Here is a 142,295-nt window from a genome sequence, read left to right on the forward strand (position 1 = left end):
TTAATGACTTATCTTTTTATTATCTCCGGTTTCAAAAGATTGTACATTGATATTTACACAAGTGATTGCTCTTTTATCTTGAATATTGTATAATAGTACAACACGACTTGGAATTTATTTGTACACCAGGAACTGCTGGTAACACCTTTAGTTGGTCCTAAAACTCGTAAACAACTTAGTATTAATATATGTATGTGGGCGTAGTAATGCTAATTCAAGGAACGCCCCTTCTTCCCCGAAATCTACCTTAGAGTTGTTGTTGGTTTGTTTACATTAGTAATCTGTAGGTGGGTTTTTTATTTTTGTTTTTTTGTTTTTTTTTTTTTTTTTTTAAGTTGGATTTTTCGGTACACCTTGTAACCTTAAGTTAATATCGTTCTGTAAAATCATTCTTTGTAAATTTTACTTTGCTCGCGTGGTTTTATTTGGACCAGTTAGGGTGTGCACTTTAGTTGAAATTGCAGAAAACCAAATCAAAATTCGCACCTTTTAATGTTCTGAAAAGAAGACCTTCCCGTCCTGTCACCTTCTCGTGGCGTGTTTTGCACAGGTCATGACATAGGATTTAATCAGTAATTTTGACATTTTGGATGAGTGATTGACAGTGTAGCCTGGTCCCTTTAAAAACGCGCGTGCAAGAATTATCGCTCAGAATTGTAGAGAACTGCGAGAGTGAATTGTTGTAACCAGAAAGACAACGATTAGAATAAAAACGAGTTGAAGAAATAGCTAGTGGTTGATTGCTGAAGCCGTTCACTGTAGAAGCTTGTTTCCCTAAAACGTGTTTTAGCAACATTGTACTTCTTTACGGCTCCACGGCTGTCATCAAGACTGCTATATTATTTCAAGCGAAATTGAGCTCAAAGTGGAACTCGTTTATTGAAGTATTAAAGGACAAAACCAAGATTGAAAGGTAACAAACTTTACTGAAGTGCTGAGCCTAGTTTTATGACGTACACTGAATAAAACTGTGTCAGTTTGCCGTTCTTTCGTAAACTATTTGCTGCTTTTCTACTTTATTCACTCGCTCTTGTTGTGCGTTTACAAGTATTATTAATTAAACATTCGGCATCAATCCTTTTATTTTGCATAGTTAATTTTACTATGGCATTTCTGTGGTTTTTGTAGGCACCGCTGATTATTTCTTGTTTATAAAGCTCGCCAAATTTGCTGTTTTCAACCATTTTTCTGATGGAACTGTCGCTTCCTGCAGAAAAATTTTACGCTGAGCGGCACTTGCCGCACTCATTTCCCATATAAGGTCAAACATAGGTATACGAGCTGATAACAGGGATTCAGTGAACCAATCAGAAAGCTAGAAATGCAACATCCGAGGTTGAGAATTTAATAAAATATTATATCAGCAGCACTTGGGCAATGATTACGATACAATATTTAACTGTACCCCACTAACCTTAGCATCATTAATATGTGGATGCTGTAGTTTTTTCAGTTGGTTGTCAGTTTGTCTTTCTTTTTGTTTATGGCCATCCTTCTTTGAATTAGTTTGCAATGCAATAATGCCTGGGGAATAACATATCAATGAGTATAAACAAATGTGCATAAAAATGATGAAAACTTGCACATTTTTATTGTAGTGTGTGGGAAATGCCCTAGTCATGATAAATCTGCATTGATTGCCAAAGAATGAAGGGATCAATTTAGGTTTCTGGGAAACTGCTCACCTACCCCTCCCCAAACCTAACATTAACCCTTACTTATCGCTTTGGGCAAAATGTTAGGTTTGGGGAGGGGTAGGTGAGCAGTTTCCCAGAAACCTAAATTGATCCGCATGAAGGAAGTTACAAAGTGAGTCAAATCTTAACAAAGTCTCAAGTATGGTTGTGGAGTGACCAAAATAGATGTTTTTACACGTAAGTATTCTGACAAGCATTTCTGTCTTCTACCTCTGCTGTTATGCACCTTCAAAATAGGTTTGCTGTAAAATATTCAAGTTAAACCAAGGTTTGCCTAAATATTGTTTAATAATTTGAGGTGGCCTTCAATATATCCGTATCAGACTTGTCATTGCAGTAAAAAAAATATTGAATTTACACCCGAGATGAACTGAACGATGCGGACGTCCGAGAAAACAGCTTGAGAACGACTTTCAAAAGACTGGACGAATTTTGGTCTAAACCCATGTCCGTGTGTCAATAGCCTTTAAGATGCTTCTATTTCTGAAGCTACTTTCTGAAAAAATTGACTCCGATCCGCAGACTGGCACCTTACCGATTGAGCTAATCCGACAGACTCAGCGATTCACGTTGAATATCCTATATCAATGTAATAGATATTGTGGAGTCTAATAAACTGCTGCGAAACTTTTACAGGATCGCGAAACTATTTTCTATTGCTAGGAAGCAGATAATTTACTGTACTCTAAAGTAATTTTTCGTGCCATGAGTAATGATTTTGCCCCGCTTTAAGATTATTATTTTTGTCGTACTGCTGACATTCGGTTTAAGCGTGAGCTATTTAAATTTGTCGTGAACCTATAAACCGCCATAAACATTAGTACTTTGGCCGCTTATTCACTAGAATGAAAACATTGTAAGCTCCAGTGAAAATTAAATAAATGGGGAGCTCCGCTTTTAGGCGTGCCTAAATCTATATATTACCCATTGTGAGCTAGGGGACTAGCTCAATCTAAGGGGAGGATAATGTAAAACAATAAAAATGCAAGCACGATTAAGTTCCCATTTGTTATTTATTCGTGGTTACAATTGAGTCAAAAGTATTTTTGGTGATAAGAGATAGGTGTTGGGCAGTTCGAAATATAATATTGAAACGTTTTAGGTGCTTGGGACATGAAAACTGTTGTTAAAAGCGGGTTTAAGGGGGACTAGCAGCTCCCACTTTTAAGCAGTTATGACGGACAACTTCGTCTTGTTCCAACTTCTTTAATAATCACTACACTCAGGCGTAGAACCTTTTCTGACAATGTTGTTCTCAATTCTCTGGTGTTTTAAAGCAGCTCGCGCTCTTTTAAAGTGGCCAGATTTCTAGCTGTCAATCTCTGTCAAAACGTCAAATTTGATGTATCTAAGCTTACGTAATGACTTGCGCAGTTAGTTTTCGTTGTAGTACGACTGCGCGTTTCATGTATTAGCATAAAAACCTTCGAGCTTATTGCGATGTCGAAAACGCTTTTCTTTCCAAAATTTCGTTACGAACCGAACGTGAACCGGGCCAAAATAAAACAGCGCGAGCAATATAAAAATTACAAACATTGTTTTTCTTCAACAAAAACAGTTACAAGTAATACAGCTGTACAATTAGAGCTGAAAATAGGTTTCTTTGTGTACAAAGTTCAACAACAACTTTTCCACTAAACTCGAAGAAGAAGAGGCGTGTTATTCGGTAACTACAGTCCGACCCCTTTCCATAAATGAATACTAAGTTGTTTACGAGTTCAGAGCAGTCGTTTGTACAAGCCGAATTTAAAAGAATACTTGCGTACATGGTTGTTCAAACAAAGGTGTACAAAAATTAATAAAATTGTACAATAGTTGAAAAGGTTCTTTGTCACTTACAGAACGTGGGAAAATAAGGCCAAGGTTTCCTGCTAGAAAAATATCACCGAATACAGTGTATAAACAACTTAAGGTCAGGAAACAAGTTATTCCAGGAAAGAATCCGCGGTTGACCAATCTAAGGTCAAAAAGGTCAAGATCTATTTAATCATAAATAAGCAAACAAGCACGTCCCTTGTTCTTAAAACAATGGTTGATAGTGTAGGCTACCTAGGAATGAATAAATATTATGAATTCACTTTGTCGTTCAATAGTCAAACAAAACTGTTTTCCGGCAAGTAACTCACAAGAAACCTTGACTCTCGTTATAAAAAAACACACACACACTAGATAAGAAAGATAACTTCAACCAAAATTGCACTCAATTCAAACATTCCCAAAAAATCAGTATATAATTGATACCGTAATCAAAGATGAAATAAGTGTTTGATGATAAAAATAACTCCACAAAAGGTGTCAAAAGAAATGAATGTATTACGCGAAAATTTAAAATTGTTATGCAAAATAACCGTTCAAAAACATCAACTTTTTATGGTTAAACACTGTACGACTTGCTTTCCTTAGTTAACTGATCAATTGATATATTCTTGTAACTTAATAGTCATTGTACAAACATGTAACGTCTCCAAGGAACCAGTCTTTCCACAAAATATGTATCAATTACAAAAATGTTATTGCATAAGCAAATGAGCAATGTAACTTAGTTGTTTTTAACTGTACACCTTAAATATAACTTATAAGCTATCTTTCTCGATTGAATTGGAATCAAACGTACTACTTGGGCATCATTGCTTTTTAAAATATATTTTCTATTTCCAGCTGTGTTAACTGCAGAACTCGATTGTTTACACACGGGTGTTGTTGAGAACAATAAGATAAAATTCAGAAACTACTTTTTGTAACCGCACTTTTTGAAAATAGTCTCGTTGGATTTTATTACGCACTAGTAAAATTCTGTCTAATTTTTCTGTCAAACTTTACTTGTTTTACTGACTTTTTACGATGTTTTAGTTGCAATGTTTAATTACTTTCGTAACACGTTCAAACTTCGCACAAAGGTGTAAGGACCTTAAAGCAAGATGCCGAAATATCATGTTTGTACCCAACTCGCGTTCCGTTAATGATATGGATAATTTTTAGGGGTAAACCCCTCCCACGAAACTGTATTTCGCAAGTGTATTCTTGTAACACCTAAGCCTTTCCTAAAATTTCAACAACAACCTTTATTGTAAATCTTAGCACTACTCTTAACCATTATCTTGTAAACATGTTCCTTGTAAACTTTATAATGCTCGCGCGTTCTTGTTTGGACCAAACTTGCCTGTCATGATACTAAAATTCGAGAAAATGAAGATCCTTTGGGAAGAAACTTTTTCGAAGGTTCGTGGCCAAGGTGACGTACGACGCAGTCGCAGTTGAACGTGGAACAGGCTGCGCATGAACTTACGTAAGCCTAAATTTGTAAGTTTAGTGTTTTTGGCAGTTGATTGACAGCTCAAGTTTGGCGCCTTTATAAGCGCGCGAGCAAGATCAATGATAGAGTTTGCTGACCAGCAAGTTGGCAGAAAACCGAGTGTTGGAGTAGTTACCGCTAGTCCCCGTCGTTTTCTACTTCAACACCATTAAAAGGATATTTGATTTTCATACGTGTGAGCTGCAATCTATAAAAGAGGCGGGTTTCGGTAAAGATAATTGTGGCAACGTTGGTTAGTCTTGAGGCGAGACTGCTCCTGAACAGAGAAGTCGTATAAAGGGACTTTACAACAAAGGTGGGCAATTTTGAGATGTGAGTTTTTTTTTTCAATCCTTAACACAGCATGAAAATATAACTTTACCGTGGTGTAAAGCTTAAATAAAGCTGGAATAAATGTGGAATTTATTCAGCTATACACTGACTTTACATTTTTTAAAGCTGACCTTTATCCCAGCTTTACTCTCAAGTATAAAGGCAGATAAAGAGACTCCTTTACACCAACCGTTTAAATCACATTTACACACGGTAGTGTAAAGCTTGGTTTAACCACCTTTAACAACATTTAATTGACGGTGTAAAGTTGGATAACCGACTTTACACCAGATTTAACCACCTTTCATTTAATGTAAATCCCAATTTTCTTGCTGTGTAATTACTTGAAGTAATACCGATCTATCAAATTCACAAAAAATAACATAAATGATTTAATCAAATCTTCGAAGCTCAAAAGGCATCCTATACATACGTGATTTATTTTTCGTCAAAAAAAAAATCACTTAGTAAAGGAGTCAGTGGAAGTAGTTATGTAAGATATATAATTAGCTGTTGAGAATTCAAGAAAATTTAAGTAGATTTAAGGAACATATTTGTTTAATGCCACTTTTCGAATTGATAGTGCATAATTAAGCTTAAATTTACTTTTTTGTGATACTTATAACACGCTAAAATTTCGCCATAAAAAAATTCGCATTAACTTTACGAAGGCATACATATACATACATACATACACACATACATTTATTCCACGTCCCACGGGGCTTTTCAGTGAAATATTTACATAAAAAATTAAACTAAGTGAGTAAATGAATAAATAAATAAATAAATAAATAAATAAATAAATAGGTGAATAATAAATATTTAAAATTAATTACAAAAGTTAAATTCCTAAAGTTAAACTAAATTAAGCTAATTACAGTTCAATAAAAGTGACTTCCTCAAATTGTTCCTGAATTGTTACATATGACTTGAATTGCTGCGATCCCGACAAGTGCGGAAAGTTAACCTCTTGGTATTTTGTCGCTGAAATACTTCTGAACTGATCAAAGTGATAACACTGTGTACCTCTTTTTGCGTTCCTAAAAAAACTCGTTTAGTTTCCTAAAAAAAACTTTTACATTAAAGGTAAATTCGGACCCTTACACAACTTTACATGCTGCACGGAAGAAAAGTACGTTAGATTAACCTTTTCTTATTGTCTTCACTGAAATTGATTATAAACTGAATGTAAACGACTATTGACGGCAACCACCTTTCTTCGTTATATCAGTATCAGATTTAAAACATTTTGACGTTTATTTCAGAGTTATCAAAAGCCATCGGACAGATAAGAAAAGTCACCCGAGTATTCGTGATTGCTGGGTCTTTTTTCATTCTGCTTTGGCAATATAAATTGGATATACGAGCCAATATTTTTCAAGCCGTTCCAAATAACGGCATTCTTTTCTATTTTTGTCATTTTCGTGGGCGTTAAAAAATCTCTCTCTGCAAGAAACTAGACTATAGAGTTTACATGGAGAGATAAGGTGCATTACTAACATGGCTAAATAGCTAAAAGGGCATTAAAAAAAATAATAACATTACTTTGTGATGTAAGAACTATTTTTGACTGAGAGCAACAGTTAAGAAGTTATTACCGAGTTGCCGTGTAAAAGATTAGCTCTTTTAAGCAGGTCACTTTCGAGATGTTTGCTTCAGTTTCAAGCGACTGCTGGTGTGAAACTATTAACATGGAAATACCTTATTCTTACTAATTTTCGGACGTACTTAATTTTGCGAAAACTCGGGAGGCGAATTTCGCGAATATCAATTTTCGCGATTGCAAGAAAAATTAGAGCAAAAGTGTACTAAATTTCGCGATTTAGTCAGTGTTTTCTGGATCAGTCGTTAATGACTAAGGAACTACTGGAAATATACAAAGGTGTAGTTCAATGTAACTACAAAGAACTTTCAAACGGAACTTTGGTGACTGAAGTATAGCTAAAGAGGTCTTGGCCGATTTGCAAGCTGAAGAAAATGGTAATCAGAGGAAGGGTGCTAGTTGATAACAAGACGGAAAGATATTTTCAAGGAGGGATAGTTGCAGTTCTAAACATTTAAAACTCTTATTGTTTGATTCAAAATATGGTATCAATTTTCGCGTGTTTAAATTTCGCGCAATGTTTTTTTCGCGCGTGTTAAATTTCGCGATTATCGCGCGGAAAATCGCGGAAATTAGTAAGACTGAATAAGGTATGTTTTATTTGCACGAAAATAAACTTGTGAGATTAGTCTTGCCATAATAAAAAAAGGAGAAAACTCTTTCTTTTCCGTTCAAAGAAGCTTGATAACAACCTGATATAATCATTAGCGACTTTACACTGAATAAAATATTACATCAGTCTTGAGATAAAAGAGAGATAAAAGGTCCAAATTACAAGAAAAAATAGCCTGCGAATACAGCCGCCTCTCATTCCCGTTCGCTCTTCGTTGCGGGACGGCCTTTCTCGATTATGCTAGTAAAAATGGCATTTAATGCTACTAGAAATTCTCGCATAAAGCTAAAAAGATGCTAAAATAATGCCTGATTTCTTTAGAAAATGCCACTTGAATTCCAAAGAATGCTTTGTTTTATTTCAAACAAAACGTACAAACTCTTACATTATATGCGCATATCAACAACAGGTGATACTTAATAATTGTTTGTTTATAAAACTTGGGTCAGAATTAAAACTTTACCAGCCAACAGCAACTAAACAGTCATATTTGAAGCACTACCATGGTCTATGGCCGACGCCATCTTGGCTGAGCAAGAGAAAGAGTTACCCGATGACCATCCATACCTTTTTTTCCGTTGGTGTACACACACAAGTAACACAACACAAGTACACAAGTAACACAACGCACAAACAGTCGAAACAGAGAGAAAGCAATCAAATTAAGTAACCAAAATTGTGAAACTTTAGGATTATTTATTTATTTTCCTTCTGAGTTCTGAGTGCTGAAATCTGGATCACAGTCATGAAAAATGACAGAAAATGCTAGCAATTCTTTTTCAAGAAAAAACGAAAAAAATGCTCGTTTTCCCAAAAAATGCCGAAAAAATGCTAGCATAATCGAGAAAGGCCTACACGGGAATGAGAGGCGGCTGTATTCGCAGGCTAAAGAAAAAAACACTGCGCCCCTTAGAGAAGCTAAAAAAAATCGCGCTTTAATAAAGCTTAACAATAACCGCCTCATAATCATTTGCCACTTATAAATAACACAGGAAATCAAAATACGGAAAAAAATATACACTAGGTTCAGATTTGCTGCAAAACTAGCTGCTCTCCATAAAAAAAACCACATTGAATTTAAATGATACTTAGCCTAGATTGACAACGAATGCAATAACGTTTATTCTTAGCAATCAAATCAATCATGTGTACGTCAATGGTATGAAAAATCTCCATTCAGACAAGTGACTCTCCGATTAAGGGACAAAAACAGAAGGGCGTGCTATCTGTTAAAAGTATCATTTGGTCTTATAGTGAACATCGTACCTAAAGATTCAGATTAGCTTCACGCTAAAACTAATAAGTTGACTTCATGGGATTTCAGTTAAATTCACCTTTGTGTATTTAGTGTACCTGTAGAGTAGCTGGCTTTCAGTACTAATGCAGTGACACATGAGTAGTATCCAGAAACCCATTATGGGTTTCTGTAGAATCCCAATACTCGAACCCTTAGTTACTAGAACTTCCCGATTTCTCGATTCAATTTTCCTTTTCCTTGAAAAGTACCCCTCTTTAATTCTTTCATTTTTTGAGAGTTTTTCTATGCAGTGCTCTTGTAGGCACCCAAATGTTTTGCAGATACAATATCCGTTGCAAATTTAAAACCAAACATTTTTTAGGGCCGTAACTGGCAAGAGGCAAGACAAGGCACTTGCTTTGTCTAGATTTTAACCCAACATTAAAAACAAAATATGTTATGTTGCAAAAATTATACCCAGTTGAAAAAGATTGATTTTTCTCGAGAAATACGTCATGAAAGGGGGGATGTCTCTGAAAGCGCTTCAGAGCTTCTAGGTTTCAAACTTTTCTGGAGGGCATACCCCCAGAACACACTAGGAAGATGTAAAATGTAAATGTGAATGTTATTTATAGTGGTCATGCACTTAGCTTCATATCTCTTCGAGATAGCTAGTTTACAGGCATGTCACTGAAACAGAGGAAACAAATATTTTAAATGAACATAAAAAGGTTAAAAATCCCAACTGGCAGGAGGCAGACCAGCTGGCTATGTACAAAGCGTGATCGAGGATTTGAACTCGGGACAACCGAGAAACAAATTCAGCTAGTGGCAGGGGCAGGTCTTGAACCGGGGACCTCCAGATTACAACAGAAAGCGTCCTACCACTCGGCCACGCATGCATGTCTCCCAAGATCTATCCTCGTCAAGGCCATAGGTCTGGTTACGGCCGTGCAAACTTCCAGCTGATAATACCCCACCCCAATACTAACCCAACCTAAAATTACAAGGTTTTGGAATACAGATTGGCCCAGGACTTTTCGAGTTTTACTATACCCCTTGCCGCTGCGTGCTCCGACAACCGGGATAAGCTTCGCAAACTGCTTATGTGGGTCACGTGATCAAACCTTACTTAGCCTTATGTGTATCAGTAGCCTGTACATTGTTTCATTTCTCTATGCTATTTTTATTAGAAAAGAGCAGTAGAGACGACTCAGTTGTCTTCCTAATCCATGGCGCCTCAAGAAGTCAAATCGTTACTGGTCTTGGGCGTTATTGTCATACTGACGGCTCCAGTGCTCGGTAAAGTATTATACGTCAATAGCAGTCCAAAGATCCAAGACTGCATTGACAAACTGACAGAGCCTGGTGACGAATGCGTTATCCAGCCTGGCACCTACCACGAGAGCGTGACAATCGCCAACAAACACGGCACCAAAGAATCTCCCATCGTCATCCGCGGCAGCCCTGATGGTGTAGCCAAGATGGATGGCACCATACCTTTGAAGCCTACGAAGTGGGAGAAAATGCGAACGGCGCTTACAAGGGGGTGATTGATCATGACATCACACAGCTATTTATAGACGAACAGATGATGACGAACGCCCGCTGGCCAAATTCATTGTGGTCTGACAAGACGATCTTTGACAGCCAGTACTGGGGTAAATCTTCTAGAAGCTCGTCGAGAGGATTGATGATAGATGGAGGCGAGCATAAGCTGGCCGATAGTGGCATCAATGCAACTGGTGCGATGGCCGTGTTGAATGTTGGGAGTTTTTGCACGTTCACTAGAGAAGTATTAACGCACGACCAAGGTATGTCACGCTTATAATCCATTGTGACACGACTGCATGATACAAATTTGCATGCCGTGACAATAGCTTCGAAATGTGTCACACATGTTCTTGCTGTTGTCGTATGTTACTTTACGTAATTTGCATTGATAAAGGTTTGCGTGACATGTATCAGTGCGACCAGTCCTCCAACACAAACAAAGGAATGAACCCCTTAATCCAAAAAGGACCAAGCAGCTGTCTGCGGTTGCAATCCTGCTGTATCGGTTCTGGTCGTTGTGGTGTCTCGCAAAGTCAACTTTTCACGTAGTACGGTCAGCCTTGCTTTCACTTGTCTGTTATTTCATTTTATTGCTGATCAGATCTTTCAGTAGATTCTACGAATAGCAGCATTAACGTTTGCGATCCCTTGCAGTTTTTGTTTTACCCTTAAACCAGTACGAGCTAGCCATACTAATGGACGAACAAAGCACCCTTGACACGTATTTTTAACAGTAATAAAATCAACAGCAAGGGTACCTCGTGTTGCACAAAATCAACTGGACACATCTGGTCGAATGGGTGGATACCAGAGTACCTAAAATTGTCAAAATGCATATCCCCGGGATTTGTTTTTATTTTCTAATTTTATTTGAAATGTTACTTACTTTTTGTTTTTCTTTCTTTTGTTCTTTTAGATAGGTTCACCTATGAGGATAACTTTGGAGAGAACTTGGTCTTTAAACCTCAAAACAACCAATATTTCTTGGAAAGTAAGCTGGAGTTTCTTGATAACCCGGGTGAGTGGTTCTACGAGAAGAAAGATGGAATTGGAACCTTATACGTCATGACCACAGATGGAGCCTCTCCCGAGGGACGTGACGTCAGAGGAAAGGTAAATAGGTAACCATAACAACTGGAACAATTTGATTGATTTGGTTTTGGTCAATACATGTAAAGAGATGTGGAAATCGAGTTCTATTGACCGGGTATTTTCTCAAAACTGGGTAAATGATGGGATGTTACATTGTTTTGTAACATAATCTCTATTACCACTGGAAAATGACGATTTATATTTATATAATTTCAAAACTGTTACAGAAATCCCATTTAATTTTTCTCCATAATTTATAATGTATCCCTGTTTAGAAATTTGCCAATATTAAGAAATATAAACTAGCATAAGTACGTCCGTTTACCTGGCATATTGCATCTTTGCGAGGGAAAGTTTTGGACATCAAGAAAGTTTCTGCTACCCAGTTTATATAATTCCTTGAGCTTAACTAAACTTCTATTTGTTTAACCCTCGGACGTACAAGCAAACTCTTACCCCCACCGTCTTGAGGAGCCCATCACCATCAAGGGGGGGGGGGGGTGCAACCCCACCCCGGAATTTTCGTTATATTAAGACGTAGCGAAATTATTTTTCCGACTGAGAAGAAAGCCCGTAGCTCACTGTGACGTCATATGACGACATGTGACGTCATTAGAGCTGCCATCTTGGATTTCAACATTTTCTTAGAAATTTACAAATAACGAAAATTGATGCGAAATAAAGCCAGAATGCTTATGGAATGTAAAAATGAACAAATAGTGCAATTCTGTTTCAATAAATTGGAAAAATAAAGAAAAATGCTAAAAATAACGATTTTTGGCAAGACTTGCTTGTATTTATGACGTTTCCTTGGCAACATCAAATATCATGGACACATGGTTGACATATCAAAATTTCCGCAAAGGATGAATGAACAGCTACTGAAAGTTTCAGCGTTGTTGAGTAAATCCTCTTTTCAAAATTTGGAAAAAACCTTATGGGGGGTGGCATCCCCCCCCTCTTGTACGACCGAGGGTTAATTCCTTTTTGTAATTCGCCCAAGCTTTCTGGATTATTTGCATCCGACTATGTAAACAAGATGCTTTTTCTTTCTTACAAAACCAACAACGAAAACGGAAAGCCACCCGCGCGGGGGAAAATTAGAAACCCGCGAAGCGTATTTTTTAACGTTTTGTGACACATTTTTAATGTCTTTAAAGTTAAAATCGCGAAATTAAGGCACGCAAAATTAATTACCATTAAGGTACACAACCAATCAGAACAATTATTACATGTTTCAAATTTAAATGTAAGATGGAACAGTTTCAGGTTTTAAAAAGGTCACAAGAAGAGGTCACGGACGACCTACAGCTTTCTTTAAAAGAAGTATTCTTTTCTCTCTCTTTACAGGTTAAACCAGTTTCCTTCAATATCACCGACTGCAAGCACGTGATCTTCAAAGATATTACTTTTTTCGCCACGACATTGCAAGCGCACTCGTCAGACAAGAATAACTACAATGACCAGCTCGTATTTCGCTCGCTCAATTTCAGTTATCCGTCCTACAATCGGCGCATGCTCAGAGATACAACACCTCCTCAATGGACAAAGGTGGACTCAAGAAAGGGTTCTGCGAGGTTCTTTAATAACACGTTTTATGGAACAGACGGAATCGCCCTCGAGTACACGGGAATTAACGACATATTGGAGAATAACTTCTTTGAGTACAACGACTGGAGTGGAGCAAACATGAATGTAGCTGGAGGAGGTAAAATGATGTTTTACAAATTTGACCGTAGAAGCGCGCCTCTGCAGGCAATAGACTACGAGCGATAAGGGCCCGGCTAAGGAAGGAGTTCTACCTTTTATGCCGCTAGAAGGGGTCCCGTTTTTTACCTCTCTCTCCTGGTCTGCGATAGGGCCCCAATTTGGACCAGTGAGTCTAAGGTGGGGTCTTTGTATGGGGATAAATGCTTATGCTTAATATCTAAATTTGTTTGATTTGAAATGAGCGAAAATACATAGCGGATGTTGGTCGTTATAACAGTGAATATATCTCAAAAAATTTATTTTGGAAGCCATAATTACATATAAAGCCTGCCTACTTAGCAAGTTAAAGGTGAAAAAAAAACTACCTATACTCTGTGCAAAGGAATTTCGTTGATTGAGCGTAAACACTAAGTTTTATTCAAAACGAGACTATTGTACAAACACAGGATGTTTCCCCTCGGATAAGATAACAAATATTGGCCACACCTTGAAATTAAACACATAGTGCAAGACTGTGCGATACTCAACGTCTTTCAACTTCCGAGTGGGCCAAGCAAGAATTATTTTCGTAAGAAACAATGTCGTATCCTTGAACTGAAAACTCAACGTTATCTCGGCCGACTAAATGTGGATTCTCAGCTTTATTTGTCAAGGTCGAACACATATTGCTGGAAAAAAAACTTGATCTGCTAGCTCTTTTCTGTAACTTTTCTGAAGTTATAGAGCACGCTTCCACAATTACTTCTTCGCAAAGTGAATTACCCTCAGATCAAGATACAGAGGACTTCATTATTCGTTTGAAAGTTAGGCGATGTAAGATCTATCAGGTCAGCGCCTATCATCCAGTTTTTGTAGCATCTGGTGCTACTCTATCGCAGGCTTACCCCTTAGACATCCCCTCAGATCAAGATACAGAGGACTTCAGTATTGGTTTGAAATTTAGGCGATGTGAGATCTATCAGGCCGGCGCCTATCATCCGGTTTTTGTAGCATGTGGTGCTACTCTATCGCAGGCTTACCCCTTAGACATCCCCTCAGATCAAGATACAGAGGACTTCAGTATTGGTTTGAAATTTAGGCGATGTAAGATCTATCAGGCCGGCGCCTATCATCCGGTTTTTGTAGCATGTGGTGCTACTCTATCGCAGGCTTACCCCTTAGACATCCCCTCAGATCAAGATACAGAAGACTTCAGTATTGGTTTGAAATTTAGGCGATGTAAGATCTATCAGGCCGGCGCCTATCATCCGGTTATTGTAGCATGTGGTGCTACTCTATCGCAGGCTTACCCCTCAGTGTTTAATTAGACCGTACCAATTTTTTACACTTGGGTGAAAAGAGGCACTGTGAGGGTAAAGTGCCTTGCCCAACAACATGACGCAATTAGCTGGCCAGTGCAATGACCTGAGTTATTAGGCCATCGCCTCCCATACACTGAAAGATTTATACATCAAATTGACTCAGTTAGAAACTTCGTTGAAATTTTGTTATCGATTTCAGGTGCCGGCACTGTAGTGTCCAACAGTCGCAACGACACGTTTATTAGAAACACCCTGCGTAACAACGGTGCCAGCGTCGGATACCACGTGGGTTTCGGATCTCAAGCGAAGCTGAACGACATCAGCCGACAGTGTTCAGGAATGATTCAGCATGACGGTGCAGGCATGCAAAGTCAAGTAAAGCGTCAACCAAATTTGGTTTTTGAACAGAACTGGATCCATGACAGTCCCAAGTACGGGCTCCGCTTTGACGGAGAGCCAAAGGTCGACAATGATGGAGTTCTAAATATTGGCGGCAAGAATGCTACCATGAGGATGAACGTGATCCGAAAAACCAACGGAATGATGGTAAAAGGGGACTTCCATACGGTCGACCATAACTTGGTCTTCCACAAGTTCACCAAGGACGGAGACCATGACGGGCAAGGTAGCAAGTGCAACTTGTGTGTGCTCAGGTATGGAATGGACTGGTTTTTTCTCTTCCGTTCCATGAATGTCACGCAACGCTTCTCGTTTCTCGGTGGTTGACAAGCATTGCGTTTCGTTAAAAGTAACGGATGGAATGAGTTTCAGTTTAACGCGATTTCAAGTATCAAAACTAAAAAAAGGGCCGAAAATTTTTTCTTTAATCGTAAAATACAACATTCATAAAGCCCAGTTTTTTATGAATTGCAGGTTGAAACAAACGTCTTGCGCCAAAGTTGAACTTCGTTTGTTCTCACCATCGTTTCAGCATTAAGTATTTAGCAATTTTATATCCAGTTTTTTTGCTAACTGCGTTTACGCTTACTGTCTATTATACAATTATTTACTTATTTACATTTTTCATTAGGACCCACACTTTATATATATAGTAAGCCGTATCTCGCAAGTCTCGTTCCCAGAGCTCCCGTTCCCTTTGACCGCTGGTCAACGGGGGACAGGCTTTGAAAACGAAATTACTTCACTTCCAGTTCACTCCTTACTGCGCAAGCTTGACAAAGAGAACAACTTTTGATTTGTATTGAAAAATTAGCAATAAAACAACTCCCTGGTTAAGGACTTGGCTAGGCAGACAGCTGTAAACAATAGAAGGCATTTTTTGTAAAAATCGTAACACTTACACCCTTTGTGTAATTTCATTGTCAGATACGTCAGACAGAACCCGATACCAATCAACAATAACACCGTAGTAGAGTACAACGCAGCAGACATCGCTAATGGCGGAGAACACAACAGGGAGCTCTACAATATGAGTGGAATCCTCAAAGACAACGTCATTGGAGATGTTCGAGCGCAGTTAATGGACCCTGACAATATGGATTTCAGACCTCGGAATGGTTCTCTGTACAACATAAACGGCGTGGGACCGTATGACTTCACAGAGACCAAGGAAAAGTACTGGATCCCGGGTCGGAAGATGTTCAAAGCTAGCAATCCCGTCCCACCAGACAACTCTACCAATGTGAAGGCGAGCAGCCGTGATGTCTTGATGTGGCTAAACAGCATCGAAGATGGAGTTGTCCATGTTGTTCACCTGGGTACCTCACCTGATAACCTGAATCAGCAGGGCGTAGCGCGTAACGGGAATAACGTTATGAACATTCGAAAAGAGTTGGAACCCGGTAGCCAATATTTCTGGCGAGTCGACGTTAGGAAATGGGGGACGGTTTTGTACACAGGGGATGTGTGGTCGTTCGAGACAAAAATAGAGTGAAGAAGTCTTAGTCGGCAAGAAAGAAAAAAAATGAAATCCATGATCAAAATTGTTGGGCAATAATTTGGGAAATTTTAAAGGTTTAATGGGGAAATTTTAATATTAACTATGTGTCGGGTTTTCAATATTTCGGAGGATATTTTATTAGCTTTGGTATATTTAAGGTGAAACGTTTTGTGATTCTATATTAGGGTATTTTGGAAACTATTTATCTTAGGTAAACAACGGCAAACCACGCCGCGGCTAGCCGACACGAACTATCAAAGAACTAATACTAAAATTTACGTCAATCAATCGACTTAATACCCGTCAACTTAAATTGCAAATCACAATTTAGGCTTAACATCGAATAAAGTTTTATTTAAAGATATCGTTCCTTCAGAAACGAATATTACAAGCAAACGAATTAGTTCTTTGATAGCTGTCCAAACATATTTAATGTAAACGTATTTATCCATATTCATTCATATTTGTTCAGGACTCGCGTGTGGCTACTTCTCACTCTTCTTAGTTCCTTGTCCCCGGGTGGGGGATAGGGCCGGACATCAATGCTCGCCATCTGTCCCTATTCTTGGCCACAGCTGCTGCTGCAGCCCACGATGTTAGTCCCAGCTCAGCGCGTTCCTTCTCCACCGTTCTCCGCCATGTTTCCCTTGGCCGTCCTCTGCTTCTTTTCCCGCTTGGTGTCCAGGATAATGCCACGTGTGGGTTTCGGTTTGGTGCCATACGCAGAACATGACCTATCCACTTCCATCGCCTCTGTCGTACTTGTGAACTGATCTTTTCGATTCCTGCTCTTTTCCAAATTTTATCATTGGACACACGCATGGGCCAATGTACTTTCAAGATTCTCCTTAGGCATTTGTGGAGGGAGGTGTCAAGCCTTTTTCATCCGCTTTTGTCATTCTCCAAGTCTCGCATCCATCTAACAGTACAGCAATGATGTTTGACTTGAAGATCCTCATCTTAGTTTCTCGGCGGAATTCACCTGTTCTCCAGGCCTTTGAAAGTCGATGAAAAACACTTCTAGCCTTACCTAACCTACTCCGAATGTCCTGTTCGGCACCACCCAAGTTGTTAACAATGGCCCCTAGATAGACAAAGCTGTCTCTATCCTCTACATCAGTGCCGTTTATCTTTATAGGATCTTGTCTCCTTGCATTGAGTCTGAGCACCTTCGTTTTATCGATGTTTATCTTCAAACCCGTACCTTCACTGTTGCTCCCCAGTCTTTCTAACTTCGTTTGTGCTTGCGCCCATGTGCTGGAAATGAGCGCAATGTCATCGGCATAGTCTATGTCTTCAAGCTGTCTCATCATCTTCCATCGAATCCCCGTATTACCTTGCTCTGTAGTCCTACAAATAATCCAATCTATTACCAACAGGAAGAGAAACCCCGACACTACACAACCTTGTTTTACACCTGCTTTCACGGTAAATCAATCCGATTTGCCTGCTCCATCGATCAATGCACACTTGGTGTTGCTGTAAAACAATTTGACCATTCTAATGAACTTTGATGGTATTCCATAAGACGGCATTATCCTCCACAGTGTTTCGCGGTAAACACTATCAAATGCTTTCTCATAATCTACAAAACAGGTATACAGACTTGCATTCCATTCCAGCGATTTTTCGATGACATTTCGAAGCACAAAGATGTGTTCAGTCGTGCTTCGCCCCCTTCTGAAACCTGCCTGTTCTTCCCTTAACATCCCATCCACTGCATCATGCAGTCTATTAATAATTATTCTTACCATAACTTTCGCTGTTACAGTTAACAACGTTATTCCACGCCAGTTACCACAGTCAGTAAGATTCCCCTTTTTCGGAAGCTTAACGATCAGACCACAATTCCAGTCCTCCGGGATTTCCTCTGTCTCCCACACCGTGCGAAATAGGTCTTCTAGCACGCACGCAGTTGTCTCTATGTCAGCCTTCAGTAGCTTCTGTTGTTAATAGCTTTCCATCCTGGTCTTTCACCATGTTCATTCTTCGTGGCCGGTCGTTGCATAACGTCTTCGTTAAAGACGTTACTTACTTACTTACCTCATACACCTCTTTGAGGTTGCCATATCTTGCAGCCTCCTCAGCTTCCCTTGCAAGCGCATTTACCCATTCCCTCTTGTCCGCTCTCAAACTTCTCTTTAGTGGCTACTAGTTAGTCAATTATATTTATCGCTGCTTATCCATTTTACTGTAAGCTTCAAGTTATCATATTATTCTCGGGGATAAATATTTTTCTCGGCAGAATCGTTTCACCAATTTATATTATTGTGCTCGTAACTTATATTCACTACAATTGTTATGTCAAAAAAAAACAACGTTTACGTTTCGTTTGTTCTCGCCGTCCTTAACAGCTGAGGTTACTCAATTTATGCATAGCAAAGCAGTTTACTTTTGTCTTTCAATCGAACTTACTGACTTTTAGCTTAAATAGAGCACGCATTACGCGGTAGAACTCACTTGTAATCGAGCTAGCTATCGAGGAACATTAAAACCTGTTGCCGAGAAGCTTTGTCTATACTTCTTTGCTGTTTCCTAAATGTGCTTCGCGACAGATTATTAGTGGTCGAACCAAGCAAGACCTTGGTACCTCTCCCGCAAGCGCAAGCCAATAAACTTTGAGTAAAAATCATTGTTTTTAGGGAAAACTAAGCCAGATATGTTTCGCTTAATCGAACACCGAATTGTTTAAGTAGCGCTGATATTTAGGCCGAAAGCTCCTAAAGCATTCGTGCATGATTGGCGAGGGCTACCTTGATGTTTTACGAGGCTGTGTACAAATTATCTTTTGCGCCGCGTGTGTTTCTTAAGTTTTTGTTTGTCTTATGAATTCGTTTGTTTTTCTGGCAAACACTAGCTTCTCTGTGGGTCACTTTTGATGTGCTTGAGGGTTTATTCCCAATTGATTGTGATTTCTTTTCATTTTCAAACTGCTTACTAGATCGAAAGCGAAAGCTTTGTGCAAGCTTAAGGCATCTAAGATCGCCGAAACTTGCGACGGCTACTGTTAAAAGATTAGCGATAAACAAAAGCAATTTACAAATAAAGCCGCTAAAGTAAGTTTCACAAAAGGTTTTTCAGATAGCGATACTGAAGGATTAGTAAAATTGGAAAAGAAACATCACGAAACAGAAAATAAACCTAGCTCAAACACGCTTGCTGCTGGCAATAATTCACAAAATCAAACAAAACGACTAATGTTACTTTTGATGATCTTTCGAAGCCACTAGCCGATCAAAACAAACATTTCGCATCACAAATGCAAGACCAAATAGTAGCGCTTAGGAAATCGCTTGAAAAATCAAATGATCAGCCGTCGTTTTCAGGCGCAAATAATAATCCTATGCCTAAATTCTCTGGCGTGGCTAACGAAGATGTGAGGCAATTTATAGGGCAGTTTGAGCGAGCCGCCGAATTTTACAAATTTTCCGACCAGCGGAAAGCACAAATGCTGCCGTTTTTGTTAACAAGACACGCTAATTTGTGGCTTAATTCACGTCCGCTCCTGTCTGGAACGGATTTCGATACACTTTCTAGGGCGCTTTATATAAAACAGTTTCATACTGAATCAGATGTGCGGCTTTTGCGACAGCAACTAATATAAGTAATAGGAAACAACTTGCAACAGAAACGGTAGCAGATTTTGCGGCTGATATTCATCGCTTAAGTCAACCAATAAAATTACCGCGCAAAGAAAAGGTTAATTATTTTATACAGGGCCTCAAGCCCGCTATAAAGGACTACGTAATTTTGCAACAGCCTGGTAGTTTTGAAGATGCAGAGTCGCACGCCAGGTTAAAGGAGTCTTTGCCAGACCCACAACCTGTAGACAAAACAAACGAAATTTTACAAGTTCTGGCCAAAATGCAAACTAGCAGCTAAAATTCACAGCCCGCTGTAGCGGCTTATAATACGCCATACAATAGCGGTAGATCACAGGGCTAAGAATTCAAAAGGGAAGAGCCTTTAGGTAGAGATCAGAGGAGATAGCAGAAATTATATCTCGACAAGTAAGGCAAAAAAATACGCAGAGCTCGTAATGAACAAACTCACGGCCAGGACTATAGAAACCGCCGTAGCTTCGACGGGAGACCAATCTGTAACTATTGAAGAAAAGTAGGTAATATTGCGTTCGCATGTAGAAAGCGACAAGCTGATAATAGGGACCCGCGAATTCCTCTTCAAGGGCGACCACGGGATCGATCCAAACCCGAGGGCCGGGGATGAACGACACAGTTTCGTTCCTCCTGGTGAACAAAATTTAAACTAAATTCGACTTCTTTTAAACCGGGACAAGAAGGGGTCGTTTTAGATGTAAATAATATTTCAACTAGCGAAGATTCAACTCGTGTTCTTTCTACTAATTTGCCAGTGACAGACTCTACGAGCCTTGAAGGAAATGTTGATTTAACTAAAGAAAACAATCCAGAGAATCAAGCTGTGTTTAATTCGCGCGAGTCTTCTATCCCTGGGAGGCTCGAAAACAATTCGATAGCTGAAGTTAAGCCAGAATATTTTGCAGTACGATCTGAACAAATGGTATGCCGCAAGCAAAGCGAAAAGGAATTAACAGAGAAAAATTCAGGTCAAACACCAGCTTTAGCAGATCTTGAGTGTGGCGATTTAAATAGCGAATCAGTTCCTGTAGACAAAACTAAAACAGTTAGGTTTGATATACCAGATTTTGAGAAACAAAAAGACAAGCCTGTCACAGTAGAAATGAACACTAGCCGTTTGTTTGACCGGGGACAATAAATATTTTGCTGATGATAATTTTGAATTTATGGATGGTGTCGAGACACAATTAAATACGCAATCGAACGATATGCGTGAAATGGAGGAAATTATTTCTGAAAACGAATATTCTATAGAAAGCGCGCAGGGAGAATTGAGTGAAATTGCGCTAAATTAACTAAGGAAAGCGGTGATGTTATTTGTGGAAATGAAATTTTAGAACATTCTATGTTGCTAACTAATTATACAGTTCAACATGAGAACAATGTAAAGGAAAGCAGCAAACTGTCGAAAAAGATTATTTTTCTGCTCGCTCGTTAAATATCAGGTTACTTATGTTATATCATTATAGAAAAGCCCGATCAGTGAAATCCTCGTGTTCAGAAACTGTTAACTTGTTTCGTAGGCCTCGCGTACATCCTTTGATTGACGGAAACTGCGATAAATTATGTTCTAATTGTGAAAACAAAACGAAAACGACAGTTATTACGAAATGTAACGATGTTAGCGAGAATGATGAGCAAATAATTCTTGAAGTGATATCCCAGAAGAGGAAAATGCAATTGAAATTACACAGAAAACAAATTATGCACCGCCGCAACAATAATTTGTTTGTTTTAGAAATGTTAGCAACGAACAATTGAGCACGATTACCGCTGAACAGCATGACATAAAGTCACAGTCAGCTCAGATAAACGCAAATTGTGGTAGCGAGTCTGTCGATAAACAGTTCCATTATAAGTCTAGTAAACTTAAAAACCTAGAAAGCATGACTAAGCATGACAAGCAATATTGTCTCACAACAGATAATGAAAGTTTAATTGAACAAAAGGAGGTAACAGTTAAATGTATCAGTGAAAAATAATAACATAGAAACTTAAGAAGAGCCTATCATATATAAAGAATCAAATAATTATGCACATATGATGCCAAAACAGGGAGAAATTGACGCTAAAGATAGGTTTATTGTACTTTTGAGCTCTATACCTTTAGTGTCGGCTTCGCAAAATATTTCAATTACTGGACACAACACATAAATGGGAAACAAGTTACTCTTTTGATAGACACAGGTGCTAATGTCAGCGCTATTAGGGCAGAGATATGGACAGATTCCACCATTGTCTAAGTATCCTCCGTTACCAACACCAATAACACAAATTAATGCAGTCAATGGACAGACAATACCTGTGGTCGGACAAGTACAAGTACCTTTCACGATTGATGATAAGACTTATCCATTAGATGTTTTAGTTATAGAAACAATAGCCTATGATGTGATATTGGGGCGAGACTTCCTAGAACATTCTAATGCCAAGATAGACTCACAGTGTCGTGTTGTGGAATTGAATCTCGACCCAGTCCTCTTTGAATCAATGGCAACCTTGTCCACACAAGACCGTGAGCAACCTGGAACTTGTTCTATTCATGCTAAGTCTAGTTTCATTCTCCCACCTCGTTCAGAAGTCATAGTTCCTGGGGCATTAGAACAACCGGGGGGAACAGGGACAAGTTGGTTTAGTAGAACCACGATCAGACCTAAATCAGACCTAAATCGAAGATATCAAATCATAGGGGCAGCTCAAATAGTTAAAGCTTGGGAATGCATGACTGTTCCAGTACGGCTGTTAAATCCTACTGAACAGCCGGTTTAAATTTTTCGGAGGACCCGATTGGGAGAATTTAGAGTGGTTGATCCAGAAATAGCTACCTATGAATTTTTGCTTACACCCCGGACCAACTGGGGCAGTGCTCAATTGTCAAACACACAACTGACACGGGAGAACACCCTCCGATAAGAATTAGATCCTATCGTACTTCTCCATCCAACAAGGACGAAATCGATAAGCAAATTAATGAGAGGCTTGATAATGACATCATATCTACTTCGGTATCCCCTTGGGCCGCCCCTGTGGTGTTAGTAAAGAAATCTGATGGCTCTATGCGCTTTTGTGTGGACTACAGGAAGCTAAATCAAATAAATAGGAAAAATAGTCACCCCCTACCTAGAATTTCTGAGGTTTTAGATGCCTTGGGGCGCGCGAAATATTTTACCACCCTCGATCTCCGCTCTGGGTAATGGCCAATTCAAATGGATTAAAGGTCTAAGGAAAAGACTGCTTTCATCACCCACAATGGCCTTTGAGTTCAATGTTTTACCTTTGGTCTCTGTAACAGTCCGGCTACATTTCAAAGGCTTATGACGCATGTTTTGAGAGGTCTAGAATGGGATATTTGTCTAGTTTACATTGATGACTTAATTATTTTCTCACGAACGTTTGACGACCATTTACTTCATCTTGAACAGGTATTCAAATGCCTGAAAGATGCGAACGCTCGATTTAAACCTAGTAAATGTTATTTTGTACAACATAAGGTAGATTATCTAGGACACGTGGTGTCTACGGAGGGACTTAGCCCCAATCCTAACAAAATTCAAGCAGTCCGGGATTTTCCAGTTCCTAAAAACACCACGGGAGTTAAAGCTTTCTTGGGCCTTTGCAATTACTATCGCCGATTTATTAAAGACTTTGCACAAATTGCCTCGCCACTAAACAAGCTGACTAGCAAAAACGTCAAATTTGATTGGACGGAAGACTGTCAAAAGGCCTTTGATACTCTTAAACTCGCGCTTGTTTCGGCCACAGTCCTCTCTTACCCTGTCTTCACCCTACCTTTTCAACTGTATAACAGGCATAGGCATAGGATTGGGGCTGACTCTAGGAAAAATTGTAGATGGGAAAGAGGTGGTTGTCGCATGCGCAGGTGGAGATTTTAACCTGGCTGGACGAAATTATAGTGTAAATGAAAGAGAGGCTCTTGCAGTTATTGATGGTATTAAGCATTTCCAATCTTACTTGTATGGTCGTCGATTTTACATTCATACTGATCAGAGTGCCCTAAAATGTCTTATGTCTATTCCAGATCCCACAGGACGCCTGGCTCGATGGTCTCCATTAATCCAACAATTTGATTTTAAAATTATTCATAGACCAGGTAAATCAAATGGTAATGCAGATGCGTTGTCTAGGAGACCATATGGTTCATGTAATCTTAAATAGTTCTGCTGGCTTACAAACCAAACGCATATACGAATTTCAAAGAAAAGATCAAGAACTTTGTGAAATTATTGAATATCTTGAAAGCGACATTCTATCTTCGGATTATGGTCGTGCTAAACGATTGCTCTTATCAGAGGATGTGTATTTCCTAGACGAGAATAGCATCCTATATCATTTGGACACTAGTAGAAGGAAAGAGCACAAAGATCGAAACGCCCAGCTAGTGCTGCTTCATCCATTACGCTATGAAGTGTTAGTCCATGTCCATTATGATCTATCGGGGGACATTTCGGCTTATATAAGACATATGAAAAACTAAGAGAGCGTTTTTATTGGAGAGGTATGAATAGGGATGTAGAACATGGGGTCCGATAAGAAGCTTTTGGGTCCAATCATGCGTAGTAATATGTTTGATGCGTAATCTCACCTTCCTAACAATCCTAACAGTTTTAATGATCAATGCAGAAGAAATGGATTCAACAGGCAATCGTGTAACCTTTTACCCTTCATCGCTAATGTTAAGTCATAATTTTCGACCACTTATTTTCTTTTCGGATACTAAACTAAAGTATTTAACCACAAAACTGAAAGCTGCTTCCTCAGGAACCCCCTTTTCAATCACTAACAATTGTTCCGCTACTTATAACACGTTCTTTACCAGCCTTCTCCAATCTATTCAAGGAACACAAAAAGCAATGATTCGGTTGCTCTCGCTATCCAGTTTTTCAAATCTTTTGGAATATTACTCGTATCTTAGGAGGCATTTTCAATATGCCACAGGGTTACCAAGTCATTACCAAAAGGAGCAAAAATGATACCCTATTTAAGGACCGACAACCTCAAAAACCATACCCTATCGGGCGGCACATACCTATATAGGCCACATATGGGAGTACCCCCCCCCCCGGGATGGGACGGAACCCCGATATAACAATCTTCGATATAACGATATTCCCGATATAACGATGAGAATTTAGCGGACCGAACGTAAAATCCTCCCGATATAACGATATTATCAGAACACTGTAAAAACATCGAATTTAATGCATTAACATTTCGGTAATCGAGTCATTTCTAAAAACAGCTTTGTACGATGATATACGAAAATGATACTGAGGTCTAAGCTTCCTTATCAAAATTATTCTCTTCATTCTCCTCTAATAGGCAGTAAAAAGTAATTGTTAGGCTTACCCCGATATAACAATATTTTTGGTTCTTTTACGGCCATATCGTTATAGCGGGAGTTTCGATATAACGATTCTTCGATATAACGATATTATTTTACTGCTCCCTTGGCATATCGTCATATCGAGGTTCCACTGTATATATTAAAAAGATTTTTAATAAAACTACATATTAAAAATACAATATTACAATACAAACAAAAATACAAAAGAATTGTTTACAAGATTCCCTGTGGATCAACTGTCCGTGGAGTTATACTGGAGAAACTGGAAGTTGCCTACATACAAGAAAGAAAAGAGCGACACATTAGAAACCTTTAAATAAAAGGTTCCAACATGGCACCCCACGTATGGCTGAAGACAAGCAAGAGTAATTCGAAAACATTGCCCAGACAATACTCAATTTTAGTTTGATATTTAGAGTAGCATTTTATTCCCACATCACGGTTTTCTTTTTCACACTTTCTGTAGCAACTATATATTTTAATGTTCGCGCTTTTTATTCATCACTTCTCAAAGATTGCAGACTAGCAATCGAAAGCTGGTAGACTTTTAATTTTTAAGTCAGAAAACGTCAGTTTTAAATATCTTATTTTTTTCTTACTACCCAAGGTTACTCGTCCACTTTAACGAGTTTTTTAACCCGCGACCCGCGACAACTTACACGCTACCCGCGAGAATTTACCCGTGACCCACGACCAGCGACAATTTGTTTCTCCCGGTTATTTACCAGTCGCCCATTGATTTTCACCCCCTCTGGCAGATAATTGCGTCGTTAATTCCCAAAATAGTCTTGAGTGTCTAAAAGGAGCATGTAAGAAAAGTATTGCTGAGTAGTATTCCGCCGGAGTATAATCAAAATTTTAAGTTTGGCAATCAGTTTTAAAAAAATGATTTTTCACCGAAATGAGCTAAAACGTGCTTCATTTTTTTAATTTTGAAACATTTCCTGAAAATTATTCAAATTGCAGCTGACGGTTGTAGACATAACAATTGTTTCGTTCACTTTGGGCTTAGTCTCCCTCGCAGCCGTTCTTAGTGTCGTCACGCAAAATTCCTCCCCACTAACGGCTGCTCACATTCGAACAACATTCCTTTCCACCATTTCAGCCAATCACCATTCGGTTCATATATCTCAGGAACCGTACCCGCCAAAGTAATCTAACCAATCGCATTGCCTGTTTTATTTTGGAGTTCTCAGCTTTCAAAATAGCGACCCTTGGCCTTGAAGAAGCTTTTGATGTTGTTTAATAGCAATACATCATTCGAATTTCGAGCTTAAAGACAAATGCGTTGAGAATCGTTTCGATTTTCCGGCGATTATTCTGATTTGTTCATGACTGGATGTGAATGTGATCTGCTATTCAGCGACCAGCAAGTTGTCAGCTTGCAAAGCGTGCTATCAAAGGCTTATAACGTTAAAAAAGGCATCTGATCATCTTCAAGAGCTTAAAACTGAATTGAAGGGAATCTTCAAGGATCAAAAAATTCCAAGAACAAAACGCTTGTTAAGAGTCGTGAAAGACAATGGAGAAACTGCGACAGCTTCATGCCGTGGGAAAGCCTCGAAATGTTTACAATATCCGATCAATACAACTTGATACAGGAGAGACTTTCCGAAACTCATAGGTAGGTTGACAAAAATATCCTTCTTTTTTCTCGACTACATTTCTAAACATTGTTTTTTGCTGTGAATTCGCAATGTTATTTCGTCCGTTGTGAAAACTTTTAGAAATGAATAAAATATGTTTCTTAATTTACACGTTGTTTGCTTCAGTTCGAATGTTTGATCCGAATGTTCCGCAAAACGTTAAAATACTGGAAAATATTTCGCTCTGTTTCAATAAAGACGTCCAGAACCGCAATCTTTGAGAAAGAAGAGACAAGAATAAGAAAACAATAATTATATTTGTCGCTCCCGAACGCATACTTCGCCGTGCATAACTTGCAATTGTTGGATGACATGAACCGTCCCGACATGAACTGGCGAAAAGTAAAGTTTATCCCAACACAAATTAAATTTAGTCAAATTTAACTTTTTTTACACAGCAGAGGAATTTAAAACTTTTTATGAGACGTATGGTCTTCGGTTTTTAGTCTTCTGTGTTTGTAAACCGGTTGAAACTGAACGGTTTACAGATCTTTTCAGAAAAATAATTTTTCGAAAGCAGACACGGCAGACAATGTAGCGCCGCATTGTTGAACGGTTGCTATAAAATAAGCTAAAAGATAAAAGTTTGCGCCTTTCATTTTCATGCTGTTTTATTGCAACGGTCAGCGAAGCGAAGCCCTTTTTGATAAATTTCCCGCAGAAGGGTTTAATCGGCACCAGTTTAATATAGAGAGTTGACGCCGCGGAATAAAACAAATAAAATTTATTTATCATCAGAACTTGTTGCGTGCGTGCGAAATACATGGGATCGAATGTCCTTTGAAACGCAGACATAACGTCGCAAAATTACAGGAGTACTCCGTGTATTTGTTCAGTTTCTGCTCCAAATTCAAACCGAAATTAATGATGTAAGTGGATTCAAAATACGCTGTAGAGAATTTTAAAAGCTGGCTCAACAGTCCCGTGAATGATTCTAAATGCTCGGTGATTTCGTTGAATATCGAATGCCGTGATTGTTAATTTTATCGAATGTTTCAAAACGTGTTGACAATGTTTTGAAAAATTATTTATAAATGGAATTGCAACGCTTTTTGATTCCGTTGAAAAACATTGCTTGTGTTTTCAAAACACATCGAAATGTTCTTCTCTGCAACAACCGAATTCGCGGGAAAAAACATGTTGATTACGATCTCCCGTGCTGTGATTGGTCACATAAGAAACAAAGGGAAAGGAATGTTGTTCGAATGTGAGCAGCCGTTAGTGGGGAGGAATTTTGCGTGACGACACTAAGAACGGCTGCGAGGGAGACTACTTTGGGCTTGGATAATTCACAAAAAATAAATTTTTTCTCGGGATTTTATTTGGAACTTGTCTTGAAAGAAATCGGACATGTCCATATAGAAAATTATAAGGAATTTATCAAACGTTGAATAAAGGATTGTGGATAGAATTTGTACAAAAACTTTTTATTGAAAACAAAAATTACCCTACGGCGAAATGTCAAAACCGCATAAAGATAGATGTATTTATTATTCATTCAAATAAGTCCGCTACAGAAGATCATAGAGTCTTTAAGCTAAACACTAACTCACACTAACGATTACGGACAAGATTTATTTCCAATCGGGAAACCGTGAATCGGGTAATACAATTAGTGAAATTCTAAAAATATAGTTCCAATTAGATCCTCTTCTTAGAATCGATTCTTAGAAACCAAAGCCAGGTAGCTTTGTAAACAGTTGCAGCGTTCTTAATTATTTTAATTACTTTAATGATAAACAGTTGCCCGAGATCTTGTCTTGTTCCAACATGAACACGATGAAGTTAAATAATTTTTACAAGCAAGTCAAGCTTCATTACCGAGCTACAGACCTTGAAGAATACAAGCCGACAGATCGCTTACATCACGATGAACTCCATTTTATTTTGTCTGTTCATTTTTACTTTTTGTTCGCTGGGCGCGAAAATTCCAAAGGATATCAACAAGAGTGAGGCGTCTAAACATGGCAGCGCGGAATCGCTTGGACAGCGGAGCTCTGCAGATTATTCGATCTCTCAGGACGATGCGTCTCTAACCACAAAGAGAGATGTTCGGAGAACCAACACAGGTTTGCCACTTTTTAGTTATAAGAAAATGGTAAGACTTGTACTGCTTCGAGTCAAAAGTAGTCAAAGCTGCTTCACGGAGCATGCGTTGGGTACAACTGAATTCAACATATTTCGAAAATCTTCTTTTGTTGTTAAGCGATAAAACGACTCAGATAGAAAGCCACTGTTTTACAGTTTGACACGAATCAAGACTGAAGGAACACGCAAATTTCAAATAGGCGGGATCTCCAGACGTAGGTTTACAACTTTCTAAGTAAGCGAGATAAAAATAAGACTGTAACTCCTGTCGTGATTTTTAAATCTGTTCATCGTTTTCGTGCGATCAACGAATAAGAGGTCTACAAAAAACTTGTTTAATCGAACATGTTTCAAACAATGTGGTTATTTACACGGTTCGCGCGTTGTTGTATTGCAGTTGTATAACATATGGAATATTCATAGTTTTTATTTATTCCATGTTCTTCAACTCTTAGATCCCTGGCTCAAACTGAATTCCCGTCCAGTGTGCTTTGGTGCGAAGTATAGCCAGTATGGCAGATTCAGTGCTTACGATGGCAAAATAGCTGGCATAAAATTGGTCCACCAGAGCGGTTATGTATCCTGTAAAACTGGCAATGTCTACCACTACTCTTTCTGGGGATGTGGCAGCCATACCCACTTAAAAAATCATGTTAACGTTGTCATAACAACATCAAGCAATCACGCCATTTTGCCGCTGAGTCAGTTCGTTACACAAGCTGCTGGAATGTGGTCCGAGATTCCCGGATATAACTCCATGTCCCCTGAGATTGCCCTGCCGTTTTTCTCTCTTTATTCGGTGCACTCGGGCCAACAGCTCCGCCTGTGGTATGGTGAGGATTTGGCGGCTTGGTACGAGGATGACAATGGAGGAAGAGTATGCTGCGATGTTTACGCTCTCTACGTTTGAGAACGGTCCTGACATGCTTCCAACTACAACAGTCAGGCAGATTTTCCGAAATCGTCTAGTTATAGGTCACTTTCTAGCTGCAGCAGTTACGGGCTGAATTATTTGTTATAACGCTTTGTTTCGAGATTTTGCTGTAAGTTGATATATTTGGGCATGACGAGAGAGATTAAGAGAAGATGAATAGTTTAGAATGCTGTAAAACAACTTTGTTTAACCAAAAAAACTATGATCGTTTATTATGCCAAATTTTGCTCGCTTCAGATTGTTTTGGGTCTAACTTAAGTTAGTCAGACTGACAGGAAAAGAAGCATGTTTTGAGCTAAACTGCCCTTTTCTTAAAACTTAGTGATTTCGTGGCAATATTGTACACAATAAAAGGCACACCAATAGTGGATTTTTTGTTTCGTGCAAAAAATAAAATGAGGGCATCAAAGGAAAAAGTTGTCCTTATTACTGTTGCTGTTTATTATCGTCGTCATTCGCCTCACACACGCATGCCTTTAAAAGCAATAAAAACGTGAATCAAATCAATAAACGTTTAGGATTTGATTAGAACTATACTCCTTACATACAAATGCAGTTGTTGTTCATGAGAAACTTAGGAGTCCGGTCTTAACTGCGCTTATCCTATGTAGGAGGCTATGCTTATCTCAAACAAAACGCTAATATCAGTAATATCAAGCGAAACTTTTCGTACCTTTAGCTTAATTTCCCGGTAATTTCCTTTGAGGAGAACCTAGTTTCGACCCAACGAACCCACACAATCAACTCTATCAGATGTCTGACAGAACCACACTAACTATACGACTCTTAGTATCTATATTGCTTTCAAAAGTTACTGTACGCTCGTACAGTAACACAGCCCAGCTTTTATAATTCTCGCTAACCGTAGTCTTGATAAAACACCACCTTAACCAGTCCGCCCTACAAGTTCGCTCCGGATGGGGCGAAACCTCCAGTTCTTTGTTACTGTTGTTGAAAGTGTTGCTGTTTCCAATGCTGCCGCTGTTTTTGTCCATTACATGCAAAACCTGGCCAATGAATTATTATCTGGCAAACTGCTCCACCAAAACAGCTCCACCTTGTTAAAGATCATCTTTTCAGTCCTTTAGCTAAACCTCTCGCAAAGCCATTTCAACACCACTGATTTAATTTATTTCTCTCGAAAGTCAGTCACTGGTTTTGCCAAAAAAAAAAAAATAATAATAATAATAAAAGCTTTTATTATATGGCTACAATAGTACGCGCGCTCTGATTGGCTGCTGAGCGGGCATTGTTTTCTTGTAATGACCGGGCATTATGAAAATTTTTCTCGGCTTGACGGTTTTTTGAGTTGTGAGTAAAAGCTACTAGCGAGGGGGCAAAAACAACAAAAAATGCCGACAAAATAACTATCTTTTCAATAACTGAAAAGCAAACCGATACTTTTTTGGTATGCATATGAGCGACGAAGAGAGCCACAGAGAGCGAGAGCGAGTTTTACCTTCCCATGATTATACTCTTTTTTGCGACTTTTTTTTGCTTGTTTACAAGCGAAAATAGGAGAATAGCAGTTTAATATGTGGGGCAAAATTTGGAACATTCTTGTCTACTCTCAAGGGACTTTTTTAATTTCTCAAGGGAATATTTTAATTTCTCAAGGGATTACTTTCCGCTGTGGGTGATCACGCGATCTCGTGGAAAAAACGTGACTTGTCACATTTACAAACGTTATATAACAATGTTAAAAGTGACATGTCAGCTTTCTTATCTCAACGCACGTGTGTCTGAAAGGCGATCTATAAAAAGCGTCGCACAAACAATGGATTGCGTAACTGAAACACGAATAAATAGCCACTAGCACTTACATCGTTTAAAAATTACAAACGTCAAAAATAAACCATACCAAAAAACTTGCTCTTTTCAAAGATATTATTGAAGTTAAAACAAATGCAAGAGATGGGGGCTTCTTTTAAGGCTTCTTTTTTAGGCCAAATTTGGTCGCTACAAGTGCCCATTCTATTTCGTCATCAGCCTAGGTCGTTAAGGACTTGACCTCGCGTTGACAGCAATATTGCATGAATCGGCTTTACAACATGCGATCGTTTCCACGCAGTTCGAGTGGAATTCCAGTCAAAGACAGCAAAATTCCTTCGTATTTCATCTTCAAATATAATTCGATAGCATTCACTGTATATATGGCTTTTGTTTAATCCTTCTTAAGCCCACGAAGAAGCTGTCTTGATATTCGACCCTCGCATAATAATAAATAAATAATAAAAAGTATTTTTATAGCGCCAAAATCCACTAATTGCTCATGGCGCTTTACAATAAAAAAAATAGGTCACCAAGGGTGACATGAGTCTAATGCCGTATGGCATAGTGATACAGATTGCGCGGTTTTCGTAAGCCGGTTAAAATTGGTTAGAGGTTTGTGTTCGGGAGTTTAATTTAAAATGCTTATAGCAAGCTAGGGGCATCGTGGATGATTATGGATGAAAACGAAACAGTCATAAATGTTATATGCTTCACAAAATTTAAAGTATGAACAGGAGTTGATGTTACTTCTTCCGTATTGTCCGTAAAAGCAGAAACGATTAAACATTTGGACAAGATTGCGTGACGATTTACAAAAAGCATGTTCATTACAACAAGGGTTGAAGAACTTCACATCGTTTTCTTTCAGATTTTTCACCATTTTGATGATGACTCTTGAAACAGATTTTGCAATAAAAGCACTTGAAATAGTGACTGTTACTCCATTGTACTGTAAGCACTTAGTGACAGATTTTCCTAAAAACGGGTGTAAATGCTCACGTCAATATATAATGATGACCTTTTGAACGCTGGAAACTAGGCAATTATTATCGAGCTACCATACACAGGAGCGAAGACTGTTTATCATGATGTACAAATTTCGCGAATCATCACTTCCATATCAATGTAACCATTTTATGATTTTTCTAGCTGTAAGAAGAACTTAAGATCTCTGAGAGTCGTAAAAGCATGAAATTCGATTTCAGTGTATGGCAAAGGCCGGGACAGTGTAATACTGCAAAGCGGCCAAACAAACGCATTTTGATTTAGTCGCGTAACTTGATTTACATTTATCCATGTACATCTTTTATTTTTGAAGGTTTTTGTTTGCACTGTAAAGAAAAAATTGGTCAAAATTCGAATGACTTAAATACAAAAACCGAGGTAAAGTTTTCTATTTTTTAAAACAAAATAAATATTTGGTCGCATTGTGTAAATAAACGCGAGTCGCCGTCGAAATATTTTTTCTCAAAGACGTCTTGCTTTTTAAGCAAGACGAAAACACAAGTGCTTAACTGAACTGAAAACGAAGATTTATTTTCACAAAAAGCTTACAAATGTCTTAACTGGAAAATTATTTCGTCCTGTTCAAGTGTTGAATAATCGTGACTTGAGAAAGAACTTTTAATTATGCGTGGGAACACGTGTCGCTGATTGGCTGTTTTTAATTGAAACTAATCGTGCGTGTCCGTACGGAGTCCGTTCTTGCAGCTAATCATTGTTTTCTACATTGCAGCGAACGATTATCGATCCCGAACCATTCCCTTGGGATTGCTAACAGCTTTTTTCATATAACAAAGAGTCTAATGCGCATGCGCAAAGCGCACGCAAGCATTAGACTCAAAAATATTAATAAAATGATGTTAAAAAGTTAAAAACTCTAAAAAATTTAAAAACGGATATTTACAAATATAAGTTCAAATGTACCTAAAAAATAATAATTATTAAAAAGCCTGTTTAAAAAGGTACGTTTTTAAATGTCTCTTAAAAATGCCAATAGAAGGACTTAATCTAAGTTCAAGTGGGATTGTGTTCCACAGCCTTGGGGCTGCCACGGCAAACGCTCTCTCTCCATATGTTTTTAATTTTGCTTTGGGGGTCGCCAGAAGGTGCTGTGTAGATGATCTTAAAAATTTCCGAGAGGTGTGATAGTAAAGTAACTCTTGCATGTAGCAAGGCGCTGCCCCATGGAGAGCTTTGTAGACTAGTAAGAGAATTTTGTAAATTATACGATAGCGGACAGGTAGCCAGTGTAGCTTCTTAAGCACAGGGGTAATATGATCGAATTTCCTAGTATGTGTAATAATTCGAGCTGCCGTATTTTGAACGGACTGTCCACAGCCCTCTATTTTTCGTGTTTTTCGATCGATGAGCGCTCGGTGAGAACGGCGAGAGACCTGGACGCCAGCACAAAACAGAAGAAGCAAGAGGGTGGGGGCGGGGAGCGAAAAAACGCCTGACTCGTCCCCAGTCGTCTTCATACAGCACGCGGCAAATATACAGCGGAGGGAGAGATTGCCGCGTGCTATATGAAGACGACTGGGGACGAGTCAGAAAAAACGCAGCTTGAGTGTATCGATTTGTTTACGCAATGTTTTCTCCGACAGTAGTCGGAAATATCCGTATTTTTTTCGTGCTCTTTCGTGGAGCAATCGTAACGATACGGCCTTGAACACATTGAACAGCGGTCTACCTATAACAATTCAAATATGGCGTCACAAAAACAAAGCGTCGAACGCATATTTTGCTGTTTCATTTGCTAATTTCGCTGCCGTAATCGACTGCCTCGAAAGGTCCTTGCAATTTTAAAGTATAGAATTGTCAGATCTCGGTGAAATTTGCACTGTTTATTTGTGTAATGTTGAGGAATATGTGTATAAATACCCGGCGCGGACGAGCCATTTTTGACAAAATTATATGGCTGCATTTCCTCCGCGAAGATAGGAAATTGTTAAACTAAACTACAAAGCAACCGTAATGATAAGCTCGAAGAACAATGCACAGGATAAACCTTCGACTCATACTTCATGCAAAAAAAGTCGGTATCTCGAAGAGACTTTGATTTGAATAGTGCTTAAAGGCCATATAATAAATAACTTATTAACCTCGTCCGTTCGGTCACTACAGGGGAATCTCAGACCTCGACCTTGATGTATTGACCTCGCTGTTGCTCGGTCAATACATCAAGGCCTCGGTCTGAGATTCCCCTGTAATGACCTCACTCTCGGTTAATAAGTAGTATTTATTTATACACGATAAATGTTTTGCAGCATAGCTGATGTGGTCGTGTTTACAAATTACTATTAGTATATGAAGCTAACTAAACTCTTAAATAGCAAATAAAGACTACAAAACTAAGCATTCCAAACAAACAAAAAAATTCACAGCCTCTAAATGCCTAATACTTTCAAAGCACCCTTGAAACTTGCCAACCATTCTTTAAGGCGGGCCTTGTTATTCAAAGAATTCCATAATGTGGCCCTTTCATAAGTAATCGACTTTTTGAGAAAGTCAGTCTTTGGTCTTGTTACTGACAAGCAATTTTTCCTTCTAAGATTGTAATTAGTCTTCTGCTCCGTCCACAAGTGTTGTAGTTGGACCGGAGCACCTACAGATACACATTTGAAGACAAAACAAAGTACCCTGCGGATGTACATTTGCCTTAATGGTATCCACTTTGCTTGACGCAGTACGTCCTCTGATGGGGCCGGGTGAACCAGTCTAAGCCGAAAATTAACTTGGCGGCACGCACATGGATTTTTTCTAAGTCACTGAAAAGAGTTGAGCCACACGACCCCCAGACTATCATACCGTACATAACAGACGGTAAAATTACTTTAAAATAAAAGTCATCTCTCTCAGGAATTGGCAAAAAATACAGTGATCTCAAAAGGTTCAGTTTCTGGGTGGAACGTTTACACAGTTCTTTGACATGAATGTTCCATTTGAGCGCACTGTCTATTTGGACACCTAGACACCTTGCTGAAGTGACTTGCCTGAAGTTACTTTCCCCAAGCTTAATGCTTTGTAAACGGCCAGTAAACGATCCTCGGTATAGCAGCATATATTCTGTTTTTCCCGGGTGTGGCGTCAGCAAATTTTGACAACACCAGCGATATAATTTCCGTAAGAATGTAATTTAGCACGTTGGCTACCTTGTCCGCACTTGTGGCCGCGACGTAGATGGTTGTATCATCAGCATACATGTGTAGCTCTCCTTCACTACCATCGGTTATATTTGGCAGATCGTTGCAGAACAATGCAAAAAGTAGAGGCCAAGAACAGATCCTTGTGGTACGCCAAATTTCACTGTCTGTAGGCTGGATCGACTGCCGTTAATGACCGTGACCTGGTGTCTTTCTGAAAGGTAGTCCTTGATCCAAGACCAAAGGTCTCCTGAAATGCCAAGCCCTTGGAGTTTTTGTAGCAGCAGCGAGTGGGATATAGAATCAAAGGCTTTGCGGAAGTCCGCAAACACTATTCTCACTTCCAGTCTTCAGTCATCTTCACAAGCAGCAGTTCTGTGGAGTAGCCCTTTCTATATGCCCACTGATTCCTGCTACTTAAGTCGTGATTTGTTGTATGCGTGGTGATGATGGAGCCTACACATGACTCCATCAGCTTCCCAGGAACGGACAAAAGGGATATCGGACGATAGTTATGCTTGTCTGTCTCGTCACCACTTTTATACAATGACGACACATTAGCTAATTTCCAAGTAGCAGGGACAGTATTGGATGCAGTACTTGCAGTGAAGACAGACATCAGTGACGGTATGATGACATTACCAGCATACTTTAGAAGTTTGGAGGAAACGTGGTCCGGGCCACTTGCTTTGTCTGGTTTCAACTTAAAAAGCGCCTTCTTGAGAATATCTGTTGTTAGATCAATTGTCATTACCGTGGGTGTGACACGGGATAGGTTTGCTAAGGGGTGCCGTCGCTCTGCTTGAGGAAGGCCGCTGGCTAGTTTCTCTCCTATTGTAGCGAAATGTTCGTTCAATATGTTCGCAATAGCCAGATCTGATGTTTCGGTTTCTCCGCCAGGTCCTTTCATCGCCATAATTGGTAAGGATGTTTTAAAGCAAGCAGATTCCTTTATCAGCCTCCAGTAGGACTTGCAATCTTTTACCTCAGTAAATAGCTCTGTGTAATATTTGCACTTTGCCTTTCTGACGTCTAATGTTACTTTGTTTCGCAGCCCGCTGTATATTTTCCAGATGTTTTGTAGATGTTCAGCATTTTCTGTAACACTTTCATTTTCCTCGTTCAATGGCCTGAAAACCATAAAAAACGTTTAAAACACGGTGGTTAGCAAAACGTTATCAACGTCTCGACTTTGCTAAACACGCATGTTAATTAAATGAATCTTGGCACGTGGTCTTAGGAGAGTTTTTGACATTATTTTTTTCTGTTTGTTTACCAAACAGCTTAACCCGGTCCATGCTAAAACGGTTTCATAAAACACCGTTTTCATTTGACCGCTAACGTAGCAAATTATTTGAGTTTGCAGCATCGTTTTCATGGCGTTTTCGTATCGCTTTCACGTTTCTGTACTAAAAAATACTTTCAAAGGAAAGACTCCTTAACTTAGTGGTGGTATTACTTTCTTACATAGTAAAATGTTCCACTTTTTCTGGAGTAATACACCACTTTCATAATGGCGGCCAATTTATTTATTCTTTTATATGTATGTTAATTAGCCCTACTGGCCTCGTTTTAGAGTAAAAATTCTTTTGAATTTTTCACATGCTGACGAGGCCAGTAGGGCTAATTAACATACATATAAAAGAATAAATAAATTGGCCGCCATTATGAAAGTGGTGTATAGGCACCGTGTTGTAACCAGTTATTCTGTTGAATTCCTGCGTAACTGTAACAACGAAAAATGTCTCCCTCTCAAAAATCTTGTCCTGATTTCCTCGTCTTATGTGAATTAAGACGGTTTTTCGTCTAAGACAAGTTTTCCGACGTTTTAGAGGGGAAAATGAACGGATAAATTTGAGACGGGGAGCTTGTCCTTCACCGGATTCATATCGGACGGGTTTTCCGTTTTAAGACAAGACGAGTTTTCCGCCTGAGACAGTTTTCCGTCTCATTACGAATTCGGCTAATGAAAAACAAGTTATCACTAAGCACTGCTTTCAAAAAAACTTCATTTCGAAAGTTGAGTTGTCAGTTTTTACAGTAGATTTCAGTTTACTTTGGCCGCCCGCTTTGCGAAGTTCGTTGGGAAATTGGAAACTTTGTTACGAAGTTGCCAATTACGTTGCGAAGTTTGCGAATCAAATTGCGAACTTCGGTACAAAGTTCCCAACTTCGGCCCGTCTGAACTTTCCAAGTTTGGTAGTTTAGAAGAGACCAGACATGTTGCTTGAAAGTCATGGCGATATCTGAACTCGATGATTTTAGAACTGGTCAAGGAAAGTTGAAATAGCTTGAAGTGTAAGACAATGTTTCGCATCAGCGATCACGCAAGTGATTAATTTTGTCGATAAATAAATTTTATGCATGCAGAAATTTGGGGAAATTTTAAGTTTTTTGTATGAAAATACACATTTAACGATTTCTGTGAGGCATCATCATCAATTTTAAGTCTTCTGGGCAAGATTTCTGCAGAGTACCCTACATTAATTATGCATACAATTTTGTAACTCTCGTTCTGTTCATGACTGCCGTTCGTGTGTGAAGGATTATATGGAATATTTGTATGCATAATTAATGTAGGGTCCTCTGCGGAAATCTTTCCGTCTTCTGCGTTTGTGAGCCGGATAAAACTGGATGGTTTACTCCTATATATGTAAAATTGATTTTAATCGAAGCCGACGCGATGCGACATCGAACGCTAATTTGTCGAGACAACATGTTTACGGCTCGCTGAACATAAAAGTTTTCGAACCTTTTATATTTTTATTTTTATGACATTTGTTTCCAACAGTTTAGCGTAGCAAAGCCCTTTTTGATAACATAATTACAGAAGTTTTTAATAAATTCGAGCCGAAGTTCGGAACTTTGTATCGAAGTTTGCAATTTGATTCGCAAACTTCGCAACGTAATTGGCAACTTCGTAACAAAGTTTCCAATTTCCCAACGAAATTCGCAAAGCGGGCGGCCAAAGTCAACTGAAATCCACTGTAATGGGTTTTTAATTTTTCTTTTTCACACTTTCTGTAGTATCGCTTTTTATCATGGGCTCCTGCTTTTTATCTATCACTTCTCAAAGATTGCAGACTAGTAATCGAATGCTGGTAGACTTTCAATTTGTTAGCAAGTTTTAAAAATCTTATTTTGTCATACCTTGTTACTCGTCCATTTTTAATCAGTTTTTAACCTGCGACCCGCGACCCGCGACCCACGACCCGCGACAATTCGATTCTTCCCGTTGTTTACCAGTAGCCAATTGATTTTCACCCCCTCTGGCAGACAATTGCGTCGTTGATTCCCAAAACAGTCTTAACGTGTCTTAGGAGCCGAAATATCGGCTTCTGGAAAGATATGTATTGCTGAGTAATAATCCGCCAAAGTATAATCAAAATTTTGTTTGTAAATGAGTAAAAAACTGTATGAAACTAAAACGTGCTACAATTTTAATTTAGAAACATTTCCTGAAAATTATTCAAATTGCAGCCGACACTTGGAGACATATATAAACAGTTGTTTCCTGCATTTCGGGATTTTATTTGGGACTTGTGTTAAAGAAAATCGAACATGTCCATATTGAAGATTATAAGAAATATATAAAAGTTGAATGAAGGATTGTTGATAGAATTTGTACAAAAACATTTTATTGAAAGCAAAAATAACACTACGGCATGCTATGGCGAAACGGCAAAACTGCCATAAAAATACAGGAAATAGATGTAATCATTACTCATTCAAATTAGTCCGCCACAGTAAGATCATAAAGTCTTCAAGTTAAACACTAACGAAGATGGATGAGATGGCTTATTTTCACTGGGAAACCGTGAATGAGATAATTAAACTTTTAAGGCAGAGGCAATGGTAAAAATATATTTAACAATTAGACTACGAGCCCAAGTTTTCTATGAGCAAATAGTCAACGAGGCGCAGCCGAGTTGACTATCGCTCATAGAAAACGAGGGCGAGTAGTCTAATTGTTTTAGTAGAAACTCTAAAGGATTGCAGTCCAAAACCTACAATATTGTGCACTTTGAAGACGAAAATCAAGAAAATTTACCGCTTAAAGAGCTACGCGAGCGCGCGACTGTTTTCTATCGGCGAATAGAAATCAGTGGGAGAACCAATCAGATTCACGGATTTCCATTAGAACACAGCTGAGTTTCTACTAATTTCAATTAGATCCTCTCCTTAGCAACCAAACCAGCTAGCCATGTAAACAGTTGAAGCATTATTATTTTAATTATTTTTATGATAAACAGTTGCACAAGATCTTGTCTTGTTCCAACATGAACACGATGAAGTTAAATAATTTTCACAAGCAAGTCAAGCTTCATTACCGAGCTACAGACCTTGAAGAATACAAGACAAGTCGCTTACATCACGATGAACTCCATTTTAGTTTGTCTGTTTCTTTTGACTCTTGATTCCGCGCTGGGCGCGAAAATTCCAAAGGGTATCAACAAGAGTGTGGCGTCGAAAGGCAGCGCGGAATCGATTGGAAAGCGGAGCTCGGACCATTTGATCGCTCAGAACGACGCTTCTCTAATCACAAAGAGAGCTGTTCGGAGAACCAACACAGGTTTGCCACTTATATATAGTTATAAGAAAATGGTAAGACTTCATAGCGAATGTTTTACCGCGGTTTGATCCTTTGCTGCACTACTTCGAGTCAAAAGTTGTCAAAGCTGCTTCACGGAACATTAAAACTGCTTTCTGCGTTGGATACAAATTCAACATAATTCGAAAATGTCCTCAGATAGAAAGCTACTGTGTTTCCAGTTAAACACGAATCAAGACTGAAGGAAGACGCAAATTTCAAATAGGCCGCATCTCTAGACGAAGGTTTACAATTTTTATTTAAACTCATCTCCACTATATTCGGCTAAAAATGATGAACTTGCGACAGTGAAATCGGAGTGAAAACTGTGTTATTTAAACAGTGCATGAACAAATACTATTCTTTCAGTATTTTGGCGAGTTCGCGGGCCCGGTAAAAATACAAGTGACGAGCAAAAATGTAAACGTTTAAGTAATATTAAACTGTGATTAAGTAAGATTTCCGCGCATGTGTTCGTCGTTCTCGTGAAATCAACGAATGTAAGATGTCTACAAAAAGCTTGTTTAGCCGATTTCAAATAATGTGGTTAATTACACAGTTAACTCGTTTCGCACGTTGTTTGATTTCTATCACAGTGCAGTTGTATAACATTTATGGAATATTCACTGTTTTTTTTAATTCCATGTTCTCTTCATCTCTTAGATCCCTGGCTCAAACTGAATTCTCGTCCAGTGTGTTTTGGTGCGAAGTACAGCCAGTATGGCAGTTTCAGTGCCCACGATGGCAAAATAGCTGGTATAAAATTGGTCCACCTGAGCGGTTATGTATCCTGTACAAGTGTCAATGTCTACCACTTCTCTTTCTGGGGATGTGGCAGCCATACCAACTTAAAAATATGTCAATGTTGTCATAACAACATCAAGCAATCACGCCATTTTGCCGCTGAGTGAGTTCGTTACACATCCTGCTGGAAAGTGGTCCGAGATTCCCGGATATAACTCCATGTCCCCTGAGATTGTGCTGCCGTTTTTCTCTCCTTATTCGGTGCACTCGGGCCAACAGCTCCGCCTGTGGTATGGTGAAGATTTGGTGGCTTCTTACGAATCTGACAATAGAGGAAGAGTGTGCTGCGATGTTTACGCTCTCTACGTCTGAGAAGTCCCGGCATGTTTCAACACAACAGTCAGGCAGATTTTCCGAAATCGTCTAGTTAAAGGTCACTTTCTAGCTGAGGCAGTTAAGGGCTAAATTATTTGTTATAACGCTTTGTTTCGAGATTTTGCTGTACGTAGTTTTTTTAGAGGATGAAGAGAGAGATTAAGAGACGATGAAGAGATTAGAAAGTGTAAAACAACTTTGTTTAACCAAAAAATGTGATCGTTTATTATGCCAAATTTTGCTCGCTTCAGATTGCTTTGGGTTTAACTTAAGTCAGTCAGACTGACAGGAAAAGAAGCATGTTTTGAGCTAAACTGCCCTTTTCTTAAAACTTAGTGACTTCGTGGCAATATTGTACACATAAATAATGGTTTTTTTGTTTCGCGCAAAAAATAAAATGAGGGTATCAAAGGAAAAAGTTGTCCTTATTACTGTTGTTGTTAATTATCGTCGTCATTCGCCTCACACACGCATGCCTTTAAAAGCAATCAGTAAAAACGCGAATCAAATCAACAAAAGTTTAGGATTTATTTAGAACTATACTCCCCACATACAAATGTAGTTGGTCATGAGAAACTTAAGATCCCATTAACTGCGCTTATCCTATATAGGAGGCTACATTAATCCCAAACTAAGCGCCATTATCAAGGCTACACTTTCCAAAGATTCGACCCTACGAACCCGCACAATTAACTCTGACAGAATCACAAATTATTATTATTTATACAAAAAACGACTCAAATTGAAGTAACCAGATTGCTTTCAAACGTTAGTGGACGCTCGTACTTTAGTTTCGATTTAGTAACACGGCCCAGCTTTAATTCTCGCTAACCGTAGTCTTAATAAAACGCCACCTTAACCAGTTCGCACCATAAATTCGCTCTGGATGGTGCGAAACCTCCGGTTACCGCCACGGGCTTTTGTTCTTGCAGTTGTTGTTATTGTTTTTGTCGTTGTTGTTGTTGTTGTTTTTTTGTAGCTGTTGTTGTAAGTGTTGCTCTTTCCAATGCTGCTGCTGTTCTTGTTTAATACATGCAAAAGTTGCCCAATGAAATATTATCTGGCAAACTGCTCCACCAAAACAGCTCCACCTTGTTAAAGATCATCTCTTCAGTCCTTTTATAGCTGAACCTCTCGCAAAGCCATTTCAACACCACTGATTTATTCCTCTCGCAAGTCATTCACTGGTTTTGCTCTATCTTGTAGATGATCAGCATTTTCTGAAACACTGTCATTTTCCTCGTTCATTGGCCTGGAAACCATATAAAAATTAAAAACACAATGGTTACCCAATAGTTATCAGCGTCCGCCCCTGGGGGCGTACTCAGGATTTCAAGTAACGGGGATGATAGAAGGATTTTTTGGGTTAGACATTTTCGATTCAGGTAGATTATTTTGGGTAGAAAAATTTGGCAAGTATTTTTTGGGTAAATTGATTGAAGAAGGAAGTTTTGGGGTATTAAAAACAATCTAAAGTTTCGTGGTAGTGCCTTGGCTGCATAGTTCTGCAAATAAAGTACATAACAAAATGTTTTTCCTGTGTTTCTCTTTGTGCTTTATCATTCCCCCTTTCTGCACATTTAAGGGTCAGAAATTCGGCATGCGTTTTTTTGTGGTTAATTTTCGGATTTGGGGGGGTTTTGTTGGAAGCCCTAGGGATTTTTTGGGTCTTTATTTTGCCCCCATTCGATCATCCCCGTCACTTTAAATCCAGAGTACCCCGCCTGGGGTCCCGCCCTTGCTAAGCACACACTCTGGAAATTAAATGAATCTCGGCAGGCTGTCTTAGCTTAGCCTGCGTAGCAGGTTGAGCGCACGTTTGGGAAACGGAAAAACACACAGGCACCTGCTAAGCAGGCTAGTCTTAGCTGATCAAATTAACCCTGTTTTGGAACCACTACTGTGAGAGTTTTTCACATTATTTTTTCCCGATTGTTTACCAATCAGCTTAGCCCAATCCATTCTAAAACGGTTTCATAAAACACAGTTTTCATTTGACCGCAAACGTAGCAAATTATTTGAGTTTGCAGCATCGTTTCCAATGGCGTTTTCGTATCGCTTTCATGTTTCGGTAGTTAAAACTTAATACTTTAAAACGAAAGACTCCTTGACTTAGTCACGGTGGTGGTCTGACTTTCTTACATAGTAAAATGTTCCACTTTTTCTGGAGTAATAGGCACTGTGTTGTAACCAGTTATTCTGTTGAATTCAGTTAAGACTTCTATCTCCTTTTTGCGCATCTGCAAAGTCAAAAACATTTAGAAATAACGTCATCATTGCTTTAAAAATTGTTTCAACGGTTTAATCAGAATGGTTTAGCACCGCCGCTCCCCCTCCCCACCTCTTCTGAATTTCCTGGATCCGCTCATGCCCAACAACACTACATGCCCTGATGCGGTAAACATGATATATATATAGTGATATATAAGTTACCTTACATTCAGTTCATATCCCTCCCCTTCTTTTTTTTCCCCTTCCCCCTCTTGTTAAAAAGAAAAATTTTTCCCCCCCCCCCCCCCAAATTCCCCTTTTCTGTTTTTTTTTTTTTTTTTTATTTTTTTTTTTTTTTTTTTTTTTTTTTTTTTTTCAAATATATAAGTTACCTTATTTAGGTTGTTTTGGGTGTCATGTGTATATCCTAGTAAGTGACAAAGACCATGTGTTATTATGACCTGGAGGTATGAAAGAAAAACAAAAAATCAAAATGAAATACATGTACATAAAGCTCTCTATATTCCCAAAGAATATGAAGAAATGCTAAGCTGTACCACGGTTGGCTTAAATTTTTAACGCAGTCAAACCTCTCATAGAAACGTCCACCCAGAATGACAAGTCTTAGTCTATGTCATTGTTTATAAAAGGACTGGTCACCTAAGAGAGGTCAGACTGCAGTGGGTCTACATTTTGAGTCGCAGTCTGTATTTATTTCAGAGGCATAACCTATGACATGAAAGCATCTATAAACCCCAAAACTCTTTATTTAAGAAGACACCTGGTAATTGTAGGAGATTTCAGTGAGTCCAGTGTAATTTCCAGGTTGCAGTACTAGTGGTGTTGCAATGGACCATCACTCACAAACATCTGATGGGTACATGTACAAGAAACAAAATGTTCTATCAAGAGTGCAAAACACTAGGCATTACTCCAGGGTTTTCAAAATAAGCTGGTGACTGCCTGAGTTCCACCAGCTACTTGATTATATGTAGCCCGAGAGCAGGCTCTCTCTTCGGGGCAACGAACTAAACATTTTGAGGGCAACAACGCGATTGCTGTAGGCGCCAGTTCCAGCCAGCAGAAGGAACAGGGTGGAGGGCTTGCTTTGCGTGCATTGTCCTGCACTTACATTGCCTCCGAAGAGAGAGCCTGCTCCCAGGCTAGATTTTATGTTGATGGTTACTCTGGTCACAGCAATCAGCTCACAACAAACAAGCTCGGCAGCACCTAACTTGTTGAATTTGCCTATTCTTCCAGTTGCTGATGTCTACTACAAAACATTTTAACACCGGCCTTGTTATTCCACTTTAAATGACTTACCGGTAGATACTCATCCAGCTGCTTGCCATCAGCTTCACAGTCTTCAACAATTCTTGGAGTTCCAAGGACTATATCACCCAATGTGTAATCATGTTCCAGTGGTAGTGGTGGCAAGACACCAGGGACCAGATTCTGTGTTTTATTTTAAAAGCAAACCAATAAAGTTGGACAAATGTTGAAACATAACAGCTTTGAAGGCAGTTCTTGTGAAGAACAGCTCCCCGTAACCGACTATGGGTCAACTGTCGGCCGACAGGTTGCAAACCGAGAGGCCACCGACAGTCTACGAACAGGTTACCGACAGTTTCCCAAAAACAGAAATTTTACTGTAAAATTATAGAGCAGTAAACACAGTAAACAGTAAACGTATAATCAACAACTTACCGTCATCTTACCAACACCCTACCGACACATCACGGACTGTCGGCCGTCTGTTGGCCGACAGTTGGCTGACATCATGGCCAAAACCTGTAGGCATGTTTTCGGTTGACAGTTGGCTGCCAAACAACCAACTGACGGCTGACAGACGACCTATAGTCGACCGACAGGTTTTTTTGGGGAGCTGTTTGTCACCATTTTAATCCAAAGGGTGACCAATATTCTAAAAGAGACCATTCTCATCCCTAGAGCTACTTGTTTCTCATAGCAGGCGAAGCCTGTGCATGAGAAACAAGTGGCTAATATAATTTGATAGGCTAGATTTTAACAGCCAATCAAATGCACCATTTTAAAATCCCTTTGTTGTACAAGAGTTTAAAATGGTTGATTTGACTGGCTAGATTTGAAACTCCCTTTGTTTAAATCTAGCTAATCAAATCAAGTGCCTCAAGACCCACTTGTTTCTCATGAACAGGCTTCGCCGGCTAAGAGGGACAAGCATCTCTGGGGATGAGAATGAAAAAAAAACAATCTAGATGTACCACTGTGACGGGTGGTAAATGATACATTTTCTGCAAGCCCAAGAATTTCTTAGCCTTGCAAAAGAAATTAAGACATCACACAAAAAAATTCAAGGTGGCAAAACCTTTGAAATTGCCTAAAATTCTAGAATACATATTTTTGTGAAGGATCATTTGCTACCACCCCCACTGCAATGCACAAGTCAGTGGCCGGTGGATCTGGGGGAGGGGCTCAGGGGTGCCTACAGTAGGCCCCCACCTTATTTTTAGGCCAAAAAAAGGCCCATAGGGCTGAGAAAAATTATTCATAAGAGCCCCCCTTATTCCAGGGTCTGGATAGATGCTCAGGGGTCTGCTTATCTGAATAGGCCACTGCAAGCTCTCCAGCTTGCTTCACAGGAAGTCATTTGGACTTCCAATCATTTATGTTTTTGGTCCAAAGATTCAGATGCAATCAAGCCCGGTTGCCTTTCAAATCTGACAGGTGCAACTTCAAATTCATTGGTGCTGTTTGTTGTTGTTGTTATTATTCAATCTAAGAGATGACAGAAATCAGCAAATCTGCCAACAGATTCACAAACAGAAAATAAATGGCAACAGTCATGCATACTTATATTATCAAAACTGAGAGCAGACTGTTCAGTAGCAAAACTCCAAACCCCTACCCTACCCCCTTCCCCAAACCCGACCGACCCATACCCCTACAAACCACCCCACCTACACCCTAATCAGCAAGTCACATTCACAACTTAACACCTTGCAGCTTCAAAGATAAATTGAAAACATAATACATTGACTTCCACTGACCTCAAAGTACGGAAATGCCAGAATATCAGTCACAACATTTCTTCGCCTGTACCGCAAATTGAGGCTCTTTATAAAACTTCTGCCAGCAAACATGAGATTCACGTCAAAATGGCTGATCCTCAGGATATCCACGAGGGTATTGCAATTCTTCAAAATGACAGGAAGATTTAAAACAGTCCGCTTTTGTATGTTTCTAATCCAAACCACCATATTTCACGAGTTTCCAAGAATTTTCAGCCCGTGGACCACTTATTACTGTGTGTAAGCTACACTAAGCATCCTGACAGTTTATCAACTCTTTCCACCATTTAATACATCAGCCCAATCTAAGTTCACGGTATTTCTGGTTTAATCTGACATCAAAATCATTCTTTCTACACGGGAATCTAAATATTATGTTGTCTCCGTGTAGCCTACGAAAAGAAAGAGGACTCATTACGTTGCATACACGACCATATTTTCGGATAGATGCGCCACAAACCCATCAGCGGTTTTCCTCTTTAGTGTTCGTTTCACGTGCGAGAAGGAAAAGATATGGGGAAAGAACGCAAGAAAAAAGCGAAGAAAAACACGACAACGGCGAAAAAGAAAGGTATTTTCTACGGCCATAGTTGAGACTAATCCCTACTGCCCTACATTTATCAATTGAATAATTTAATTGACCACTGAGGACATTTGAAGAGAGTCAAGAGTGAGATGCCGACATTTGTTTTTCGGAGAACACCATCACCACGTGTAGCCACAAAATAACTTTGTTTTTTATGCTGCGAAGCCTTACGGATATAAGATTCTGTTAACGAAGCTCGTGTCTTTTTTAAGTTGGTGGTACAAAATGGCCCTAAAATTCAGTCAATCGTCCCCTTATAGATTCCTGTCTGTATAAAGGATTTTGTTGTTGTTGTTATTATATTTCAATCCAAATACATAAGCTTATGTGAAGTTACTTAAATTTGCCTGCTACCCATTGCAGAATAGACCTTATCACGGTTTTGGAAGCCATTTTGATGGGTAGCAACACCGCCAGAAATTACACTGTTTGTATGGAAATCTGATGGAAAATAACTTTTTACTAGAATTACATTTACCAAATTTAAAGGATGTTTCAGGACTAGAAAGCTAGAAGGCATTCAGTTATGTATTTAATTCTCCGTACATTTGTCTATAAATGTTTTCAGAGAACCGTCAACCAACCGAACCGGAACAACTACTGTAATTCTGCGGAAACTTTTTTATAGACAAATGTGTGGAAAATTAAAAACTCTACTGGATGCTTTCTAGCACAGCCACATACATCTTGGAGGATACAATCATTTGCCTAGTATCTAAACTTCATGTTTCATAAATTCTTCAGAATTCAATAGTTTTTTTAAAAAAAAAATATTTGCTATCGAATTCCCGTAAAAAAACACCATATTTTCTGACAGTGTTGCCTACTCATCAAGATGGCTTCCAAAACCATGATAAGGTCTGTATTTTAGAGGTTGCTTCATCTACTTGCCATTATATTTTATAAGGGAGTTTAAATCCTCATTTCAATCACCAATTATTATTGTCTATATTTATCTTCAAACAGGACCTACCTCTGAACTCAGTGAAAAAGTTGTAACAGATTTACACAAATCTGAAAATGATTGTGAAACTGTTCCAACAGAAGGCAAAAAGACAAAAGGAAAGACCAAGTACAGTATTGCAGATCTGTTAAAGCAGGTAATACATTAACATAAAAGTGCAAATACATGTATTTGGTGTTTTTGACTGCTGTTGCTTACTGGAAAATAATTCCTTTTGATTTCTTTTTCCAATACTTTTATTTTAATTGTAGGTTGATGAATGCCTGGATAATTTCAATTATGAACTGGCTGTAAAGTTCTGTGAAAGAGCTCTTGACATGGAGCCTGTTAATGTGGAAGTACTCGAAATGGCAGGAGCAGTATTCCTTGAAACTGGAGATACAGATAAAGGAAAATCAGTATCCTTAATTAACTTACCAGTTTACTTTTAATTATTAAGTGTGTTGTTCCAGAAAATATCCATACCTTCACCACAGAAGGTCTTTTACTTCGAACCCCCCCCCCCACCCCCACCCCTCCAAAAATTCTGGTTTAGCTTCATAGTTGCCTTTAAAAATTTGGGCTATTGAGCCCCCCCCCTCCCCCTCCCCCTCGGAATTTCTAATTACCTTCTGTAGGGCAGGCAGAGAACAGCTAACACAACAACATACAGGTTACTTTTTGATGGCTTCAATTACACTTGAATTACTAACAGTAGTTTCTATAGTGTGAAGCATCTAAGAGTATTGAGCACTTTTTGTGAAAAAAATAATGTCTTCCTTGTAGTTTACACCATAACATTTTTTAGGCTATGTTGTATCCAGACGAGCATTTTCATTGTTAGACAAAGTTCCAGGCAGAGAGGGGGTACTTTTACTGCATTATAATAATATCAGTGGCAGTGTGGTTTTATTTTTCTTTAACAACCGAGTGCTTTGAAACTGCTGTAAAAATTTCACCAGAGGAAGGTTATTCAAAGTACATGAATCTTGGTCAGTTGTTAGACGGTCAGGAGGCAGTGGCAGCCTTCAACAAAGGAATTCAGCTAATGATTGCCAGTAGAGACAATGAAACGTCACAGGTATGACTTAGCAATGTCTGTTTCAAGAGTGGAAATAAGAGTTAGAGGTTGAGTGATTTGGCGATTTTAAATGATCTGGGATTACTATTGTTCACTTTCTAAGAGGGGCGGTAGGGGGGGGGGGGGTCATGCGCACAGTTCACGGCTATTAAAAATGGGAAATCACGTTTCATGGAAAATAACATCAAAGACGAGGAAGTCTTGTACACTCAAGCCTCCATCTTGATTGTTTTTAGTCTTGCAAAAAAGATTTTGCAAAAATGACTGACTACCTGTTCTTAACATTTAGCCGTCACGCAAATTCAAAGGAATCTTCCTTGCATGGCAAGTCGGTTTTCATGGAAAAAGTGCAGAATTCTTGTCAAATTTTTAAGATTACAAAACATTATTATTTGCTTTCACGTGTAACAACAAGCATGTCATTCACAGTTCATGGACAATAATTATTATTTTATAATCACAGATCACGGACAATAAAAACGTAATCACGTTTCACGAGAAACCCCCTTATGACCCCTCTTCTAATTTTTCTCTTTTTATTGTTAGGCAGCTGCCAGTAATAATCCATCTGCATCACTGACTGAAATCTCCACAGCTTACTGCTCGCTTGCAGAAATGTATCTTACAGATGAATGGTGAGTGTTAAGACATGTGCAGAGATTTCTTAACTTAAATTTAATCCTGCGAGATTGTTAGTTTTGCTTGAAGGTTCCACCTCCAAATAGAAAAAGGCAAAGAAGAACTCAACCAACAATTCCATTGTTAAACTTTCTTCCTTAATCCTCTTCATGCTAAGTACATGTAGCATAATTATAAGGCTGCCATTGTTAAATCTCAAGAAAAATCCCAGGTTCAGCCTCAATGTGTTTTGTTATGTATTATTCGCCTGCCCCCCAACTTACCTAAATTGAGTAACTAAATTCACTTGAGAAATGTATGAACCTTGCATGTATGATATTTAAATTTTGTTTATCAAGTTTTACAAACCAAAACCATAATTTTTGAGCTGTTATTTTGTAAAAATATTAATTAATACGTGTAAAGTATGTAAGACCAACTCAGGCTTAAATCTAGTATGTTATACCTGCCAACTCTCACGCCTTGGGCGTGAGTTTCACGCCTGCGAGTTGAAAACTTCGATCTCACGCCAACTCACGCTTACGAACCAATTTCTCACGCCTAGCCGAAAAATGTGAGTTATTACAACCACAAACGACACACTTTCCAAAAAATGTAAACTCAAACCACTGTGAGAAACGAAAGCTCCATGTAAAATGAGTAAATGGCGATGCTTTCCCCGAAATCGCAGAGTTTTGACAGAGAAAAGTATCGGGAACGAGGTTGCGTTTAGCAAAACATGTCCACGCACTGGGATCGGGATATGTTCGGAACGTCTTCGGAATACTTCGGACGTCTTCGGAAAACTTCGGACATTGTCGTATCGTCTTCGGAAATCCTGTCACTCTCACAATAAATATCTCACGCCTTTAACCCAGAAAAAGTTGGCAGGTATAGTATGTAGTTTTTGCGTTTCAGTGGCACATGTTTGATATTTTTTTAATATATGTGTACCATAAAATGAGTTGCCGCATGACTTGTAGCTTCAGCCTATTCATTTCTGTCATATTAATTTTGCCTCAAGTTTCAAAGAGGAAGCTGATGTTAAGTGCTACGAGTGCTGTCAAAAAGCAGTTGAATATGATTCAACCAATCCTGAAGCATTTCAGCTGATGGCCAGCTGTCTGCTGAGTCAGCAAAATATGGAAGAAGCGAGAAAGATGTTGGAGAAAAGTTTAGAGCTGTGGCAAGGAAAAGACGAAGAGCTTCCTGAGGTTTGGGCTGAATGGTCCTTTGGTCCAAAGATTAAAGGAGAAGTTCACTCCAGAATGGCCATGTATTTTCTTTACACCAATAAAAAGTTTCTACAAAGATATGTTATTCACCAAAATTTCAGCCTCCAATGTGCACTATAACCCTAATATGAAATCTTTCTTCTTAGGGTTATAGCACACGTTGGATGCTGAAATTTTGGTGAATAACATATCTTTGTAAAAACGTTTTATTGGCATAAAGAAAATACATGGCCATTCTGGAGTGAACTTCTCCTTTAAATTCAAGGGACACTGTCACGGGGATTTTAATGCTTTTCGGTTAAAAGTGCTAAAATTTGCAAAGGTCTTGTCGTACATAAAATGCACCTAGTACATTAAGTTGGAGATATAAAGTAAGTTTTTGTTGAAAAAATCAGCCTGACTTTTTCAAGTTGAGATCTAAAGTTCCTGATGGCATCACAATAATATCACTTGTTTTTCTCTTCAGTACACCTTCATTGTGTTTTTTAACAAAATTGGACCACTATTTGTAGTTTCCATAATGTCTTTAGGCTCTTGAGGTTTTGAAGTGAAACTGGTGACAGTGTCTCTTTAACTCTTGTTACTTTTTCTTTATTTACTGTTCTGAGAATTTAGTCATTGATGCTACATGTAGTTGATGATTTTCTTTATTCTCCTTATCTGTCTACTTCAGAATGTATTAGTTTTGTTAGGAGAATTCAGATGTTGATCATGAATTTAGGGAAGATAACTACCATTATAGTACATTGTAGAATGATATCAAATGTCATCCTGACCTAAAATTTATTTTTAGGCTCCAGTGCCATCGTATGAATCAAGAATCGCCACTTCAAAACTACTCATTGAACTGGAAAATTATGAGGTGAGACAATCACATTTTTTTATTTTTTTTAGTTACCATATTTTCTCAATTAAATGCCCCTGGCGTTTATTTCAAACCTGGCTTGGTGAACCCAACGTTTAATTGAAGCCGGCGTTTAATCGGGGCCCGGTGTTTATTAATGTACTGCGATTTTCTGTCAATTTTTCAGATTGATTTATTGTTACTGATCTCTGAGACCAAGGGGCAGTTTGTCAAGGCAGGACGATTTATATCTTCGTTCTGCCCCGAAAATCTGTCCCTGGATATCCAAAGTTGGAAATTACCCAATGGTACATTATTGCGGATTGAACACGTTAATGTTGCAATCAAGATTATATTTGTGACAATTTTATTTAAAAATTAGCAATTTTGACCTGGCGTTTATACGAGGCCGGCGTTTAATCGGGGTCCAGCGTTTAGTCGAGAAAATACAGTAATACCATAATACTGAGGTACCAGAGTTAAAGCTGATTTCCAGTCGTTGTTTTTTTTTTTTTTTTTTTTTTTTTTTTTTTTTTTTTTTTTTTTTTTTTTAATTTTTTTTTTTTTTTTTTTGTATGGGGGGCTAACCTATAGGTAAAGGTAAAATCTGTGTTAAAGCCTAGTGGCCCATCAGGCCAGAGCTTATCCCAGTTTTAGTAGCACGAAGTGACTAGGAGTATTTGTACTCCCCACTGGATGTGGAGGCGCGGTGGCCTAATGGTTAGCGCGCTCGACTCCGAGTCGAACAGCCTGGGTTCGAGGCCTGGCCGGGGCGCTGCGTTGTGTTCTTGGGCAAGACACTTTACTCTCACAGTGCCTCTCTCCACCCAGGTGTATAGATGGGTACCGGCGAATTTACTGCTGGGGGGGTAACCCTGCGATGGACTAGCATCCCATCCAGGGGGGAGTAGCAATACTCCTAGTCGCTTAATGCTACGGAAACCGGGATAAGCTCCGGCTGTATGGGCCTTATGGCTCGGAGACAGAGTTTACCTTACCTTACTGGATGGGATGGTAGTCCATCACAGAGTTACCCCCCAGCAATAGTGTCTTGCCCAAGAACGCAACACAGTGCCCAGGCCAGGGCTTGACCTGGACCGCTCAATCTGGAAACCATTGGTAACCGGTTGTTTCGCCTACGAGTTGTTTCGCTAACGACCAGTTCGCTAACGAGTTAGGTCGATTCGCCTACGTCTAAAGTCGTTTCGCTAACGAGCCGTAGGTCGTTTTGCTAACGTATTATGAAGATTCATATTTTATAATATGTACTAATAGAACAACAATAACAAATCAATCCGCATTAAAGACCCGTTGAGTTTGACGATGACATCAAATTCAGCGACGTAAACACGACAGTTTAAAACATTTTTTCGATTGACAGACGCTCTTGTGTGGGTTGTTGATATTAGGTTTCGTCGAGGCGAACAAGTTTAATGTTAACATTAGCAACATTAGCATTAACCAATCAAATGACCAGTATTTCGATCCTACTTGAGCAAGTGTCTACCTATAAAAGGCCGAGATTTTTAGCTCGGATGACGTACTTAGTGGTTCAACGGATCAGTTTACACTTAGATTTTGTTGATTCACAGTAAAGTTCACTACTTCAGCTGAGATTGTTGCAGCTTTTTTGTTGATAAATTGAAATCATGTCCGACACGAACGAACTTGGCAGAGCATGTTTTCAGATTAATTGCTAACTTCGGGCTTTCAAGCTTAACTTTTTGAAGCGATTCGAGTTTGTCTTTCGGCAAGAGCGTGAGTTTGATTGTCTTATTCTGTTGATGAAGAAGCTTTGTCTCTCTGTTGATGAAAAAGAACTAAAAGAGACGTCAGGGTATTAACTTTATACGTTAGCGAAACGACCTACCGCTCGTTAGCGAAACGACTTTAGACGTAGGCGAAACGACCTAACTCGTTAGCGAACTGGTCGTTAGCGAAACAACTCATAGGCGAAACAACCGCAATTCAAACCATTAGGCTACTGCACCTCCCACTTACTTAGTGGTACCAAACCACAAATTAGTATTATGTATTTCTATCATTTCCTCTTTTGCAGACTGCTGGTTCTGTACTTGAAGAACTTATTGAAGAGAGCGATGAAGATCCACAGGTACAACATAGAAATTGCTGATTTTGGATTTTGATGTTAGGCAATCTTTTTAAGATATTTTTATGGTTTGGGATGTTTTAACAATGCTCATAATGTTGTTTGTTTTAATTTGTTTGCACAGAACAATACTAGTCATTATTTACTTACCGGTAATAAATTTTTATTTTTGTAGGTGTGGTATCTACTTGGTTGGTTGAATCACATCACAAATCAAGACAGCTCAAGTATCAGAACATGTCTAGAACAAGCCCAGAAGGTGAGTCATGTTTGTTTCATAAAGAAACTTTTGTAACTGGCAGAAGGTTACCCTTTGTTCCAATTCAGTGGATCGTAGGGAGTAAAATTTTAATGGATTATCACTTCTTGTGCTTGACTCAAGATTCTTTGAAGTGACTAGAAGTATTGTGTGGTTCAAGAAAATATCCATACCCACCCCACAGTAGCCTCCAGCACAGGGGGGGGGGCTTTGGCAAAAGCCAAAATTTTTAAAAGAGGGTATGCTTCGGAGGGGTGGACCTACCACCCATGGCAAAATAAAATGGTTGTTGTTGATGGATATTTTCTAAAACAAGACATTGACAGACAGACTTGGTCGATATACCGTGTATAGCCCCAGTCTCTTCCTTCTCGATCTTAGAAAAGAAAAAAGAAAATTTCTGGAACCAGAGTACCCCTGGGTGGGATGCAAGTACATTGCAGGTTACCCCCCCCCCCCCTCCAACTACTCCAAGTAACAATTTTCTTGCACCCATTGATTCTTAATACTCCTGGGTGAAGAGAATCATGTTTTATTAGGGACGGTTCATTTTTTATGAGATGTGGGGGGGGGCTGGTGGGATTTGAGGGGGGGGGCATCCGAAATAATTTGGCTTTAAAGGGGGGGCCAGCCAAAAAAATATGGTCTGTAAGGGGGGGTCACTAAATATAATTGTACTTTTAAGTGTTGTAAAGAGGCTTCTGTAAGAGTAAAAAAAATTTGCCAGAATGCCCAAAATAACATTCCTGAGGTTCTCAAAATTCAATTTTTCCCGGGGGAGCATGCCCTCGAACCCCCCTACTTTGTTATGTACCAAATGCCATTAACTCAACCCAACAGCTTATTGGTTACAAGTGCAGACAACCCATACTAACAGACGACATAAACAGTTGAGGCAATGCCAGCTATTTGGGATGTTTTTTTGTACACTGATAAATTCTTTATTCACAAGGCTCGATATCTTTTAATTTCACTTGATTATTGTTTTGGTTTTTTTTTTTTTTTTTGGGGGGGGGTCATCGAAAAAATTTTGATTTCGAGGGGGGGCCAGGAAAAAATTTTCGATGAAGAAGGGGGGGTCATTATATATAACAGTGACTATCTATCAAATCCCACCAGCCCCCCCTACCCCATAAAAAATGAACGGTCCCTTATGTATTTCTAAAGTGTTTTGGTCAAGCATATTCAGTGTGGGCGAAATGTTTTCTCCATGAAGTACGTTTACCCTGTTCAAGATTGACCATTCAGAACCAGTGTTAAATCTTGTGTATATTATTAATGTTTACAGCTATTTACACAATTTGGATGTGAAGACCAGCCCATGATGGATCACGTGACTGAGCTGCTGGCCAGTTTACCTGAAGACGAAAACCAAGACGAGGAAAATGGCGAGCTTGATGACAATTGTGACCTTGGTGACAGCGATGAAGAAGAAATGGATACACAATAAAAAAAACTCCACTACAAGGAGTCGTGAACGACTATCAAAAGTGGAATATTTGAATTTTAACGCAATTGAATGATTTTACTTCCGAGGAAGAAATGGAAACACAATCAAAGCTCCGCTTCCAAGACTCATGAAGAAACGATCAAGGAATTTTTTACCATTACTGAATGGAGCCTAGTACCCAGGTGTTCCCTTCCCACCTACTGATTTGGTGCAAAATTTCATGACGTCACTGGCTGATTTGGCGCGACATTTCTGTGACGTAACCGAATATCGGGCCCTTATGTCAACCTCGCGCTCGCCTGAGAGAGGAGGAGAACGCCTAGGGACTAGGCTGGACGGAATGACTTTAATTCCTCTGTACTTGTGTTTCTCTGAATTGTCGCATACCATAAAAGAGACATCCAATCAGAAAGCTGGAAATCTGTGTTTTTTTAGGTGATGTCGCACGAGTTGTATACAAAGGACCGTGTTTGGTCTTTTACGTCACTAAAGAAGCACAGTCTTATTGAACATCTGCAGGGCCGGGTTGTTCGAAAGGCAATTAACGCTAACCCAGGATTAAAAGATGATCTAGGTTTTAATTTCTCTTGTTTTGAAGGCTTTTCCATAGCTAATGTTTTGTGAAATTTGAGATTGGTCCACGTCAAAACTGGGGGACAAAGAATATAAAAAGAAAACCTCAACGAAATGTTTTAAAATTGAATTCAAAATTCACGCTAATCCTGGATTAGCTTAACCGTGCTTTGAACAACCGGGCCCAGGGCTAGGGAAGAAAAAGCTTACCAAAGTAGTTGACATTGAAAGACTTATAAAAAGCTTGCCTCAAGCCATCCATAAGAAATAAAATTTACTTTTAAACCTGAATGTTGATCGCATACTGTGAGGAGTCAATTTTTATACAGTGGAAACGCACACTCGCTTATTACGGACAGCTCGTTATTACGGACAGCTCGTTATTGCGGACAGCTCGTTATTACAGACAGCTCGTTATTGCGGACAGCTCGTTATTACGGACAGCTCATTATTGCGGACAGCTCGTTCAATGATTACGGACAGCTCGTTATTACGGACAGCTCGTTATTGCGGACAGCTCGTTATTGCGGACAGCTCGTTCAATGATTACGGACAGCTTGTTATTGCGGACAGCTCGTTATTGCGGACAGCTCGTTCAATGATTACAGACAGCTCGTTATTACGGACAGCTCGTTATTGCGGACAGCTCGTTCAATGATTACGGACAGCTCGTTATTGCGGACAGCTCGTTTTTACAGACAGCTCGTTATTACGGACAGCTCATTATTGCGGACAGCTCGTTCAATGATTACGGACAGCTCGTCATTGCGGACAGCTCGTTATTGCGGACAGCTCGTTCAATGATTACGGACAGCTCGTTATTGCGGACAGCTCGTTATTGCGGACAGCTCGTTATTGCTGACAGTGGTTTTGACCCAAACTCAACTACAGTAAAATCCCGATTTCACAAACCTACAGGGGAAACGAAAATTGCTTCGAGAAATCAGGAGGTTTGAGAAAATGGGGGTAAAATTACAGAGAAGTACTATCCAAGGGAAATGAAAATTTGTTAGCGAAAGCGGGAGTTTCAAGTCACCGAGTGTTCGATAAATCAGGATTCTACTGTGTTTAGAGCAGTTTTTAATTGAGTCTCGTAAAACCAAAACCAAAGTAATTACTCCGGCCAGTACTCCGGCCAATCACAAAGGACACAGACAATCCAGTGAACCAATCAAAACTCGAAGCAAATACATGTAGCTGGCACGAAGCGCGGGAAAACGTGCGCGAGCGAGTCACGATTGGGTTTGGTTTTAGTTCTGATTGGCTGAGAAAGTGGCGCGAGATTTTTAAGCCAATCACTGAGCGTAGTAATGCAAAACCAAAGCAAACGCAATTTACTTTCGACACTCAAGTGAAAACCGCTCTAACTCGCTTAAATTAATACTAATAGCTTATTTATAAGGACACTCTGGTTCCTATGGTGCCCGTGTTAAAGGGGTTTGACTGTCTGTAACAAAAAAAACCAAGAAGATAAAAAGGTTGAACTGCGCATCCAGTTTTCTGCAGGTTTGTAAGTTCTTCTGTCCCTTGGAGGTTTTCGGTTTGTGGGCTGCATGAAACAACAGGCGAAAACGTCGGCTGCCTTCGCGAGCCAGAAGCTGAATCAGACGAGTCAAGATTGGTGTTCGTTGTAAAAAATGATCTCTTTAATAAATTAAAGTACTAATTAGATTGCACTTAATAAACCTATCCTATGGTGCCCGTGTTAAAGGGGTTTGACTGTCTGTAACAAAAAACACCAAGAAGATAAAAAGGTTGAACTGCGCATCCAGTTTTCTGCAGGTTTGTAAGTTCTTCTGTCCCTTGGAGGTTTTCGGTTTGTAGGCTGCATGAAACAACAGGCGAAAACGTCGGCTGCCTTCGCGAGCCAGAAGCTGAATCAAACGAGTCAAGATTGGTGTTCGTTGTAAAAAATGATCTCTTTAATAAATTAAAGTACTAATTAGATTGCACTTAATAAACCTATCCTATGGTGCCCGTGTTAAAGGGGTTTGACTGTCTGTAACAAAAAACACCAAGAAGATAAAAAGGTTGAACTGCGCATCCAGTTTTCTGCAGGTTTGTAAGTTCTTCTGTCCCTTGGAGGTTTTCGGTTTGTAGGCTGCATGAAACAACAGGCGAAAACGTCGGCTGCCTTCGCGAGCCAGAAGCTGAATCAAACGAGTCAAGATTGGTGTTCGTTGTAAAAAATGATCTCTTTAATAAATTAAAGTACTAATTAGATTGCACTTAATAAACCTATCAAAACTGTCTTTTTGGTAGGAAAAGTATTTGAATACGTCATTGAGATGTCATGGCGACCGCACATGACGTAGTCATGGTTAAATGTCCATGACGTAGTCATGGTTACATGTCCATGACTAGCCACCAGGACCTCCTCCATTTGCCACTTGCTGAAACATTGTGCCGGTATCACTCTCGTAGAACCACGCCTAACCATTCTTATCTCAACATCGTTACGCTATGTTGAGAATGCTATGAACTCTTCTTTGTTTTTGGTTGTTGGTAACGAGAAAACTTCCATTTCTGTGTACTCTTTCCCTTTTTGCATGGATTGACAACTAAATTCTGTTGGTCCTTGGACATGTCTAAACATGTATCCGACCAAACATGTACTATGGTACCCTGTAAAAGAAAGGTAAACTTAGTTTTATTATACAGTCGAACCTCCCGCAAAGGACTAACCAAAATGCCAAGCCTAAGGGTCGCTTACAACAGTACTGATACGAGAAATCGTCCCACAAAGTAAAGTGAAGAAATAGGAAATAGTGATAGGAGGTAATATTTGACAAAACAGAATGTTCCCTAGTTTGTAGCATGCTCGTTTGTCCGCCGAACGCAAGATAACGAACAAGCGTAGCGTTGGCGTAGGCCTTTTTCCATAATTCCTGAACCGTCGTTTTATGAAAGAGCAGCTACAATTGATTTTTGCCCTTAGATTTCTTGGCTAGTTTTTGATAAGAACGGTTTTTTTTCATCCTTTGTCGAAAGGCCTTATTTACAAAATAACGTTATATGCTCAAAATTCACCACCAAGCCTCCTTTACGAGAATTATTCTGAACCCTCTGCCACCTTCATGCAGTTTTCACATGGGTATTTTTTTCATCTTGGCTGCTTGGGGAATTCGTCCATGTTAGAATTTACAAGTTTCAAAAGTTTGCACTTCGAAGGCGAGGCTTGGTGGTGAAACTAGCCAGTCTGACGTAAACATGCATAAGGACTATTAGTTTAGCTAGAAAGAGCCCATTCGTGTCTTCATCAACATTATAATGAGCATGGTCCTGAAGGAGGGGTGGGGGGGGGGGCAATAAATCATTTAACCCCTTCAGGCCCCTCCGTTAAGGCTTGACCATAATGTCCTCTTCGATGATTTTAACGGTTTTTTTTTTGTTCGTTTGTTTGTACATCATGAGTTGTTGTTTACCTTTCTCTTGTCGTGTTTCCATTCCTGGTTTCCTCTCAGCCCATGACACGTGATCATCTCAACAAAAGTTCCCGGCTCGCTTTGCGGTGCGTCCAAACACTTGTCGTCATTGAACTGTATTTCATTATTCTTTGTCAAGGTAAAAAACTGCAAATAGTTAGAACAAATTATTATTATAAGCGATGCGTAGTTATAGATGCGAAAGGAATACACGAGTTAAATTTAAACTTTTAATCAACGCTTCTAGAAAACAAGAGCAGACATTTTACAATAGAATATTTTGACAGAAAAATACAACGGGAAGCCAATAAATGTAGCAAGTAGGAACTTAGATTGCGCCAACTTTGAACTTCCTGGATTAGAGCGATTTTTCGCTTGAGTGTCGAAAGTAATTCGCGTTTACTTTGGTTTTGCATTACTACGCTTTGTGATTGGTTTAAAAGTTCGCGCCACTTTCTCAACAATCAGAAGTAAAACAGAAACCAATTGTGACACGTTCACACGCGTTTCCTGCGCTTTGTGCGGGCTACATGTATTTGCTTCGAGTTTTAACTGGTTAACTCAATTGTCTTTGTTCTTTGTGTTTGGCCAGAGCAATTGCTTTGGTTTTGGTTTTACGTCACTTAGAGCAGTTTTCAATTGAGTGTCGTAAAACCAAAACCAAAACCAAAACCAAACCCAAAACCAAAGTAATTACTCTGACCAATCACAAACGACACAGACAATCCAGGGAACCAATCAAAACTCGAAGCAAATACATGTAGTTGGCACGAAGCGCGGGAAAACATGCGCGAGCGAGTCGCGATTGGTTTTGGTTTTACTCCTGATTGGCCGAGAAAGTGGCGCGAAATTTTTAAACCAATCACTAAGCGTAGTGAACGTAAAACCAAAGCAAACGCAAAGTACTTTCGACACTCAAATGAAAACCGCTCTAATTGAAGATTACTCCGTGATTCCAAGGGTGATCAGGGGCTCAGAGGACGACATTGAATGAGGGCCTAACCTGATTTCCTCCCATTCCATGACACGTGTACAGTCCAACGCGGTCTACTTTAGCTCCTTTCTCTCCAAGCGTGTCGACGCAGAGAGACGAGCCTGGATTTCGAATCTGAAAAGGAGAAGCGATGTCCTATGATATAGACCAATGTACTATGTGGCAGTTATAACTTTTGAAACTAAACAGTAAAGGTTTGCCAAATTTAAGTTATAGGAACACGAGGGGAAGTTTGGGAGAACAACAAAAAAGAACGCTACGGAAACGCTTTTTCGAGTTCTCTTTCGTGCTTCTAAACCTGGAAAAATCACACGTTTTAAAATAAATAGTTTTAATAGCATTTCAGGCACGGTGAAACCTTTACCTCGCCCTGTGCGGGGGGATTGGGATCCACTGAAGATAGATCTGGGAACACGTTTTCCAGATACCATTTGAAGTTTTTACAGCCCAGTCTCTTTCTCAGTTTGATTCGCTCGCTGATGTCACCAATATCAACATTCTTTTCTTCTTCAGTTTTCCTCCTGCAAAGAGATACATTCAGAGATACATGTTTCTTTATCGATAAAAACTTCGTATAGGCTACTTTTCACGCTACGATATGTCGGCCACGATAACTGAAACGGGAGGCAAATCGGTATATGTACAGTGCAAGCACCGCACACGAATTTTTTTAAAGTCAAAACTTTTGAAAAACGTTTTGGAAAACAAAATGTTAGGTTATAGATTAGTTTGTTTTCAGATAAAGTACTGCAGATATAATTTGTTTTGGGTCAGCGTGTACCGTTAGAGCAGTTTTCAAGTGAGCGTTGTAAAACCAAAAGCAAAGACTTAACTCTGGCCAATCACAAAGGACACAGACAATCCAGTGAGCCAATCAAATCTCGAAGCAAATACATGTCGCTGACATGAAGCGCGGGAAAATGTGTGTGAGCGAGTAACCGTGGTTTTGGTTTTAGTTCTGATTGGCTAATAAAGTGGCGCGAGATTTTGAAACCAAAGACTAAGCGTAGTAATGCAAAACTAAAGCAAACGGAAGTACTTTCGTGAAAACTGCTCTTTGTAACGAGAAAAAAAAACGTTAAATACCTGTAGTATATCTCTTTGTACTCGTCCAACCATACTTCAGCCAGGCGGTTGAAGTTCTTTGCCAGGGTTTCTCCAGTACCCTTGGGAAACTTGTAAGGTGACGTATATTTACGGAACACGTGACCAACACGTGAACAGGGCACTATCTCCAACTGACCTCCGCACATCCAAACCTGAGTGAAAACAACGAAACATAGTCATTTATAATTTGACTTCACTACAAAGATATCCCAACTGTGGTAACATAGCAAAGAGTAAAACATAGTTGTTTAGGAGAAAAAAGATGCAAATCCTGAACTTTCGGCAGCTTAGATTATGGAGTTACGAAAATGTATAGACAGTCAAAACAAAATTTTATAAGATGCACATCGGGGGTTGAGTGCACTTGCGATGACGTTGCGTTCACTTTGGTCTAGATCAAATTGGCACACAGGTCACCTTTTTTCACCGTTTTTTTTTTTTTCGTTTAGCCACCCAACGCAAGTCAACGCAAGTTTTGCTGTTTACTTCAAGCGCTGAATTGCAGCGCACGCAGTAGCATTGAAATGGCTTTTTGCGTGCACTTCCAAGTGAACTTGCGAGTCCGTCTGTCCACCCAACGCAAGTCTCGGCTGTACGCAAGTACAACCTGCAATTATTTGCGTCTGCTTGCGTTGCCGTTTGCTCAGGGCTTTATATGTGATAAAAAAATATGGTTAGCAGAATTCTTTCAGAATTTATTTTTAAACGTGTGACGAGGAAAAAAGTTTTAGTTTGCCTTCCGCATGTGACGCATTCTATATAAAAAATAAATCAACTTTGTTTTACGAGGTTTGCACATAACAGTCTTTCGACTGACAAACCTGTGGCCCTCGGATTCCCGATCGAATTGGAATTTAGAGGTGTTGATTTTTGTGGAGGGAGGAAAAACGGAGAACCCGGAGAAAAACCCTCGAAGCAAGGACGAGAACCAACAACAAACTCAACCCACATATGACGCCGGATCCGGGAATCGAACCCGGGCCACATTGGTGGGAGGCGAGCGCTCTCACCACTGCGCCATCCCTGCTCCCCCTATATTTCATTGTTTACTCCCCTCCCTACCCATTCGAGACGGCGCATAATTTAGCACGGTCGTCTCGAACAGGGACTTGGTTCGAATGAAAATAGCAAAAGAACTTGACGTAAAACTTCAAATCTTACTCAGTAATCCTTGGAAAAATATTTCAACATTAATTCCTGGTTGTCGTGATCGACTTTATTCTTACCCTGAAAGAGAGTTCCAGATTTTCTCCACCCCAGATGTCCATCTGGTCGTCATATGACCCCAGGTCGTAAAAATACTGTTTGTGCATTGAGAACAGACCTCCAGCCATGGTAGGACTCCTGAAATGGACAATTGACCAATAGCAACCATGATCAGAAAGGGAGCAATTACCTTATTTGGTCATTATCTTAGTTGATGGAGCCAACCTTTTCGTGGTCCAAATGAGAAACCGTGGACCATTCGTTTTGAGCCCCTTCCGGGGGAGGGGGGGAGGGAGGAGGGCGGATCGTTCTTCCCTTGTTCCCCGAAAAATTCACATGTGTTCCCTGGTTCTCTTAAAGAATTTTGTCGATTTTTGTGATCCTTGTTTCGAAACGCAGCCTTTATTCCCGTCTTCTCAGCTTTATACCCCTTTTGTTTCCTTGTTCCCAATCACTTTATGGCCATGTTTTCTTGTTCTCTGATCTTGTTCCCTGGTACCCCTGGGAGGGAATTGCGTTAATTCAGTTAGCCCGGACAACAAGCAAAACAGAAGCATTGTAATAATAAATAAAATAAAATAAAAAATAAATGGGAAATTGACAGTGAGATCTTCCACAAGGTGCATGGCTCTTCTTGATCCCATTGATTCCAGATCGAATTGGAATTTGGAAGTGTTGGTTTTCAAGTGGAGGGAGGAAAACCGGAGAACCCGAAGAAAAACCCTCGAAGCAAGGACGAGAACCAACAACAAACTCAACTCACATATGGTACCGGGCCGGAATCGAACCCGGGCCACATTGGTGGGAGGCGAGCGCTCTCACCACCACGCCATCCCTGCTCCCCAAAATACATAACCAACAATACTTTTCACTTGCCTTATAAAGTCAGTCTCGTCCTCTCTTCGTTTCTTCTCGTCTTCGGGGATAGCTTTCCAAGTGAAGAACAAATCCCAAGTAAACCCTCCGCGCTCATAAATCACGTCCGAGGTTTGATAACCAAAATCATCGGCATTAATCACTTCTATAACAGGACACACAACGTTTGAACGATTCTGAGCAATCCTTGCTAAGAGGGGCTCCAACCAGCCTTCAGTGGCCTCGCAATGAGAGTCTAGGAAAGTCAGGACATCTCCCCGGGATACCTCGGCTCCACGAAGCCGTGCTCGCACCAGACCTTCCCTCTGCGGCATCCGAATTACTTTGACTTTTTCAAATGGGCTGATTTGCTCTTCCAATGGCTCCTTGAGATTTTCTGTTTGAATGAGATAAGAATGCTTATGCGATAAATAAGTTGTATTTAAATACTTTCTCTGCCAACAGAACTGTGAAAAATAATTAAAGATGCTAAGTCATCGATTGTGCATCTTGAAAAAATTAAAACGGAATCCATCAGGAAATCGAATAATGTTAATCTTAGTTGGAAAAAAATCGAGTGCCAGAACAATTTAAATTTTCCACCCTTTTTAAAAGCTAAAGATGTAAGTAATTATCGGTGATGGCAACAACAACAATTTCTTAACAGATTCTGAGAAAATGAATTCTAACATTACAAGAACCATGTAAACTATAGGTAAAATCTCACGTGTAGCTATTTTGTAGAATCATCTTTTAGCGATCTGATTCAGTGGAATTCAGTGGAACTTCAAACTTTGTTTTCGATGTAACACAGAAGTCTGCAATTACGAAAATAATTTTGGGACATAAATTTGTCCAATTAATACTCGAAGTCTTCGCCGTTGCTGATTTCTCTTTCGAGAACGGCCGACTTTGATATCCAAGCTTCTCGGAACAGTCGATGGCATATCTACTTTAGTTTACAGGGCTGGACTAGGTCGAACCTGTACTCATATTTTTAAATGGAACGAGGCTAGATAAGTCCCCCCCCCCTTGGGGATACTCAGGTTATGAGACCTAAGTTAGATTCATGCTCATAGGTTAGGGATAAGGGTCAACTATAAATTATAGATCTTGGTGAAACTGTCATTCTGAAGATTCTCTCTTACTACATGAATGTAATTTGTACATCACAAAACAATTGAGTATGATATCCAACTCTGTCAATCTGTAAATACTGGCAGAAGTTCATAATTCTAGCTTATGAACTTCTGATATTAGTCATAGGCCGAGACAGGCTCACCGTACTCGCTGAAGTCATCCACAAGAATAATATCTGCCAAAAGGTGCGGAGGGGATCGATTTAGGACACTGTGTACCGTCCTTAATAAAACTGACAAGGCTTCATTGTGGAAACAGATGATCACACTTGTAGTTGGTAACTTAGTTGGGTATTTCTTGTGCTTTTCACGGCATCTAAAATGAAGGAAAATATAAAATTCTCTAGTTACGAATAATGGGCTATTTCGTGAAAACAAAAAAATGTAAAAAAAGGAATTAACTCAAATTCCACCAAAGGTGGCTTTTCAGTAAATATATTTCACATTTCCGGATCAATAAAATACCTTTTTCAACTATTTTCTCACGTTAAAAGAAATCTTAACAGTACATGTATTCAACAAACCTTTTTTTTAACAAAACAACCCACAAGAGAGTTTCGTAACAAAACATGAGAAAACTAAAAAATCACAACCGACCGAAAACGGCTGATCTCAAACATGACCTGACAGTTTTAGACTGAAAACGCTTAAATTGTAGTCAAGGATATGTAAAAAGTGTCCGACAATAAACTTGGAAAAGACTCGTTTTGACCAAAAATCTTCGGCTTGCGTTGGTATACTGATGGCAAATTAGCAACGGCTAACCGTTTTAAAATGTTTTAAGCGAAAATATTTGAAAACGGTTTTAGTTTAATCGAATCAGTCAAAACAGGTTAAGTTGAATCGGACGGTGGTAATACGAGCAGATGACCTTAGATTTACTCCACAAAACCGCTGGATAAGTTGACCAAAACAGGTCAAAACATGTTCTGCGCGCACATTTCAGGACGCGATATTTTTGTTTCACATTTTCCTGCTTTTCACTCCGGTCCTCTTCCTATTATCATATCTTCGAGGCAATTCCGTTTTGCCACTCGGTAAGATGAGAATAACTGGCTATGGATTCAACTCGTTTTCTTACTTTTCAGCCAAGCAATAGAACGCACTGCCAAACTATATCAGCTTATATCAGAACAAGTGACTTTACTGAGTTCAAGAGAAACATTGAGAGCACTACCTTCCTTTAGACGCTTTTGCTTATATAAACATTTTTCTTTTTTTGAGTGTGTAACGTATTTTATATTTCATTTGGTCAATTTTAGTGTACTTCTCGAAGATTTTGCTACTGATATTTGTTATCAATTCTAAAATTCGAGACAAAATAAAGTTGATGTTATGTTATGTTACGAACATCATTCTATGTAAAATAAAAAATATCGATTATGCTCTTTAAAGAAACTGTAGCTATGCGTAAGTGGGCAAATAAATTGAAATAACTGTAATTAATTTTCATTTTAAAGTTGATCAAGGTAAATTAGTCGCTTTAGCCAATTGGTCCATTGGTCAGGACTTAACGGTGGGGGTTAAATTACCTTTATCAACTTCAAGATGATAATTTTTAAATTTGAAACAAATGAAATGGAAGAATTTTTTAAAATGACTTTCTACGTCGATGATCTCTACAACCAAAACAGAAAAATAAATAAATAAAAAGTCCGTTTAACTTACTTGGGCCCTCGATAGTCTCTCAGAGTTCTATCGAGTGACATATGGTCGCTAAGGATCACATTAAATGAATGATTATCAAACACGTGTTCGGATTCCTCCTTATAGCGAGGCGGTAAAGCCGCCGGTTCGCCGTCATCTCCTAACCCTTGAATAACCTCGGTAAAATACGGCTTGACATTGGAGCTTCTCCACTTCCGTTGATTTGCTTCGACTCGCGACCGCTTTTCGTGGGTATTTCCGGTTGCATCTAACGGTACAAAAGTTTCTGTGTCGAAGAAGTTCATCTGACTGTTCATGGCGGTTAAAATGTAAAGGATGTCCACAGCGAGCCAGAATAGAGACGTAAGAATGAACACCTTTACAAATAGTCTTCGATTTCTCATAATAACTGGTTAATTTGTAGCGGATCTCAAAGATCGCGGTAGCGAGCACCATTCAGTCGGGGCGTTTACTCAGTTTTACACCAAGAAAATTACGGGCGTTAATCGATCGGTCGACCTCATCGTGTTGCCTTTCAGTACTTCGTTCAGTTAGAATTCCAGTGAAAACGCGTTGCAGAAAGATCTGATCTAAGAACCATTCCGGCTTTTAAAAGCTAAAAGAACGGACGAAGAGTAAGCTTACTCAATAAAATATTCATTGTTGCAGGTCATTTATGTTGGAACCTTTATCTTCAAGAGGTGATAACACCGGTACCTGCTTGCTATGGAATTCTGGGAAAATGGAGTCGAATGTCAATCAAAAATACTGTGAATGTTTATTTATTTATTTATTTTTTGCTTCGTAAAGCCGCAGGTCTATAGCCGCAGATCGCGGGCATCTCAGTTGACTTTCTGATGTTTGCTGACGGCACCAAAGTTCTGGTCCCGGATCACAATAACAGAATGAAATTACAGAAAGGTTGGGGTATCTGTGCTTTGATCTGCTTTATTGTTTAAAATAGAAAGTTAGTAAAGAGGATATTACATCCTAGATAATAAAGGCTGCTTTTAAAAGCGACAGAGTCGGAATCGGGTCGTAAGACCGGTTACGACCTAGTGAAAATCGAAAATCGAGTCGTAAGCGGAGTCGTAAGCTCGACGAAATCGATGTCGGAAAAATATATCTATTTTCTTCCTATTACGCTTGTGACTCTCTCGCCAATGATCTAGTGAAATTGGATTGTCGGAGTCGCAAGCAGAAGCGGAAGTACAAACAAAAAAAGGTGCTAGTTCCCTGGGACTAGTTCTCACGCCCTCTCTCACACCCTCCGAGTGCTTTCTTTCCGCCTGCGATTCCGACAATCTAGTTTTCACAATATTTTATGCTACAGAGTCATAGGCGGAATCGCAACCCTCACTACGACTCCATCCGTTTGATTTTCACTAGATCGATTTTACTTACGACCCCGCCTACGACTCCGTCGTAAGTGATAAACGGCCATAAGAATGTTTACTAGATGAGAACAGCGTAGCGAGCGCAAAGATTAGCCGGCGCACAGTAAGCGGTTATGAGAAAATTCTACTTACTATCAAAAGCTAAGGTAGCCTTAGACGTATTTAGACTGGATATTTGTAAGTGTGCAGGGAATTACTTCTTCTCGGAAAAAGGTTGAATAAGTAAAGTCTCTACTGTTGGAAAACAATGAGAACACACTGTTTCGCGTTACACACGATTTCTTAAATAATACATTTAAATAGTTATGTCTATAATGGTGAAGAGCCGCTGTTTTTCATGTGAGCTAAGTGAAGTGATTTGTTTTTCACCGTGAACATGCAACTTAAAATACGTAACGAATGAAATAAAAATTAATATTCAAATAAACTGAATTAATTTGAAATCCATCGACGCGCATTACGTTCAGATTTTAAATTCTCTGAATCTTCTTCAGCGAAACACCATTTCCTAGAGTATTTTCTAAATTTCTCAGCCATTTATGGCATAACTTCCAGATCAAACTCCCTTGGTCTTGAATTCGTGTGGATTTCACTATAAATTTCAACATGATCGTATGCGACTAACATGGAAAACGTAAAACCGACCGCTTGTTGCGGGAAAAGTCGTGTAAGTTAAATCATAGCTAATCATGAAATGCTTAAAAATAAAATGTCTTTGCTCTGATGGGTCGAGTTTTTGCAAAAAAAAAAAATTAATTATAAGGCCAAATTAAACATTACTAGTCTACAATCCCGGACAAAACGGTTGAGACACTTTGCTAATTTTCACCAATTTTGGTACTACTATACAGCTCATTTTTGTCAATCCCCCAGCTCCCCTATTTCAATGTTGTCAATGTTGTCGTTTTATGAAAACAAAGCCTGGTGAAGTGCAAACCCCATCAAACAACTTTGAGGTGGGGGAGAGGGGGATAACATGTTTTTAACAAGCTTGCCAGTCAAGACATTCGCGAAAAATCTGTGAAATGTGTTTGTCACAACTGGTTTTGTCCAGGATTGTAGCTTCATTTTCAAAACAATTAACCAATTACAGGACTCTACAAGTGGTGCAAAATTAAAGCAAATGCACATGTTAATTATTGGAACACAGTTCTATTCACTGATTTGTGGAGAGAGGAAGTCATGCTTCTTCTTCTTCCTCGTCATCATCAAATTCTTCTTCGTCGACCGTGGCGTCCTGGTACTGCTGGTATTCAGACACTAAGTCGTTCATGTTGGACTCAGCCTGTTGATATGAAAGTACAATCGCTAAAACTGAAAATTAAATAAGACAAGGAAAAATTGCCCAATATTTTAAGAGGGGCCTGAAGGGGTAAAATGGGAACTGGGATTTGGGCAAATTTTCATCGGGAAAATAAGATTTGGGTCACTGGGACTGGGAATCACAAGCAAAAAAAACCCAATAGAACTGGGACTGGGATTTGAAATAAATTGGGAAAACAATAGGCTGAAAAATGGGATTTGGAGACAATTTTGGCTGGGAAATTGGAATTTATAGCCCTCCTGCACCCGAACCCTAGATCAGCCCCTGTGAAACACCGTTATAACGAATTTATGAGAAAAGGACAAAAATCTACTTTATTGTATGGATTTGGTTAATAACTTATTTTGCCTTTAAATTAAGCAGTGTTACTTTACACCATTTAGTATTCAGCTTATTCGTGCATTTACAGTAGAGTATAATAGAGTGAAGGTTTTTTGTTTTATCTCTGTTGATCTGTGACGCGTTCAACTTCAGTCCGATGATGACATTTATTCGTTATATCGGGGTAGATTTTAAGTTTGGGCTTCTGTGCTGTGGTTCGTTATAACGGAGTTTCTCATATATACCAGGATTCGTTATATTCAATTGGGGTTCTGTTCCATAAACTTTACTGTATTAACGAAAGCTATCGTTTTTAACAATTATTCCATGAGCGCGCGTTGGATATGAGATGGTAAAACAAGCGCGGATGGAATAATTGTTTTATTGAAAACACTCAAAGAATTGCAATATTTGAGCTCCCTAGCTGTTTCAATGAGGCATACACCAAACATATTTGTGGTCAATGGTATATGAGCTAATATACCATTGCCTGTAAGCCAATCAAAACTCAGGAATTGCAATATTCCATGGCTAGTTTTTAATAATTATACCGAGGACCTCTTTTTGAAGGGGCTCGTTATATCAGGGTTCCGTTGTAATCTTTTATTTCTTACCTCAGTAAACTCCATCTCGTCCATGCCCTCGCCAGTGTACCAGTGCAGAAAGGCTTTACGTTTAAACATGGCGGTGAACTGTTCACTGATTCTTCTGAACAGCTCTTGAATACTTGTGCTGTTTCCGATGAACGTCGCTGACATTTTGAGCCCGCGAGGGGGTATATCGCACGCAGCGGTCTTCACGTTGTTTGGAATCCACTCCACGAAATACGTGCTGAAAAATACCAAATAGTAAATCAAAGGTGAAGATCTCAAGAGAATGCTATGTTTTTCATACTTGCCTGTCTACTTTCTGTCATCTCTTAAAGGTTTCATGCAGTCTTAAAATCCCGTCAGTCAAATAAAAAGTCTATAAAACGTTTTATCTTGTTCCTCACTAAAGTTTTATCCTATTTCATAAAAATTCACCTTAAATCTTCTTAAAGGTTTGCCGACTATAATTTTCATCAGCTTCAATTTTATAAACCTCATTTTCGTCCCTAGAGCCGCTTGTCCCTCTTAGCCGGCGTGACCTGGGGCACGAGAAACAAGTGGCTCTGGGGACACATGATTTGATTGGCTAGATTTTTAACAAAGAGAATTTAAAGCTAGCCAATCTAACCAGCCGTAGTAAAATCCCTTACAAAAAAGGGATTTTAAAACGGTTGATTTGATTTGCCAAATTTAAATTTCCTTTGTTAAATATTTAGCCAATCAAATCATGTGTCCCCAGAGCCACTTGTTCCTTGTGTCCCAGGTCTCGCTGGCTAAGAGGTATAAGCGGCTCCGGGGACGAGAATGCATTTACCTGTTCTTGTTTTGAACATTCATCATGTGTTCGTCAACCTCCTTCATGGACATTTTCCCGCGAAACATGGCGGCCACAGTAAGGTACCTTCCGTGACGCGGATCACATGCCGCCATCATGTTCTTGTTGTCAAACATCTGTTGTGTTAACTCGGACACAGTCATCGCGCGGTACAACTGGTTGTCGCGGCTGGTTAACGGCGCGAAGCCTGGGATGAAAAAGTGTAGGCGAGGGAATGGGACCATGTTCACTGCCAGCTTACGGAGGTCCGCATTCAACTGTGGAGTCAAAAAATTATAGCTAGAAACTGGGAACAACTGTCGTTTTGAGAAAATCTTGTTAACGCGTTCGTAGTGGTTTTTTTTTCGATGCTTATCATACAACCAAAATTTAAAAATACCGAAAATACTCCGAACATTGAAGAGATTGCGATCGTGGGCTACAACAAACGCCGCGCGCTTGATCATCTTCGACAACGCTTTGCGCTAAAGTGATACTTGTTCTCCCATCCCCCTCCACCCCCGATTAAATGGGTAGGTAGGAAGTTAGATATATAAATGCTGCGTTCGAGCGTAGTGGCCCATCAGGCCGAAGCATGAAGTAGCATCAAGTGACTAGGAGGTATTTCTAGTACCCTTGGATGGGATACTAGTCCATCGCAAGGTTACCAACGCAGTGCTTCAGCCAGCTGAGGCCTCGAACCCGGACCGCTCGATCCGGAGTCCTGCGCACTAACCATGAGGCCTACAGCGCCTCCCACGCCGATTAAATGAAACTTTTAGAAATCTCAAGGATTATTTTCCCAAACCGGCGCACGCATTTACAATCTTTGAGTCTTCGTTCCCTTTGACCAGAAATGATACAGCTGTAGCTGGTCAATGTGATCGAGGGCTTCAGTTAGAAGTTGGCGCAGGGTACAGACACTCTCGTCACCAGCGCCCCTGCGCCCTACCCCTGAAGAGAGTTGAGGCGGGAAAATAGGACAAAGCGCAATGAAAAATAAAATTACAATTTGATCTGTACAATACAATGCTGTAGGGTCTTCTTACCTGGCCTGGGAAGCGCAGACAGGTCGTCACTCCGCTCATTGTGGCAGACAGCAGATGATTCAAATCCCCGTATGTGGGTGTGGTCAGCTTAAGCGTTCTGAAGCAGATGTCGTACAGAGCTTCGTTATCAATGCAGAATGTCTCGTCCGTGTTCTCCACCAACTGGTGAACTGACAGGGTAGCATTGTAAGGTTCTACGACGGTATCCGACACCTAAACGACATCGAAAAACAAAAATAAGCATAAAGAATGTGTCAACATTTTCTTAAGTTGAAATACCTAAGATCGTTTATCATGCAAATTTTGGCTTGCTTCAGACTGCTTTTTCTCCATAAATCAGATTTACTTTTGAAACGTTTTACAGATCGCTAGAGTCTTAAGTGACTAGAACTGGGTCCAAAATCATTTTAAAGCCAATTTAGTGCAGGAAAAAAAAGCCAACTTAGGGACGGACCATTATTTTTTTGGAGGGGGGGGGATGAAAAATATTGAAAAAAATTGTTTGCAGGGCCTGGAAAGACAAAATAAACTGTTTGCAAACACGATATGTATAACAAAAAATAGTAAGAATTTCGAAAAAAAATGTTTGCAGAGGTGCATAAACTAAAAAAAAAAGTTTGCAGAGGAAAATTTTTCATCCCCGCCCCCTCCAAGAAAATAATGGTCCGTCCCTTAGTGTAGGAAAAGCCAACTTAGTGCAGGACAAAAGCCAACTTGGTGCAGAAAGCGCTTCACGTGCCCAGTGAGAATTTTTTCGCTCGAGGCTTGCGCTCTGGGAACCGTGTCTTTTTGAAACTGTTGCTCAGCCACTGGAATAGTTTGAGCAGACTGACAAAAAATATAAATTCATTTCTGTTAACAGTACTCACTGGAGAATTTGGCGCTTAACGAAGACAATTTATCCCAACTGATGGTTTTATTTACTCTCATCACTTACTTTCGGTGACGGCACCACACTGAATGACGTCATGATTCGATCCGGATATTCCTCTCGAATTTTGGAAATGAGCAGGGTACCCATGCCTGCCCCAGTACCACCCCCAAGGGAATGCGTCAGCTGAAAGCCTTGTACGCAGTCGCAGCCCTCAGTCTCTCGGCGTACCACGTCTAGTACCGAGTCAACCAGCTCGGCGCCTTCAGTGTAGTGACCTTTAGCCCAGTTATTACCGGCTCCACTTTGACCTGTCAGACAGAATAAATATTTTTAATCCAAGCTTGAAATATAAATATTCCTTATTGATTGGAATACATTTTTATATACTTGATATAAAGTGTTAAGAATTTGACTGAAGCCCTGGAATATTCATCAAATAGTTTTCGCGCACGCGATTGGTCTATCTGTCATCTTTTTATCTCCCAGCGGTCATGGAATAATTGTTATAAATATCCCCAAGTGAAATTCCCCAGTCCAGTGCTGTTCTTTGCGATCTACGTTCGCGTATTAAGTGTCTATCCTGAGTAAAATTGTTCAAATCAATAGAACTTAAAATTTTGAATAGATTATAAATATTTCGAGCGCCGACAGAATTACTTTGATCGTTTTAAAATAGTGAAGGTCTCCCAAAAGGAGCGATCAAGTTTGTATGTAAAAATATTTGAAGGATAATAAACACTGAATAAACACAATAGCCTTCATTCGGCTTCAAACATTTGCACAGATATTTATCCGCAGACATTTTCTCGAGTTATCTGTTCTTCGAAGCTCACAGTTTTGCTTGTGCGTCGCTTTCGGAAAACTGTTCGCTTCTCGAAACAAATAATGTCCGCGGACAAATATCCGTGGATATTTTGGCGCCAAATGGAGTCCAGTGTTTAAAAAGAACATATTCTGACCACCTGTCTGCTAGCAATGGATCAAAATTATTGTTATAATAAAATAGATTTTGAGTACGCTTGCGAGAGCCAACGCGCACGTGTTTGATTTTATAATTAAGCAGTCTCTTTAAATTTCCATTATTTATTGACTCATTTTAAGCTTAAAAGTAGTCTGATCTTTTCAAAGCTTATTTACCGTTTTCGCGTTTTTATTTTGTTCTTCGCTGCAGGCATTAACTCAAATTGTGGTTTGTAATGTTTAAAATGGCATGTTGGCACTTTCATTTAGTTATCGTTGAATATAGATTTTGTGGCCGATTCGGCGTTAAAAATTTTATTACAACACGCCATCTGGTGTTTCCGCTTATAACATATGCAAACCTTTAATTTAATTATGCAAATGAGCTAACTCACTTATCCCGACTTATTCACCAAGTCAATTTTCGTTTGGAACATACAAGATTAACAACTTAAAAAGCAATTCTCACCAAAAACGTAGTTATCAGGCCTGAAAAGCTGTCCAAACGCGCCCGCTTTAACAGAATCCATAGTCCCTGGCTCCAAGTCCACCAGCACCGCTCGCGGTACATATTTTCCTCCTGCAAAGAGCGCGCGGTTAAAAACAATCTGCACTCGCATTTTACATTTACAGTGAAACAATTAGTTTTATTATGAATAAAAAGCGTTATTTCATTCATCCGTATTGTCAAATAAATCAAGCGCTCAATTACTTTATTTAAGTTGGTCTTATGTACCTGTAGCTTCGTTGTAATAGACATTGATTCTTTCAAGCTGTAAGTCTGAATCGCCATTGTAAGCCCCTTGTGCGTCAATACCGTGTTCATCAGAAATGACTTCCCAGAACTGGTAAACGAAAAAATACGTGTATTAACACCAGATTGCGCATTCTTGTGTTAAATTCATTTTATCCTTAGCTTTTAAGAGAGCGATAAATTCTTTTTGGCACCTGAGGGCCGGATAGCTGTTTTAGCGGGCACCGCGTATTCACTAAAAAGCTCGTGGCCAAACGATTCGAACTGGAAAAGCTAGGAAGAAAATCTTGTTTGATATCAGTTTCTGAGATTAAACTGTTATGTACGCGGAAAGAAATAATTAAATTCTAAGCCAATCTTCACGGGTCCGGAAACAAAGAAAAGAGCGTTTGTCTTATAAATCAAATACTGTACTTCTTTGTGAAGTTCAACTCAGCTATATTATTGAAGCGTACAGAACCGACAGGCATTTTTGGCCGTTAAGTAAACAAATATTCTGCCTTCGAGTTTTTTCCATGCAAACGTTTTTTTTCAAAGTGAAGCTGTACATTTAAAGTTTTGAAACTGACTAACATCTGGAATTTCCGCATAAAGCTGACAACTAAAAACGCGTTTCGGTATTTTTAAAAAAATAAAATAAATCAAATCTTTACCTTTGCTCCAATTTGATTCCCACACTGACCCGCCTGTAAATGAACAATTTCTCTCATGGTGAAAATTTATAAACAGCACTAGCTCAAAAGACAACAAGTTCTTTTACAATCCACTCAGTTCTCGTCGGGTGTGTCCGAATCAATATATATATTTTATTCCAAAAGAGCTCCTAGTGTTTTCATTAAGTTTATATTTATTCCAGATATGGTTAATGCAATTTTATGATTGGTTAGTTTCAACTTACTTCGGGCAATTAGGCAAAAATGTTCCGGGCAAGCAACATCTGGTTTTGTATGAATAAATCATTTCTTTCTGAGATTAGATTAAAAGAGCAAATGTTTGGATATCGCGATTTTATTGTTTACCTTTTTGATCGCGGTTTGTAAAAGATTAATAAAGAATTCCCGAGTTAGTTTAGATATACAGTAAAATCCCGATTTTTCGAATGACCCGATACTAACTCGAACCCAAAGTCGATTCCCTTGGATTCGCTGCACTCAGTCGAACGCTGAAATTTTAACCTCGATTTCCTGAACTCCGAGATTCTGGGACCAATTTTCTGTTGCCTTGGAGGCTCAAGAAAACGGCCGTCCCATTGTAAAAGGATGCAGTTTCGAGTTCATTTTCCAGAAACAAAAATCTTCCTGATTTGCTAAAAATTTCATAATTGAAGACATATACTTTGACATATACTTTTCAAGAGACGGCACTTAAGAAGAAAAATATTCATGGCGTGCGCTATCATTTTTATTTGTGTGACTTTTGTTTATGAAACATCTGCTTGTAGTACACATGTACATTTCCTTTGTTTTGAAAAGGGCTAAAAATTGTACTTGAAATCCTCAATTTATTTCGCCATTTAACACTTATGGATGAAAAAAGATTCCAAATTTAAGAACTGATCGTTTGCAAGAGTTAGAAAAGCAGAAATTATAAATCATGAATTTCGTGTTGGCCATACAGAGATTCTGAAACTGCTTTAAACTCGGTTTTGTTGTTGCCCGGGCTGTGATATTTTCGTCCCTGCACTCGCTCAACCAATCAGAGCCAACGGTTATGTCGTTCGCGTTTCGTTTCCCGCCTTTTTAAGACTCCCTCATTGATTTATTTCAACCAATTACAAGTAGAAACGCTTTTCCTCCATCTTCTTATTTGTTGAAAATTACCATATTTTGCTGGGTATTTCTACGCAAAAACTATTTGATTTGGTTAAATCCTTGATTTTCTGTGCCCTGTTGAAGTACGAATAAACGCCGCCAGTTTGGTTCACGACCGCGACGTTGCAGATAGTAGAGAATAGTTCCACTTTTTCTGAAACTTGCAATGCAACATTTTGTTGCATTGCAGGTTGCGAAAACGGGGTGTTACTTGCCTGCGTAGCAGGCGCCTGTTTAGTTTTTGAGCGTGCGTTTAGGAAACGCGAAAGATGCGAGATGGCCACGCGAGGGAAACAGTGGGTGCGAGATGGCCACGCGAGGGAGAAAGTGCGCAGCCGTCTCTCGCCTTTTTCCAAATACGTGCGCAAAACTACACAGGGTAGGGTGTTACATGCGCGATGTTTTTCGTTGTGTTGCAAGTTGCAGGAATAATTGCGTCGTGTAACATGGCCTTAAGTCGGTATAAGGGAATTTTGGGCAAAAAACTAATTCCAGTTCCAACTGTTTTGAATGAGCGCAGGGAAGGTCCCCAAAAGGACCGGTAATTTGTGCCAGAAAATTTCCGTGTTCTATTTGACATAAAATCAAAGTCAGGTACTCCAATATTCCACTCACGTAAGTCACGCACAAATTCAATACACATGTTCAATAAATTCTCATTTTTAATTAAAATATTATTAAAAATCTTGTCAGGTGATATTTATACGAACCAAACTATCCCGCTACTTGCTTCCCGAGAAACTACAAAAGGTACTGCGTCGGCTGATTATTAAAAACACTTTGATGCGATTGTTTAAACGTCCGAGAAAGCCCTGGTTTATGGTTAAATTTAAGTTTTCACCAGGCGGAGAGTAAATTGCATTACAACAACGTGGATGAACCGCATTTCACGCAGACCGCGTTTGTCGTGATATAGCGATTGCAGTTACTGGTTTTGGCACAGTTTCCAGGTGTAAACGTTGTTTAACTTCGATATGGGCGCTTACTGAGTTTTAAAATACTTGGAATTGATAAATACAGTGCAAGTGTTACCAGCAATGGTCGTACTGTTTTAGTTTAATTGCGAAGTTCTGTTTCTTCGCCATACTTTTTACAACGCCTGTCTCAATCTAGCCTGGTACTACGTCTCGCGAAACGCCAAACCGGCTGGGAGCGAAGAGAGGCGGCTGTATTCGCAGGGTAGTCTCAATCAAGATAGTATGCAAGTTCATTGCAATGCCTGTTTATTTTTTCATATCCCTGGAGTGTCTGTGTGTCCTATCATCTCTTGAGTGTCTGTGTGTCTCACTGTGATGTCTGTCTGTCCTAGTATCTCTCGATTGTCCGTGAGTTTCATTTTGACGCTCATCTGCATCTTTGGAGTGTCTGTGCGTCCTATCATCTCTTGAGTGTCTGTGTGTCTCGCTAGAATGTCTGTCTGTCCTGGTATCGTTCGGCTGTCTGTAAGTTTTACTCTCTTCATCTTTGGAGTGTCTGTGTGTCTTGTCACCCGCTCGCGAATGTCCGTGTGTCTCGCTGTGATATCTGTCCATCTTTGTATCTCTGGACTGTTTATGTTTCTCTTTAACCTCAGAATCTTTCTTATGCTTGTTCTTTTCTTCAGAGTCACTTTCTGTCGATTCTCTTGCTTTTCTTCTCTTTTCTTTCTTTTTGGACTTTTTCTTGCTTTTCCTTCCCTCTGAGTCGGACGAGTCAGATTCTCTGTGGCGTCCTGCCTTGCCGTGCTTGCTGTATTCTTCCTCGCTATCCGATGAATTGTCCCGTTTTCGTTTCTTCTTCTTTTGTTTTTTGTGACCACTTTGGGAGTCCATTTCTTCGCGTTCAAGTCTGTCCAATTTTCTAAACAAAACAACAGATCAGAATTGGTTAACCTGCTCAGTAGCAGTTCACTTGTTTGGAATGCACCACAAGCGGCCGCAAAGCTTCGTAACGGGTTAATGAAGATTAGCAAAAGAAAAAACGTTTTTCTTTCTTATTAGAGTTCAGTCAATGCTGACTGGAGTTCAAAAACGTTTTTACTTCACATATTCAGCGAACATGTTCTCTCTTGTTATTTCAGTTTCGAGTTAATGTTCGGAGGCAATACTCCTGGCAGAAGTCCTCAACAAAACAACAACAATAACAACAGCAACAAACTAGTTGTACCTGAGTAATTTCTTCTTCTGTTTGTCCGTAAGAGAAGCCAAGAAAGCGGCTTCTGCGTCGTCATCACTTTCATTATCCGATGCCACAATTTGCTACAAAAACAAAGTGAAAATCAAATAAAAAAGAAAAGACAATAAATACACCCAACCATTTTTACTCGACAGTGTTTTCAGCCTTTCTGTTGGGTTTTCTTACTTTTCAGCCAATCAGAGGGCAGACAACAACACATGACAACTTTGAAATCTACATTGTAATCCATTTCAATCTTCTTCACTTTTGGCCATCCGTACCTTCTTTTGTATTTGCTGTGTTATTGAAATGTTCTTTCACTGTTTTAAGTGGTTATTTTTATATTTCACCAAATTTGATGGCCATTTCCTTGCCTAAATTTGGCTAAAATCCGTGACACAGACCCTTTAATTGGAAAAGGTTGTTTGCGTGGGAACTATACAGGTAAGCTTAAACTGGTTTTCCTTTTAAGACGTACCCTTTGTTGCGCTCAAGATTTAAGTGCACAAAGAGGCTTGCTTAGCAGTTCTCACCTGATTTGGGTCACTGGGATCAAACACTCGACCCAACACATTCTGTTTCAAGGTCAGACCTTCAGTTTGCATGTCTTTCAGAAGTCTCATAGGGTCTGCGATATCTGTAAAGGGTTTAAAAAATATTCTATACAATCAATTTTAACATGACAGTGTAGTTAACATATAGGCAACTGTGTTGAAAACACTGGGAGCGTTCAAACCTGTAATAAGACTTGGATCTACACTGGCATTTTTACTCTTGTTGAATAAGGGACACTAGGAGGAACAAAACGAAAATAAGGTAAGTTTTAAAACTCGCTTGTCAGCCATACAAATATATTAAATTGAAAACAACAACCTTTTCTTTTACTCTCTTGCCTACAAAATTACTTAAAAATAGCCTTGAGCCCCATACTTCCACAGCTTATCCCGGTTTCGATAGCATTAAGCGGCTAGGAATATTTCTACTCCCCCCTGGATGGGATGCTAGTCCATCGCACGGTTACCCCCCCCCCCCCCCCTCCCCCAACAGCATTATTTGGCCAATACCCATTTATACTGTACACCTGGGTGGAGAGAGGCACTGTGAGAGTAAAGTGTCTTGCCTAAGAACACAACACAGCAACCCCGGCCAGGGCTCGAACCCGGACTGTTCCATCCGGAGTCTGACACACTAACCATTAGGCCACTGCGCATCCCAAAAAAATATACTTGTAAAGAAATAAATTCCATCAACTGGACACACAGAGACCTTTGAATCAAAATAATTACCTCTCTATCTGTGTTGATGTGACCCCACTTCCCACATTTAATGCACTTGACATTACGAACCTGAAAAATGAGTGGTTTTTTTAGTGAAAATCAACGCACGTCATGCTAGATGCCACAGCAAGCCCAGAATAGAATTTGGGCTAGTGATAATTTTGTAAATAATGCATTCTTTGGAAGATGATGAACATGAGAAATTGAATACTATTTCCTAGTGCCCCTTGTGTTCTGTCCCTGAAATTAGACTGCCAAAGAAACTACCCAGGATTAAAGGGACTGTGACAGGATTTACATGTACCACTAAACCAAAATTAGGCAGGCATGGGAAATGACCATCAAATTTAGTCAAATATAAAAATAACCTCTTAAAACAGTGAAGGAACATTTCAATAACACAACAAATACAAAAGAAGGTATGGATGGCTGAAAGTGACGAAGATTGAAACGGATGGTGATAATAGGTTTTTGAAATATTGTTGGCCTGAACAGTTTGCAAAGATAATCTCGTTTTCTTGTAACTTTAAATTATAACGCCCAGGTGACACATTTAGTTGCAATGAAGCTTTGTTTTTGTAATTTAGATTCACAGACTGAAGTCATTTCTTAGCAAACATTGAGTTTTATAGCGAGTATTTGGCAACTCTTAATTACATAAACTAACTAAGCCATGGCACAGTCCCTTTATAAATTTGATAATGATGACAAGGTGTTACCCAGATCTGACTAATGCCTAAAACAATCAAAAGCACAGACTAGATCCAAGAGATGCTAAAAAACAAGTACAGTTACTTAATAATTTTCACATTAATACTTGATTTTCAGACAGTTAATTGCTCAGAATGCTTTATTTGTGGAAAGCAACAGTCTGGCAAGTGAAAGAGCAACAGAGTTTCTACTGGCTCTTTCCAAAGAAAGAAAAAGATGTAAAAGACAATTAAGGCTGTGAAGCTTACAGCTATTCCAAATGGCTGATCACGCGCTTCAATGCCTAAGCTCTTGGCATATCTGTAAAAAATAAAACAAAAGGCTTTGATCAGTGAAATGTTCATGCAATGAAAGCAACTCTTTACAATTACTTGTTACATGTATAACACATTTACAATAAAGTTATTTGAACAAATGATTTGAACAAACTTACGCCTCTCTTGGGGCTCCTCTCTGCCACTCAAATTTTACTTCTCCTTCCTCTTCCTCTGCTACCTGAAAAAAGTACAATGTATTCAATATGACTAAAGTCTTTTTTATGAAAGATTGCAGAAATACGATTCTTAATTATATAACAGAAACACGTTACAATTACCCATAATTAACACAGATGAGTGTTAACAAGATAGATGTAGATCACAAAACAAGTGACAATATAATTCTTTTTTATGTACATTGTACATTCATAATCTTTTCATATGTATATATGTACATGTATACTATCAACAGTTATACTAAGATATCTCAACAACTCTTGATATTCAAGACCTTGAACTCTAATGATGTAGTTTACAGTACTTTATATTTCAACATACCTTCTTATCTATAATATCCAACGACAAAAGGATTCAATTATGTGGAGAAGAAAGAGGGAAAAAAGAAACATTGATAAGCACATGATCAAGCAGTGTATACTGATGTGATACCAGTAAAAGTTCCATTTTGACATTTACGCCATATTCACACTTGATGCTCGAGCACCAGTACGTGGGCACTTGCTAAAAATTCCCGTGGTCAGACAATATGGAACCAAAGAATCCAAGTACCCTTCAGTGCCAACTTACATACATATATCTTATTATCCACTCCCCTCGTGGATTTTCAGGGATAATTTACAACACTGGTTGGGGGACTTTGCCAGACTGCTTATAGTGCAGTTTACAAGTAATGAAGGAATGAGTAATGATGCCCCCTATGAGTGTGAACTTGAGATAGACCACTACACTGGGGACTACGTCCCCTACTCTTTACGAAGGATTTATTAATGTGCAAGGCTTGTGAGAAGACTAGAACATCTAATTATTTGCAGATGTAATTACAAAGGCAGCACATTCTCCTCAGTTATTTTAAGACCCTGAGTGTTGGTTCAGTCTGGGACTCGAGCCCAAGGCCTCCTGCATGGTAGTCCGGCGCTCTACCAACCAAGCTAACTGGTAGGCGGTCACTGAGCTAACGGGTCGGCAGTAGTTCTCAGGCACAGGCAACAAACACAAATTCAGGCGTGTGTATTTCAAAAATAGACTAAGAGTGTTTACATGAATGCCCAGCAAAAATCGTACTCTGGCACCATGTAGACGTACATGTTGAATTTGAGCCCATAAATAATGAATAAAATGTTTTGATTGCCAATCTAAGCTTTATTTATCAGGGAAAATTGTGACACACAAACATTGTGTTGAAACAGTCGTTGTTTATGTTGTGGTTCAAATTTATCTTTGGTTTGATTTTATATCCCTTTATTTCAGATTATCATAATGCATTTGAGACAATAAAAATCAAACTGCTTTGAAAATTTTTTAAAATCAGCGGATTTGTCAACCACTACTCTATACCTGCCAACTCTCACGCCTTAGGCGCGAGTTTCATGTCTGCGAGTTAAAAAATTCAATCTCACGCCAACTCAAGCTTACAAAGCAATTTCTCACGCCTGGTCAAAAATTGTGTATTACAACCATAACTGACCATAACTCAAACCAATGCGAGAAGCGAAAACTCAGTTTAAAATTAGTAAATGATGATACTTTTTTCTGAAAATCTCAGAGTTTTGACAGGAAATGTCATGTTTAGCCGAACAAGTCCTGGGACTTCGGACGGCCTTGCAAATCTTCAGACATGGTCATGTCTTCTTTGCAAATCCTGGCACTCTCAGGAAAAAAATCTTACGCCTTTGACCCAGAAAAAGTTGGCAGGTTTACTATTCACTCCTCTCATTCATTCTGCACTACCTCAGACTAACCTTTGTTAAAACCAGGTGGTGCATCATACAAAAAATCTAAACCAGACTTGATCCTTTCATCATTACTGATAGCTTGTCTGCAGAAAAATCAAAGGAAATCAAAAATTTTGCTCAAACTTTTGTAAATTTATTTACTCTAAGTTTATTTTGTTTACAAAAAAAGGGTGCACGTAATGCACCTATCAATGTTAAGCCCGAGGGGGGGGTCAGGTATGGGGTGGGGAATTTGACATTTTCTTTAAAAAAAAGGTAAATTCCCCCACCCCCGGGACAAAATAATTGGGCAAAATCCCCACCCGGGAGCAAGGGAAGGTGGTCAGATGTCCTTCAAACCTTGTTCCAGGGGATCATATACAACCAAATTCCCCACTCTGGGGACTGCCCTCACGATCAAATTTCTGTGGTTACCCCCCCCCCCCCCCCTCGTGCTTAACATTGATAGGTGCATAAGCTTTATAAACAGCGGGTACCTATTTTTAAATTTCTCTTGTTCCTTGTTATACTGAAGTTCCAGTTCTTTTTCTTTCTGCTGCTCTGCAAGTAGTTTTTGTTCTGCCATCCAGACCTGTTTCATTGATATAAGGAAAAATGTTTTTGACTTTTAATGAAATCAATAATATTCTTGTCTGTACAAAGCAATGATACCCGAATGATACGGTATCCGGTCACCTCGCCACCAAGCAATCTCGCCACCATCCAACTGGCCACCAAAACTGGTGTATTCCTCGTTCTTTAATCCCTGAGCCGAGGTGACTTCGCTTGGTGGCGAGTAGGTTGGTGGCGAGATTGCTTGGTGGTGAAAACAAGCTTATTTTAGTTTTTTAATACGCGAATACGTACCCTTTTAATGTTGGCTTTGGAGCCTGGATGGAAATCCTTCTTGTTCATAAACTTGGCAAACATCTTGATGTTCACAAATAGGCACTCACTGAAATTATAAATGAAAACACAGAGATGCAATCTGCAAACTCTCACTCGTCCGCCATCTTTAATTCGTCGCTCGCAAGGGTACCTGGGATAGATATCTCATGTTAGTGCCCATGTCCTCTCGATCATCAACAAAAACAACATGTCGGCTCTTGTTTCCGAGGAGTTGTTGAGCAAAAAGAGATTTGAATGCGATCCTCTTGCAGACGATGCAGTGTCTGCAGCAGTTAGAGATCGTGGTGAAAGTATTTTACGAAATCACGAGTTATACAGCACTGTTAAAGAACTGGGAAGTTCGAAGCGGGACTCAAGTTGTGCAAAGTTCATGGAATTCTATGAACAAGAACCTTCCTGGAATGAGATAATCTAATCGGCGCGTGTCGCGTGTCGCGGGTAAAATGTCGCGTGTCGCGGGTAAAACGTCGCGGGTACACAAAATTGTCGCGGGTAAATTGTCGCGGGTCCAAAAAATCGTCGCGGGTACACCAAATTGTCGCGGGTCCGAAAAAAAGTTATATTTTTTTGTTTTACAGTTTTTCTTAAGTTCAATACCTCATTAAAGATCATTTTAAAAAGATAATAGAATAACAATAACAAGTGGACGAAAAATTGAACTTTACTTTTGCTTTCTAGCTTTTGAACAGCAAATACTACACCAACGTTCAAGATAATAAAATAATAACACAATAGCAATAACTTCTTGACATTGTGTATGTATCATAATTTGGTTTCCCATCGCCGCTTTATAACTCTTTTTTGACGAAAGACTTGCACACATTTCTGTCAAACTTTAGCTAAGTTACGAAGCGAAAAGCGGAAGTGATGCGGGATTTCTGCGTTTGACCGCTGTGAATCGCCTTTAACATTAGTCACTCCTCCACTTTGCGACAGATTGTTCGCTCGTGTTTACAGCTCTATACTTCGTGGTACAAGCTCTATATTTCGTGGTACCGTTCAGACTTTTTCTACTTTGATCACCGTACTCAAGAATCTCTCAGTGGAATTATTTCGAAAGGGCGAAGCCGGCGACAACCTTTCTTCAACCACGCAGAGTTGGCACTGTCTGGAATCTTTTCCATAACCTTGCTGTATACAGCACCTGTCTACTACTTCTACTTGGCCTAAAGCTGGTTCTACTTGTATTTTGTTTATTACAAATGAAACGAAAAATCAACCATTGGAACCTCGTTTACGCGATGTAAGCTTACCTTTGACGCAGCTGTTCGCAGCGCGTCGAAAAAACAAAGCTGCAAAGGTACACATCGCTTCGTTTAAAATTACACAGACACATATACACACATGCTACCGACAACCTCTACTAGACAAAAAAGTATGGAATAAATACCCTGTGTTACTTTTTTAAAGGCGTAAGTATTGGTATAGCACCCAGAAAAAATCGCTTCAATCGAATCAACTAAATTCGCTGGTAAATTCGAGAAAACAGTTGTGATGATACCGGTTCCCACTAGCGACGTACCGGTAAAGCGGAATCGGAAGCGTTTAAAAAACCATAAAATTTTAATAGTCGAAGTCAAAACGACGAACGCGATGGAAGATGAATCGGAATAGAAATGAAAAGGAGACCTGCACCCTTGAATGTGTAAGCCTTTAGAATTAGCCACCTGAATGTATTTCTTATGGGCTACTTGTGTCTTTGGCACAGGCGATTTCCATAGCAGCGGAAATATCCGCACAATTGTAATTTATGAACTTTTATTTGAGAATACATTTTTCTTCCCAAATCTCTCTTGGAAATTTAAAATGATGTAACATAAAATCCAGAAAGCGCATTGGACAAATTTAAAACCGCCTGTTAGTATCAGAGCGGACAGCTCGATAAATGACGCGAAAATAGCAACTCTGAAAGCGGATGGTTTCCCTTTGTAATTACTGTGAAGTGGTAAAAAAATAGGGATCAATGTCTTTGAACTTCGTAGGTTTTTGTTTGTTTAATTGAACGGCTGTGTTGGAATTATGTTAGTTACTTGTTTGTCTAATTTTGTTCTCTCTTTATGCAAGCAGAAGTGTTTATTCCATTTCAGGAAGCAAATACACTTAAAAATCTATTACAAGTTATACACTATTGGCTAAGTTTTGAGATATTGTTGTTGGTGCTATAGTTAACGTCAATTTATCATTTATAACGTTCAACTATGTTTGGAAAAATAGAAAAGAAAATAACGTTAGAGTAGTATACTGTTCGAAAATTGCCCATGGAAAACTAGAAAACTAAAGTAAAGTTTAATTTACATTGAAGTACTTGTTATTGTTATTCTATTATCTTTAATGAGGTATTGAACTTAAGAAAAACTATAAAACAAAAAATAAAACTTTTTTCGGACCCGCGACAATTTGGTGTACCCGCGACGATTTTTTGGACCCGCGACAATTTACCCGCGACAATTTTGTGTACCCGCGACGTTTTACCCGCGACACGCGACATTTTACCCGCGACACGCGACACGCGCCGATTAGATTATCTCTCCTGGAATGTAGAATGGGAAATATGCGATTTGGGAAGACGATTTTTCGTTCGAAACAGTGCTTTTGCTGGTCTTGTTCTAATGTATGGTAGTCTTGTTTCCTCATTCACTGCTTCACTTGGAAATAAGGTAAGTCTTACATGTCTTAGGAGGTATAATTATTACATTGTAAGGTGTAATTATTATTAATTATTAACAAGAAATAAGCTTATTAAGTGTAAGCTTAATTTTAAAAATATCGCTTGAACTTGTTGATGCATAGTTTTCTTTATTCCATTCCCCTTTTTTTCTTGACTATAGGCTGCATTATAACCCACTAGTTAATTTCCGCTCGGCTCGCTCTCATTAGACAAGAGACATCACACGGTACAAAATCAGACACAAGTATCAGATGTCTGTTGCCCAATTTTATAGAGCAATGCAAAGCAAACAAACAATTATTAATTATTAACAAGAAATAAGCTTATTAAGTGTAAGCTTAATTTTAAAAATATCGCTTGAACTTGTTGATGCATAGTTTTCTTTATTCCATTCCCCTTTTTTTCTTGACTATAGGCTGCATTATAACCCACTAGTTAATTTCCGCTCGGCTCGCTCTCATTAGACAAGAGACATCACACGGTACAAAATCAGACACAAGTATCAGATGTCTGTTGCCCAATTTTATAGAGCAATGCAAAGCAAGCAAACAAAGTGATTTTGAGTCACCTTTAGTTATATACTTATTCAACAGTCCGGATTGTCCTAATATATTAGGACAACCGTGACGTCACAGAGCTTTGTTATTGACCAAGATGGCGGCCATTTGTACAAATTGCCAAGAACAAAAGAAATCCTTTGTTTCCAGTCTCCAAAGAGTGTTAATCTGGGACTTTTTTGGCATAACAGAGACAGGAAGCCTCGGCAGCCATTTTGAGAGTTCGTTTGTTTGCGTTCTTCAAGTATCTCGACAGAAAACCGCAATTAAAAACGCCATTTTCCTATTCATTATTCAATGAGGTCGAGGATTAAAAACATGTAAGAAGTAACAATAGCCATATTAGTCACCAGTTCTGCTGGGGATGTCATGCAAGGCTCCCCCCAAAGAAATGGCTGCTTGCAGGGTTTTCAATAAGAATCAAAGTAGACGGCAAAAGTTCAGGAGTAGTAGGCGGAGAAGGGAGTACTCGTGACAAAAGTACAGCTTTTTAGAGGGGTTCGGGGCATGCTCCCCCCGGAAAATTTTAAAATTTGGGCCTCTTAGAATGCATTTCCTTCATTCTGGAGGAAGAATTAGGTTATTTTAACAGAACCATGCATTATCATTTTATTCACTACATGTATTATAAAGAGTATGTAAATACTCTTAAAAGTTTTTAATATACTTGATTATTGCCAATAGTAATAAGTCATGATCACCAACAACCCTTTTACAACTGATAGCCATTTTATCAGCCAAGAAGAAACATTCTATTCCACCAATCGCCAGAAAAACCGGCCAAACAAAGTGAACTCTCTTCCTTTGGGAAAAACTGGGCACTACTTTCCATATTTGGAAAACTAATTTATGCAAGTGAAAGCATGTGCTTTGAAAACAAAAAGGCGGTCTGTTTTCACGAACTGAAGAATGAAGAAAGCATTGTAAACCGAAGAAAACTTCCCAGGTGACTTTTTTCGCCATATTCAGCAACAACCGAGAGTGAAGTCATTATTCAAGAGTAAGTTTAGCCGCGAATTTCAAGAGTTAAAGTCAAATATCTTCAAAATTGTTTGATCGATAACTGGTGAAGATGTGTAAGACATTTCAAGCAAACTGTAAACCCTAAACAACAAGCACTTCACTCTGTGATAGGGATGCTTTTGACAATCTTTAATTAATGTGGTAAGAGTCACAAAGCGTTTTCACTGTAAGTTGTTGTAAATGTTTTGAATGAAATAAATATGACTGTTTTAATGTAATTGCTGTCTGTAAAATTTGAGATAAGTTCTCAGTCAAAGTACCAGAAAAGTAAGTGGCGAAATCACGCGACGTAGCCGGCGAATTTCGCAGGCCGCCGACTCTTATTGAAAACCCTGCTGCTTGCATCCGAGTGTTATGCGACATCTCAAAAAAGGGCTGTAAAGGAGAAGTCCTAGAGAAGACTATCTGGGATGCATTTGTCCAAAACATGTCCTCAAATTAAACCAAGTTACCGCTGTTTTATTTGGACAGGTGCTGTCAGCAATGGGTCGGCTATCTCCATACGGAGATGTTCGCCAAAGACTATTTGAAACCCTTTACTTTGTGAAGATTGTTGTTCTTGGTTCAGCAAGCGACATTAAAGAGGCATGCACGAGGGTGCGTCTGCTCCATGCTGCCGTACGTTATCACCTCTGTCATCGTGAGGGTGGTTGGGATATCAAAAAAGTAAGTACAAAAAAGTTTTAACTTTAAAGTTGCAAGTATTTTTTTAGATTTGCCTGCTTGGTGGAGAAGTAGTTGTCAAGATCATTACACTGTGATTCTTCACATGGGAATTCCCAAGGACTGACAGATTTGTAAATTGAAATACGTGTATTTGGTTTTGCCAAAAATAATAATAATAATAATAATTATTATAATAATAATAATAATAATTATTATAATAATAATAATAATAATAATAATAATAATAATAAGAATAATAATTATAATAATAATAATAGTAATAATAATAATAATAACATTTATAATGCGCAAATTTCATACAATGTTCAAATGCACTTTACAAGATTAAAAAGGGAATGAAAAAGCTAAAAACTAAAATTACAATTAAGAGTAAACTTACAACAATTTAAGAAGCTAAAAGTACAATTAAAGGTAAACTTACAATGATTTTAAAAAGCTAAAATTACAATTATTTAAAGAAGAATATAATTTAAAAACAACAAAATATATTTAATTCTTTTTTTTTTTCTAGTATGGATATCCGATCAACCAAGAGGATCTTGCTGGAACACTTTCAACATTTTCCTCTGTTGTTATTTATGGTTTAGAACTTCTGGGAGTTTCAGCGACAAAATCTGAGAAGAATGGTTACCAACAGTTGTGGAAATATGTCGGTCATTATCTTGGTAAGTGAACTTGTGCAAAAAATAATCAACCAAACAAACAGACACTCTCTTAATACCTACCTGAGACCTAAGTTGTGGAATAAGCTACCAGGCAAAATCAGGGCTCTACCATCACTGAACAATTTTAAACTCCGATTTTTGCAAAATGTGATTAAAATGTATCAATTGGTGGAAGACAATTGCTCAAATTGCTTACTCTGTAACTCATAAGGGAAAGTTCATTTATTGTGACAAGGGGGGGGGGATGAAGATATTGAGGGGGGGCTCCTAAAATTTTTAGACACCCGAAGGGGGGGCTCTGAAAAAATTGTTGGGCTAGGAGGGGAGCTCCGAAAATTTGTATACTTCAAAACCAACACATGACATCAAAAAATAGATCGGATGGTTTTCAACTCAACAGTTTAATGACCTGTGCAACTCAGCTATATCACATGGTTTACAGATATAACAAATGTAGTCTCAGTAATTATTACACTCTTGTTCATTGCAAAAATGCTTTAGAAAATTTCAACAATTAGAAATTCCCAACCTTTTTATAATAAAACCACATTGTTTCAACAAGATTCCAAAATCTGCTAACGGGAACTATAAAAACGATTACTCTGTAACAGGAAATTTTACTGTTTGTTTCTCACTGGATGTCAGATCGATTGTACAAACTTACTACTTTGCAGCTTTAATAAATCTATCAATCAAGTGTTGGTAGTTCTCAGTTCTCAGTGACCCCTTGATGGAAGACTAAGATAAGATAACATAAGATAAGATAACTTTATTTAAACACGGTTTTTCCATCAGTCAATTAAGTTACTGGACTATCTACCTATCTAACTAACTACAAAAATTTAATAACAACAAATTCAAAATAACAAAAGAAAAGTCTGCTTTTCATGGAGGCCGTGTCTAAAATTTACTTAAAATTTAGATATTACTTTAACTGTGCCGACTTAATTTAGATTTGAAATCGGCCAGTGAAGATGCTTGTCTTAGGTCTACAGGTAAGTTGTTCCACAACTGAGCTCCACTGTACGAAAAACTTTTCTTGAGATAATCAGTTTGAGGTTGTGGAAGAACTAATTTGTTTTCGGTATTCCAACGATAAGCTCTAATAGTCCAGCCATATGGTGCTAAAAAATACTGGAATTGTGCACTCTGGGGTAAAAGCACCAAATTTGGCATGGTGATAGTATTTAAGTTGCTGAACAATTTTAGCTATGGACCCCAGCCAGGGGGGCGATTTTGTACTAAGGGGGGTGGGGTGGTTACAATTTTCAAAGAAATTACTGTAATTCAAGAAATCAAAAGCCCTCTGGGCTTAGTGTCTCGTGTCACTTTTTAGAGTTTATTTAAAAAAGAGATCGCTTTTCACGTCTATTTATTGCTTGTAAAGTTGATCAGTTATATAACTCCAATAACAGCAGAAAAAGATGACAGACATTGCACTGTATTGCACTTTGGTTCACTAAGCATACATTCAACTGTATACTTATACTATGACTTCCATGTGCTTTCTTCACGCTATATGAGATATCGCTTTGGGTGTTTATTCGTGAACGCTTAGCCTGTTAAGTGATAATGACATGCGAGTGGTGATGATTTTGTTAATTCTTATAACCTCTTCTCCTGATTTAGTATTGATATTGTGAGGAGAAATTTGGTTTTGGTCACTCTTGAGCCGGTCTTAATGTTTTTGTAACGCCAAAGCTACAACGCAGCGGCTGAAGAACGTGTAAATTACAGTCATTTTCTTCGCTATTTAAATCTACTGAATGAAATATTCTGCTAGGTTCTGCTTAATAGAAAACATTCGATCTTGCTTGACACGTGATTCCGCGCGAACGTACGCAATAAACTATGTAGTAGTGTTTAACTCGCACAAATCTCACTTTTAAAGAGAGACTTTAACTTCTACACAGAGCTTACTATGCTGTACCATAACTGGTCATAACTTTTTTCAAACGATTCAAACCTTTCGTTCAAACGACATGTGTTATGCAAAGTGTGCAAGATTAACTTTGACATTCAATCCCGACCAACTAATTGCTTAGATTACAATCCCTCTTTAACCCCGATACAATCTGTTGCCGCGGCTAAATTTAAAAAAAGTTGTCTACACAAAGATAAGAACAATGCTTACCGATCGAACAACTGATATTTACATCGTCCTCTCTTTGAGCAACATTTTTACCATTAGCCGATACTAGTTACGTTGATATAAAAGCTATATCTGCTATATTCCACGACTGTAATCTCTATAAATACAGTTGTTACAGTAAATATCCTGTTGAAACATCCACCATTTTCCTACGCTTGGTAAACAGAAATGATTTTCAACTACTTTCCAAAACTCTCAAGATAAAATAATAGATATCAAATGAAAGCACGCTATTCTTTAAATTGGCAACGTGAAGCTGTTATTCTGATACATCTTACAATTGCACAAATTAAAACTTTACAAGCGACTACAAGACAAGACACTCCAAAGAGATTTTAGAGCTTCATGTTAAAAACTGCTTTTCTCGCTCAATTTAAGTTGCGGTATACTAGCGTTATATGCACAACAACGACAACGAAAAATTTACAGGCAGGTCCATCTAATGACATCTTGTTGATTATTAGACACTTCTGCTTTTCAGATCCGTTCTAAAACTCATCAATATAATTTCTCTCTTTCGGTTAGTACATTGTATTATGCGTTTGTAATAACCTGGTGTATTTCATTCTTCTTCTACGCGTTTTCTGCTTGAGTTACAATTAATTTCATTGATTTTCAGTACAATCTTGTCGGCAAAGGTTAGAATGTTATTTTAAGAACGTAAAACTTGTCTGTATTTTTCTTGATAACTGCTGGCTGCAGCTCAAATATATCCAAAATTGAAAAGCGTACAGCTAATTTAAAGAAAAAAATGCGTCACATCTACGTGTATTCCTCTTAAGAGCTTCATTCATGCACTGAAAAGGCTGTTGTTGTAGTGTCTATAAAGTTGTGTCCATTGTAGCGTGGAATTCACAGCAGGATATATGAAGCTACATGTAGTGCCTCTTGACTCAGGTCAATCTTCGGGTCAAAAAAATAAAAAAGCAATGTATGTTTTGCGCTTTAGATTGACATTTCTGCTCTTCAATCCTAAGAAAACTCATCAAATATAGTTTCCCTCTTTCGGTCATACATTGAGTTCTACCTTTACCTCAGAGCCGAGTGTAAACGAGGCTTTGCAAATCGAAAGTGTAAATGTTTCTCTCGATGAATCAGGCGCCTGAAAAAAGAAAGGCAAAAAAGTACGACTCCAGACTGGCAGATCGAGTTCTTTTATTGAAATGTGGGAAAAAGTATGGAACAGCACAACGCTAGTTTTGAACATGGATAGTAAAAGTTTTTACTATCCATGATTTGAACAAACAAACGCCACAGTTGACATTTTTAAAGATTTGGCATCAAAATAATTGTCTTTATCTAATCGTTTATCTTCTGTTATTAAATTGTTGTTATTCATGCCACAAAGGTCACCCCTTTCAATACAAAGTTGTGCAAAAGTCACGTAGCAATCATAGTCTTTTAAAAATGCTCGTTTTTTGTTCAACCTTTTTCAACGCAATTCTCCAACGAACTTTCAACATGCCAAATGCTCGTTCCACTACAGATCGTAGCGCACCGAACTTTAGGTTTTAAACTTTCGCTGCTCCTGAGTCAGGCGTCCTCTGTCCGGGTAGGGTTTCACTAGCCAGTTCGTTAGCGGATAGGCACTGTTGTCAGCTAAAAGGGGCCTTATTTCTGTTCCATTTTTATTGCCTGTTAGACCACTTAAACTTTGCTCGTTTGCTGCAAGTTCAGAAAAAAACGTCATCTCTTTTTTATAGCGTGCCTGTATTTTTACATAATAAGCCCTTTACAATAAATACTCCTAACTTACTGTTTGATAAACCAGCGCTTTAGTTGCGACCTTTGTAAAGAAACAATTATTTTTTGATAACATTTGTTTTGTGATCGGATGCCGCCGGAATTTCATAACATGGCGGGAAAATTCCGCGGCCTCACAAAGCAAATGTTGACATGGCGGGAAAAATATTGACATGGCGGGAAAAATATTGACATGGCGGGAAAATATCCCCCTGTACAATTATCTCGTGTCGTCATGACAACGTCGCCATGACGACACGAGACAAAAAGGTGTACAGTTGAGCCGAATTTGTTTTATGTAGTAGTACTTACTTACTATTCAGGTTGCTGAACAATATTAGGTATTTACCCCAGCAAGGGGGGTATTTTTTGTACTAAGGGGGATGGGGTGGTCAAAATTTTCAAAGAAAGTACTGTAATTCAAGAAAAAAATGTACAGTTAAGCTGAATTTGTAAGATGTGATAGAACTTGCTTACTGTTCAAGTTCCTGAACAATATTAGGTATTGTCCCCAGCAAGGGTGGGGGGAGATTTTTTGTACTTAGGGGGGTGGAGTGGTTACAATTTTCAAAGAAGTTACTGTAATTCAAGAAAAAAGTTGTAAATTTGAGCCGAATTTGTTAGATGCGATAGAACTTGCTTACTGTTCAAGTTGCTGAACAATATTACGTATTGTCCTCAGCAAGGGGGGGTTGTACTTAGGGGGTGGGGTAGTTGCAATATTGAAACAAATTGCTGTAATTTACCGAAAAGGTGAAGAGTTGAGCTGAATTTGCCATACTAACAGTGCACGATGTCCTGAGATATGTCATCTGACTCCAACCAGACGTTCTTCACAAACGGGGTGTATAACCAGCACGCAGGGGAGGGGGTGGGGTAGTACATACCATGGTATTTTTTGACTTTGTAAAGTAAGCAAACTTAATCCTCTCCCTCGTATGTCCCGGCAACCGCATTTAAAAAGCACAGTCCAAGACATGACAGATTTCTAATATTTACAACGTTCTCTGTAACCCCAGCATTGCACCCTCATTTCACCAGCTCCCTGGCATGCTGTTGATGCTTCAGGTGATGTGGTCCACCCAGGCTACCATGCATCTGACTCGGATTTTGCCCATCCCCATTCACTAAGAGAAGGTAGTTCAGGATTAGATACAATGCACTGTCTTCAACAATGACCAGCTTGGTAGGCCACTATCTTGTTGTGTTGTACTAATGCATTAGCGGTAGAGGGTTGTTCTCAAAGGTCCTACCTTCTGTGCAAAAACTAACTTTCCTGGCATCATTGTCTCCTTGGCACGGACTTGTCTGGTCATACAACAGCACCACAAATCTTTCCAGCAAACGCATACTAGGCATTTTGTTGAGGACCATGAAAGCTACAGTGGCTTCTCCATAGGACATCCATGTGGCCCATACTGTGCTCTTCCTTAGAATGCTGATCACAGCCTGTAAAGGCGTGGAAGATGTGCGACACTTGTGATTTCTCATCTCCAAGAGGCCTGACGATATCAAGTATTGCTTACCAACTCCAAATGCAATCACATCTCACTATACTCTTAATTGATTTAGATTTAAGTTGGAAATAGCGAGCATTGTGACATTAATGTCTTCTGTACGAAGAATTAACTTGCTGTGCACCTGCAATTAAAATTAGCCTTGTAGCAACCTCCTTGTGCATGCAAGGTGATATTTCAGGCGTAACATCAACTGAAGATGACAATACGAGAGTGTCGCTTGTAGATAGAATACATTTTGTTTGCTTCACATGGCAATGTGATCATCTCCTAAGCTAGATATGCTCTGTTTTGTTGGACTCTTCCTTCAGAAATTCTCCCCACTTAGCAGGAACCCTTACATCTGTTTCTACTCTGGCGACCTGCGACCTGCAAGTAAGCGTAAAGTCCGACTTGATGAAGTGTATGGAAAAACTGACACCAAACCAATCTATAACCCTAGTAGTAGATGTGATGCTTATCGATGGTACTGCCCCTGTCAACATATTAAAGCCGTCTGGAATATGTAAAACATTCTCTGGCTATGCATATCAAGTTAACTTGCCGCAAATCAGTAACCACTACCGAGTGTGCAGCAGATTGATATCATCTGGAAAAGATGCATACCAAACTCGTGACAAGCGTGGAAGAGGTGTCCGTCGCAGAGTAGAAGCAGATGTAAGGCTTCCTGATAGCTGGGGAGAATCTCTGAAGGAAGAGTCCAACAAAACAGAGCTGATTTTATATGTGCGTGCACAGCAAGGTATTGACAAGATAATTCTTTGTACAGTAGACACTGGTGTTGCAGTAGTGCTTGCTCTGGAGATATGAATTGCATTTGGAGTTGGTAAGCAATACTTGACATCGTCAGGCCTCTTGAAGATGAGAAATCTCAAGTGTTGTACACCTTTACAGGCTGTGATTAGACATCAGCATTCTAAGGACAAGGGAAGAGCACAGTATGGGCCACATGGATGTCCTTTGGAGATCAAGCCACTATAGCTTTCATGGTCCTTAGCAAAATGCCTAGTGTGCAGGATGTTCTAAATGCTATGCCTGTGCTGAACGGATTGGTGGTTCTGTTGTATGACCAGCAAGCCCGTGCCAAGGAGTCAATGATGCCAGAAAATTTTCTGCACAGAAAGGAAGAACCCTTGAGAACATCTCCCCTACTGCTGATGCATTAGTACAAACACAACAAGATAGTTGCCTACCAAGCTGGTCATTGTTGAGGACAGTGCGCTGTATCTAATCCTGACTACCTTCTCTTAGTGAATGGGGATGGGCACAATCTGAGTCATATGCATGGAAGTCTAAGTGGACCACATCACCTGAAGCATCAACAGTTTGCCAGGGAGCTGGTGAAATGAGGGTGCAAACCTGAGTTAGGTTGCAAAGAACATTGTTCAAGACTGGCATGTCTTGGACTGCGCTTCGTACATGCGGTGGGGAATACGAGGGAGAGGATTAAGTCAAAAAATACCATGGTATGTACTCCCCCCACCCCCCTCCCCTGCGTGCTTGTTATACACCCCTTTTGTGAAGAACTTCTGGTTGGAGTCAGATGACATATCTCAGGACATCATGCACTGTTAGTATGACAAATTCAGCTCAACTCTTCACCTTTTCGGTAAATTACAGCAATTTGTTTGAATATCGCAACTACTCCACCCCCCTAAGTACAAAAAACTTCCCCCCTTGCTGGGGACAATACGTAATATTGTTCAGTAACTTGAACAGTAAGCAAGTTCTATCGCATCTCACAAATTCGGCTCAAATATACAACTTTTTTCTTGAATTACAGTACTTTCTTTGAAAATTGTAACCACCCAATCCCCCTTAGTACAAAAAATCTCCCCCCCCCCTTGCTGGTGACAACACCTAATATTGTTCAGGAACTTGAACAGTAAGCAAGTTCTTTCACATCTTATAAATTTAGCTTAACTGTACACCTTTTTCTTGAATTACAGTACTTTGACCACCCCACCCCCCTTAGTACAAAAAATACCCCCCTTGCTGGGGTAAATACCTAATATTGTTCAGCAACCTGAATAGTAAGTAAGTACTACTACATATAACAAATTCGGCTCAACTGTACACCTTTTTTCTTGAATTACAGTAATTTCTTTGAAAATTGTAACCACCCCACCCCTCTTAGTACAAAATCGCCCCCCCTGGCTGGGGTCCATAGCTAATATTGTTCAGCAACTTAAATACTATCACCATGCCAAATTTGGTGCTTTTACCCCAAAGTGCACAATTTTTTCACCATATGGTCGGACTATAACATCGTCACGATATACGAATCTTGATCTCAGATAATCAGGAGCAGGGGGGGCTGGCAGCGAGGTCTGGGACGAGTTTCGATGATCGCCCCAGTTAAGAAATATGGCCGAGTGGGACTAAGTACCGGTTTAATTGAAAACAAAGATGGCGGAAGTTTATGGCGGACGGTCGTTTGCGAAGGTTCATAAACGTTTCGAGAACTGTTTCCACGTTCGAACATCCAGGGGTTCGTTTAAGCTCTTTTTATCTAAATTTCGATTTTTAAGAAGTATCTCAGGTGAAATTTACGCCGCAAACCGGCGAACGGGACCACCACTGCGTTTTTACATCCCAGTGAAGCTGCAGTGAAGACAACGAAATCTCACAGCAGAATTTTTTAGTAATTGTTTCATGCACTGGATAAGCTGAACGATCTTTATTTCTGGACTAGACGCCATGACGGTAAGGGTAGCCATTTTCGGGCAGTTTTTTTTCCTGTAAGACTTAGATCAAACCGTAGTTGAAGTACCGTATTTATTCGATTAAGCGCCCAACCTCGAATAAGCGCCCACCTCGAATAAGCGCCCACCCTGAAGGTAGGAAAAGTTAATAAGCGCCCAGCCTCGAATAAGCGCCCACCCTCCACCCCACAAGAAAACTGAAGTAGACACAAGAGACACAAGAGGAGTATTGATTATTAAAATTGACTAAGTACTACTAAGAAGACTTCCCTCATGACCGAGTTTTCTTAGTATTTTACGCAAACTTTCAATTAACAGTTAAAAAGTCTGCTTTGGTACATCTCCATGTTTTGTTATTATTTATTGTTTTGTTACGAAAATAAACTTACTTTTGCTGAAAATTTAATAAGCGCCCAGCCTCGAATAAGCGCCCACCTCGAATAAGCGCCCACTCTCAAGGTCCAAAAATTTAATAAGCGCCCAGGGCGCTTAATCGAATAAATACGGTAGTTGTTAATTGAGAAAGTTCAGACGGTTTGATATGACTCGTTTTGTTTTATATTTTCTCAATTTAGCCTCAGAGCCTTGTTAGAATTTGAATATAAGAATATAATATCTAGAGTAACATGGAACTGAAATACAGTTTATCGAAATAAAATATATCAAAATTGAATTGGCCTACCAGTATTTTTTATTTTATGTTTTGCACCAGTTACAATAACTTTTTTTCATGTGCAATTAGTGTTGTAAGATTAGGTGGTAATGTTTGCAACAGTTTTCTTTATTTAAACTTTTGAACTGAGCATGTCTTCATGATAATGAGAAAGCTGGTGGGGTAACCTTGCATTTAGACTTTGCCTATCACATATGTGGGGTGAGAATTGAAACTTGCAGGAGGCTGGTTGGTTGTAGAATGCTCCAGTCATGGTCAGTCACCTACAACTTAGTGACCACGGTTTGCTGTATTTCCTTGAGGAAAAAAAATGAAACTTGAGTTCTGAGGGGGCTTAAAATGTTTTTAGCAAGCATTATCTTGAAATGCTTTTACAAATAAAATAATTATACCATGGTGGAGTTTGCAAAGGATCTGCTCCTCAAATGTACATGTGTGTACCCTGGTAGAGAAATAATTGAGACACTGCATGGGATCTGACACTTTTAAAAATCCTATTGAGACTTACTTAACCTGTTGATTCTTAACTGCCCTACTTGTCCAAAGAAAAAATCAATTTCTACTCGCATCCAGTTGAATAATCTTCCTGCTGACCAGGAAAAAGTTTCAGATGTAAATGTAAAAAAAATATGTAAAATTAAAGTTGTTTACAGTGGTCATGCCCTTAACTTCAAGGGAAACAAAAATTTTAAATGAACATAACAGTTACAAATTCCAACTAGCAGGAGGCAGACCAGTTCTCTATCTACAAAGCATGACCAAGGATTTGATCTCAGGACAACCAAGAACAAATTCAGCTTGTTGCTGGGTAGAGGATTTTGACCTGGGATCTTAGAATTACAACACCGGTACCCAAAACAACTTGGCTACACTGTCTCCTGAAAGTAGTGATAGATGATAGATGAGAATTTTTAGGGTGGGGGAAAACAGTATTGCAATAATAATATTGTAGAATTTTTTTATTACCGGCAAGGGATGCATCCCCATGAGTAGCTCATTTGGAGATGTGAAATAAACCCTGGGAGACAAAATTACCCGGTAAGTATGGTAGGTCAATGTACTTGTTTGCAACAGACATTCAATTGTTGATGGGCAAATTTATCATTTTTTCAGTGCTAAAGTGTTTCCAGTACATAAGACAAGCATTTACTTTACCACCTTTAAATGCTGTAACTAAATTGTGATCCCTCTGACCCTGTTCAACCAAAGTATTTACCCAAAACATAATTAACGGTTTCTGTATATGTCAGCAAGGCACTTCAGATTGCACAGTTTAGGTAATTGAAGCCATACCCTCTGCAATTATTATTATTTTTTACATTTAAATTTAAGTGAAGAAATTTATTCTTTTTGGATTTCTTTGCCTTGTTGACTTTAGCTTGATCTTTTACCGGCAAAGGAAAAAAAAGGAAAATCGAAATTTAATATCTCTTTAAGATTACCTTAGAAAACGTTTATTCTCCTGTGGGCCCATTCGCATGGAAAATGCTTTGAAATTCTATTTTCAACCGAAAGCAACTCGGCACTTTATATGCAATATTCGGTTCTACAAGTAAATGCTACTATAAACGTTCAATCAGAAGATGAATTTCTAAAAATAACTTCTATGTTTTATACGCAAACTACATGTGTAAGATTGTTTAAAGACACAGAACTTGAGACAGGTACTGTATATAAAATGTAAACTTTAATAAAGCTTAGCAGGTCAACCCTACTTGACAGGGGCAGTCGTGCAACACTTCGACGCCAATAAAGGACACTGTTACTGAATTTTATGTTAAGTGAAGGAGAATCGCGGTCGAAATAATTTCTTTTGCTGTGCAGGCGTGAAGATGAGATAACACTGACTCGACTGGGAAAATCTCAGCCCATGCAGTATACACAGAAACTTGTCTCGAAACATGTCACTCGCTCCTTGCTCATTTAAATTTTTAACTGCTCTACTAACCTAAAACAGAGCTGATCCTTCATTACATTAGTCTTGATTGTCTCAGAACTGCCACAAAAAATTATAACGGGAAGTAGACGGCAATAACCAACAGCGAATTCGTTTTCTACAATTTCGACGCCATGTTGTTTCCTTTTTTGCCAAGGCATTGTGCGCATGCTCCGTATGGTTCTCGAATGATTGACAGATTTCTTAACTGGGGCGATCATCGAAAGCGGAAAAGCGGTAAGATCAAAGATAGCTGCCAGCCCCCCCTGATCAGGAGTCATACCAGTAATGTTTTATACATTAGGATAGACTTCTGTTCCAATCTTTGATAATAGAGTCTTCTCCACCCTAGTGTCCGGAACTAGACTAGGCACTCTGCGACAATAAATCAATAAATACTCAAGAACTCAACAGGGATCTCATCACAACTGGATCTCAAGTCCGTCATAGTATAAACCACTGAAGACAATAACGGTAAACATAATTATTTGATGCAATCAAGCGATCTTTTATCAGCGGAGCAAAGGAATTGAAGGAGGAGGTGGGGGGGAGCTCTGAAAATTTTTCGACTACCAAAGGGGGGGCTCCTAAAAAATTGAACCGCTAGCTAGGGGGGCTGCTAAAATTTCAAGCTTCGAGTTTCAATATGTTCATCGCCCCCCCTTGTTATATTAAATGAACTTCCCCTAACATTACAAATTTTTAATAGAAGATAAATTTATATAAATTCAAATTGTTAGGTTCTTAGTTCTACAGTTTCTGTTGCATGATGCGACTTGGAGAATTTCTACTCCCAACAGTGAGTGGTTTCCTAGTCCATCACAGGTTTACCCTCAAGAACACAAAATAATGGCCTGGCCAGGCTCGAACCAGGACAGCTCAATGCAAAGTGCAGTGCACTTACCATAAGGCCGCCACGCCTCCCACTCATAAAAACGGGAGACCTCACTAAAACTGGACAAAGAGAGTGATAAAACAGCACAGATATATTTTTGATTTTTTCTAAACTTTGAAACATTTCTTTAATTCCAGGAATGACAAGTGATCTTCTATGTAACAACTATGAAGATGAGTGGAAACTGTGCACTTTGATAAGAAAACGGCAATGCAAGCCTGACAAAGACTCTGTAATATTAACAGAAGCACTGCTGCAGGAATTTGCCAACAAACCTCCCTTCCATCTAGGCTACAATACCACGAGCCGTTTATCAAGGCACCTGATCGGAGATGAACTTGCAGATGAGCTTGGTCTTAAAAGATTTAATGTGCTCAATCAGATAATTATGGTATTTTTGTTCTGGTTTCTCAGAATTTTGTCGTTTATACAAAGAGGTGTCTCTCCTCTGGAACAAGGGATGTATGCGTTTGGAAAGTATTCGTTGGAAGTGTTAGTTGAGTTGTCCTTAAAAGGAAGAAAGCCATCTTATATCATGAAGGTGAACTCTTAAGCAAGGATTGAGTTTTGTTTTTCATTTCATTGAGTATGTTTTTAATGCACCTGGCAGGTCACTCCATTGCAGTGAGCATTCATGCAACAATGTAAAAAGAAGTTTATATTTCATGCACATATCAATGTTAAGGCCCCTGGGGCATAGGTTAGGGGTTTAAGAGCAGTAGTTTGCCCGTGGGGACTTTTGACCATTTTAGTGGACTATTCGCACTGCATAAATTATCAGCATCGCATATAAGTACTACAAATCATGAATAAATTGACATTGTTCAAGTGCAGCGGCTCCCGGAACATGCCTGTGCCTTTTCTTCGAGCTTTCATCGGGAACTGCAACTCAAGCCTTTTGACCTGACTGCGGATTAAGGCCTATCAGGTTGAGTGTTACCGCAAATGTGTATTTCAGTGCGTATTTACTGATTGAAGACAGACTTGTGCGAGTTTAAATTCGCTAGTCAATGTTGAACTTATGTACTGAATCGCTCGGAGTAAGAGTTCGCGCGGGGACCTCGAATGCGGGTTTCATCAGCTCCATCAACGCGAATTTTCAGCAATACCGCAACAAGAAGCAGTTCAGATGCCTCAAGACCCGCCGAGCCTTCTTTAACCGCAGGCGACGCAAGGAGCAAAAGCACTTGGACGTGATAAACCGCATGGTGGTGTATTTGTGAGGTAATATTTTGTCCAGGGTATTGTTGTTTTACGTTGGTATAACTCTGGCAATTGTTATTGTGCGTGCGACGGAATGACAGTGTTGGGTCGGCTGGGTGGCTTTTTTCGTTTATATGTTAGTTTTTTCTGTCTTGGTTGCTTGGCTTAATGGAGGCGATTCTTATTGCTATTTTTCCACATGGTTGGGCTATGTACTTTACGAAGCACTGCTAATTTATGCGGCGTTTAGTGTGCTTGTTTTTCATGGCTGATAGATGTTACGCCCCAAGGGAGTGGTTCTTTTGTTATTTTCCACGTGGTTGGGCATCGCGAATGTGTCGACTGTGAGAATGTTATGACTAGTGAGGCATGTAATTTGCCTGTTATTGTCTTAAAGTGTTATTTGATTGATGATTACGCCTGTGAATGTTATGGCCAGCGAGGCTTATAATTTGCCTGTTTTGTCGTAAAGTGATTCGTTCAGCGAGATGTCTGTTCGATTATTATGATTGTGAGAATGTTATGGCCAGTTAGGCATATATTTTGCCTGTTTTGTCATAAAGTGATTCGTTCAGCGAAATGTCTGTTCGATGATTATGATTGTAAGAATGTTATGGCCAGTGAGGCAGACAATTTGCCTGTTTTGTCATAAAGTGATTCGTTCAGCGAAATGTCTGATCGATGATTGTGATTGTGAGAATGTTATGGCCAGTGAGCATACAATTTGCCTGTTTTGTCATAAAGTGATTCGTTCAGTGAGATGTCTGATCGACGATTATGATTGTAAGAATGTTATGGCCAGTGAGGCAGACAATTTGCCTGTTTTTTTCATAAAGTGATTCGTTCAGCGAGATGTCTGATCGACGATTATGATTGTAAGAATGTTATGGCCAGTGAGGAAGACAATTTGCCTGTTTTGTCATAAAGTGATTCGTTCAGCGAAATGTCTGATCAATGATTGTGATTGTGAGAATGTTATGGCCAGTGAGGCAGACAATTTGCCTGTTTTGTCATAAAGTGATTCGTTCAGCGAAATGTCTGATCGATGATTGTGATTGTGAGAATGTTATGGCCAGTGAGGCATATAATTTGCCTGTTTTGTCATAAAATGATTCGTTCAGCAAGAGGTTGATCGATGATTGTGATTGTCAGAATGTTATGGCCAGTGAGGCATATAATTTGCCTGTTATTGCCATGAAGTATTGTTATGTTCAGGGAGGCATTTCATTTGCCTGTTGCTGCTATGAAGTGATGTCTGATTGATGATTATGTCTGTGAGAATGTTTTGGCTAGTGAGGCATATAAGTCGCTTATTTTGCCATGGAATAATATAGTTGTTTAAATGATGATTACGACTGTGAGAATGTTGTAGCCAGTGAGGCATGTCATTTGTTCGTTGTTGCCATAAATTATTGTAGTTGTTTGATTGATAATTATGACAGCGAGAATGTTATGGCCATTGAGGCGTGGATTTCGTTTTTGATCCTTGGTTCAGGGGTTGCTTGGAGTGACAGTTGTGAAAAAGAGTATCTAAATCAACTCCCCCGGCTATGCTGGGTCATGACTGTCACCCCTTGCTGGCCCCATGGGTTCCCCCATCAACGTTTGGTTTCCTATTTTCGTGTATCTACGAGACTTCTGGTTTCCATCCCTTCTTTTCCTGAGAAATCTCGATGTTATTTGACCTAGGATTGGGAGTGCGACTCCAAGTTTGAGGGAAAACTGTTAGCCTTTGCATTATATCCTCGAGAGTCAATCCATTGGATTGACCAGCTGGGGAACTCCATTGGGGTCGGTAATGGGGTGACAGTCGCGGTTTTCCACGAAGAGGTTGACCAGATCCAGAATGGTTATGAGGTCATAAGGTTTGGTAAAAGGAGTGTATTGTAAAGTGTAGGAATAAGACCAGGAATGAGGTTTTGGAGTTAGGTTTGGGAGTAAGGTTTAGGAGTAAGGTTTGGGAGTTAGGTTTGGGAGTGGTGTTTAAGGAATTAATGGAGTGTAATGCTGATAGCATTAGCGTTGACATGTTTTATTACCACTGGGGAAGGATGCAAGTGTTGTTTTGGTATTTTGTATTTGTGTTGGTGTGACTTGGCCTCCATAGGAGACCATCAATGGTCTCTTTGTTTGGATATCATTATGAGTATTGGGGTATAAAGAGCCTATTGATGGTCTCCTGATCAATGAAGCATAGGTGATTCTAGGTGGAGCCGAATTTTATCCCCAATCTTAAATGCGATGCGATGATTGTTGCAGTGCAGAATAGGATACTTTTTGCATGTGTAATTTTTCAAAAACGAAAGAAAGACCAGTGAAATTAAACACAGGACAGTGTTAGGCACGCGTAAACAAACTTGCATGCGAAATCTGGAGCTGTTTTTGACAATTTTAAATTTAGCCGAAACTCGATGTGTTGTTTTTGCTCTAGCTCCTTCAATTGTCATAAATGAGTTGTAGCCTCCTAAGCAGGCATTCTTTTGGCTTGTCACGCAATCTTGTCGTTCTTTGGGGAGGAATGATTGTGTGACAAGCCAAAATGTCTACGTATGAGGCTAATAAAATGTTGTAAAAAGTATCCTATTCTGCACTGCAACAATCATCGCATCGCATTTAAGATTGGGGATAAAATTCGGCGACCCGACAAGAGTCGCAGTGCAAACTAAGTTCATCATGGGTGGGTGGGTGGGTAGGTAAAATTGTACCATACAAAAGACTCCCAACAATATTTACCAAACTCACCAGATGGCTACTAATCGCACTTGGCATGTTCCTTCCGCCGCTGCACTTGAACAATGTCAATTTATTCATGATTTGTAGTACTTATATGCGATGCTGATAATTTATGCAGTGCGAATAGACAAGGTTTTTGCTGGCGCGCCGTCTTTTTTACTTTTCTTTTACAAACGGCATTCTTAATAAAATCTCTTGTTTTCGAATCAGCTATAGATATAGGCGAGGCCTTGTCTTTTGCTGATTTGGAAGTTTCATCAGATTTCGTGGCACCTTTGGTGCTTTGCTGCCTTGAATAAGCATTCAACCATCCACCACCCCCGTTCCATTCATTCTCCATGGTCCTCTTTTATATTAAACCTTTTTATAATTATTTAATATAAAAAATGGTTGTGCTCACTGTCACCACAACAGAAAATCCTCACACAGTGTATTTCGATTATCCTATTCCTAAACCGAGCTTTATCAGGCTTCTGTCATCTCATATCCCTAACTCTTGGTTTAATCTAAAAGAGGAGGGAAAAATCATAATTGTAAAAGATGAGAACGGTGAAAAACCTAATGTTTCCTTCTCGGCTGGTCATTACACACTAGAAATGTTGGTGGATTATTAAAAAATAATTTAGCCAAACATAGCATCGAATTGACAACAGAAAATAATGAACCGCTTAGTCAGCTTGTAATAAAACATGACAATAAACAGAAATTAATTCTCACTCACAATATGTCTAATTTACTACTTGGAATCAATAATGTTATGCATCTGGGATTTATGACTTTTATAAGAAGATTAAATTCTCCCACAACTTATTTCATACATTGTGATTTAGTTGACAAAAAACAAAATCTTTTTAATGGAAAACCGTCTTCTGTTTTGGCTTGATTGATATCCAAGGAAAAGCTTACGAAACAATTAATTATCAAAGCACACAACTGAATGTCTTGCGTGACGTTGCGGCTGAAGAAAATGTATCATCTCTGACTCTATCGGTTAAAGATGAGAATGGAAATCCATTCGATTTTAACGGCTCAAATCTTACATATCAGATAGAATTAAATTAAATTAAATTAAATACAAAAATAAAGCTTTATGTATACGAACGAGTTGGGCCGGAGCGGGGTCACCCGGGGGTACCGTCCACTGGCAGACAACCCCCACTACTCCGTAATTCACCATCCGCACAAGCCCTCAAACAGGGTTCAGACAGTGGCCACCTGTCACCCCCCTTAGGCTTCACCAGAATTTGTGAACTAAGAAATTAATTGCCACGATCACTATATATAATGATCACTTTGCCTCTTCTTTCACTTGTGGTGTTACCTTCAAAGTACACAACCAATAAAGTCATTATCGATACTCATAACCGACCTAACTGAACTTCACTGAGATCCCACAACATCCCTTTTAACAATGACTCAGTTATTTAAATATTAAACTCAAGATCTTCGTATATTGGGGACCGAAAATAATGAAACTGCGGGAATTAAAATGAAATATTCAACAAGAAACTTTCATGAATTCGATAACGCGAACGTTCTAAACCATTCTTAAACAAATGGTTTTAAAAGTCACTCTTAACCTCAAACTAATCGCAATTACAGTTTCCAGGACAAAATTATAATCGTCTACATGATAGTCAGAAGACATTTTATCTTTTAATGCAAAAGTTCCTTTAGCGTGGGGCGTTTCGCAGTGTCAATCCCACGAAGAATGTCGAAACAATTAACGAGAACGCAAGAAAATGCGGGAATAAAAATTGAATTATTTACATAAAGCTAATTAAGAAATAGAAAACATGTTCCGTGTTTCTATCGAGTTTTAGTATAAATCTACTAGCGTTCTATCACGAATGCTGTTCTCTGATTGGCTACGCTACTCACCTTCTATTCTGTTGTAGAAGGTGAGTAGCGAAACAGCGTGCGGTTGTCAACAGAATGGTCGCCGCTTTTTCGCTTTTCTGGCTTTTAAATTGACCGTAAAGAAGGACTTGGATTATTTACTATTCCAGCCGATGTTGGAGAAGATAAAGACTGTACCAAAATATGTAATGAAGATTTTACACGGTAAGAAAAGCAATTAATATTCGTTTACGCTTTTAAAAGCGGGCGAATCTATAATTTTATAACATTCAGAGATGCGTTTCACCGAGACATTTTGTGGAAATAAAGTTTAAAATGTCTGGCAAACTAACACAGTTTCATCGTCCCATCAAGGAGCAGTTAAAGAAAGGCTAAACAGATTCGACCTGCAAGTTTTTTTAATGCATCAATAAGACTTAAATAAAACAACAAAATTGAATGCGAATTCAAGGTTGCGGGCGATTCGTTCAACTTTTCATAAATTTCTTATCGTTCAAGTTTCCTACATATAAAACAACTTGACTTCCTAAGGGCCTTTGTAAGTCAGACTATCTTTAAATTGTCATTTTACAATGAAAATCCGGCTTTTAGTTCAATTTCGAGCAAACGACGGTTTAAATAAATCGTGAATGAAATGCAAAGGCGCACACAGAAGCTAAACAGTGCAATGTGGTTTCTTCCTTGCGAACAACTCGCTTAACTTTTTTTTATCTTTTACGCTTTCGAATTTTAAAAAAAACTTGACTTCCAAGGGCCCTTGTACGCCAGTACATCTTTCAATCGTCATTTTACAATAAAAAACTTGGCTTTTCCTTCAGTTTCGGGCATATAACGGTTTCATTAAATCGTGAATGAAATGCAAACGCGTACACAGAAGCCAATGCAATGTGGTGAAGTTGTCAATTATCCGCGTGTTGTGTGACTTATTTGCATCATTATTTAATAAAAACGAGAACCTGTTTTGTTGTTAAGTTTTGAACGTCTAGTAGATTTATACTAAAACAATTAGATTATTCGCTCTCGATTTCTATGTGTGATAGTTGATTCGGGCTTCGCCCTCATCAACTATCACACGATAGAAATCTCGAGCTCATAATCTAATTGTTAAACGAGTGGAAGTTTGGGAGAACGAGAAATGCTGTGGGAACACGAGTCGATAGACGAGTGTTTCCACAGCTTTTTCGAGTTCTCCCAAACTTTCACGAGTGTTTCTATAACTCGATAGAAACACGGAAAACATGTTTTCTATTTCTTTTAGAAAACAGCACAAAGAAAATAACGCACATCAAAGTAATATTTAGCGCTTTATTTAACATCAAAACGTAGATTCTCTTCACCTCGCGGTTTAACGTCATGAACAGTAATCAACCAATCATAGGGGAGAGTTGAAAACACTGACCCCCGATCCGCGGACTACCCACTGACCCCCCACTCCACGGATCACCTACGGACTACTCCGCGGACCACCCTTACGGAGTACCCCTATGGAGTACGCTATAAAATGAAACGATTTTATGTTTACGGGGGCAAGAGACAAGAGAAACCTACCTGTGCTACTTGCACGATCGATCGAAACAGCCGCCATCTTGTTAACCTCGATCCAGTCCTAACGGGACTAGGCTAGTACTAAAATCGGGAACGCCGGAACGCCGGAACGCCGGAATACTAAAACCCGGAACAGATAAAATATATCGTGTAAAACTTACAAATATAAAGAGCTAACCGTAAACAGGCTAACCGAAGTTCATAGTAGGTTTACGGATTAATAGTAGGCTAACCGAAGTTTATAGTATGCTAACCGGAGTGAATAGTAAGTCTACTATGCACTTAGCCTACTATTCACTCCGGTTAGCCTACTATTCATCGGTTAGCCTACTATGAACTTCGGTTAGCCTGTTTACGGTTAGATTTTTATATTTGTAAGGGTAACACGATATATTTTATCTGTTCCAGGTTTTAGTATTCCGGCGTTCCTGGTTTTAGTATTAGCCGATGAAGTCCCGTTTGAGTTTGTAACTGAAGAAGGACTGGATCGAGGTAAACAAGATGGCGGCTGTTTCGAACGATCGTGCAAGTGGCACAGGTAAGTTTCTCTTGTCTCTTTCCCCCGTAAACATAAATTCGTTTCATTTTATAGGGTACTCCGTAGGGGTACTCCGTAAGGGTAGTCCGCGGAGTAGTCCGTAGGTGATCCGCGGAGTGGGGGGTCAGTGGGTAGTCCGCGGATCGGGGGTCAGTGTTTTCAACTCTCCCCCAATCATAGTACGGGAGTCGATGAACAGAAATAAATCAACTGTTCAACATTTGCTTCAAGGCTAAAATTCACCGTTGTTTGGCCAAACAAACAAAGAAAACAGGCCCCAAAGTTAACGTAATTATGAGAAATAACTAAGTCGATGGTTTAACTGAAGTCCAGCACTGGAAGGAGTCAAGAATTGTGGTTTTATTTCGCTTCATCGAACTAACCGAATGGTTTGACGACCGACGATCGAGTGACTCGAACCTTGGAGGTGAAAGTGAATTATTTTTCTGTTAAAAGAAGTTTGACTCGGCATTCTGGACGAATATCTTGTCCAGTTGAGGAGCTGTGAATAGTTCTGAAGTGCTGCAAAGCCTAGAATGGAGTGAAGTTGCGCCAATTCATATACTTCTTTGAAAGGTCAGCCGCTTCGATAATTTCTTTCACAGACTATTTTTAAATGTGTAGCGGGCTCTGTAAATATCTTACTCGCTTGTTTTAAAATGTGGAAATATTTGTTTAGTCTTTACCTGGTTTTTGTCAGCTGTGACATTAAAATTTGGCACAATTATTAGTTGTTATTTTTGCATTGCTTATTTTAGCGCCGTGAATATTGATTGCCGTGTCTACGACAACTGTCTGTGTCTCCATCGAGTTATAGAAACACAATTTTTAACCAATCAGCGCACGTATTTACTTTGTGCTATTTTCTAACATGTTTTAAAATCCACTCTCATTTTAAACTACATACAAGCGGGAAGAGAGCACGAAGCGCAATAATAAACTTCCGGACCAATGTTTGTCTACATGACAGTCAAACTGACAGTTTAAAGAGCAGCAGAGAGTTCCTTGAGCGTGGGGCGTTTCGTAGGCTCTTCGCAAATCGCGGATTTTGCGACTTTTATTGACTTTGCAGTCGCTGTTGGTAGCAAATCTAATACGGCCAAAACAATTTTGCCCATAGAGTAAATATCAGAATAAATACTTTGTTTATCGCTGCCGTTGACAATTTCCGGGGCAATGTGCGGGAACTTCTGGCGGTAGCCTTCTTGCTTTTCCGCTTTCATTAATAAAACGGGCTTCGGATCTGAGATAAACCGGGCCTTCCCGAAATCTATAATGACGGGATTCCACTGCTGGTCCTGGTACTCCAACACAACGTTGTTGCATTAAATTATGCAGGATGCCGCATGAGTGGATGTGGTCCAAAGCGTCAACCAAATTCTTTAGAATAAATAACCAAGTAGGCTTGTCCAGTTTCTTCTTCTTTATTAACGATTGTAGGGTAAAGCTCTTCTGTTTTATTCCGTGAAAATTTGTGATCAGCCGGAACGGCTCGCTCTTTGTCACGATTCCAAACAATAGAGGGACGCCACGGTGATCATCAAGATGGTTGATCATCTTGGCCTCGTGGCGCACTTCTCTTTTAAGGTAGTCGAAGCTACACTTCCCTTTCTTGTATCTTTAACTGTCACAACCACATCTCTGTAATATGCCAGGTAGCAGTTTCCAAATGTGCCAGAGCCCAAGAACTTTTCCGATTTTACCAATAACGAGGGATCGATTTCCTTGACATGCCGCTGAAGCACAACTCGCGGTTTGGGTGGCTCTTGGTTTGTTAGGGCTGTTTTACCCGATAACTCGGCGGCCTGATTACTTTCTTTAGCGCAATGCAGTCCCGCGATGGCTTCTTTCTTTACGTTTTTCATTGCTTTCTCATTCGCTTTCTTGTTCCTCCACCTCTTTCGGGCCTCCTTTCGTATCTGCTTTATCCGGTCCTTATCTTTTACGTTCTTACGTTTGTTTCTAGCCAACCAAAGGAATGACAATTTAGAAAAGTAAAAAAGTAGCTAAAATTAAGTATTTTAAATTCGGTGCTTGTAAAAAGCGCGAAAAAGAAAAAGTATGAACGAAAAGCCAGTCGATCGCGTAGCATGGATGCAAAATTTACCGGAAGATCTTCCCATTATTCACACATTTTTTAGTTTACTGATTGGTCGCTCAATAAAAAGGGCTTATTGTTCCATAGCAATAGTGGTTTGTACAAAAGGCAGTTCAAGTGCGTCTTTCATTCATGCAGATCGAAAACATGGCAACTTTCATGGCGGTATTCAAAACACAATGCGATTTATGTCCGTGCATGTTTAACACAACAACTGCACTTCTGAGGCACAGAGAGTCCAAACATCACATTATTACAGAGTCTGCGACTTCCTTCCCGTTCTACAATGGACAAGAGCTCGTACAGATTCCCAAACAAAGAGGACGAAGGTCTTCAAGTTACAAACAATGGTTAAGTGGCGTCGTGGATAGCATTAATTCCTGTCTCCATCCAAAAGCCGCAGGTAAGTAATTTACGTAATTTTTCACGTTCGAACAGCTGTAAAGTACCGAATGTGCACATGTATGTGCAATCAAAGTGCGTATTTGTTTTGTGGTCTATTGTTTACTGGAAATGATTCCCGGTAATAGGATAACAACATGCCTGAAAGTAGATCCCTTGTTTGTTTTGTTGTCAGGGAAATGGTGTCGTGTTGAAAGACACTACGTACCCGAAGACTATGTCCAAGTTTTGCTGGCGGACATGCCGAATGCTTTCATTAACAGAGCAAGGGAAAAGAGGTACTTACGCCCCCCTGTATGGAGATAAAAGTCTAACGTTTTTCACTACAGAGACCATTACCTGAACGACGTTATTTCTGTCCTAGGCAAACAAAGTGCCGTACCGTTAACGATAAAGAAGAGTTATCTTGGAGACAAAGAGATAGCACCGCGAAATGAACCGCAAAATGCTCGTCAAGCTTTAGAGCTAGCCAAAGAGAAAGCACGAAACAGGACAGTTAACAAAACTGCAACAATGCAAATCGAAATGGTTGTTGGGCTTGGCAAAGGAAGGGCAAGCAGAGAGTTCAAAGTTATCTGGTGGCCTGATCTTTTCTCGAGTGCTAGCCACGGAAAGCTCACTCTGAGATTTTATGTTTCTAAAGTGTTGCTTTGATTAATCTACGACAGAACACTTATACAGTACAGTTTTATCGAATAAACATTGTATCTGTGTTATCTGCCAGGCTCACTGTCCAAGCAATTTAAATGCCACCAAGAGGAAACTTAAAATTATTGACAATTGTTAATTGGCTTGCCTTTAGGTATCAAAAATGTGAATGCACTAGCAACCATAAAAATACCAGAACTAATATCTGTTGATTTTTTTTAAAAAAGTTAAGTTTAAAAACAGTCCATGATACCAAAGAGAGACCAGCTTATAAGTACAGAAAATTTTTTTTTTTTTTTTACAATATTATGTTCTGCTTCAGACAGCAACAGACTGCATGACTACCTTAGAGAGACAAGTCTAATTAGTATACTGAAAAAATGATTTGTTATAAATTATGCCCTGCCTTCAGATAACAACAGCCTACAACAGACTGACTACCCAAGAGAGACAGGACTAATTAGTACACTGAAAAAATGATTTATTATAAATTATGCCCTGCCTTCAGATAACAACAGCCTACAACAGACTGACTACCCAAGAGAGACAGGACTAATTAGTACACTGAAAAAATGATTTGTTGTAAACTATGCCTTGCCTTCAGATAACAACAGACTGACTAGCAAAGAGAGCCAGGACTAATGAGTACACTAAAAAAATATTTGTTAAAAATTATGCCCTGCCTTCAGATAACAACAGCCTACAACAGACTGACTACCCAAGAGAGACAGGACTAATTAGTACACTGAAAAAATGATTTGTTATAAATTATGCCCTGCCTTCAGATAACAACAGCCTACAACAGACTGACTACCCAAGAGAGACAGGACTAATTAGTACACTGAAAAAAAAATGATTTGTTATAAATTATTAAGCTGCTACTTGGGATAACAAGAAGGACAGAAAAGCTTTGAAATAATGTAATAATACAAGAAATGTTATTGTCTTGAATAGCAACAGTAAAAATGAGAGGAAATCTTTTTTTGTTGTTGGTGGTGATGTCTCTCTAATACTTACTTCAGGACTGTATGCCATGAAGTTAAAGTAGCTGCATAAAATTCATGATGCAAATGTGTTAGTTAAAAAGGAAACAAAATACTTGTTTTGTGCTTGTGTATATGTATATTCTAGCGATGCTTACTTGCTACTGAGCTCTTGACTAACAAGACAAATGCGCTTGTAATGGTTGCATCTCTTAGGCTACTCTTCGTGTAGTGAAAAAGTTACTCCACCCGCACAGCCCAGCTTTTCCTGTAGATTTTAATTTGCTCTTAGAAGTGAGCATTGTTATTATAAAGGCAGGGTTCAAAATAACAGCGGCCGGTCAAAACAACAATTTGTCCTGACAAAGTTTCCACTTGTCAGTCATTTTAAACGGCAAACATGTGAAGCAATATTATTTTTTTTGCTTTCTGTAAAACATTAATAACGATGTTTTTCTCGCTAAGTTTTGAGTATCATGTGGAATTTTTAAATGAAAAATAGTGAGCCTTCTTAGATCACACAAACAATGAGTATCAATCAAAGACAAATTCAATTGAACAGCAACAAACAGTTTAAATTAATTGCTATTTTCAATATTAATTTTGATCGGACGGGAACAATGCGTGATCGAGTTTAAAACTGTTTGGCTTGTCAACATAAGGCGTAAATTTACGGAAAATTATTTCAACCCAGAAAGGCAATCTCATAAGTCCTGTTTGCATGAGCCACGGAGTGTGTATGACATGAATTCCTTTACCACATCATCTCCGGCTTGCTTTTTATTCTTTAACTTCTGAAGGGTTCCCACACGATATGCGAACAAACCCAGAGAACCGAAGAGTTGTTTACAGTTTCGCATTTCACAATGCAAAGAGCAAAGATTTATGCTGCTCATCTCTGGACAACAGAAAGTTCAGGTCGTCTCGGATACCTAAACATCTACATAAAGAAAATAAATTAATAAAGAATTACTAAAAGAGAGCTACAGTTCTGTAGTGTGATAGCAATATGTGGGTTGACAAAATGATCATGCAAGTCATTCTGGTTAACCAAATAATCAGATTAACCTAAGTACAACATTGTTAGCTTCACATGAGCTTCCTTGTAACAGCTGTTCCTATAGCTAGTCAGTTGTAACATATATACATGTGTATTCCAGTAATGTACTGAATCAGTTTTTTTAGAACATTTAATGTGTAGCAATGCTTTAAAATGCATTAGCATGCTTAAGCACCCTCAAAAGATCCTTACCTTCCAATGTTTAAGCTTTGGATCTTAAGCCGTCTATGCAGCCGGGTTTCATCTGGACCAGCACCATGGGTTGTGCAAGCCCTTGAATGTTAACTTTTGCATCAAAATAACATTGTTACAGTCCTCTTTTAACCACTATCAATAATCCCAGACACATGCATGATTACTATGACATTAGAAGCCCTGACGTGCAAATAATAAGTACCTGGTTTTACAACAGTTATTAGTTGGGTATTTTCTGTTTGCTAATACCAATTTTAACCCACAACAAAAGTAAGCAAAAATGATTTACCCTTATAGCATCACATAAAGCACAGAATTCCAAGTCATAACCTTTCCCACCAAGATGGAAATCTTCATTACCACCCTTATTAAGCAGAAGACACAGAGCTTTGTAGTCTATAGTACTTAGAAAATCAAGAAAAAAGGAATGATCAATTTTTATCAATATTTTAATAAATAATACAATTAATGCTTTTTCAGATATTTATTACTGATTTCCTATAAACAATGCTTCAATAAGAAGTATCATAGGCCAAACGGTTAATTTAAATGAATTTAAATTGTGGTGGCCTAATGGTTAGAGCACCGGACTTTGGATCGAGCGGTCCGAGTTCGAGCCCCAGCCGGGGTCACTTGTGTTGTGTTCTTGGGCAAGACACTTTACTCTCCTATTGCCTCTCTCCACCCAGGTGTATAAATGGGTACCGGCGACATAATGCTGGGGGGGAACCCTGCAATGGACTAGCATTCCATTCAGGGGGGAGTAGAAATATTCCTAGCTGCTTAATGCTACAGAAACCGGGATAAGCTCCGGCAGTATGGGCCGCTTGGCTCAAGGCTTCTCATTTTTTTTTTAAGTTTGATTTAATCAAATTAAATTTTCTGAGAAGTTTCACATTTATAATAAAAATTGAAAAAGCAAATGTACAGCTGGATGTCATAATCATTCTTTACACTAAGATTAAGACAGTGTCATAAGTACACTAAGGTTAAGACATTATGAATAGGACTGCAGTCTCTTATCACCGAATAAGCGCCACATTTAAGATCCTGAGGGTCCAGATGCAGCGCTTGTTTAAGGAATTCTGTATAACAAAAAAACCTCTACAATTAAAGCAACTTTAAAACAGCATTGAGAATTCCCTTTATACAGCATGTAGCTCTGTTGTGAAAGCCGTGAACTTTGTCAAAAAAATCAATAATGTAAGTAACAACAATAATAAAGAGCTAAAGCTTAAAGCACTGAGTTCAAGCTACAACTATCTTGAGCATCCTCGATCCGACAAGAATTGTTTTATTATAAATCAATTGCAAAATAATTTAAGCTCCCCAGCCATCTTCCCTCAAGTTGTGCATATACATATCTCATTATCCACACACATTGGTCGTAATGTGCGAATATTGGCCCGAGGTCTTGAAAGTACGGATCAAGCGAAGCGAGGTCCGTACAAAAAAAGACGAAGGGCCAATAATTATTCGCACAGTACGGTCTTGAGCAATCTTGGCTAATAAGAGATCTATTACATGACTGGAAACTTTGTGTAGTGTGAATTGCTGCCCAGTAGATGTGATGGAAAACAATGTGTGCCAAAACTTTTATGCGCGCTAAAGGAGTTATAATGGAGGAGTTATAAGGAGAAGGAGTTATAAATGTTTAGTCATTTCATTTTCAAAGCAATAAAAACTCCGAAAAAATCTTGCAAAAATCTTGCGCTAAATCGCCCGGGGATTAGTGCGGGATCATCCGGGACAAAACCCGGTCTGATGCTTGGAAAATATCGGCCCTCGCTGAGGACCGGAAATAAAGTAATCTGATTGGCTGATTAAGTTATTGGCCCTTGGGCTGCCTTAGTCGTGTAATAAATACACATTTTGTACTTTAGTCCTTGGTATAGATATGACCTTGTACACTGTAGACCTCATAATTATAACCATGCATGGTCTGTCAATCGCTTGTCTTTAATAAATATGAATACACATGCATATTAATGTATGCAAGACCTCTTCCAGTCTAGAATTAAGACATAGCATGCAAATCATGTCGATGGTGACACTGACAATTTTGCACACCAATATTTATAACCAAGTAAAATAAATAGGTAAATAAATTACTCCAGGTTTCATTTGGTATCATGATTACCACAACCACTGATTTCTGTACAACAACAGAACTCCAATAAAATTAGAGATTGAAATAATTAAAAATTACAATTATAAAAAGAGCTTGCTTGAAACTACTTACGTTACTCTTTCCAAGTCGAGATAAATTCAACAGTGTCTGCCATGCCTGGTCTGGAAGCTTTGCATGCAGCTTGAAGTAGAGAAGTACCCAGTTCGGAACTCTCATACTTTAAAAGATCCTGGCGTTGGTTGGTGACAAAAAAAGCTCCGAAAAGCCTTTCTTCCCCTTTGATTCCATTACGATGTCAACAATTTCAGCGTAAAGAGCTGAAAATTGGCCTGGGTAGAAATTCCCGCCAGAACCATGATCGAGCTTGCATTTGTCTTCATCCTCGACATCTTAAGCGACGAGTTTATCATGTTCGCCACTGACTCGAATAATGACGAACAAATCGGACCATCTTGACCAGCACATAATCCAAAAGAAGAAACCACGCACAGGGTTCTTGGCATTCTCTCGAACTTCGCCGCGTACGACGATTTGGCGGGCAAAAGTTCCCGGCTTCCCGCGCAGAAACACTTTGGATTTCGTCCTGAAATCTTTAAAATATTTCGCTTTTTGCGAAATCCGTCGGCCGCGTTCCACAATTTTCTTTTGTTAGAATATACCAATTCTTTAGCGGGTCAAGGGATGGACTCGTGACCCTCCAAAGACTGGAGCCTTGAAAAGGCAAGGCTGCCATCTTGGCCCTTCTTTCTTGATCTCCTCGAGAACGGCGCTTCAAATGGCTTACGTAACAAATGCATCATGATTTAACATTGTGAAAATCCCACCTCAATAGAATATTACCTTGTTCGTAAAATTTTAACCTTAAAAACAGCCCAAGTACGTCCGCCATCGTGCTGTGTACTGTAGTGGATGTGCGGATTTAACCGTGGATGATCCGGATTTAACCAACAGTAAAAAAGAATTACACTTGTGTACATTTAATCATCCCATCTCCAGTGTCATGCTGGGTAATATATACATGGGGGTGGGGAGGGTAAGGCTTAAGTAACAAACACTACATTCCTCCCTTCTTCGAATAACTTGTTGTGTTGGAAGGCAACAAAAACAGAATAAAACCTAACCAACTTTATAGGTATGCAAATGTCTCTGAATGTCTTTTCCTGAACTAACAAAGGCTCAACATTTTAAAACTGGCATAAGTACAAATGTAACACAACAACTAATAGTTCCAGTTCAGTTCAAAGTTCCAGTTCACATCTGGATCTAAAAGTTCTACCCTGGGACCAACTGAACGCAGCCTAGAACATAATCTTGAAATTTAGAGGGTACTCTCTTGACTCTTGACGGGCGTAGGGTAGTAGCATCACTTTGTTCCATGACATGTTTGTATTCCACTGGTTTGTCTTCGCTTGTTGTTCCAGAAGGAACAGGTTCACTAAACTCTCGGCTTGGTGAAGTTTGTGTTGCTCTCTGAGCCTCCGATGACTTACTGGTGGCTGGTAATACATCATTATCACGCTCTAGATACTTTTTCACATGGGTCACATTCCGACGGTACTGTACACCATCAGCCTCGACAAGAACACTATTGCCATTCTTCTGAACAACTGTAAAGGGAGACTGTTTGAATGGTGTTGACAGTTTGTTTTCTTTCTCCTGTCTCAGTAACACCTTATCGCCTTCTTGCTGTCTGCATACACCTTCCCTTTCTCTTTCCGCTCACTGTCACGATCTCTGACTTCATCTTCAATACTGAACTCTTGGAGTTGGGGTAGTTTGGTTCTGATGCGTCTTCCAAACAACAATTCTGCTGGGCTAACCCCCGTTGTAGAATGTGGTGTACTACGATACATCACTAAGAAGTTGTCCATCTCTGATTTCCAGTTGCGACCCTCTGCTTGAGCAATACGCAGGCGCTTCAGGATACTGCGGTTTTGTCTTTCGATTTCACCGTTGGCCTGTGGCCATAAGGGCGTGGTTTTCCTGTGTTCAATTCCGTTCTCCTCCAAGTATTTCTCGAAATAGTCACTGACAAACTGCGGTCCATTGTCAGTCCTTAGGGACAAAGGAAGACCGTGAGTGACGAAAATCTTGGACAGCATTGATACAATCTTCTCAGAGGTAGTCGATTTGGTAAATTCCATCTCAAAGAATCGGCTGTAGTAATCCACCACGACAAAGACATAATCACCGGAAGGCAGTGGACCCAACAAGTCAGCCGCTAGGTGTTGTCATGGTGCAGAAGGCAACTCTGTACGTGACATCGGCTCAGGTTTAGATGGTTGTGAAACTAACTGACAGCCATGACAGGTCTTACAAGCTTTCTCCGCTTCTTTGTCGATGCCTGGCAACCACACTTTGGTTCGCAAACGTTGCTTCATTGATACAATTCCAGGATGACCTTCATGTGCCAACTTTAGTACTTGACTACGAAGTTGCTTTGGTACCACACTTCGAGTTCCACGAAGAACTAGCTTTCCAATTGCACTTAATTCGCCTCGCACAGGTAGGTACTCTTTGAATTCTATGGCATGCCACTTTCCATTCAAGAGACATTCTCGTACACTTTTCAGCTCTGGATCATGTTCTGATGCTCTCTCAATTTCACGAGTTGTCAAGGCAACAGGCGTTGATTCTTGAGCTACCCACTTCACATACTCCTCTGTTTGGTCTTCGTCTCTTGGCGGCGTCACTGGATGTAGGAGGCGTGAAAAAGAATCTGCAATATTCTGGGGACGTGGGACGTATTTCACGGTAAATCTGTAAGGTTGCATTCTGAGAAGCCATCGCTCGATCCTAGCACAGGTCTTGGATTTAGGGGAGAAAATACATTCCAGAGGTTTGTGGTCAGTCATTAGTTCAAATTCAGCACCATACAAATAGGCATGAAATCTTTCGCAGGACCACACTATTGCCAAAGCCTCTTTCTCCGTTTGAGAATACCGGCGTTCTGTATCGGACAAGCTTCGGCTTGCATAGCTAATAACTCGTTGCCCTTCTCCTTGCTGTTGGATTAGTACAGCTCCTAATCCTACAGGGCTTGCGTCAGCGATTACCTTAGTTGGGGCATTCTTATCAAAGTATCCAAGTGTCTCTGCACTGGACAGTCGCTTCTTCAACTCTTCAAAAGACTTCTGTTGCTCCAGCCCCCACACGAAGGGTTCACCATTCTTTTTTAGCTGGCGGAGAGGTGCAGATACCGTTGCCAGGTCAGGAATAAAACGTGCAGTAAAATTGACCAGTCCCAGGAAGCTCCTCACTTCCGCAGCACTCGTTGGTTCCCGGGCGTCAACAACTGCCTTTACTTTAACATCCGCTGGACCAATTCCACGTGCTGACAACACATGGCCCATGAATTCCAAATGCGACATCTTAAATTGACACTTGTCGCGGTTCAATGTCAACCCCTTGCTGCTCAATACTCGGACCACATTCTCAAATCTTCTGTCATGCTCCTCCTCAGTGGCTGCATGCACTATCACATCATCAAGGATGTTATGGGCGCCATCACAATCTTGCAGAACTTGCTGGAGAACCTTCTGGTACATCTCAGGCGCACAACTTATACCGAACATGAGACGCTTGTATCGGTACAGTCCCTTATGTGTTCAGGTGACAGCTCTATCTGATGGTAGGCAGAGTTGAGATCCAATTTGCTGAAAAACTTGCTCTGATTCAAATCTTGTAAAACTTCATCGATCGTGGGTATTGGGTAACGTTCCCGCTTTACTGCCATGTTGGCTTGACGCATATCGACACACAAACGGATGTCACCTGAGGGCTTGGGTACGACTACCACTGGTGATACCCACGAACTTGGACCACTCACTTTCTCAATTATGTCTAGCTTAACAAGTTCATCCAGTTTGTCACTCAGCTTATCACGAAGGTGGTATGGAACTCGTCTAATTGGTTGTGCAATGGGTTGTACCTCTGAATCAATTGGGACTTTTAGCTGAAAATCCTTCAATTTGCCAATACCTTCACAACATCCGGGAAATTTTTCAAAAATGCTTGGTACCCCTTCTGCTCCATCTGTAGATACCTTTAGTGAGTTAACTTGAGGACCCAGCTTCAAAACTTCTAGGCAATGGCAGTTTCTCGCCCAAGGAGGGCGTGTCCCTCATTTTCAATAACAACAAATTCAACCCCACTCAACGCTCTCTCTCCAACAGACACTTCTGCAGTAAATGTGCCTGCAACTTGTAATGGCTGATTACTACCATATGCAAATAACTTCTTGGACACCTTGCTCGACACACATTCAACCTTATTTGCTTTCAGATACTCCCACACATTACGACCTATGACATTGCAACTAGCACCCGAATCAATAATCATTGTTACTGGCAAACCTCCTATTTTCAAGGAAATTTTGCCATCACTTGAAACATTACAATCGTCTGAAATGCCAAAGGCATATTCACTGTCATCACTCTGCTTATCTTCAGCTTCTACTTGCCTTACATGGTGAGGCGGACCATCCTTTCTTCTTGCATCTGGTCTTCGTGGTCCTCTAGCTCCTCCACTTCCACGACCAGTGTTTTGCTTCTTCTTAGTTTTACACACAGCTTCAAAATGTCCAGTTCCCTTACACCATCTGCACTGTTTCCCTCTCGCTGGGCATCGGTGATCATTAGCTTTATGTCCCACATTTCCACAACAAAAACATTTCACATTCCTTGTGCTCGCATCCCCTTTGTAATCAGACTTTCCACTCACACTATTCACCTCACTACTGACCTCGCCACTTGCTCCTTCGATTGAACGTGCCTGTTTCTCAGATTCTTCCATAGACCGGGCAATTTCTCTTAATTGTGGCAGTGTCAAGGCTCGACCTTTCTGAAGTAATTTTCGACGGAGTTCGTGTGACAAACACTTGCTAATCACTTGATCACGAATTTGTTCATCCACAGCAGCGCCGTCTCCAAATTCACAGGTTTGGGCTTTCTGTCTCAATCTGGTCACAAACTGTTCGATGGTTTCGTTGGCCAGTTGACTCGTCTCACGAAAACAAAGCCTTTCATACGGAACATTCGCTTGCGGTTTGAAATATTTATTCAAGGTCGCCTTTACTTTCTGATAACTGAGGGGGGCAAAGGGTTTATGCGTGACACGTGAAAAGGGCAAAAATTAGTCCGTGACGCGTGAAAATAGGGCAAAAATTAGACCGTGACGCGTGAAAAATAGTTAGAAAAGAAACGTGATCCGTGAATTCTGCTGTTTCAAGTATACGTGACACGTGAATTTGGTTACAACTTGTGCGTGAAACGGGATCACGAACCCCCCTTTGGTACCCTCATAACTATCTGTTCCTCCTTCTTCGTTCAACGTGAAATAAATATCTTGAACACTTAAACCAGCAGTATGCAGCAATAAAGCCTTCTTCTGATCGACATTCTTGACTCCTTTTCCCGCAGCATACAATTCAAAAGCTCGCAGCCATCTTTCTCAGCGTGCAGAAATACCAGCAGTTTCGGTACAGTCAAATGGCTTTAAACCTTGTGTATCGCTCAAATATACACTTGCCATCGCAGAGGAACTTTACCAACGACCGTCCTCGTCGCCAAAATGTAGTGGATGTGCGGATTTAACCGTGGATGATCCGGATTTAACCAACAGTTAAAGAGAACGACGCCATTACACTCGTGTACATTTAATCATCCAATCTCCAGTGTCATGCTGGGTAATATATACATGGGGGGTGGGGAGGGTAAGGCTTAAGTAACAAACACTACATGTACGTTCAACGTACACGAAATGTACACTGACGTGACAGATAACAAAATACTGTAAACAATGGCTCGATCGAGGAAAGCCTCGCGCTTTAGAAGGCCTTGGGAACGAGCTATTTGGCAGCGTTGCGTGACGACAGTAAAAACGGCTGCGAAGCAGATTTTAGCCTGCGTTGCAGGCGTAAAAAGGGGAAGGGGTACGCAGAGTCGACTGAGAAAGCTTATCGCGCTTTATGTCTAAAGTTTCAAACCAGAACGGGTTTTATAGCCTGTTTATCTCCCGTTTGATTCTTTTAAATGTTGGGATATAAAAAGTTCAAGTAGGCATTTCGAAATCGAAACGGCAAGAACATCACTTCAAGAATTTTGAACAGCCTCGCGTTTAAGACGAAGTCCGCGCGTGTGATCTGGTTATCTGCTTTATTTGATTTTTGACAAGCAGAATTTAGGCCAAAAGCCGCGCTAATTAAGTTTCTCGCCTTTATTAGACACACCCCTTCATCATCTTACGGCTCCTGTGGAGAATTTTTTTCGAGGCCAAAGTTTGTCATGAAGTCACTTGACTTGCCTGAAGGGAAATGGCTTTAAACAAGAATTGCCTTTCCTGCCCATCTGTTTCATTTAGGTTTCAATAAACTTAGCTTGTTGCTTTGTTAACCGCATGAAATAGTTAGTTTCTAAACATTTTAAAATAATTATGTCTCAGACGCTCAGTGCGTACTATCGCGACCTGAGAACCATTTTCAGTGCAGAGTGCACTTTTGTGATGGTTTAAGACCCTAAACCGCCGAGGCAGAGCTAAGCGCTATAGTGTAAACTTGAAATCGTCAATTAAGTAATAGTCAGGTGTTTTATACACTATAGCGCTTAAGCGGTTAAGGGCCCGGTTTAGTGAGTTTGCAGACGACAGACTACTAAACCATCACAAAAGTGCATTCTGCACTAAATCAAAGTCTCGACGTAGATATCGACGTTTTTGCATGAAGTATGAGTCGAAGGTTTATCCTGTGAATTGTTCTTCGAACTTATCATTACAGTTTCTTTGTAGTTTAGTTTAACAATTTCCTATCTTCGCGGAGGAAATGCGGCCATATAATTTTGTCAAAAATGGCTCGTCCGCGCCGGGTATTTAGGCACATATTCCTTAACATTACACAAATAAACAGTGCAAATTTCAGCGAGATCTGACAATTCTATACTTTAAAATTGTAAGGACCTTTCGAGGCAGTCGATTACGGCAGCGAAATTAGCAAATGAAACAGCAAAATATGCGTTCGACGCTTTGTTTTTGCGACGCCATATTTGAATTGTTATAGGTAGACCGCTGTTCAATGTGTTCAAGGCCGTATCGTTACGATTGCTCCACGAAAAAGCACAAAAAAAAATACGGATATTTCCGACTACTGTCGGAGAAAACTTGCGCATATAATTGCGGCGTAAACAAATCGTTACACTCAAGCTGCGTTTTGTCTAGGCTCTGCGAGGGTCGGATATCAAGACCCAGGATTAAACAAAAGCCATATATACAGTGAATGCTTTCGAATTATATTTGAAGATGAAATACGAAAGAATTTTGCTGTTTTTGACTGAAATTCCACTCGAACTGCGTAGATACGATCGCATGTTGTAAAGCCGATTCATGCAACATTGCTGTCAACGCTAGGTCTCGTCCCTAACGACCTGGGCTGATGACGAAATAGAATGGCGCTTGCATGTTGCGACCGAATTTAGCCTAATTTTTAACCGCTCCTAAGCTAAAAGAAGCCCTCATCTCTTGCATTTGTTTTAACTTCAATAATATCTTTGAAAAGAGCAAGTTTTTTGGTATGGTTTATTTTTGACGTTTGTAATTTTTAAACGATGTAAGTGCTAGTGATTATTTATTCGTGTTTTAGTTACGCAATCCATTGTTTGTGTGACGCTTTTTATAGATCGCCTTTCAGACACACGTGCGTTGAGATAAGAAAGCTGACATGTCACTTTTAAAATTGTTATATAACGTTTGTAAATGTGACAAGTCACGTTTTTTCCACGAGATCGCAAATGATCACCCACAGCGGAAAGTAATCCCTTGAGAAATTAAAACAGTCCCTTGAGAGTTAACAAATATGTGGTTCCAAATTTTGTCCACATAACCCCTATTCTACCATTTTAGCTTGTAAACAAGCAAAAACGTCGAAAAAATAACAAATGTCAAATTTTTCTATTCATTTTGCAATAATCGAAATAAAAATAAAACGAACGGATAGATGGTTTTAAACCAATGCATGTTGCCTTCTTCTGGTGTCCGTCAATTCTTGGATCCCGCGTGACCTTAGCTTATCAAAAACAATATTGAGTGAATCTTACATAAAGGGAGTGGTTATTTCGACTTTTTTCGACTTTTTTGCTTGTTTACAAGCGAAAGTAGGAGAATAGCAGTTATGTGGGGCAAAATTTGGAACCACATTCTTGTCTACTCTCAAGGGACTTTTTTAATTTCTCAAGGGACTGTTTTAATTTCTCAAGGGATTACTTTCCGCTTTGGGTGATCACTTGCGATCTCGTGGAAAAAACGTGACTTGTCACATTTACAAACGTTATATAACAATTTTAAAAGTGACATGTCAGCTTTCTTATCTCAACGCACGTGTGTCTGAAAGGCGATCTATAAAAAGCGTCGCACAAACAATGGATTGCGTAACTAACGCTAAAACACGAATAAATAATCACTAGCACTTACATCGTTTAAAAATTACAAACGTCAAAAATAAACCATACCAAAAAACTCGCTCTTTTCAAAGATATTATTGAAGTTAAAACAAATGTAAGAGATTGTGGCTTCTTTTAGCTTAGGAGCGGTTAAAAATTAGGCAAAATTTGGTCGCTACAAGCGCCATTCTATTTCGTAATCAGCCTAGGTCGTTAGGGACGTGACCTCGCGTTGACAGCAATGTTGCATGAATCGGCTTTACAACATGCGATCGTGTCTACGCAGTTCGAGTGGAATTTCAGTCAAAGACAGCAAAATTCTTTCATATTTCATCTTCAAATATAATTCGAAAGCATTCACTGTATATATGTGGCTTTTGTTTAATCCTTCTTAAGCCCACGAAGAAGCTGTCTTGATATCCGACCGGATTTGTTTACGCCGCAATTATATGCGCAATGTTTTCTCCGACAGTAGTCGGAAATATCCGTATTTTTTTCGTGCTTTTTCGTGGAGCAATCGTAACGATACGGCCTTGAACACATTGAACAGCGGTCTACCTATAACAATTCAAATATGGCGTCGCAAAAACAAAGCGTCGAACGCATATTTTGCTGTTTCATTTGCTAATTTCGCTGCCGTAATCGACTGCCTCGAAAGGTCCTTGCAATTTTAAAGTATAGAATTGTCAGATCTCGGTGAAATTTGCACTGTTTATTTGTGTAATGTTGAGGAATATGTGTATAAATACCCGGCGCGGACGAGCCATTTTTGACAAAATTATATGGCTGCATTTCCTCCGCGAAGATAGGAAATTGTTAACTGAACGAAACTACAAAGCAACTGTAATGATAAGTTCGAAGAACAATGCTAGGATAAACCTTCGACTCATACTTCATGCAAAAAAAGTCGGTATCTCGAAGAGACTTTGATTTTTAAAACGTTTTGTTCCTAGTCGTTCATTTTACAGGATTGTTTGCAAAGGTAAACACGCGAGGCTTGCTCGCTAAATCACGAAGATTATAATAAAACGTGGTACGGGTGTCTGAGAGAAAACATTCGCGCATTGCACGTGATTTCAACGTGCAAATGATTGACAGCATCTTCCTGTTCAGGCTTCCCACTCAGTCAACAAACAATGTGGATTTCGACACAAAATAATATTCTCCACCTTTAAAAACTAAAAACCTCGAATTACAAAGAATAATTCTAGAATAAAAAGACATTGAAGAACTTGTAGCGTTTAATAAACGGTCAATGTGTTATGAGTTTACGCAGACAGCAGACTTGATTATTCAGTTTTCGGCTCGATGATATGCAAGTCAGACTTCCAAGAAAGAGACTCCTAGCATATAAACGCATAGCATATGACTTGTAAGGGCGATTGTATTCAGAATCAGGCTCAGGCACGGCGGGTAGATAAAACATGGTGGTTTGTTAAAGAAGAACTTTTTATGCACCTACTATGAATTATAAGTACTGTTGAGTCAAACATAAAGAGCATTGGCGATAAAAGAGAGAGGAAGGGCGTTTAATTTCTTTCGGTTGTAATTGAGAGTGAAGTTATAAAAGGCCGGGTCACTTGACAGAACGGCTGTGGAAAGACAAACAATTTACTTTAATGTGCTTTTATTTTTCGCAGTTTATTGCTTCCTAATTTAAGAAAATTACAAACTGAGTTTACACAATAACTACGAAATTATTGTAATGCCGGTCTCCAAAGAACGGTTATAATTTTTACCATTCTGCAAATTTTTTTAAGTGTAAATTGTTGAAGCAAATACACAACTGTTTTGAAATAAATATTAATTGAAAGTTCCTGGTCGACAGAAACTTCCTGAATACAACAAAATTATGTATAGAGTTTACAAGAACTACAAAATGGCGAATTGTAAAGCCAGTGTCAAAATTGCTGCAAAGTTAATTGCTATAAATAAACTGAAGCACTTTGAAATAAATATTATCAGATTATTTACAAGTTTTAGGTCGACTGAACCTTCCTATGAAAATTACATATAAAGTTTACAATATAATTACAAAATGACTGTAAAGCCAGTGTCCAAAGAACAGTTAAAACCTGTTCTGCAAAGCTTTCTGATGTGTTCATTGAATCAAATACAAAGCGGTTTTTAAATAAGTATTATTTACAAGTCAGTTTCAGGTCGACCATACAGAAGTATCGTCGCTTCAGAGAAAGATCTTACTTGATCTTTCTGTTTTCAATGGTGAGCAGTTAACTAAAGATTTTCTTTTTATCTAGGCGCCGGTCTATGTTATAACAACATTTTTCCGCATTTAATCCTGCTCAGTTATGTCTGGTAAATACAACTGTTCTAGTCGAAACGAGAAAAGAGTTTCTCTTTGCCTCATTCAAGTTTAATTCGTGACCATTTAATGCACAACCACACTTCACGTTTTGGGTTAGGCTATCCGTTTCTATCATTTAAAATTTTAAGTCATGAATCACATATATATTTGGCCATTTTAAGAAATCATCCGTTTAACCTACCATTACTGTAGCGGAGATTCGATTTTTAGTTAATTGTTGTTACGAACTACTTCTTAAATTTGACTCGGTGTGGCCTGATTATACGGTCTAGAGGGCATCTAAGAAGATTCTTTAATGCTTGGCGGTAATTTCCACTGAAAATAAAACAGATACAAGGGTTTATAGCAAAATTTGCACGAGACATAAGCCTGGCAACCAACTCGAAGTATTGGAAGCCACAAGAGAAGGGGGACAGAATCCCCGAGATAGTGAAGGGAACCCAGCAAACTGCAAAGGTTAACACAATAGCAATGGCCAGCTTCAGCACATTTCGTTCCCTTTTCTTGCGTTGCTCTCCAGCGTTGACCGATTGCTCGCCTGGAATCGTCTGTGATTTAAGCTTTATATATACTATAGTATAAAGTATGGCTATCAGCACTAAAGGAGTATAAATGCCTACAACAAATAATGCTAACAGGTAATTTGTATAAGACCCGGAGCCGCCAAAGGCTTTATTCCACTGCACCCAACACGCCAGCCCTCCTGGATATTCAACAAGTTTGTTGGCGAAAAGATGTGGGGACCAGGTAGCTATCGCGACGATCCAAGTGGCGAGAATGAAGAAGGGGCACAGCTTTGAACTGATAAGCGGGGAACGGAGGGGAAATACCACAGCACCAAATCGATCCACTGCTATCAGAACCAGGCTCTGAATAGACACAGTAACGGAGACATTTGGTAAGAAGAAGGCAACCAGCTTACATAAGGCCTGGCCAAGAGGACCACTGATCAGCCAGGAGTTGACGTACAACTCTGTTATTTTCTTCGGGATCAGGAAAATCGGAAACAGCAGATCGGACATTGCCATGTTTACGATTAAAATGTTGATGGGTTTTCTCATGGTCTTCGTCTTGTAGACAATTATTCCGATGAAGATGTTTCCAACCAGCGAAACCACAAGGATCAGGCAGTAAGCGAAGGTTGTTCCGATTCTTATTGCTGTAGGATTACTGAAGCAACTCATGATCAGTAGCTGTGTTCCATTGGTCGTTGTGTTCACGTTTGCTGACATTCTCGTAGTTCAGATTCTTCACAAATTGTTTTTTCTTCTGGTTTGCTAACGAGGAAGCAACACACTATTTATGTTTTACCATGTTTTACCGAGGGCGGGATAATCTTTGTGCGCGGTGACGTCAATCATGCAATTAGCATAGGTAATAGCGTGACATGTACAGTGCAGTAATATTTCAAAATTGTTCAATATCACGAACCGCGAAGCGGCAAGTGATATTTTGAACAATACAATTCATTATATTATTTTGTTTATAATACAAGGCAAATATCTAATGCTACCTGACATTTACGACGATCGTAGCCTTCAAAAAATGCCGGAAGTGTACTAAAAGCAGCGTCAAAGCGTCAATATGCACTAAATACACGTATCACCTGGCTTCCCCGAAATTTATTCCCCGCCTTTGGTCTATTGATACTCCATTTATCAAATCCCGAACGCCTGTTAAGAAAATAATTTTCAACGATGGGATTATTTTGACTACATATAATACTAGGTCACTAGGATATATTGAGGCCACTTACTTACTAATTGCTGAAATCAACAGTTTGTGTTTTCAGTCCTCCATTATTGACCTCCAAAGGGGGTTCGTTCGAACCCCTCGAACCCCCCTCCTACGCGCCTGTTTATATATAGCGCTTTTTCACCAATAAAACTTAAAAATCGCCCTTTCTACTTGAAGCGCCAAAAGCCGCGAGCGGCAGAATGTCAATTGAACATTGGAGCCTACTCGGTAATGGCTTTGAGCGAGTCCGCGCCAGCCGCGGCCACTAGAGCCGCAGCAAGACAGTTTGATTCAAACGAGTGTTCTTTCGTTATGTGAAAGTGAATGTTATTGTCTTCCAAAACAAAAATCTGTCAAGGATGTGGAAAAAGAATATCTTTCAATTGACGGTAAGACATTAAAAAAATCATCAAGCGTCTGGTCTTTCCGTGATTATAAATGTGAAGCTTGCGAGAAAACGTTTACACAATGCCACTCGCTTCGAACACATGAAAGGTATCATTGTAAAAAAAGAGAAACACAAAAAACACCAAAAGAAAAATGTCTTAAATGCGATATATGAAATGCTTAATATAACGACTATTTACAGAAACAAAAAAGTGGTTGTCCAAAAGGGAAGACTTCTAAGCGGCTGCCTGGATAATTTTATTAGCCGTCATGCTTGGTCAAGTGCGTTGGTGTATTTTGTTTGCTGTTAAGAAAGGGAAACCCCCTTGACGTAATCTAATTATTTTTTTCCTGTTGAATATTTTAAGCCGGCAACAACTCAATCGGGGGGTGATTTATGTAATTTGTGATAGTGTTAATTAACATAAATTACTATTTTGCCGACACGGACCAGAGAACTGGGTGCGAGCGTAGCTCGCGAGGACTTATGGTTAGCGTGTTTGAAATAGAGTTCGTTGAGAGACTTGTGACATTCTACGGTCAGCCTCTTTGGCCTACACTTTACTCCGTTAAGTTATATTTTTATTATTTCGTTTTGTGAATATATTGTACTTTGATTATCGTTTTCTTTCATTATTCTGATATCATTGTTTTTTGTTTGTGTAAGCCTTAAAACCCCAAAGGCTGCGCCATAGCATTGGTCGGGGGTACACGGTCCCTAATTTTTCCCATAGTGGTTTTTTGGGGTTTACGTGTCCGGCTGTGGTGCATGTAGGCTATGTATGATTTTACTCATCCTGCTGTAATCTTATTGATGTGTCAATAAAATGTATCGTGGGCCCGGTTGACCAACGTGCCCATGCCTCAGAGTCTTTGTGTGTGTTCGGTTGTGTAGTGAAGGCAAAATATTCTGTTTTGCTTCTTCCATCGCCTCAACGACTTGATATGTTATTCTTCTGACATTTTTCTGCCAAGCAGGCTTAAAAAGTTCGGTGAAAATAAAGAAAATCACATGGCACACAGTAATCATTTTGGAACTCAATGTGTGTTTTGCGAGTTATGATTAATTAACAACAATATTCAATTTAACTAACTTGTAAATATACCGTGAAATATTGTGCTAAGAACTTTCTAGCGTATTAATGACGATATTACCTCGTGTTATCCACTATTTTATTTTTAAGGTCATTTCCCGAAATCTATTGTTGTGACGTTGGTGAATTAGCGGACGAAAGGACGATATTAAGTTGTATTGTGCAATAACAAAATCATGTTGTTTGTCTTATCTCGAGCTCGTTTAGAAAGAGACGAAAGTTCTTTAATAACTTGCAAAAAAAAAAGCATGGAACGTAATCAACATTGTTTTTGCTGAAGACCTTGGCACGATCTGGGTATATAAGGCCATCCCCTTTATTTTCTCTGTTTAGCGTCGTCCGACCGACCCAGATTTTCGCGTTTTCAAAAAAAAAAAATTATACAGAAGGTATAGAAAGAAATGACACATTATTTTAAATAATGTTTTATCCTTTTTACGCTGTTCTTGTTTGAGTTTAACCACGACGTCGATTTTTCCTTCCTCCATTGCCGCCATGTTGACTTTGTAACCATGTCTTCTTGTTTCCAGGCTCCACGGACATTATGCTGAGGTACCGGGCCTCCTAATTCCAGACTCCTTATCCACTTTTTTTTTTTAATTTTTTTTTTTTTAATTCCGACCGACCGACCCAAAATCAGAAAACACATACGACGATAAACGAAAAAAAAAAGGAGATGGTCTAATCGTTCATTATTACTCGCGGTATTATTTCCAAATATTACTGCACTGTCATGCTATTACCTATACTAATTGCATGATTGACGTCACCGCGCACAAAGATTATCCCGCCCTCGGTAAACCAGAAGAAAAAAACAGTTATTTGTGAAGAACCTGAACTACGTATACGAGAATGTCAGCAAACGTGAACACAACAACCAATGGAACACAGCTATCGAGCTACTGCAATCCTACAGCAGATAAAAAATGGCCAAAAAGATTTGAGATTCATGACTTAAATTTTTAAATGATAGAAACGGATAGCCTAACCCAAGACGTGAATTGTAATTGTACGCAAATTAAACTTGAATGAGGCAAAAAGAAAAGCTTATACCGTTTCGACTACAACAGTTATATTTCGCTTTTCCATAATTTACCGGACATCACGGATAAATGTGGAAAAAAATTAAGATTGAAACCCCATTTACACGCGCAAAATAATCGGCACGGCACGGCAAATTTTTGGCACCGTGCTGACAATTTTTGGGTACGGCACTCCCAATTATCGACGTGTAAACGTACCGGTCCCCAAAAAAATGTGGCACCAGTGCCCAATTTTTTAGGGGTGCCGAGACTACCTCCAGGAGGTAGTCTCGGCACGGGTAAATCGAGGCACCGTGCCGAAAACAAGTGTGACGCATGCGTTGTTTCTACGAAAATGGCGGCCACTGCGTCATTCTCGCCCCAAGAGACTTAGTTTTTTTTAGTCACGTGGTCGGCGAAAAGAGTACAAAAAGAGAAGTTCTCGGGGATAAGAATGCCACCGAGGCAGAAGATAAGAGAAAGCTCCCGCTCTAAAAAAATCACCGTAAGTCAGCCACTTCCACCATCACTGCAAAGAGCCATTTATTTTTCAGACTTTTCAATCTTCTTCTTCTGATTTCGTCAACTCCTTTCAGATGTCAATTTGTTTTTCCCCTGAACACTCTTCATTATGTTGAATGGTCGACAACTCGTTCCTTTCCGATAAAATTCGCGTTTTGCACTCCTGAAAGCACGATGAACTATCACAGCAAAACATTTTTCTGCCATTTCTCGGCAAGGAAACCGATGGAAAGTAGGGGTGCCAAGATAAAAATTGGTACCGTGCCTAGCAGGAGAGAACCTTCTTGTTTTGGTCGTGTAAATGGGCAGTGCCGTGCCAAAATGGTTTGGTCACGGTGCCAAAAATTTGCCGTGCCGTGCCGATTTTTTTGCGCGTGTAAATGGGGTTTGAAATAACATGACCGGCGCGTAGATAAAAAGAAAATCGTTGGTTAACAGCTCTCCATTGAAAACAGGAAAATCAAGTAAGATCTTTCTCTGAAGCGACGATACTTCTGTATAGTCGACTTGAAACTTGTAAATAACCTTTATTTCAGACCTGCTTTGTATTTGATTCAATGTACACATCAGAAACACTTGTAGAACGGTTATTAACTGTTCTTTGGACATTGGCTTTACAGTCATTTCGTAATTATATTGTAAACTTTATATGTAATTTTCATAGGAAGTTTCAGTCGACCTGAAACTAGTATATAGTATTTATTTCAAAGTGCTTCAGTTTATTTAGCAACTTTGCAGAACTTTGGTCACTGGCTTTACAATTCACCATTTTGTAGTTCTTGTAAACTCTATGCATGATTTTATTGTATTCAGGAAGTTTCTGTCGACCTGGAACTTTCAATGAATATTTATTTCAAAACAGCTGTGTATTTGCTTCAACAATTTACACTTAAATTTGTAAAAATTATAACCGTTCTTTGGAGACCGGCTTTACAATAATTTTGTAGTTATTTTGTAAACCCAGTTTGTAATTTTCTTAAATTAGGAAGCAATAAACTTCGAAAAATAAAAGCACATTAAAGTAAATTGCTTGTCTTTCCACAGCCGTTCTATCAAGTGCCCCGGCCTTTTATAACTTCACTCTCAGTTGCAACCGAAACAAATTAAACGCCCCCCGTTTCTCTTTTATCGCCAATGCTCTTTATGTTTGACTCAACTGTACTTATAATCCACAGCAGGTGCATAAAACATTCTTCTTAAACAAACCGCCACGTTTATCTACCCGCCATGCCTGAGCCTGATTCTGAATACCATCGCCCTTACAAGTCATATGCTATGAGTTTATATGCTAGTTTTCTCTTTCTTGGAAGACTGACTTGCATATCATCGAGCTGAAAATACTTAGAATGATCAAGTCTTCTGTCTGCGTAAGCTCATAACACATTTGTGTGTGTCGACCGTTTATTAAATACTAGTCCTGTCGGTCACTGTTCCTTCTTTACTGCACGTCAGAAAAATTAAATACAAGTTATTCAATCTCCTTTTGTTCTAGAATTATTCCTTCTTATTCGAGGCTTTTAGTTTTTCAAAGGTGGAGAATATTATTTCGTGTCAAGATCCACATTGTTTGTTAACTGAGTGGGAAGCCTGAACAGGAAGCTCCTGTCAATCATTTGCACGTTGAAATCACGTGCAGTGCGCGGATGTTTTATTCGCGTGAACTTTTTCGTTCGCGTGTACTTGTTGTATTAGTAACTCGCGCGCGTACAAATGCGTAACCGTTAAAAAAAAGCCGTTGCTTTTTCTGCCATGTTAACAACCGAAGAAGACCGAAGGTTCTCGGTCGAAATGTCTTGAAAAAAAGTACATTATGAGCGTTGTTTTACGCTCAAACAAGTCAGCGTCTGAATTTATAAAGAGCATTAATGTCAACTCCTGACTGCAATTTTGGTATTTTTCTTTTAATATGTTTTTCTCCTTTGGTTAATTGTATACTGGCAAATACATCTGTCTTAGTTAAATACACTTTGCCGGGACTTTGGCAAACACTTTGCCAACCAAGACCAATGCCAATTTTGTAATTTTCATTACAGAATTGACGAAGAATGAAATAAATTCATCGTAAAGGAGCGCAATTCAGAAAGTAATTCTGCTTTCAAAACACAAATAGACCAGCGTGTACACGGCGTTAATGTGCGACCAAATGAGGAATACATTACAGGAGTAATTGTCAATAAAATGGATCATGAACTTCTAGTTAAGTCGTGTTAGAGTTTAAAAAGCACAGAATCGTGATGGCAGGAAATTGAATTAAGTAGTTAATCATTTTTGAAGCTGAAAATGTAGATGTGTACAATTTAACTAGCCCCAGCGATTGATTGATTGATTGATTGATTGTCAGTCAATCATCAAAGCGTAAACAACTGGCAAACAACCTGCGTATTTTCCACAACTGTTACTGATAAAATGTATTTCATTTTCTCTTGGAATATTCTGTTAAACGTTAGGAAGTTATTTTTCATATTTTTGTCAATAATATATCTTGGTTTCATGAGATTTTAAAGCATGTTCAGCTTGAAGGATGCTCGGCACCACAACGTGCCACGAATGCAAAGAGTACAAATTTGCATCTCGCGCCCGAGAAGTGTGAAATGTGGGAGGTGCCATCCCTTTTATAGCGGAACTTCTTGTTTAAAAAAAGATTTGAGGCGACCTTCCCGGATAACCGGTTCAAAGCCTACGTAACCTGACGCCAGGCGTTTTCTTTCACTACTGCGTTCGTGTAATTTGGTTGTGTAGTCAGTTCTATAGATTATTGCTGGAAATGTTCGGACTTTCTCGATGAGAAGTGCTTCTACATCTGAATAATTTTCCATGTAAATAGACGGCAATTTAAACTGAAAATCGTTTTCCATATGGTAAGTGGTGCCATGTGACAAAATCCAAAAGTATGATTGGGTAAATCGCTGCCTAACCGCAGACAGCCGCGAAAAAAGTTGAACTCAGTTCAAATTTTTTGAAAACACTCGCGATCGCTACGTGCATATACGTGCGTGTAACGTACGTAAATACCAAGAAAAAACGTGGCATTGGAAATTGGACAACGTAAATTCGACGCACGTAATCGGGCGCGTAAAATTTCATTTTACGTACGTTTACAATTTTTACGTAAGTTAACGTGCATCAACAAAAACGCGACAGTGGAAATCCACCTTAAGTTATGACCATTTTTTCCGGCTCGCAACGTTCTTTGAGAGTAAGTCAGGACTATGGTCTTTTTAATCAATCAGTAACAAAACTTGTACGGCCCATGTTATGTCAGAAAAATCAGCCTTGAAATAAGACCGGTTAATTAAAATAGCACATTCGAAATATCAACAGAGCCTGCTTTCATAGCAAAAAACTTTTTTAAGTGATGTTTTGCAGATAAGAAGCTCATCATTTCACGCCTTATTATTGGTTTTACAAATATGTCAATGGAATATTTTATAACCTTTTACAACTGTAAAGTATCAGCAAGCCGAATAATGACACTGTTTCAGTTCAACATAAATTTATAGCGGCGATTTCGGGCAAAAGAAAGGAAGAAGTGCAAAAAAAGTTATCATAGAGTTTTTCTTGTGGCAAGTATTTCAAAGCATGCAGGAGAAAGTGCAGCAATAACATTTCTTTTCGGTGAAGTATATTCACGATTTCGCTTACGGGAAATATCATTTGAAATAAAACTGCACTATACATGGAATTGTCTCAATTGGCCATACATGTGCAAACCAGCGTAATTTAGCTGTTTATTTCGTTCATACAATGTTTATTTAAATGGAGCATAGCTGATAAAAAAAAACTAATGCAAACTAAAAGAGGCCGTTGGACAAAGAGTTGGATAATTGGCAGAGTTAATGACTGTTAAGGAAGAATACGATAATTTTTGCAGAACTGACAAAACCTAATACAACACAGCTGCAATATTCACTTAATTTTTGGGTGTTTCGATTATATTATAAACAAGTTCATGATTAATAATCGACGCGAGAAATATATTGACATCAAACAAATTCAGCACGTAATGCGGAAGGAACTTGGGAGTAGAAAATTCTCGCAAATCTCGCAACTGAAGCATCGTAAAACACTGACGTTCAAGTTTCATTACCACCAAGTGATATTAAAACAGCCGTCAATGTTCGACATTGCAAAGTTTATATCTGCAAATGTTTAATCAATGTATGGCTTAATATTAAAAAAAAATGAGAATCTTCGGAGAAAGTGCTTCAAATTTAAAGGTATCAGTTCAAACAAGCATCAAGAGGCAGGATTAGGTGTACTATGAACAATTACTAAATACCTTTAAAAGTATAATGTTTGTAGAGAAGATGGTAAAACGGTTTTCTAGTCTAAAAGGCAAAAATTTTCGGGTAGAGATGAGATGCGCCGTAAAGAAGAAACAGAAGAGAAAGGAAATTTCCGAAAAACAAACTATCCCGTGATGTATTATCCTGTCAATGCGCGGAAATTTCCTACGTGATTATGACATGATCATAAAGTCGCAGCTGTCCATTTTCGTCATCCCTTTGCCAAATAACAACACGGGAAATTAAGTTGTTTTTAGTAACCGCTGACAGTTAGCCTTTGAATGACACAATTGCTTGCGTATGAATGACCAAATGATTATTCCGCCTTCAGAAGAACATAAATAACGCGGGGTCGTACGTTAAGTTAGCCAGCCAGATGAAACATCATTTGTTAGAGAAATAGCTGAATAAGAACCTGAACTACGAAAATGTCGGCAAACGTGAACACAACGACGAATGGAACACTACTATGGAGCTGCTTCAATCCTACAGCAGAAAAAATCGGAGAAACCTTCGCTTACTGCCTGATCTTTGTGGTTTCGCTGGTTGGAAACATCTTCATCGGAATAATTGTCTACAAGACGAAAACCATGAGAAAACCTATCAACCTTTTAATTGTAAACATGGCCATGTCCGATCTGCTGTTTCCGATTTTCGTGATCCCGCGGGAACTAACAGACTTGTACGTCGGTTCCTGGCTGATCAGTGGTCCTCTTGGCCAGGCCTTATGTAAGCTGGTTCCTTTCTTAGAAGCTATATACTTTACTGTGTCTATTGAGAGCCTGGTTCTGATAGCAGTGGATCGATTTGGTGCTGTGGTAATTCCCCTACGTTCCCCACTCATCAGTTCAAAGCTGTGCCCATTCTTTATTCTCGCCACTTGGATCGTCGCGATGGCTATCTGGTCTCCACATCTTTTCGCCAGAAAACTTGTTGAATATCCAGGAGGGCTGGGGTGTTGGTTGCAGTGGAGAGAAGCCTTTGGAGAATTCTCATCTTATAAAAAATACCTGTTAGCAATACATGTTGTAGGCATTAATACTCTTTTTGTGTTGATAGCCATACTTTACGCAATAATCTATATAAAGCTTAAATCACAGACTATTCCAGGCGAGCAATCGGTCAACGCCGGAGAGCAACGCGTGAAAAGAGAACGAAATGTGTTAAAGATGGCCATTGCTATTGTGTTAGGCTTTGCAGTATGCTGGCTACCCTACAGTATCATGTGGATTCTGATCCTCCTTGTATCGGACACATGGTCTTGTGGCTTCCAATACTTCAATTCTGTTGCCTATCTTATGTCTCGCGCAAATTGTGCTATAAACCCTTGTATCTGTTTAATTTTCAGTACAAATTACCGCCAAGCATTAAAGAAACTTCTTAGATGCTTTTAAGCGCTCTAGACAGTATAATCAGGCCACACCGAGTCAAATTTAAGAAGTAGTTCGTAACAACAATTAACTAAAAATCGACTTTCTATATATAGTGCTCGTAGGTTAAACGTGATTTCTTAAGATGGCCAAAAAGATATGCCATTCGTGACTTTGATTTTCAAATGATAGAAACGCGGATAGCCTTACCCAAGACGTGAATTGTGATTGTTGCACTAAATGGGTCTAAATGAGTCTCCGCTATAGTACTGATAAGTTAAACGGATGATTGCTTAAAATGGCAAGAGATAATTAATATGCGATTCTTGACATTAATTTTTAAATGAAGAAACGGATAGCCTAATCCAAAATGTGAATTTTGAATGTGCACTAAATGGTCGTAAATTAAACTTGAATGAGACAAAAAGAAACCCTTTTCCCGTTTCGGCTACAACAGTTGTATTACAAGGTGCTCATTTTCCATAATTTAACAGATAGTAGGATTAAATGCGGAAAAGATCTAAGGTTGAAATAACATAGACCGGCGCCTAGATAAAAAGAAAATCATTAGTTAACTGCTCTCCATTGAAAACAGGAAGATCAAGTAAGATATTTTTCTGAAGCGACGATACTTCTGTATAGTCGACCTGAAACTTGTAAATAACATTAATTTCAAACCTGCTTTGTATTTACACTTCAGAACACTTGCAGAACGGTTTTTAATACCCGATTCCCTCTATAGCGCGCGCCTGCAGGGAATCACGGTACGGCAACGTGCATCGTTGCCGAGTCTCGCGCGTGGTTTGATGAATACAACTACCGTGATTCCCTGCAGGCGCGCGCTATAGAGGGAATCGGGTATTGGTCTTTGGACACTGGCTTTACAGTCATTTTGTAATTATATTGTAAACTTTATATGTAATTTTCATAGGAAGGTTCAGTAGACCTAAAACTTGTAAATAATATTCATTTCAGAAAACTTCAGTTTATATTTAGCAACTTTGCAGAACTTTTGACAATGGTTTTACAATTCGCCATTTTAATTTGTAGTTCTTGTAAACTCTATACATAATTTTGTTGTATTCAGAAAGTTTCTGTCGACTTGGAACTTTTAATTAATATTTATATCAAAACAGTTGTGTATTTGCTTTAACAATTTACACTTAAAAAAATTTGCAGAATGGTTAAAATTATAACCGTTCTTTGGAGACCGGCATTACAATAATTTTGTAGTTATTGTGTAAACTCAGTTTGTAATTTTCTTAAAGTAGGAAGCAATAAACTGCGAAAAATAAAAAATGAAAAAACATTTAAGTAAATTGCTTGTCTTTCTACAGCCGTTCTATCAAGTGCCCCGGCCTTTTATAACTTCACTCTCAGTTACAACCGGAACGCCCTCTCTCTTTTATCGCCAATGCTCTTTATGTTTGACTCAACTGTACTAATCCACAGCAGGTGCATAAAACATTCTTCTTAAACAAACCACCACGTTTTATCTACCTGCCATGCCTGAGCCTGATTCTGAATACAATCGCCCTTACAAGTGATATGCTATGAGTTTATATGCTAGGAGTCTCTTTCTTGGAAGACTGACTTGCATATCATCGAGCCGAAAACTGAATAATGAAGTCTGCCGTCTGCGTAAACTCATAACACATTTGTGTGTGTCGACCGTTTATTAAACACTAGTCCTGTCAGTCACTATTTCTTCTTTACTGCAGGTCATAAAAATTAAATGCAGGTTATTCAGTGCGGTCTTTTTGTTCTAGAATTATTTTTTGTAATTCGAGGTTTTTAGATTTTTAAAGGTGGATAATATTATTTCGTGTCAAGATCCACATTTTTGTTGATTGAGTGGGAAGCCTGAACAGGAAGCTGTTGTCAATCATTTGCACGTTGAAATCACATGCAGTGCGCGGATGTTTTCTCTCAGACAACCGTGCTACGTTTTATTATAATCTTCGTGATTTAGCGAGCAAGCCTCTGAAACTTTCGCGTGAACATTTTTGTTCACGTGTACTTGTTGTATTAGTCACTCGCGCGCGTACAAATGTGTAACCGTTAAAAAAAGCCGTTGCTTTATCTGCCATGTTAACAACCAAAGAAGACCGGAGGTTCTCGGTCGAAACGTCTTGAAAACAAGTACATTATGAGCGTTGTTTTACGCTCAAACAAGTCAGCGTCTGAATTTATAAAGAGCATCAATGTCAACTCCTGACTGCAATTTTGGTATTTTTTGTTTAATATGTTTTTCTCCTTTGGTTAATTGTATACTGGCAAATACATCTGTCTTAGTTAAACACACTTTGCCGGGACTTTGGCAAACACTTTGCCAACCAAGACCAATGCCAATTTTGTAATTTTCATTACAGAATTCACGAAGAATGAAATAAATTCATCGTAAAGGAGCGCGATTCAGAAAGTAATTCTACTTTCAAAACACAAATTGACCAGTCTACACGGCGTTAACGTGCGACCAAATGAGGAATACATTACAGGAGTAATTGCCAATAAAATGGATCGTGAACTTCTAGTTAAGTCATGTTAGAGTTTAAAAAGCACAGAATCGTGATGGCAGGAAATTGAATTAAGTAGTTAATCATTCTTGAAGCTGAAAATGTAGATGTGGACAATTTAACTAGCCCCAGTTAAATAAATAATGTTTTAACGCTTCGCTTTCATTTGACAGCATCTTTTTTGGCGGCAGTTTTGTGAATTGAAATTTATATGTAGTAGAGTTCATTTTTAACGTGAGTACTGGATTATATGTCCGTGTTTTATAGCATAGAGACCTTTTTTATTCGCTTCAGAAGAGGCGCAGTTTTTCCCAAAAAAAAAGGAGAATACCTGAATTGTTAGTTGACTGTGGGAAGCCTGGACAGGAAGCTCCTCTCAATCACTTGCACGATGGTATCACGTGCAGTTCTCGGATGTTTTACTCTCGGACACCTGCTTTACTACATCAGACGACTTCAAGAGTGATATTGTTAAGCGCAGTCATATTATTTAGCAAAATATACTGAGTATTCGCCTTTGCCGGCACCACCCGTCCATTTGTTTCCAAGGACAGGACAAACTGTTGGATAATTGGCAGAGTTAAGGACTGTTAAGGAAGAATACGATAATTTTTTGAGAACTGACAAAACCTAACAGTTGCCACATTCATTTAAGTTTTGTGTTTACGAGATATTTAAAAAAAATTCATGAATAATAATCGACGCGAGAAAATATATTGACATCAAACAAATTCAGCACGTAATGAAGGAACTTGGGATTAGAAAATTGTCGCAAATGAAGCATCGTGAAACACTGACATTTAAGCAATAACCGAACAAACGTTTATGTTAAATTACCACCAAGTGGTATTAAAACAGCCGTCAATGTTTGACATCGCAAAATTTATATCTACAAAAGTTTAATCAATGTATGGGCTAATATTAAAACAAAATGAGAATGCTTTTGGAAAATAACAGTTGAGTTTTCTGTACTTCCCCATTTTTGCTGTGAAGTACCTAAAACCTGGCTTATAGCTATAAGAGTACGTGCTTCCACGTAAAGTTAAGTAAACTTTCTTAACGTGTAAGATTATCTAGCTAGCAAAGCAAACTAATTAGAGGCACCTATCTACGTATTATACAAATTGATCAATTGTTTTCTTGAAGGTACTGCGATTTTATAACTCTAATGGTAGTCATTTTAAATTTTAAACGAAATGTACAGCAAATAGTTTTTCTTCGTCACGGTTTAACGGCACTAAAACAGCTTTGGTATACAAGATGCTGAAGCCCCGGAAAAATATACTCAAAATGATATTTGCCAAATTTTTTATATCATACGGGAGTAAGGCCAAATGAGAATGCAGTGAGAAAATTACAGCAGAATTAAGTAGAGGTGTTGCAAAAGAAAAATGAAAAAAAAAAATTCCATGTATTCGAATCTTCCGTGCTTCAAATTAATTCAAAGATATCAGGTCAAACAAGCGTCAAGAGGCAGGATTAGGTGTACTATGAACAACTATTAAATACCTTTTATAGAGTATGATGTCTGTAGAAAAGATGGTAAAACCTTTTTCTAGTCTAAAAGGCAATAATTTTCGGGTAGACGATGCGCCGTAAAGAAGAAACAGAAAGGTAAGGAAATTTTCGCAAAAATAACTATCAGTTATATATTATCCCGTCAATGCGCGGAAATTTCCTACGTGATCATGACACGATCATTAAGTCGCAGCTGTCAATTTCGCCGTCCCTCTTCCAAAAAACAAAACGGTAAATTAAGTTGTTTTTAGTAAACGCTGTCAGTTAACCTTTGAATAATGAATTGCTTGCGTATGAATGACCTCAAACCAAATGATTATCCCGCCTTCAGCAGAACATAAACAACGCGGGGGTTGTACGTTAAGTTAGCCAGC

The 142,295-nt window shown here is 39.2% G+C and overlaps 12 protein-coding genes, 1 long non-coding RNA gene and 3 pseudogenes across 15 annotated transcripts in view; 8 read left to right on the forward strand and 8 right to left on the reverse strand.

Annotated features, from left to right (window-relative positions):
• Positions 1–10,010: 10,010 nt before the first annotated feature.
• On the forward strand, positions 10,011–16,329 carry LOC144659351 (uncharacterized; annotated as a pseudogene).
• Positions 16,330–28,649: 12,320 nt separating this feature from the next.
• On the forward strand, positions 28,650–30,457 carry LOC144659961 (uncharacterized). The gene is made up of 2 exons (XM_078520494.1): positions 28,650–29,032; positions 29,507–30,457. The coding sequence occupies exons 1-2, from the start codon at positions 28,834–28,836 to the stop codon at positions 29,959–29,961; spliced, it is 654 nt and encodes a 217-aa protein (XP_078376620.1). The 5' UTR covers positions 28,650–28,833; the 3' UTR covers positions 29,962–30,457.
• A 472-nt stretch (positions 30,458–30,929) lies between these two features.
• Positions 30,930–47,260, reverse strand: LOC144661724 (endoribonuclease YbeY-like). 2 transcript variants are annotated; one of them, XM_078522545.1, is made up of 6 exons: positions 46,854–47,260; positions 45,148–45,279; positions 44,217–44,285; positions 43,756–43,853; positions 42,745–42,865; positions 30,930–31,079 (listed from the first exon to the last, which is right to left on the reverse strand). In XM_078522545.1, exons 1-5 carry the CDS (start codon positions 47,061–47,063, stop codon positions 42,775–42,777), a joined length of 600 nt encoding a protein of 199 aa, XP_078378671.1. In that variant the 5' UTR covers positions 47,064–47,260; the 3' UTR covers positions 30,930–31,079; positions 42,745–42,774. The 2 variants fall into 2 exon arrangements, with proteins under 2 accessions (XP_078378671.1, XP_078378670.1); XM_078522544.1 differs by lacking the exon at positions 30,930–31,079 and having other exon boundaries at positions 41,792–42,865.
• Positions 40,093–42,031, forward strand: LOC144661725 (uncharacterized). Its single transcript, XM_078522546.1, has 2 exons — positions 40,093–40,476; positions 41,158–42,031. The coding sequence occupies exons 1-2, from the start codon at positions 40,281–40,283 to the stop codon at positions 41,403–41,405; spliced, it is 444 nt and encodes a 147-aa protein (XP_078378672.1). The 5' UTR covers positions 40,093–40,280; the 3' UTR covers positions 41,406–42,031.
• A 97-nt stretch (positions 47,261–47,357) lies between the features above and the next one.
• On the forward strand, positions 47,358–56,864 carry LOC144660005 (uncharacterized). The gene is made up of 10 exons (XM_078520547.1): positions 47,358–47,445; positions 48,427–48,560; positions 48,676–48,822; positions 49,335–49,484; positions 50,031–50,119; positions 51,127–51,316; positions 52,131–52,199; positions 54,241–54,294; positions 54,467–54,550; positions 55,839–56,864. Exons 1-10 carry the CDS (start codon positions 47,388–47,390, stop codon positions 55,998–56,000), a joined length of 1,137 nt encoding a protein of 378 aa, XP_078376673.1. The 5' UTR covers positions 47,358–47,387; the 3' UTR covers positions 56,001–56,864.
• A 1,860-nt stretch (positions 56,865–58,724) lies between these two features.
• On the reverse strand, positions 58,725–67,587 carry LOC144660003 (polypeptide N-acetylgalactosaminyltransferase 1-like). Its single transcript, XM_078520544.1, has 9 exons — positions 66,968–67,587; positions 65,443–65,615; positions 64,182–64,557; positions 63,326–63,443; positions 62,079–62,251; positions 61,357–61,513; positions 61,002–61,106; positions 59,999–60,145; positions 58,725–59,198 (listed from the first exon to the last, which is right to left on the reverse strand). The coding sequence occupies exons 1-9, from the start codon at positions 67,348–67,350 to the stop codon at positions 59,049–59,051; spliced, it is 1,782 nt and encodes a 593-aa protein (XP_078376670.1). The 5' UTR covers positions 67,351–67,587; the 3' UTR covers positions 58,725–59,048.
• A 1,025-nt stretch (positions 67,588–68,612) lies between these two features.
• On the reverse strand, positions 68,613–75,821 carry LOC144659750 (tubulin beta-4 chain-like). Its single transcript, XM_078520246.1, has 8 exons — positions 75,683–75,821; positions 75,012–75,120; positions 74,745–74,855; positions 73,379–73,623; positions 72,442–72,654; positions 71,393–71,670; positions 70,603–70,819; positions 68,613–69,628 (listed from the first exon to the last, which is right to left on the reverse strand). The coding sequence occupies exons 1-8, from the start codon at positions 75,737–75,739 to the stop codon at positions 69,524–69,526; spliced, it is 1,335 nt and encodes a 444-aa protein (XP_078376372.1). The 5' UTR covers positions 75,740–75,821; the 3' UTR covers positions 68,613–69,523.
• A 1,663-nt stretch (positions 75,822–77,484) lies between these two features.
• On the reverse strand, positions 77,485–84,191 carry LOC144661719 (corepressor interacting with RBPJ 1-like). Of its 2 annotated transcripts, XM_078522538.1 has the most exons (11): positions 84,059–84,191; positions 83,689–83,783; positions 83,219–83,295; positions 82,208–82,222; positions 81,416–81,470; positions 81,231–81,282; positions 80,281–80,340; positions 79,731–79,785; positions 79,528–79,631; positions 78,986–79,077; positions 77,485–78,679 (listed from the first exon to the last, which is right to left on the reverse strand). In XM_078522538.1, exons 1-11 carry the CDS (start codon positions 84,119–84,121, stop codon positions 78,064–78,066), a joined length of 1,284 nt encoding a protein of 427 aa, XP_078378664.1. In that variant the 5' UTR covers positions 84,122–84,191; the 3' UTR covers positions 77,485–78,063. The 2 variants fall into 2 exon arrangements, with proteins under 2 accessions (XP_078378664.1, XP_078378663.1); XM_078522537.1 differs by lacking the exons at positions 82,208–82,222; positions 84,059–84,191 and having other exon boundaries at positions 81,416–81,473; positions 83,215–83,295.
• Positions 84,192–84,218: 27 nt separating this feature from the next.
• LOC144661718 (uncharacterized) lies at positions 84,219–102,076 on the forward strand. Its single transcript, XM_078522536.1, has 5 exons — positions 84,219–84,494; positions 86,629–86,757; positions 88,820–89,014; positions 89,547–89,700; positions 101,459–102,076. Exons 1-5 carry the CDS (start codon positions 84,288–84,290, stop codon positions 101,872–101,874), a joined length of 1,101 nt encoding a protein of 366 aa, XP_078378662.1. The 5' UTR covers positions 84,219–84,287; the 3' UTR covers positions 101,875–102,076.
• Positions 102,077–109,619: 7,543 nt separating this feature from the next.
• LOC144659525 (uncharacterized) lies at positions 109,620–111,295 on the reverse strand (annotated as a pseudogene).
• Positions 111,296–111,430: 135 nt separating this feature from the next.
• LOC144659527 (uncharacterized) lies at positions 111,431–112,354 on the forward strand (annotated as a pseudogene).
• Positions 112,355–112,814: 460 nt separating this feature from the next.
• LOC144659526 (uncharacterized) lies at positions 112,815–117,612 on the reverse strand. Its single transcript, XR_013571922.1, has 3 exons — positions 116,828–117,612; positions 114,584–114,662; positions 112,815–114,271 (listed from the first exon to the last, which is right to left on the reverse strand). It is a non-coding gene; the product is annotated as an uncharacterized LOC144659526 (long non-coding RNA).
• A 377-nt stretch (positions 117,613–117,989) lies between these two features.
• On the reverse strand, positions 117,990–121,072 carry LOC144661026 (uncharacterized). The gene is made up of 3 exons (XM_078521741.1): positions 120,534–121,072; positions 118,405–119,061; positions 117,990–118,324 (listed from the first exon to the last, which is right to left on the reverse strand). Exons 2-3 carry the CDS (start codon positions 118,859–118,861, stop codon positions 117,990–117,992), a joined length of 792 nt encoding a protein of 263 aa, XP_078377867.1. The 5' UTR covers positions 118,862–119,061; positions 120,534–121,072.
• Positions 121,073–127,696: 6,624 nt separating this feature from the next.
• LOC144661027 (QRFP-like peptide receptor) lies at positions 127,697–128,714 on the reverse strand. Its single transcript, XM_078521742.1, has one exon. It carries the CDS (start codon positions 128,699–128,701, stop codon positions 127,697–127,699), a length of 1,005 nt encoding a protein of 334 aa, XP_078377868.1. The 5' UTR covers positions 128,702–128,714.
• Positions 128,715–136,886: 8,172 nt separating this feature from the next.
• LOC144660338 (QRFP-like peptide receptor) lies at positions 136,887–138,098 on the forward strand. The gene has a single exon (XM_078520947.1). It carries the CDS (start codon positions 136,946–136,948, stop codon positions 137,909–137,911), a length of 966 nt encoding a protein of 321 aa, XP_078377073.1. The 5' UTR covers positions 136,887–136,945; the 3' UTR covers positions 137,912–138,098.
• Positions 138,099–142,286: 4,188 nt separating this feature from the next.
• Positions 142,287–142,295, forward strand: part of LOC144661729 (neuropeptide Y receptor type 1-like) — a 2,452-nt gene continuing 2,443 nt past the window's right edge. Inside the window, exon 1 of the mRNA XM_078522548.1 lies at positions 142,287–142,295. This exon is cut by the window's right edge and continues 902 nt beyond it. The gene's annotated coding sequence lies outside the window, so the exon portion shown is untranslated.

This window comes from Oculina patagonica, chromosome 7 (assembly GCF_052425735.1).
Source record: "Oculina patagonica isolate OP01 chromosome 7, crgOcupat, whole genome shotgun sequence".
NCBI lineage: Eukaryota > Metazoa > Cnidaria > Anthozoa > Scleractinia > Oculinidae > Oculina > Oculina patagonica.

Coding starts and splice junctions, on each gene's coding strand:
- LOC144659961 (XM_078520494.1), top strand. CDS start 28,834: ATGAACTCCATTTTATTTTGTCTGTTCATTTTTACTTTTTGTTCGCTG. Junction 29,033..29,506: donor TGTTCGGAGAACCAACACAG/GTTTGCCACTTT, acceptor TTCAACTCTTAG/ATCCCTGGCTCAAACTGAAT.
- LOC144661725 (XM_078522546.1), top strand. CDS start 40,281: ATGAACTCCATTTTAGTTTGTCTGTTTCTTTTGACTCTTGATTCCGCG. Junction 40,477..41,157: donor TGTTCGGAGAACCAACACAG/GTTTGCCACTTA, acceptor TTCATCTCTTAG/ATCCCTGGCTCAAACTGAAT.
- LOC144661724 (XM_078522545.1), bottom strand. CDS start 47,063: ATGGTGGTTTGGATTAGAAACATACAAAAGCGGACTGTTTTAAATCTT. Junction 44,286..45,147: donor AGCTGGATGAGTATCTACCG/GTAAGTCATTTA, acceptor TCATACCTCCAG/GTCATAATAACACATGGTCT. Junction 42,866..43,755: donor AAAGTGGAACATTTTACTAT/GTAAGAAAGTCA, acceptor TATGGTTTCCAG/GCCAATGAACGAGGAAAATG.
- LOC144660005 (XM_078520547.1), top strand. CDS start 47,388: ATGGGGAAAGAACGCAAGAAAAAAGCGAAGAAAAACACGACAACGGCG. Junction 47,446..48,426: donor GACAACGGCGAAAAAGAAAG/GTATTTTCTACG, acceptor ATCTTCAAACAG/GACCTACCTCTGAACTCAGT. Junction 50,120..51,126: donor ATGTATCTTACAGATGAATG/GTGAGTGTTAAG, acceptor TTTTGCCTCAAG/TTTCAAAGAGGAAGCTGATG.
- LOC144660003 (XM_078520544.1), bottom strand. CDS start 67,350: ATGAGAAATCGAAGACTATTTGTAAAGGTGTTCATTCTTACGTCTCTA. Junction 63,444..64,181: donor GACGAGACTGACTTTATAAG/GCAAGTGAAAAG, acceptor TGTCCATTTCAG/GAGTCCTACCATGGCTGGAG. Junction 62,252..63,325: donor ATCTGGAACTCTCTTTCAGG/GTAAGAATAAAG, acceptor GTTTTCACTCAG/GTTTGGATGTGCGGAGGTCA.
- LOC144659750 (XM_078520246.1), bottom strand. CDS start 75,739: ATGAGAGAAATTGTTCATTTACAGGCGGGTCAGTGTGGGAATCAAATT. Junction 74,856..75,011: donor CTATTACAACGAAGCTACAG/GTACATAAGACC, acceptor CGCTCTTTGCAG/GAGGAAAATATGTACCGCGA. Junction 73,624..74,744: donor GCCTGATAACTACGTTTTTG/GTGAGAATTGCT, acceptor TCTGTCTGACAG/GTCAAAGTGGAGCCGGTAAT.
- LOC144661719 (XM_078522538.1), bottom strand. CDS start 84,121: ATGTTTGCCAAGTTTATGAACAAGAAGGATTTCCATCCAGGCTCCAAA. Junction 83,296..83,688: donor CAAGAGAAATTTAAAAATAG/GTACCCGCTGTT, acceptor ATTTTTCTGCAG/ACAAGCTATCAGTAATGATG. Junction 79,632..79,730: donor AGATCCAAGTCTTATTACAG/GTTTGAACGCTC, acceptor AACCCTTTACAG/ATATCGCAGACCCTATGAGA.
- LOC144661718 (XM_078522536.1), top strand. CDS start 84,288: ATGTCGGCTCTTGTTTCCGAGGAGTTGTTGAGCAAAAAGAGATTTGAA. Junction 84,495..86,628: donor AATTCTATGAACAAGAACCT/TCCTGGAATGAG, acceptor TTAGATTATCTC/TCCTGGAATGTAGAATGGGA. Junction 89,015..89,546: donor GTGGTTGGGATATCAAAAAA/GTAAGTACAAAA, acceptor TTTTTTTTCTAG/TATGGATATCCGATCAACCA.
- LOC144661026 (XM_078521741.1), bottom strand. CDS start 118,861: ATGGAATTTACCAAATCGACTACCTCTGAGAAGATTGTATCAATGCTG. Junction 118,325..118,404: donor AGGGAAGGTGTATGCAGACA/GCAAGAAGGCGA, acceptor CTCCCTTTACAG/TTGTTCAGAAGAATGGCAAT.
- LOC144661027 (XM_078521742.1), bottom strand. CDS start 128,701: ATGTCAGCAAACGTGAACACAACGACCAATGGAACACAGCTACTGATC.
- LOC144660338 (XM_078520947.1), top strand. CDS start 136,946: ATGTCGGCAAACGTGAACACAACGACGAATGGAACACTACTATGGAGC.